Source organism: Triticum aestivum, chromosome 2A (assembly GCF_018294505.1).
Source record: "Triticum aestivum cultivar Chinese Spring chromosome 2A, IWGSC CS RefSeq v2.1, whole genome shotgun sequence".
NCBI lineage: Eukaryota > Viridiplantae > Streptophyta > Magnoliopsida > Poales > Poaceae > Triticum > Triticum aestivum.
The window spans coordinates 688,656,724-688,800,902 of NC_057797.1; the positions used below are offsets into that span (position 1 = coordinate 688,656,724).

Here is a 144,179-nt window from a genome sequence, read left to right on the forward strand (position 1 = left end):
AAATTTCATGCGCACCGATGTGTCTTGCTTGTTCATTTTTCTATCCCACACCGTTTATTGTTGCTCATAATAGCATTGTTTTTTTGTCTCATTACATTTGAATCAGGGTCCTATTGTTGGCGATGAGCCTTGTTTGCCTGTTGGTGATGTCACTTTGAATGTTAGCAGCAGCAAGTTCGATGATGTTGCTATGAATGCTTCCAAGGTTTATTTTTCTGTGCACCTATTGGTAGCTTATTTTTTATTGTTAGTTTTGTTCATATTATTTACTTTTTTCTGAATTTTTATTTTCATCAGATTACTATTGTTGAGCGTGAGGTTGTCCTTAGTGGTGGAGATGATGCTCATGATGTTCCATTGAGTAGTGGGTGCAATGTTGGTACCAAAGTTGCTGATGAGGATGCTGGTGCTGCCAGCATACTTGATGCCAAATTGCCTGGTGTTGGTATTGCTGGGAATGAAAATGTTTCTGGTTGTGAAGATTTGCCGCCAGAGAATTTCCCGCCTGGAGGTCTTGATTACGGTGATGCATTGCAATATGCTTCTAGCATGGAGGAGGTGCCATCCGAGGATGATGATTTACTTCTGTCAATTTCTTCTGACCCCTTGACGCAGGAGGCGCTCTTGTCGTCCCAGGATTTTCTTTCTACAGACCGTGAAAGCGCATCAATATTGGTGTCCTCTCAAGATGTCCCATTGTCAAACCCTGAAACTGGAGGCATAATGGTCTCATCACAGGAACTACCGTCGTCGTCAAACCCTGATAGTCCAGGTAAGGACTTGTAAATGGGGTGTACTTCTCAATTTTGGCATTTTGGACATGTTCTCTTGTAGTTGTTGAACTTATTATTTTTCATCATTTTCTACAAGCAGAAAGTGGTAATGTTGTTAAGGTTGATACGTTTTTCTTCGCTGTTACGAGGTTGCACACGAACCGTACAAACTGGTTAGTTTGGGATTTTGCTCGTACCATTTTTTGTCTCTTTTTCTTTCTCTAGTTTGATTATTGTTGTTGTTGCAGTAGTTTATTTCATGTAATCTTTTGTGTTTTTCTAGTCACAAGCCGATGTTTCAAAATAAAGAATATGATGCCAGTGTTGGTTCTATTGCTAAAGCGTTTGTCCCCACTGGCATGCTCAACTCAGACAGTGCTAATGTTGTTTTATATTCTCTACGTCAGAAGTACCGAGACACTGACAAGTTGATAGTTCCCAGATGGGTGACGGTCAGTATTTTGCTTTTTTTGTAAATAGGATGATAACTTGTTTTGCCAATTTTCTAACTATTGTTGTTCTTTTTGTACAACAGACCAAGATCCGTGATGGAAATATTGATTCCAATGTGCTAAATTGGTTCACAAGATCAGGTGCTGATGGTTTTGACCAAGTAGGTGAACTTGGACTTTTTGTACTCATTAACTAGAACTGTCATGTTTTCTGTGCAGTTTTGGGAGGTGTGGGGAATGAACTTGATCTGTGCTTCTTTTATTAAAGCTGTACTTATTGTTGCAAGGGAATTGAACTGATATGATTGTTCCTCAATTTTGGGCGGTGGATATAATTTCTTTGTGATTATTTGATTTTTTGTTTGTACTTATGAATTTCAATTTCCACCTTTTATTTTATTGTTTGGTAAATTCATTTTTCCTCTGTGATTTTTTCAGCTTCTTTTCCCTACATTTGATCCGCCGTCATTTGTGGCTACCATGAAGCCTAGTGAAGTATCTGGGCATTGGTGCTTGGTTGTTCTGAATTTGAAGTTCCGTCATTTCGAGTGTCTTGATTCACTCCGTGATGAAACCTGGGGTGATGCAGTTAGATTCTTAAGGAATATGACAGATAATATAAAGAAGCTTTGGAGGGAGTCCAGTGTAGACAGGGCCAAACCGTTCTCACCGGCGCATATTGATGGTTTCTCTTGCGAGTTTGTGCGGGTGCCTCAGCAGGAAAACACGTGATTATCCATTTTTAATGATTTTTGCTGGTTGTTTTTGTTGCTGGAGGATGTTGTTCCTGTATTTTTTGGATTTTGTGTTGTACCATTTTTTTGATTTTTCCTTTGTTTACAGTCATGATTGTGGATTCTTTATGCTACAAAACTGCAAGACCTATTATTGCCGGGAGGATGGTGTAATTGAAATGGCCGATTACAGCCATGCAGACATTTTGGACATTAGGAAGACTTTGTTGTATACCTGCGCAACTAGCGATGTGTTTGATGTTGACTTCCGGGGTTTGTTTGGCATCGAACCCTGTACGTATGCATGGACTTTTGTAATTTTTTTGCAGCTTGTACTTCTCTATTAGTACTTTCATGAAATATGTATTTGAACTTATGCTTTATGCGGTCTTCTTTTTTTTCAGGTGAGTGGCTGGATTGGTGAGCCTGACTACAGGTTCTTTGGTAGCCAGTTCTTGGAGCTCGAGCGCGTAGCTATTGATCTTAGCCAGGGGCGTTCTCCTGAGAAGACAAGATCTGGTGTTATGAAGGGGCGGTTGGGAGCTCTGAGAGGTTTTACGGCTGCATGTGCAGATAGCCCTACTACAGCCAAGAATCCCATTGTGGAATTGATAGACAGTGATGATGATGTGTTTGACAAGATTGCTGGCGTTGGAAGAGTCACGAGGAGCGCTGCTGCCAAAGGTTTATCTCCCCTTGCTGGAATAGTGGCTCGTAGAGCTGGTGGTGCTAGGAAAGATCCCGCTTTGGATTCTGGCAATGTTGTAAGCACGAAGCGTGCGCCCAGAGCTCCTATAAAGTTTTGCTCCCCTGTGCAGCAGCTTCACCCTTATAAATTCCCTCACCTAGACAAGGCTCGCAGGTTGTATAATCTGTTGCTTAGTAATGAATGGCGTGAGAAGTATGGCGAGTGAGTATCTCTCATTATTTTTTCCTCTTCCTTTTCTTCTGTTGTTTGTAACTGCTAGATAAATATGGCTTGAACTGTTCCTTTTTATACAACTCGAACTGCTATGAATGCCTTATCTTGCTTCTCCTTCTTTTTGTTCTTGTGTGTGCTGCAGGAATACATTCTCAATGATACCTCAGCCTGATGGAAACGTAACTAACTTCACTGGGAATCGCATCTGGGAAGTTTTTTCACCTGGGCAAATGATGGAGGGTGATGTAATTGACTTCCTCATTGATGATTGGAAGCAAGATCCCGATAGAAATGCTGATTTCGCATCTGGGAAAAGGATATTGCTGAGTCCATATTTCATCACGGTAATCAATCAGATCGATTTCTTTATGTTGAACAAGACTGTCTATTGTTTTTACGATTTTTAATAATACTTTGCTTGTTGATTCTTTTTCCGCTGTCTATTTTCTATTTTGGCTTTTTTACAGGTTGTGCTTGACTGTTCGTTTTACGAGGATGAAAATAAAGTGTTTAATGTGGAGAGTGCAGCGAGAGATTTCAAGAGCTATGTTAAAGCTAATGAAGACTTGCTCAGTGCCAACCTTGTGAGATCTACTAGCTGATTTTTGGTTTTTATTTGTTTGTTGTGATGCTGGTTTTACTTTGAATATTTAACATCTCTTTTTTGGTCATTTGTTTTTAGATCATGATGCCTCTATTCAAGCCTATGGTTTTATCAAAGGATAGGAAAGTGAGCCACTATTCCTTATATGTCATGAATCGGCACCGAAGTAGCGTTGACATCCTTGACTCTTTACCTTATCCGAAGAACCATCGTCCTTCGAAGAACACCTATCACAAAGACTGCGAGAAGATTGTGAGTGACATTTATTATCTGTACTGGATTAATATTTCTGCATCTTTGTTTCTGCTGTTTCTGAGACCTAAAACTGTGTGGGTTGTTTTGTTTTTTTACAGATTTCTAGATTGGTCAAAGTAATGAAGGCTGTGTATGGTGATGCTCAGTACAATGCGAGCAAGCAGCCCAATTGGGAGCTGTTTGGAAAGAAACCAACGTTTGTCAAGGTTCCACTTCAAGGGCCGAATGAATGTGGCCATTATACTCTGAAGTATGCGGGATGCTATGATGGTGAAAAGATCGTTGAGAACATTCGAGATAATGACGTGGGTTTCTTGTTGAGCTTTTCACTTTCTGTTTTTGGCTTATTATGCATCCTTTTTTTATGTGTCATGATTTTTGATAATTTGTTTTATTGTTTTGCAGCCACGCATTGTTGATTGGAACGCTGAGGATCTGTATAGAGTTGTGTTCAACCGTAATAACCATCTTATGGTGACGGAGCTTCCCAAGGAGGTTCAGGCTTTGGCTCCTGATGCATAGGATAAATGGTCATCATTTGCATAGTGAATTGGATAGTTGTGTGATATATCTCTTGAAAACACTGTAGGCTCTATTTTGTAGTGTTTGATGTCTTGTCGAGTACTATGTAATAACTAGTATATTTTGTGTTGTGTTTTAAGTGTGGCACAATGTTTCATCGGGAATTCGTTTTGGTTAAGTTTTTTTTGTACTGAAGACTTATATAGTAGTTGAACTGAAAACAATTTTTTTCCAAGTGTATTTTCGAGTTGTTGCTCAGAAAGTGATATTTATTTTATTTTTATGTGATTCCATCCTAACTTGGACCTTTATAGTTTCTGTACTCTCGTTTTCTTGTACTTATGATATAGTTCTGTTAGTACTGATTTGAAGTCTCATTCAGCGTAAGGCTTTCAAAATTTTAGTGCCAAATTTCTTTTTGAACTTCTTGAACTTTAGTAGTTGAACTTCATAGTAAGAGTTAAAGTACTGGTTTAAATTAGCTACGTTTAAGAGATATTCCTATTAAGTTCAAAACTATTTCTTTTTCAATGCATTAATTGGTATCATCATAGCACTTACCGAATAAACTTAGTTGTACTGAGATTCCAATTGTGCTAGTACTTTTGATTAATTATTTATTGTTTGTGTTGTTTGATGCTAGTATGTCTTCTGTTGTGTTTCTTGTGATTTTTCTCTTTTGTCAAACTTATATTTTTTTGATTTAGTTTTTGGCCTTCTTTTTTTCTAGGCTGTGGTTCTTCTCCAGGCAATGTTTGGTATAATCCTAGCACTTGCTGTATAGACTAAGTTGTACTGAGATTTCAGTTGTATTGCCACTGTTAATTCTTAGTATGTCACTGTTTTAAGGAATGCGAACTGAAGCTTCCCGTTCCTTTTTATATATTTGTACAATGAACGTACCGTGTGTTCAACTGTACCAGAACTTTTCAGTCCTAGGATGCTAGTGACGAGGAAATATGTACTGGTATTTCTTTGCTTTTCCTGATGCAGTACTTAGTGAATTTCTAACTACTTTTTACCACGATGCTTTTTAGTACTGAATGTTGTCCTCGGCTGAAACTTAGTCTTTTTAGTGTTCGTCTGAAACTAAAAACTGATTTTTTAGCGTGATAGTACTACCATTCATGTCTAAGCTGTACTGAGCGTCGAAGGCTACTATTTGCTTTTGTCCTTAGTTAGTCTGCCACTTTTTTTTTGTTTTTGCGAAAATATTCATGTGTTATTTTTTTTCTCCATGACTAGTGCTGCGTGGCAGCCATCAAGTTTCAACTTCAACCTACTTCAACTTCAAATGATGGATGAACAAAATAGGAAGCTAGCAAACTTGTTGGACGACATAAGCAAACGATGTACTTGATAGACATAGGCAAACTTGTTCAAACCCTGACACACATAGCATAAGGTAGCTGGTTCAACATAACAAAAGCAAACTACAAATCTGAAACAACAATACTAAGGACACACATAGCATAAGGTAGCTGGTTCAACATAACAAATGCAGACTTTCATGCATCTTCATCCGCGAAGTTGCAGTGGTAGTAGGGGTCAACCTCCTGCTCTTTTGAAATATCCCAACCTGTCACGATGTTGTCGATTGTCTTCCATGACTTGTATGTTGCGTACGCATCTATTCCTGCGTACGTGATGAGGTTGTCTGGCAGCGGGCTGTTCCCCCACAGTTTGTGGTCTGCCCTGTTCATCTTCTTCTTCATGCCTTCGTAGAATGGGTGGATGACGCCGCCTGCAACATCGGCCAAGGAGTCGTAGTATTTTCTGGTCTTTGGATCTTTCCACTTGCGCTGCATGTCGATGAAGTTGTTGGGGTTGATTTCCAAACCAGACTCCTGCAGCATCCGCTTGTCACCTCCAATGCTGAAACCAACAAATGTGTACAATTTCTCCTCCCGCAGGAAGTCTTTGAGGCGCTTGGGCCTGCAAGGGGGGAGACACACATTTATAGATTAGTCTTCTTTTTTGAGGATTTAATTCTTCTACTTTTTTTGTTTTACAAGTGATAATCCATGAGGTAGATGCTTATATATTATGAGTCATGCATGAATGTAGTTCAGAAACTAGTACACAAAGTCCTGAAATTAAATTCAGCTACACCATGTTATTTTTTCTTTTTTGCTATCTTCTTTGCTTTACCAAATGCTTCACCAAATTAGAGAATCATTTTACCAGAGTCAATGATAGATGCGCTGCTTGATTCAAGTTTAGTTTTCTTTTTTGTTGAATAAAAGACCTATACCAGTGCTTGATACATCTTTGTGCATTAATTCTATATCAAGTTCAAAAATTAGTTTGAGAAACATGTGCATCAAGATATGGACCTATACCACTTCACCAAAGATCTTTTAATACATCAATTCTATAAACTATACTAGTGCATCAAGATCAGAATCTATGCTAGTTCATCAAGTTCAGAAATTAATTTGGTACATAAAGTTCAGAATGCTATAAACTTTTTTTCAGATGCTAATCTTGTGAAACAATCCACTTCACAGTTTCAGAAATGCATTTAACTTGATAAACATGTAATCATGTATCCACTTCATAGACTATAGTAGTTCATCTAGTTGGGAAACAATTTTTAAGTAAGTTTTTAGTGACTAGTACTGGTACAACAGATGAATGAACAGTAGTATGGTTTACCATTTTGTGGCTGCTGCGATGTGGTACACCAAGCAGAGTTCCTCGACGCACAACTGCAGGACTGCCGCCATCTGTGGAGGTTTTTCCTTGTCGGTGTACTCCACATCAACTCCGATGAAGCTCGGATACAAGCCGCCGCCCTTCATCCTAAGCCTGCTCATCATCTCATCGACCTTGTCTGGTTCACTGGTGCAGACGATCTCCAGCGTCTCCTTGCCGTGGAGCTCAACCCCTTTGAGCGTTCTGGTGTACTCGCGCTTCTCGCCGGGGACGTTAATGTCGACGAGGTTGCTCCTCTTGTCCGACGTCTCGGCATGATGACGCTTGGCGGACGGTTCCTCCGCCATGGCCTTCCTCCTGTGACTGTGGGCTTTGGAGAGAGCCGCTGGAGGTTTGTGTGCAGTGGAAATGGAAGCGGCAATGGTGCTATGTGGGAACAAGGGAGAGATGGAAGACAATGGGGTTTTTTTGCAGTGTGCCGACGGTGGTGTGTGGGAGGCGGTTCGTCGGGGGCGTGTGTGTAGTGGTCGTGGGGGTCGCCGTTTGTAGTGCGTCGTGGCAACCGCCCAGTGGGTGGCGCGGGTGGTGGCCTGGAAGAACTAACCGTCCAAGACAAATGTTTTTTACTGGTGCACTGATTAGTCTTGTCAAGCTGTACTTACGATCTGCTAAATCCCACTTGCACGTCTCTGTGGTTGTGATGATGGCATTTTGCACTGTTTAGGTGACGTATGGATCTGTGATGTTTTTCCGTGTGGATGTTTAAGTATTGTTTTTCTATTGAAGCCTTTATACAATAGTGTATGTCAAAACATTTTTTCAGTGCCCTGGGAGTTGTTGCTCAAAACTTGTACTTATTTTATTTTCATTTGTACAAACCTAAGTTAGGCCTTTATAGTTTTTGTATTCTCATTTTTACTGCACTTATGTTTTAGTACTGTGTGAACTGAATTGTAATTTCAAACAGCGCATGGGTTTGAAATTTGATGTCACAGTGGTGCGAGTGGCCTGACTGATCCTGCTGTTTTAGTACTGATGTTGTATGTATGTTTGAACTGATTTTTTTATAACTTAGGTTGGGGGTGGGGGTTTGAGATTATTTTACGAGCAGATCGTTCGTTGTGGTGTGGACAGATTATATATAAATAATAAATTTAGCAGAATTGACAAATAAATTCTATTTGAACTTTTTGAATTTTAGTAGTTGAACTTGTCAGTTTTTATATAAATAAGAAATTTAGCATAATTGACAAACATTATATGTTTGAACTTTTAGATTTTTAGTAGTTGAACTTGTCAGTTTTTATATAAATAAGATTTTTAGCATAATTGACAAACATTATATGTTTTGAACTTTTTTAGTTTTAGTAGTTGAACTTGTCAGTTTTTATATAAATAAGAATTTTAGCATAATTGACAAACATTATATGTTTTGAACTTTTTTAGTTTTAGTAGTTGAACTTGAAAGTAATATTTAATTCTGTTTTTTAAATTATGTACATTTAACAGAAAGGCTATTAAGTTTTGTTCTTTTTAGAGGTTCATTGTTTTTGTATCATATTTTTTCCTTTTTTCTTGTAGAGGTTAATTGACAAATATTTTTCTTGTGGTTTATATTTCTTTGTCCCGCCCTCTGGTTTGTATAGCTGGGCTTATTTGGTGGGGTGTTTTGTTGACGATGTAGAGGCTATTGGGCCGTTTTCCGGCCCAGATAGCTCGTCTGCGCGCCTGTGCAGTGCGTCGTGCACATGCGCTCTGGGTTTAGTCCCACCTCGCTAGTCGAGGGGGCTCCGAACCTATTTATAAGCGCAGCCAACGCTCACCAGTCGAACTCCTCTGAACACTTACCTGAGTGCTTATACACGGCGCTCGCTCTCTCTCTTGACCTATGGGCCCTGGTCGACGGGTCCTGCGTTGTGCGGATTACTAGGGATTCACCCACGGGCTCGAGTTCAAGTATCTAGCATTGTCAGGGCCTGCTCCTGACCTTGGGCGGTCAAATTTTTTGTTTTATTTGAATCTAGTACTTGACTCCTCCAGTAACTTGGACTCATACTTTTTGTTCTAGTTCTTGTCAGTTTTGTGTGAGTGTAATCTTTTTCATTTGAGTTTTTTGCCTTCTTTTTTGTGTTTGTTTTTGTGATTATTCTCAAGTGTCTTCTGGTGTCATTTTCAGAACTATGGTACTTGCGTGTAGACTGAGTTGTACTAATAGTGCATTCATAGTAGCGCTTACGGACTGATGCTTCTTTGTACTTTTTATTGTAGTAAGTATGTAATGTTCGATCAAGTGTACTGAGTTGTACTGACATGGAACAACGTTGTGTGATTAGTTGCATCGTAACTAGTACTTTAGAGCAACGACAATGTTCCATTCAGAAGCTACTTTTTCAATTTTGAAATGATGGATTAACAACATACGAAGCTACCAAACCAAACTTATATAATGAGATAAGCAAAACATTGTACTTGATGACATAACTAAACTTGTTCAAACATGACAAGCACGACATAATCATACTGGTTCAACCCAACAAGAGCAAACCACTAATTTGAAACAACAAGATAAAAGGCAAGCACAAGCGGAAGTAAAACGAAGGCAGGCTCTGATGTATCTTCATCCCGTAAAGGGGCAATAGGGGTGGTCGTAGAAGTTGTTAGCCTCCCGCTCTTTCGCAAATTCCGAACCATCTGTGATGTAGTCGATCATGAACCATGACTTATACGCGGCGTACGCATCTACTCCTGCGTACTCGATGAGGTTGTCTGGCAGCTCGCTTGTCCCCCACAGTTTGTAGTCTTCCTGCGTGTTGATCTTGTTCTTCATGCCTTTGTAGAATGGGTGGATGACGCTGGCTGCAACATCAGTCAAGGAGTCGTACTCTTTTCCGGTGTATGGAACTCTCCACTTGCGCTGAATGTCGATGAACTTGTTGGGGTTGATCTCCATACGGGACAACTTCAGCTTCTCTTTGTCGCTTTCAATGTTGAAACCGGCAAATGTGAACAACTTGTCATGCTGCAGCATGTCGGTCAGGCGCTTGGGCCTGCAAGGGCAGAGATATTTTGAATATTAGCATTACTTTGATGTTTGAATTATCCATTTTTGTTTTGTTTTACAAGTGATGAATCCATGAAGTAGTTGTTTATGTAGGATAAACAATGGATGAATGTACTTCAAAAACTAGTAAAGAAAGTTCTGAAATTAAATTAGGTACATCATGTTATTCTTCTTCTTCTTGGATTATACATAGTTTCAGTCAATGTTGTATGTTCCGCATTGGTACTAGTTTAGTCTACTTTTGTTGAAATAGGATAACACAGAACCAGTGCTTCACCAAGTCCTTAGTTTATTTTCTTACAAAAATAACATTACATCAAATTCAGAAAATACTTCACTACATCAAGTTCAGAAATATCTTTTTTAATACATCGAGTACATAGACTACTCTATTGTATCAACTCCAGAAACTACACTAGTCGATCAACTTCAGAATTTAATCTTCCGCAAGATTTTCCAAATAGTAATCTAGTGTATCAGGTTCAAAAATACATTTATAGTATATCTACTTGAGAAAATGCAGTAGTGCATCCACTTTTCACAAACCACACTAGTACATCTAGTTAGGAAACAAGTGTGATTAAATTTTCAGGATACAGTACTAATAAAACAGATAAACCATATGCAGGGCAAATGAGTAGGATTGCTCATCATTTTGTGGCCGCTGCGATGTGGTACACCAAGCAGAGTTCGTCGACGCACAACTGCAGGACTGCCGCCATCTGGGGAGGTTCATCTTCATTGGTGTAGTGCACACCAACGCCGATGATCCTACGAATCCTGCCGCCAAGCTTCCTCTAGAGCCTGGATATCACCTCGTCGGCCTTGTCTGGTTCGCTGGTGCAGACGATCTGCAGCGTCTCCTTGCCGTGGAGCTTAACCCCTTTGAGCATTCTGGTGTAGTCGCGCTTCTCGCCGGGGACGTTAATGTCGACGAGGTTGCTCCTCTTGTCCGACGTCTCGGCATGATGACGCTTGGCGGATGGTTCCTCCGCCATGGCCTTCCTCCGGCGACTGTGGGCTTTGAAGAGAGAAGTTGGAGGTTTGTGTGCAGTGGAAATGGAAGCGGCAATGGTGGTTTGTGGGAACAAGGGAGAGATGGAAGACAATGGGGTATTTTTCAGTGCGCCGACGGTGGTGTGTGGGAGGCGGTTCGTCGGGGGCGTGTGTGTAGTGGTCGTGGGGGTCGCCGTTTGCACTTCATCATGGCAAGCGCCCAGTGGGTGGCGTGGGTGGTGGCGTGGAAGAACTAACCGTCCAAGTTAAATGGTTTTTACTGTTGAACTGACTAGTCTTGTCAAGCTGTACTTATGACCTGCAAAACCCCACTTGCACGTCTCTGCGGTGGTGATGATGGCATTTTACTGTGGCACCGATTCATATAGTCAAGCTGTACTTATCAGCTGCTTATCCCACTTGCACGTGTCAGCGTCGGTGTTCGTGGAGGTCTGAACTCCTCTACTGTCGTACTCGGACTGGTGATTGAAGTGTAATTGAACGTACCAAATACCAGCGATACTATGTGTGGTGCTAATGTTTTTTTAAAACAATTTTCGTATTTTTTAAAGGATTGTTTATACCAAGATAACCTGTGAGTAACTTTACAGATAAATTAGATTTTCACCAGTATAGGATGTATTATATTCGCATTTTGCTTGAGGCAATTATTTTTATATACTGATGGTCTTTCTAAATTGGGACTGGTAGGAGCAGGCATAGCTTTGTTTTTTCAAAATGTTTTTTTTCAGTCGTTCACTGGTGTGTTTGTTATTACTATGCCTTTTGTACTGCCGACTGAGAGTTATCAGTACTGATGTAATATAAGAGTTTAAATTTTTCCTTGACATTTTCTTTGCTGAGTTACTGGTTGACAGTAGCGTTTTGCGTCAGATATATCAAGATAAGTTTTTTCAATTTTATTTTTGACTGCATTCAAAAGGATTATCAATTGGTTTAAATAATAATGTCACTGCTTCAGCGGGCACAAATCAGAAATTATATCAGTACTGATGTGTACTCTGCCTTGTACTGACGACTGAGAGTTATCAGTACTGATATGCTACAAGAGTTTAAAATTTTCCTTGACATATTTTTTTCCTGAGTTACTGGTTCACAGTAGCCTTTTGCGTCGGATATATCCAGATAAGTTTTTTCAAACGTATTTTGTGACTGCATTCAAAATGATTATCAAATGGTTTACATAATAATGTCACTGCTCCAGCGGGCACAAATCAGAAACTAAAAAATAACTTTAGTTCTGATCGAGAAATTGACGATAAAGCTAAATAAGTTTTGGTAAACGACAATGTTTTGTGAAATGCTTCCTCATTGTGTGCTGATTCAACTGAGACCACAAGGTTATTTTTTAGTTGACGCAGCAGGATAAGCACTATGTATTGTTCAGTCTTGAGCTTCTCCTAACTGTCCCCATATGTTGTGCCTTGCCGACGCTCTTTCCAGGTTGAGCCTTGGCAGCTTCATCGTCAGTTTCAGTTTCCTCGCCCCCGACACTGTCATCTTCATTGTCTTCGTCTGATTGGCCGTCATTCTCATCAAACTCTTCTTCTTCATCGTCTTCATTTGATTGCTTTGAACTATGTACCTTGCCCTGTTTATGTTCAGCTCCACTGACCTCCTTGCCCACTTTGCACGTGCGGGCATTATGTCCGTCAGTTCCGCCACACTTGCGGCAAGTGTAGCTGTTACGTGTGTTGTCTCCATTGGTAGAAAGCTGGGTGGCTCCAATCTGCTTGTTCTTGTTGACAGTGGCATCTGTGCGGAGTGGGCATGTGTGGTAGTTATGGTTGCTCATGACGTTGCAGAATCCGCATGCCCTTACCCCGAGGGGTTTGCCGTCCAGGCCAAATTCCACGCGCTTGATGGGGTGTGGTGGCTTTTTGGCTACTGCTTGCGTCTTGCTCTTCCTCCCCTTTGTGTTTGAGAATATTGGGGGTTTAATCACCCTTTCCTGCTGCTGCTGGTAGGATGTGCTATTGTCATGTCGTTCGCCTACAGCACCATCAAGCTCATGATCTCGCATGTGAGTTTGTCGGTGCTCTTGAGTGTGCACACGGGCAAGCTCTGGTTGCTGCTGCTCCTCTTCCTTGTTCTCAAACGGGTCAATAGCTCCCATATGGTTCATCTCGGACAACATTGTAGCAATATCCTGCTCAATGGCTTCATTGTCCGCGACACCTCCATTTTCAGCAGAATGCATGGTGTCGAGTTCTTGTTCAAGTTTATCCATGACGACCCGTGTCCTTGCCATTTGCTCTTGGCTTCTCAAGCTTTTTCTGTGCACCCTCATGTTCAGCGTCAGCAGTGAGCTTTCAATGCAGTATTGGGATGCCTTGTTTGATGCTACTGTCCTCAAGTCATTTCTGTCAAATGTTGGCTGGATGTTCGGGCGTTTGGTGTATCTCCTGAGTATGTATTTCTCTAGAACGCTTTCAGCCTTAATTGTCTTCATCATGCACAGGACATGCACGCAGAAAAGACCTGTATTTGTTTTTGGAAGAGGTGCATGTTTTTTGTCATTTCATTCGAACAAAAACTTTGCAAAAAAAGTAGTACAGTATGTAACAACTTTTTTGTAGTCCTCACCTGTGTGGTCCCATAGCCTGCACTCGCACTCATATGTTTCTCCCACGGGGTCTGCAACCACCTGGAACGCGTGCTGAGCCCACATAGAAAGTTTTTGTGGGTGGTTGTAGCGCACTAGGTACTTTGTGGGCTCTTCCGTCTCTGTCGCTGTGAAGAGAGTGCTCAGTTTTAGCCTATCTCTGATCTCGCTGTACACAGCTCGCGTGTACAGCTTTGCCATCTGGGTGTCAAACCCATAGAAGGTCAGTGTGTTTTGTTCCTTCTACAGATGCAAGAATGATGACCAAATTGTTAGTTTTCTCGCAGGAAAAACTTCTAATAAAGTTTTTACTTTAGTAAGCATGTAATTTTTTGTCTTACGACAAGTGATAGAGCTATAACCGGTTACCCATTGTCTCCTGGTTCTCTGTCTGCCTCCTGGTTTTGACGCTGGAGTTTACCTGGCTGACAAACCGGTGTAGGTTATGTCTCTCATTTACGTAATTCTTCTTGAGCACATAGTTCATGCTCTCACTTCGCTGTGTGGATGTCATTTTGGCGCAGAAAATTTCTTTGAAGTAGGCTGATATCCATTTCTCACGCTCGTTCCACATGCCCACCATTGTGGCATCATCGTGGAGGTTGTACTTATCCATGAGTCTTTTCCAGGCATCCTCAAACTCAGTTGGCATGAGGGGCCAGTTGAGAATTGATGTGAATTCATCCTTAAGGTCCTCGTGCAGGAAATACAGGTACGCAAGGTGTTCCCTGTACTTCTTCATAATGTGCCAGCGGCATAGCTTATGTACTGTGTTCTTGAAAACATCTGCGATCGCCAAAGCCATTGCCTGGCACTGGTATGGTAATGAGAAAATAGACTCGGAGTGGTCAGCAGATGGTTGTGCATATATACCAATACAACTGACACAACATTTTTACTGTGTTATTTTCCTTTCCTTTTTTGGTAGGGGGGTGGTGGTTGGGGGTGGTTTTAGCGGGTGTACCTGTGAGAATGCATGTAGGAGCCTTCCTTCTCATGCACCTTAAAAATGTCCTGAACAACCACTTGAATGAATCTGCATCCTCATCTCTTATCAGGGCAAAACCAAAGAATGTAGTCTGTAAGTGGTTGTTAGTTCCGACAAACACCCCAAGTGGCATATGGTACTTGTTGGTCTTGTATGTTGTGTCAAACATTACGCAGTCCCCGAAGTCCTGATACGCTCCTCGGCAGCTTGCGTTCGCCCAGAATATGTTCTTAACTCTGTCGGACTCATCGAGTTGCATGTCACAGAAGAATTCCCTGTTTATAGCTTTCATCTCCCTAAAGAAGTTGACAGTCTTTAGGACATCATCCACATCATCAATCCTTCAATTCTTTGCTTTCCTGCATATAAAAAGTTCACTGAAAAATGCATGTTGAACTGGCATCAGGTCATGCGTTGCTTGATATGTTTGTACTGACAAAGGAAAAAAGACATAGGCGGTTTATGGGAGGAGAACAAGTTTGTACTTACAGGTTAATCAGGTCTTTGGCATTCATTTCGAGGAAGTAGCTACCAGGGTCATCACCGCCCAAAATGCTCATGATTTGCGCGTGTTCAATGCCTTTGAACTGCCGGTACTTGACGTACTCCAAGATTGTTTTGTTAAAGTTTTTGTGGGAGTGCAAGAAGACAAGCATTTCTGCGGTGAGCTGTAGCCTGTGGTTGTGTTCCCAGACTATCTCTTTTATGACAAATGTTCCATCCTTTTCCTTCTTCAGCCTCATTTTAGCCCCGCAGTTAGTTCTGGCTGTCGTCTTGTTACGCTGTCTATTTGCTTCAGACACCTTTGATTCATGAACTCCATGGCACGTGCAATAAAGGTAGGCTCTGGTCTTAAACTTGGGCCCTTCCCTGACAGCAAAACCAGCGTGCTTCGCATATACATTGTAGAAGTTCTTAGTTTCTTCGAAAGTTTTAAACCTCATCTCTAGCCTTGGCAGAACATAAGCTTCAATGTCAGGTGGCTGCACACAACAGTGACAAAACAAAAATGTTAGATGGGGTGGTCACAGCACCATGGTATGGACCGTGCTTGTATTTTTTTCTATATGGATACTTACATGTCTATAGCTCTGCGCTGCCTCTGGTGTTTGTTGTTCTCCCTGGTTTATGGGCGCCGGTGGTGTCACCCTTGGCACATGCAGCAATGCATCTCTTGGAGGGAGCAACGATGACGAAGATCTCCGTCTCTCGTTGTACGGACGTCTCTCCTCAGATTCATTGTGATGTTGCTCCTGTCTATATGGCTCAAATCTTGTACTTTTGAACCTGCTAGAGTGGCCAAAATTTCTGTCTTTTTGCCCTGGTCTTCTCGTCGCAACTACTTTTGTAGCACGGATGATTGATGTTGACGGAGCGACTAGTGGAAGCCTTCTTGTCCTTGGGTTTTTGCATGCGCTGGGGAAGGAAAACATTTGTTGTTGGTGATATTGTTGGCCTAGTTGCAACCCAGTAGCGGCAAAGCTTGCATTCCAAGACATTGTTGTTTGCTGTATAGAAGGACCTGTCCGTGCTTCTGATGATTGCGGTGTATCTTCAAATCTGCCTGTACTGTTGAAATATCCAGGCGGTATTTCTGGTGTTACCCAACCAGGTGGTGCTCCATATCTGTTTTGCTCATGAAATGCTTGCTGCGTGCGCCGCCTTGCATGCTTCTGCAAACAACATTCAAAAGTTTTTGGGATTAATCTGGTTTCGTTTTCAGTCGAACTGATGAACGTTCATGTTCAAACACAGATGTACTGATGTACTGTTTTTTTAGCACTGTTTTGTAAACTGGACATTGAACTCATGCATGACTTCTCCTTTGTTCTTCTGTAACTTATGCACCTACACTAGAAGTACTCCTAGTTTATGTATCATTGAACTTACTGTGTAACTGTGGCACTCTCTCGTCACTATCTACCCGGACTGACGCATATGTGCTATTTTTTTTAACTTGAACTGAAGATAGCATATTAGATGCACTGACAGTAACCTCGACATCCTAATCGTGCATCAGTGCATATACATTACAAGTACTGCTAGCTTATGTATCACTGAACTTATTGTGTAGCAATTTTATATATTTTTTGGTAACAATTTTGTTACTCGTTCGAACTGACGCAATTACATGACTTGTACTCTTAGGAATAACAACATACAACTCTCAGCGGTAGCTGAACCTTGTCACTATACCTGGACTGACGCATATGTGTTATTTTTTTAACTTGAACTGAAGATAGCATATTAGATGCACTGGCAGTAACCTCGACATCCTAATCGTGCATCAAGTGGCAGGGGTGTCAATGAACTGATGCTAGCATTTGCAATGTACCATCGGGTTCTTCTTCATAGCAGGACTGACGAACTGATGGAGTGACACAAACGTGGGGAGAAGACATTACCTCTAGTGTACTGTCTTCTTCTTCTACCTCTCGTGGGCGTCTTACTGGCATGTTCTTGCAAGGCGGCACCATTGACGCAGCACCTGCTTGTGGTGGACGTCTGGCGAAGAGGTTCGTAGAGGAAGCACCTTGCGGGGATAACTGCCCCGAAGAAGGAGACCCGGCGATGGAGGGAGGTAGGAGGCAGGGATGACGGCTCCGACGATGGATCTGGCGACGGAGGGAGGCAGGAGGCGGGGATGACGGCTCCGACGATGGATCCGGCGACGGAGGGAGGCAGGAGGCGGGGATCACGGCCCTGTCGATGGATCCTGCGGCGGAGCGAGATAGGAGGCGGGGATCACGACCCCGATGATGGATCTGGCGACAGAGGGAGGCAGGAGGCGGGGATGACGACCCCGACGATGGATCCCGTGATAGAAGGAGCGAGGAGGCGGTGGCGGATCCGTCGCCGGCCAATCACGGCGCCGCGGGCTCCCTCGCTCCGGCTGCCGCTGTCGCTCGCTCACCCGCGACGGCTGCCTCCGGCGGTAGGAAGTGAGTCGGATTGGGGCTGGGTCGGTCGTGGATGCGTCGCGCCTTATAGGGGGCGAGGGTAACAGAATAATATTCTGTTGCCGGTAACAGAATAGTCCAGCCCTATATATATATATCTGTGTGTGTGTTGCTGTTATAAGAATGATCATGATGCCCTCATGTCCGTATTCAATTTTATCGACACCTCTGTCTCTAAACATGTGGACATATTTTTCGTTATCGGCTTCCGCTTGAGGACAAGCGAGGTCTAAGCTTGGGGGGAGTTGATACGTACATTTTGCATCATGCTTTTATATCAATATTTATTGCATTATGGGCTGTTATTACACGTAATGTCACAATACTTATGCCTATTCTCTTATTTTACAAGGTTTACATGAAGAGGGAGAATGCCGGCAGTTGGAATTCTGGGCTAGAAAAGGAGCAAATATTAGAGACCTATTCTGCACAACTCCAAAAGTCCCGAAACTTCACGGGAGCACATTTTGGAATATATAAAAAATACTGGCGAAAGAATTAACCAGAGGGGGCCCACACCCTGGCCATGAGGGTGGGGGGCACCCTACCCCCTGGGCGCTCCGCTGTCTCATGGGCCCCCTGACAGGCCTCCGGTGCCCATCTTCTGCTATATGAAGTCTTTCGTCCGAGAAAAAAATCATAATTAAGCTTACGGGATGAAACTCCACCGCCACGAGGCGGAACCTTGGCGGAACCAATCTAGGGTTCCGGCGGAGCTGTTCTGCCGGGGAAACATCCCTCTGGGAGGGGGAAATCATCACCATCTTCATCACCATCGATCCTCTCACCGGGAGGGGGTCAATCTCCATCAACATCTTCACCAGCACCATCTCATCTCAAACCCTAGTTCATGTCTTGTATCCAATCTTTGTCTCAAAACCTCAGATTGGTACATGTGGGTTACTAGTAGTGTAGATTACTCCTTGTAGTTGATGCTAGTTGGTTTATTTGGTGGAAGATCATATGTTCAGATCATTTATGCATATTAATACCCCTTTGATTATGAACATGAATATGATTTGTGAGTATTTACGTTTGTTCCTGAGGACATGGGAGAAGTCTTTCTATAAGTAGTCATGTGAATTTGGTATTCGTTCGATATTTTGATGAGATGTATGTTGTCTCTCCTCTAGTGGTGTCATGTGAACGTCGACTACATGACACTTCACCATTGTTTGGGCCTATGGGAAGGCATTGGGAAGTAATAAATAGATGATGGGTTGCTAGAGTGACAGAAGCATAAACCCTAGTTTATGAGTTGCTTCGTAAGGGGCTGATTTGGATCCATATGTTTCATGCTATGGTTAGGTTTACCTTAAGACTTCTTTTGTAGTTGCGTATGCTTGCAAGAGGGGTTAATCATAAGTGGGATGCTTGTCCAAGGAAGGGCAGTACCCAAGCACCGGTCCACCCACATATCAAATTATCAAAGTACCGAACGCGAATCATATGAACGTGATGCAAACTAGCTTGGTGATAACTCCCATGTGTCCTCGGGAGCGCTTTCCTTTATATAAGAGTTTGTTTAGGCTTGTCCTTTGCTACAAAAAGGATTGGGCCATCTTGCTGCACCTTATTTACTTTTATTACTTGTTACCCGTTATAGATTACCTTATCACGAAACTACCTGTTACCGATAATTTCAGTGCTTGCAGAGAATACCTTATTGAAAACTGCTTATCATTTCCTTCTGCTCCTCATTGGGTTCGACAATCTTACTTATCGAAAGGACTACGAGAGATCTCCTATACTTGTGGGTCTTCATAGGTATCTCGGAGATTATCTGTTGGGTTGGCACGAATCGAGACTGGGATTTGTCACTCCTTATGACGAAGAGGTATCTCTGGGCCCACTCGGTAATGCATCATCATAACGAGATCAATGTGACTAAGGAGTTAGCCATGGGATCATTTGTTACGGAACGAGTAAAGAGACTTGTCGGTAACGAGATTGAACGAGGTATAGAGATACCGACGATCGAATCTCGGGCAAGTAACATGCCGATAGACAAAGGGAATTGTATACGGGATTGATTGAATCCTCGACATCATGGTTCATCCGATGAGATCATCGTGGAACATGTGGGAGCCAACATGGGTATCCAGATCCCGCTGTTGGTTATTGGCCGGAGAGATGTCTCGGTCATGTCTGCATGGTTCCCGAACCCGTAGGGTTTACACACTTAAGGTTCGGTGACACTAGAGTTGTTATGGGAAATAGTATGTGGTTACCGAAGGTTGTTTGGAGTCCCGGATGAGATCCCGAACGTCATGACAAGTTCCGGAATGGTCCGGAGGTGAAGATTTATATATGGGAAGTCCAATTTCAGTCGCCGGAATGGTATCGGGGGTTATCGATATTGTACCGGGACCACCAGAAGGTGTTCGGGGGTCCACCGGGTGGGGCCACCTGCCCCGGTGGGCTAAGTGGGCTGAACAAGGGAGGGAAGCAGCCCCTGGTGGGCTGGTGCACCCCCAAGGGGCCCTAGGCTCCTAGGGTTAAAACCCTTGAAGGAAATATGCCCTAAAGGCAATAATAAAGTTGTTATTTATATTTTCTTATATCATGATAAATTTTTATTATTTGTGCTAGAATTGTATTAACCGGGAAGTTAGTACATGTGTGAATACATAGACAAACAGAGTGTTACTAGTATGCCTCTACTTGACTAGCTCGTTGAATCAATGATGGTTATGTTTCCTGACCATAGACATGAGTTGTCATTTGATTAATGGGACCACATCATTAGATAATGGTGTGATTGACTTGACCCATCTGTTAGCTGAGCACAATGATCGTTTAGTTTGTTGCTATTGCTTTCTTCATAACTTATACATGTTCCTATGACTATGAGATCAAGCAACTCCTGAATACCGGAGGAACACTTAGTGTGCTATCAAACGTCACAACATAACTGGGTGACTATAAAGATGCTCTACAGGTATCTCCCATGGTGTTTGTTGAGTTGGCATAGATCGAGATTAGGATTTGTCACTCCGAGTATTAGAGAGGTCTCTCTGGGCCCTCTCGGTAATGCGCATCACTATAAGTCTTGCAAGCAATGTGATTAATGAGTTAGTTGCGGGATGATGCATTACGGAACAAGTAAAGAGACTTGCCGGTAACGAGATTGGACTAGTTATTGAGATACCGATGATCGAATCTCGGGCAAGTAACATACAGATGACAAAGGGAACAACGTATGTTGTTATGCGGTTTGACCGATAAAGATCTTCGTAGAATATGTGGGAGCTAATATGAACATCCAGGTTCCGCTATTGATTATTGACCGGAGACGTGTGTCAGTCATGTCTACATAGTTCTTGAACCCGTAGGGTCCGCACGCTTAACGTTTGGTGACGGTCGGTGTTATGAGTTTATGTGTTTTGATGTACCGAAGGTAGTTCAGAGTCCTGGATATGATCACGGATATGACAAGGAGTCTCGAAATTGTCGAGACATAAATATTGATATATTGGATGACTATGTTTGGACATTGGAAAGGTTTCGAGAGAGTTCGGGTATATACCGATGTATCGGGGGTTACCGGAACCCCCCGGTGAGTCAATGGGCCTTAATGGGCCATAGTGGAAAGGAGGAGGCGGCCAAGGTGGGGGCGGCCCCCCAAGCCCAATCCGAATTGGAGGGGGGGTTAGGCCCCCTTTCCTTCTCTCCTTCTCCCCTTCCTTCCCTCTCCTACTCAAACTAGGGAAGGTGGAATCCTACTCCCGCTGGGAGTAGGACTCCCCCCTTGGCCGCGCCTAGGAGGCCGGCCCTCTCCCCCTCCTCCACTCATTTATATATAGGGGGAGGGGGCACCCCAGAGACACACAAGTTGATCATTGATCCCTTAGACGTGTGCGGTGGCCCCTCCACCACAATCCACCTCGGTTATATCATAGCGGTGCTTAGGCAAAGCCCTGTTACGGAAGCATCATCATCACCATCATCACGCCCTCGTGCTAACGAAGCTCTTCCTCGACACTCAACTGGATCTAGAGTTCATGGGACGTCACCGAGCTGAACGTGTGCAGATCGCGGAGGTGTCGTACTTTCGGTAGTAGGATCGGTCGATTGTGAAGACATACGGCTGCATCAACCGCATTGTCGTAACGCTTCCGCTTATGGTCTACGAGGGTACGTAGACAACAATCTCCCCTCTCTCGTTGTTGTGCATCACCATGATCTTGCGTGTGTGTAGGAATTTTTTTGAAGTTACTGCGTTCCCCAACAGTGGCATCTGAGCCAAGTCTATGCGTAGATGTTATATGCACGAGTAGAACACAAAGGAGTTGTGGGCGTGGGTATATACATATTGCTTGCCGTCACTAGTTGTTTCTTGATTCGGCAGTATTGTTGGATGAAGCGGCCCAGATCGACATTACACGTACGCTTACGCGAGACTGGTTCTACCAACGTGCTTCGCACACAGGTGGTTGGTGGGTGTCAGTTTCTCCAACTTTAGTTGAATTGGATTCAATGAACAGGGTTCTTTCTGAAGATCAAAAAGCAATCACTATACCGTGTTGTGGTTTTTGATGCGTAGGTAAGAACGGTTCTTGGTCAGCCCATAGCAGCCACGTAAAACTTGCAACAACAAAGTAGAGGACGTCTAACTTGTTTTGGTAGGGCATGTTGTGATGTGATATGGTCAAGACATGATGCTAAATTTTATTGTATGAGATGATCATGTTTTGTAACATAGTTATCGGCAACTGGCAGGAGCCATATGGTTGTCGCTTTATTGTATGAAATGCAATCGCCATGTAATTGCTTTACTTTATCACTAAGCGGTAGCGATAGTCGTAGAAGCAATAGTTGGCGAGACGAAAATGATGCTTTGTAGATCAAGGTGTCAAGCCGGTGACGATGGTGATCATGACGGTGCTTTGGAGATGGAGATCAAAGGCACAAGATGACGATGGCCATATCATATCACTTATATTGATTGCATGTGATGTTTATCCTTTATGCATCTTATTTTGCTTAGTTCGGCGGTAGCATTATAAGACGATCTCTCACTAAATTTCAAGGTATAAGTGTTCTCCCTGAGTATGCACCGTTGCTACAGTTTGTCATGCCGAGACACCAGATGATGATCCGGTGTGATAAGCTCTACGTTCACATACGATGGGTGCAAGCCATTTTTGCACATGCAGAATACTCAGGTTAAACTTGACGAGCCTAGCATATGCAGATATGGCCTCAGAACAGTGAGACCGAAAGGTCGAGCGTGAATCATATAGTAGATATGATCAACATAGTGATGTTCACCATTGAAAACTACTCCATCTCACGTGATGATCGGACATGGTTTAGTTGATATGGATCATGTGATCACTTAGATGATTAGAGGGATGTCTATCTAAGTGGGAGTTCTTAAGTAATTTGATTAATTGAACTTTAATTTATCATGAACTTAGTACCTGATAGTATTTTGCATGTCTATGTTGTTGTAGATAGATGGCCCGTGCTGTTGTTCTGTTGAATTTTAACGTGTTCCAAGAGAAAGCTAAGTTGAAAGATGATGGTAGCAACTACACGGACTGGGTCCGTAACTTCAGGATTATCCTCATTGCTGCACACAAGAATTATGTCCTGGAAGCACCGCTAGGTGATAAACCCGCTGCAAGAGCAACGCCAGATGTTATGAACACCTAGCAGAGCAAAGCTGATGACTACTAGATAGTTCAGTGTGCCATGCTTTACGGCTTAGAACCGGGACTTCAACGATGTTTTTGAACGTCATGGAGCATATGAGATGTTCCAGGAGTTGAAGTTAATATTTCAAGCAAATGCCTGGATTGAGAGATATGAAGTGCCCAATAAGTTCTATAGCTGCAAGATGGAGGAGAATAGTTCTGTCAGTGAACATATACTCAGAATGTCTGGGTACCACAACCACTTGACTCAACTAGGAGTTAATCTTCCTGATGATAGTGTCATTGACAGAGTTCTTCAATCACTGCCACCAAGCTACAAGAGCTTCATGATGAACTATAATATGCAAGAGATGGATAAGATGATTCCTGAGCTCTTCGCAATGCTAAAAGTTGCAGAGGTAGAAATCAAGAAGGAGCATCATGTGTTGATGGTCAACAAGACCACTAGTTTTAAGAAAAAGGGTAAAGGGAAGAAGGGGAACTTCAACAAGAACAGCAAGACAATTGCTGCTCAAGTGAAGAAACCCAAGTCTAGACCTAAGCCTAAGACTGAGTGCTTCTACTGCAAAGGGACTGGTCACTGGAAGCGAAACTTCCCCAAGTATTTGGCAGAGAAGAAGGATGGCAAAGTGAAAGGTGTATTTGATATACATGTTATTGATGTGGACGTTACTAATGCTCGAAGTAGTGCCTGGGTATTTGATACTGGTTCAGTTGCTAACATTTGCAACTCGAAACAGGGGCTACAGATTAAGCGAATAGTGGCTAAGGACGAGGTGACGATGTGCGTGGGAAATGGTTCCAAAGTTGATGTGATCGCCATCGGCACGCTACCTCTACATCTACCTTCGGGATTAGTTCTAGACCTAAATAATTGTTATTTCGTGCCAGCGTTGAGCATGAACATTATATCTGGGTCTTGTTTGATGTGAGACGGTTATTCATTTAAATCAAGGAATAATGGTTGTTCTATTTATATGAGTAATATCTTTTGTGGTCATGCACCCTTGATGAGTGGTCTATTTTTACTAAATCTTGATAGTATTGATACACATGTTCATAGTATTGAAGCCAAAAGATGCAGAGTTGATAAAGATAGTGCAACTTATTTGTGGCACTGCCATTTGGGTCATATTGGTGTAAAGCGCATGAAGAAACTCCATTCTGGTGGACTTCTGGAATCACTTGATTATGAATAACTTGGTACTTGTGAACCATGCCCCATGGGCAAGATGACTAAACTCCGTTCTCTGGAACAATGGAGCGAGCAACAAAGTTATTGGAAATCATATATACTGATGTATGTGGTCCAATGAACATTGAGGCTCGCGGCGGATATCTTTATTTTCTCACCTTCACAGATGATTTCAAAAGATATGGGTATATCTACTTAATGAAACATAAGTCTAAACATTTGAAAAGTTCAAAGAATTTCAGAGTGAAGTGGAAAATCATTGTAACAAGAAAATAAAGTTTCTATGACCTGATCGTGGAGGAGAATATTTGAGTTACGAGTTTGGTCTTCATTTGAAACAATGCGGAATAGTTTCACAACTCACGCCACCCAGAACACCACAACGTAATGGTGTGTCCGAACGTCGTAATCGTACTTTACTAGATATGGTACGATCTATGATGTCCCTTACTGATTTACCGCTATCGTTTTGGGGTAATGCTTTAGAGACAAATGCATTCACGTTAAATAGGGCACCATCTAAATCCGTTGAGATGACACCTTATGAACTGTGGTTTGGCAAGAAACCCAGGTTGTCGTTTCTTAAAGTTTGGGGCTGCAATGCTTATGTGAAAAAGCTTCAACCTGATAAGCTCGAACACAAACCGGAGAAATGTGTCTTCATAGGATACCCAAAGGAGACCATTGGGAACACCTTCTATCATAGATTCGAAGGCAAGATATTCGTTGCTAAGAATGTATCCTTTCTAGAGAAGGAGTTTCTCTCAAAAGAAGTGAGTGGGAGGAAAGTAGAACTTGATGAGGTAATTGTACCTGCTCCCTTGTTGGAAAGTAGTTCATCACTGAAATCAGTTCCAGTGATTCCTACACCAGTAAGTGAGGAAGCTAATGATGATGATCATGAAACTTCAGATCAAGTTACTACCGAACCTCGTAGGTCAACCAGAATAAGATTCGCACCAGAGTGGTACGGTAATCCTGTTCTGAAGTTCATGTTACTTGACCATGACGAACCTACGAACTATGAGGAAGCGATGATGAGCCCAGATTCCGCAAAATGGCTTGAGGCCATGAAATCTGAGATGGGATCCATGTATGAGAACAAAGTGTGGACTTTGGTTGATTTGCCCGATGATCGGCAGGCCATAGAGAATAAATGGATCTTCAAGAAGAAGACTGATGTTGACGGTAATGTTACTGTCTAATAAGCTCGACTTGTTGCAAAAGGTTTTCGACAAGTTCAAGGAGTTGACTATGATGAGACCATCTCACTCGTAGCGATGCTTAAGTCCGTCTGAATCATGTTAGCAATTGCCGCATTTTATGATTATGAAATTTGGCAAATGGATGTCAAAACTGCATTCCTTAATGGATATCTTAAAGAATAGTTGTATATGATGCAACCAGAAGGTTTTCTCGATCCAAAAGGTGCTAACAAAGTGTGCAAGCTCCAGCGATCCATTTATGGACTGGTGCAAGCCTCTTGGAGTTGGAATATACTCTTTGATAGTGTGATCAAAGCATACGGTTTTATACAGACTTTTGGAGAAGCCTGTATTTACAAGAAAGTGAGTGGGAGCTCCGTAGCATTTCTGATATTATATGTAGATGACATAGTGTTGATCGGAAATTATACTGAATTTCTGAATAGCATAAAAGGATACTTGAATAAGAATTTTTCAATGAAAGGCCTCGGTGAAGCTGCTTATATATTGGGCATCAAGATCTATAGAGATAGATCAAGATGCCTAATTGGACTTTCCCAAAGCACATACCTTGATAAAGTTTTAAAGAAGTTCAAAATGGATCAGGCAAAGAAAGGGTTCTTGCCTGTGTTACAAGGTGTGAAATTGAGTCAGACTCAATGCCCGACCACTGCAGAAGATAGAGAAAAAATGAAAGTCATTCCCTATACTTCAGCTATAGGTTCTATCATGTATGCAATGCTGTGTACCAGACCTGATGTGTGCCTTGCTATTAGTTTAGCAGGAAGGTACCAAAGTAATCCAGGAGTGGATCACTGGACAGCGGTCAAGAACATCCTAAAATACTTGAAAAGGACTAAGGATATGTTTCTCGTTTATGGAGGTGACAAAGAGCTCGTCATAAACGGTTACGTCGATGCAAGCTTTGACACTAATCCGGATGACTCTAATTCACAAACCGGATACGCATTTTTATTAAATGGTGGAGCTGTCAGTTGGTGTAGTTCCAAACAAAGCGTCGTGGCGGGATCTACGTGTGAAGCGGAGTACATAGCTGCTTTGGAAGAAGCAAATGAAGGAGTCTGGATGAAGGAGTTCATATCTGATCTAGGTGTCATACCTAGTGCATCGGGTCCAATGAAAATCTTTTGTGACAATGCTGGTGCAATTGCCTTGGCAAAGGAATCCAGATTTCACATGAGAACCAAGCACATCAAGAGACGCTTCAAGTCCATCCACGATCAAGTCAGGGAGGGAGACATAGAGATTTTCAAGATACATATGGATCTGAATGTTGCAGACTTGTTGAGTAAGCCTCTCTCACGAGCAAAACATGATCAGCACCAAGACTCCATGGGTGTTAGAATCATTACATTGTATTCTAGATTATTGACTCTAGTGCAAGTGGGAGACTGAAGGAAATATGCCCTAGAGGCAATAATAAAGTTGTTATTTATATTTCCTTTTATCATGATAAATGTTTATTATTCATGCTAGAATTGTATTAACCGGAAACTTAGTACATGTGTGAATACATAGACAAACAGAGTGTCACTAGTATCCCTCTACTTGACTAGCTTGTTGAATCAATGATGGTTATGTTTCCTGACCATAGACATGAGTTGCCATTTGATTAACAGGATCACATCATTAGAGAATGATGTGATTGACTTGACCCATCCGTTAGCTTAGCACGATGATTGTTTAGTTTGTTGCTATTGCTTTCTTCATAACTTATACATGTTCCTATGACTATGAGATCATGCAACTCCCAAATACCGGAGGAACACTTAGTGTGCTATCAAACATCACAACGTAACCGGGTGACTATAAAGATGCTCTATAGGTGTCTCCAATGGTATTTGTTGAGTTGGCATAGATCGAGATTAGGATTTGTCAATCCGAGTATCGGAGAGGTATCTCCGGGCCCTCTCTGTAATGCACATCACTATAAGCCTTGCAAGCAATGTTACTAATGAGTTAGTTGCGGGACGATGCATTATGGAACGAGTAAAGAGACTTGCTGGTAATGAGATTGAACTAGGTATTGAGATACCGACGATCGAATCTCGGGCAAGTAACATACTGGTGACAAAGGGAACAACATATGTTGTGATGCGGTTTGACCGATAAAGATCTTCATAGAATATGTGGGAGCCAATATGAACATCCAGGTTCTGCTATTGGTTATTGATCGGAGACATGTCTCGGTCATGTCTACATAGTTCTCGAACCCGTAGGGTCCGCACGCTTAACGTTCGGTGACAATCAGTATTATGAGTTTATGTGTTTTTTATGTACCGAAGGTTGTCCGGAGTCCCGGATGTGATCACTGACATGACGAGGAGTCTTGGAACGGTCGATACATAAAAATCAATATATTGTATGACTATGTTTGTACATCGGAAATGTTTTGAGAGAGTTTGGGCATATACCGGAGTACCGGGGGGTTACCGAAACCCCCCGGGGAGTCAATGGGCCTTAATGGGACATAGTGGAAAGGAGGAGGAGGCGGCCAAGGTGGGGGCGCCCCGCAAGCCCAATCCGAATTGGAGGGGGCCGGCCCCCCTTTCCTTCTCTCCTTCTCCCCCTTGCTTCCCTCTCCTACTCCAACTAGGGAAGGGGGAATCCTACTCCTACCAGGAGTAGGACTCCCCCCTTGGTCACGCCTAGGAGGCCGGCCCTCTCCCCTTCCTCCACTCCTTTATATACAGGGGGAGGGGGCACTCCAAAGACACACAAGTTGATCATTGATCCCTTAGCCGTGTGCGGTGCCCCCCTCCACCATAATCCACCTCGGTTATATCGTAGCGGTGCTTAGGCAAAGCCCTGTTTCGGTAGCATCATCATCACCATCATCATGCCATTGTGCTGATGAAGCTCTCCCTCGACACTCAGCTGGATCTAGAGTTCGTGGGGCGTCACCAAGCTGAACGTGTGCAGATCGCAGAGGTGCCGTACTTTCGGTACTAGGATCGGTCGATTGTGAAGACGTACGACTGCATCAACCGCGTTGTCATAACGCTTCCGCTTACGTTCTACGAGGGTACGTAGACAACACTCTCCCCTCTCGCGTTGCTGTGCATCACCATGATCTTGCGTGTGCGTAGGATTTTTTTTGAAATTACTGCGTTCCCCAACAACCCTAGGGGTGGGGGCACCTCCCACCTGACTTGGGGGGCAAGTTTCCCCCTTGGCCGCCACCCCCTTCCCCTATAAATAGTGGGGGTGGGAGGGCTGCCACACCTTTCCCCTGGTGCAGCCCCTCCCCCTCTCCAACACCTCCTCCTCCGTAGTGCTTGGCGAAGCCCTGCTGGAGAACTGCAAGCTCCACCACCATGTCGTCTTGCTGCTGGAGCTCTCCCTTAACTTCTCCTCTCCCCTTTCTGGATCAAGATGGAGGTGACGTCCCCGGGTTGTACGTGTGTTGAACGCGGAGACGCTGTCCATTCGGCGCTGGATCGGATCTTCCGCGATTTGAATCACTGCGAGTACGACTCCATCATCCGCGTTCCTTGTAACGCTTACGCTTAGCGATCTTCAAGGGTATGAAGATGTACTCCCTCTCTCTCGTTGCTAGCATCTCCTAGATTGATCTTGGTGACACATAGGAAAATTTTGAATTATTACTACCTTCCCCAACACCAGAGGCAATGCATGGAGGCTGTGTTTGCATCACCTTGGAGCACCCACCGTTGGGTGCCCCGTTGGCACCAATATGCCTCCTCGTTCGTGTAGATGACCGATAGTTGGTCCTCGAGTTCATAGCGCAACATCCATTCATCGGAGGAGAGCCCAACAGTGTCCGCGTGGGCGTCGAGGATCTGAATGGAGGATAATAGAACGGATTTCCGTTCCCTAAGGTCACGACCGAGATTATCCCTCCACCCCTTCATAAACTGTCGGGCCAGTTTTGCACAAAACTGGCAGGTGTCAATCGCGGGAAGGTCCGGTGTGGGCTTCCCCGGGCCGCCACCCACCGCACGCCCACCGCCTCCACAAACCTCGGTTGGTTGAGCCAGAATAACTCAAATCAAAACTGGGGCGGGAGGGGTGGTCGCTCGTCAGCGGTGGAGAGCAACAAGGGGACGTGGTCAGAGCCTATGCGGGTAATCGCCCGCAGGGAGGCGAGGGGGCACCGGAGTTCCCAATCCGGAGAAACTAGGATGCGATCTAGAATGGATCGCGTCGAGTCGACCTGTCTATTAGTCCAGGTAAACCTGGCCCCAGTCCGGTCCAACTCATGGAGGCCCAGATCCGTGATGCAGTCATTGAACATCTGCATGCGGGGGAGGTTCACTAGGTCATTGTTTTTGTCCGCAGGGGATTGCAGTAGATTGAAATCCCTACGAACCACAACCGGCCCCAGTCCGGTCCAACTCACGGAGACCCAGATCCACAATGCAGTCATTGAACATCTGCATGCGGGGGAGGTTCACTAGGTCATTGCTTTTTGTCCACAGGGGATCGCAGGAGATTGAAATCCCTACCAACCACAACCGGCAGTTGAGCCGCCGTGACCTTCCTCCGAATCTTGGTGAGGAAGGTTTTCGAGCAGCGGTGATCGGCAGGGCCGTAGACAATCAAAATCTCCCACTTAAAGTTGAGCGTCCGCTCAAAGACCTCCATACCGACGAAGATCTCGCCCTATCCATGCCATCCACCTCAAAGGTGTCATCCTTTACGCCTAAAAGGATGCCTCCCGAATGGCTGGTGCTCCCACTAGAAGGGAGCCAATGCCATGCAAACATGTGGGGGCTCAAACATTCGAGCTCTTGGAGGGAGAACTCCGTTCGCATAGTTTCTTGGATGGCTACTATGTCGATGTGCTCGTCTCGCATGTACTCGACTAACTGGTGACACCGGCCGACTTGGCCGAAGCCGTGAATGTTCCAGAATAGGGTCTACATCAAGGCACCATTTGGGGGCTGCTTGACCCCAAGACGAGGGAGGCACTACAGGCCCGGAGGGCTGCAGTGCGGGAGCGGGTGCGACCACAAATCTCCTCTGCCGGCACCTCGTAGGGGGGAGCCTCCGTCGGCTGAGGCGCCGGCGAGCGGAGGAGACGTGCCCAGGTCTCGGCGAGTTTCCTGTTAAGGATCTCGCGGGCGCGGATCGCCTCAATCTACGCTAGGGGGCAATTCCCCCTGAAAACGATAGACGAGTCAGCGGCGACCTTAGCAAGGTGGCCGAGAGGGACCGCCTCAAGCACGGAAAACGAGCAACTAGAAGAACTGGAGGGGATGTTGGTCGCACCTGGCTCAAGGTTCCGGGCTGCCGCCCAGAGCTCAGCACGCTCGGGGATGGACGGAGCCGGGAAGCCGGACGGGCGGTCTGCGTCGAGACGGGCACTGTGGCGGGAGGCAGTCACCGGCGTCGAGGAGTCCCTGGCAAACTACATGTGGCATACATGTTGGCTAAGTTTGTTGTGGCATACATGGACACCAACCAAACACCCCAAGCTTGCGAGGGTTAAGTGAACTTTTTTTTGCTCATGAAATGCACGGGTCAATTTTTGATTGACAGTTGATCTATGTAGACACATTTTTTGTTTGACCTGCTCATAGTGCATACCTACTTGCAATGTTAATGCACTTCGATAATGTGTATTCCATGTCATGGGTGCACCTTTCTCTTGTAGTTATTCGATGAAGGGCAACTTGATATGGCCACACTGTGTTTCGAGAAGGCTGGTGATACATACAAAGAGAAGTGGGCAAGAGCTGCTGGACTTCTAGCAACAGCTGACCGTGTCATTTTCACAAATTTGGAGATGAGCCAGGCTGCATTGCAAAACGCCTAAGATATTTATGAGTCTATTGGCATGTATTATAAAGTTGCCACTTGCTATATCAAATTGGGTGACTACGAAGCAGCATGTATGTGGACTCTCCATTACTTTCAAGTTGTGTCAATATGAATGGGGTTTCATAGAAATAAAGACCTTCAAATTTCAAAATGTTTGTTCGGAAGAATATCACCCCTCACCTTGCACTACAAAAAAACACACTTCTGTGATGATACATGTTTGTCACAGTAGGTCGCGTTTTTTGTCATGCATGTACATCCATGATGATTTTATGATAGAATCAAGATTGTCATACCTGTGCTGTCGTAGAAGTGTTCCATAACATTACCAAAATTATCATCACGGAAGTGTCCACTTCCATGACGATAAATCATGCGTCACAGAAGTGTTTTCGTCAAGGGTGACTGACACGTGGCATCCACCGTAACGGAACGCTGTTAAGCTATTGGGTCAGGTTTTGGATCCGATAACCCGTTAACAGCCCCGACCAATGGGGATTTTCCACGTGTAAAATCATCATTGGCTGGAGGAAACACGTGTCGGCTCATCATTGGGACAGATGTCATCCACTCATTGGACGGAAGGCGCCTATGATACGTCGACACGTGGCACGGCCCAACAGAGGCCCATTCCTGTGAAAAGGCCGGCCCGTTTGACTTGGTTAAAAGGTGGCGGGCCGACCCATGGAAAGCATGTTAACGGCCTATTCGCATATAGCCCATTTACAGCCCGCTAACCCAAGGCCCATTACGCCCTATCCGAATTAGGCCTAGTAGCGTCATCTAGGCCATCCAATATGATTCTAGCCCGTTTTCACTTCTGGCGCATGTATGGACCATGACGTCTTTCGGCCCATATGAGGCCCTATGTAACTCTTGGCCTATTAACGGCCCGTGGTGAAACTGGCCCGTAATGAACAGTGTATCACTTTACACCCATTAACGGCCCATGATGAAACTGGCCCGTAATGAACAGTGTATCACTCTATACCCATTAACGGCCTGTTATTCCGTTGGGCCGTTTCCAGCCCATGTTATCTTTCGGCCTTCTCAGAGCCCATTTATTCTTGGGCTCATTTCCAGCATTCGTTTACTTACGGCCCGTTACTGTCATTTTCTGCTTGTGGGCCAAATTCAGCCCGTGGTTACAATCGTCCCATTTGTGGTCCGTTAATACGTTGGGTCATTTTCATAGCGTCATCAAATACGGCCTATTAACGATGGCCCGTTATGGTCGGCCCATGAACGGACGATTCCAACTCTAGCCCATTTACGGCCATAATGCGGTCTGTTTGGCCCATGTTTGGCCAATCGATCATACGGCCCGTATAAGGCCCATTGATGATACGGCCCGCAGAAGGCCCATTGTTTCTACGGCACGTAGAAGGCCCATTGTTTCTACGGCCCGTAGAAGGCCCACTATTTCTACGACCAGTAGGAGGCCCAGTGTCACTACAGTAAATATTAGCCCATGGTTATTGTGGCCTAGTTTTAAAAAATGGGTTATGGCAGCCACTAGCTAACCACAGAAAAAGAACTGCAATGACTACAAGCAAACAAATAAACAAGACAACAAGGAAATAAATAAGCAAGCAACTAACGCTAGGCTATCACGGCTGTCGGTGTCAAAACCGGCGGATCTCGGGTAGGGGGTCCCGAACTGTGCGTCTAGGCCGGATGGTAACAGGAGGCAAGAGACACGAAGTTTTACCCAGGTTCGGGCCCTCTAGATGGAGGTAAAACCCTACATCCTGCTTGATTAATATTGATGATACGGGTAGTACAAGAGTAGATCTACCACGAGATCGGAGAGGCTAAACCCTAGAAGCTAGCCTATGGTATGATTGTTGTTGTGTATGTTGTCCTACGGACTAAAACCCTCCGGTTTATATAGACATCGGAGAGGGTTAGGGTTACACAAAGTCGGTTACAATGGTAGGAGATCTACATATCCGTATCGCCAAGCTTGCCTTCCACGCCAAGGAAAGTCCCTTCCGGACACGGGACGGAATCTTCAATCTTGTATCTTCATAGTCCAGGAGTCCGGCTGAAGGTATAGTCCGGCTATCCGAACACCCCCTTATCCAGGACTCCCTCAGTAGCCCCCGAACCAGGCTTCAATGACGATGAGTCCGGCGCACAGATTGTCTTCGGCATTCCAAGGCGGGTTCTCCCCCAAATTCCGTGTACCTGTTGAATAAAGTCCGGTTTCTTGTAGATGTTGCGCTCCTTGGCTTCAACGCCCAATAATGGCCGCTTCCCAGGTGTCAAACGAATATGAAAAGTCTGAGTGTTTTTACATTCACACCCCTAGCCGCGTAAATGAGCTGCCCTATTTAAGGGGACGAGGATTTAGATCCAAACCACATCTTCCCCCCTTCGCGAGTGTTCATCAGAGCGCATCCGACAAAGGTCCATTCCACCATGGCCAGCTATTGCAACTCCTCCTTTCGCCCTTCCAGCCCTCAGCCTGGATATTGGGAGAGATGCTCGGTCCCGCATAGCGAGCTAGTGACGCTCCAGACCAAGGGATTTCTCCCCCCGGCCTATATGGTCCCGGTTCGAGCCGGCCTTGCCATCTATAATGGCGGAGAGCAAGCGAAGAGTGCCCCTAATCCCTCCAAAGGAGAGTGGGTGTGCCTCATCCCTTATTTAATAAGGGGGCTTGGATTTCCAATCCATCCATTTCTCAGGGGGCTCCTGGAGTTCTATGGCCTCCAGCTACACAATCTCACGCATGCCTCCGTATTGCATATCGTGGGCTTCGTAGCCCTCTGCGAGCTGTTTTTGGGTATCGAGGCTCATTTCGGGCTATGGAAAAGGTTATTCTGCCTTGTGCCCTGCTCTAAGGAGGGGTCAATCAAGTGGGCGCAGCCGAAGTGTGGCGCATCGCCGGGACCGGATATCTGTCCGGAACCCCAAAGAAGGCGTCCGAAGACTGGCCCTCGGAATGGTTTTATATAGAAGACGTCCCGCTGCCAGATCCTGTCCGGATCGGCCTCCCTGAATTCGACAGTGCTCCCTTAAAGAAGCGCCTAAGCTGGCGTCCATGGAGCCCTCAGAGGGAAAGTGACAGGGACATCATTTACCTAATGGGCTGAATAAGATTGTTAGCCCATTCAGGACTAACCATGATCGGGGTTATGGACGAATGCATCATGCGGGGGGTGCAGCCGCTTCAGTATAGAAGCCACCCCATGTGGGACTTCAACGGGGAGGACGACGCCACCCACTACGGCCGTAAGGGGCCGGATTCAGCTGCCGCTCTACTAAAGATCTTGTCCACTTTGTATAAGGGAGAAGAGGAGGAATTTCTCCGCGTCAACCCATAGGGTGGATTCTCTATGCACAATCCCCCAAGCTGGGTAAGCGGTCACATTTACTTTCCCATCCGTTTTGTATTCCCATTGTTAAATATTCAGTCTGACGACTTTGACGCAGGAACTGCGCCGGGCTGTTAAGGAAATAAGCAGCCCTCCTCCACAACCTGAGGACCCAGGACGGTCCCTCGACCCGGCCTCTCAAGAGGACCCGGACATATCTGTGGAGTTGATTGATGGAGTGTTCCATCAATTGAGCAAGGACAACGCCTTGGTGGCCATTACGGCCGATTACCCAGGGCTAATCCCGGCCTCGCAGGTAACTAAGATCGAAATCCCAGTACCCCGAATAGGTGTCCGCCCTCTCGTGTTTTCAGTTTCCTGATTACAACCGAACTTTGCAGGGGAGGTTTTTGATTACAATCGAACCTGCCGCGACAAGCCAACGAGGGGCCGTAGGGCCCCATGGGCAGAAAAGAAGTGCAGTCCGGACCGAGGCGTCAGCGCAAAGGTATGGCGCGCCCCCTTATCCCAGGTGTTATACCTTCGAGGCACACTGACACTCGTGCTCTCTTCAGGACAAAGAGACCTCGCCGGACTATATCCGGAGAGGCTGCCAATTGCGCCTCCACCAGCCAGGCTCCAAGGCCTAGTCCGGAGGCGGAGGCGAACGCAAGGCGCGCGCCAGACGCTCCTCCGACGGAGAATGTGGATGGGTTGTCTGCCACCAACTCTGAGGTGGAGAGTGCCATGAACCACAGGCGTCGCCGGACAATTCTTCGTGACGCTTGTTTCTCCCAAGGGGCGTTAGATGCCTTCAACTCGGGAGATGCGTACCTCCATGCCACTCAAAATGGTCTAGCCAGAGCCACAGAGCAATATGTAAAAGACATACGGGTAAGAAAATTTTGGTAATTATATATATATATACCAGTAGCCCCCGAGACTTGAAACAGTTAGAATAACTGATTTAAGGATCATTTGTTATGCAGGTTCTTACAGAAAAGAATTCCCTACTGTCCAAGGAGATGGAAGAGTACAAAGCCCAACTTGAGGCCGCACTAGCCACAGCAGGGGAGCCCAAGGAGGCCCCCTCTGGTAATATACACTTCGAAAGATAAGTATTTTGTGAAGCACGACATGGGTGCGAATCTGACAAATGAAATTGCAGATGGCGCCAGATTGAATCCGGAAAGGCAACACCTCCTATGCCAGCTAAAGGCTGGTGAGAAGGTGCTGACAAAGGTGAGGTGGGAGAAGAACGATCTCCAAGATGCCAACACCAAGCTGGGCGTCGGGCTGAAAGATGTTCGTGCCCAGCTGTCCGACTCCGTGAAGGAGAATCAACGGCTTCGGCGTGGCATATTTAGTAAGTGCTTGAACGAACCTTTGAAAGAAAGTTCGGCGGGGAAGTCGACTAACAGAGCAATGTCTGTAGGTGTGATAACATGTCATCCTGCAGAGGAGATGCCCGGTTCTACGGGTGACCTTCTTCCCGAGCTCTCGCAACTGCTCGATCGAGTTCGGCAGGCATTGCAAGGCGTCGCCCAGGCCCTGTGGCCATCCGTCTCCATGCCCGAAGGTCTTGGAGAGCTTGCGGAGAAGCTAAAGGGAGCACGGCGGCGCTTCCGATTGTGGAAGATAGCGGCCTGCCGTCAAGGCGCTAGGGAGGCCTGGGCCATGGTGAAGACGCGGTACATAAAGGCTGACCCCAACCACATGGCCGAGGTTGGTCCTGTAGGGCCCGATGGGAAGGAGATCCCTGTAAGCTTAGTATACGGCCAAGTAGAGTTGGCCGCAAAGTATTCCCAGCGAGACTGTAAATTAGACAGCCTGTTAGATGGTATTGAAGAGGAATACAATCAGTCAAAATGACTATGTGATTTAATTGACATTTATAATGCCTTCTAGCCAGATTGTAGATCATTTGTCATGGCCGACCTTTTCGCTTCAGCCTCGGGACCTGACGGTCCGGAGTGTGTCCGAATTCCCATGCGGTTATATAGGAACCGGGGAATGCATGGAGACCAGGCGTAGGGGTCATTAGTGCCTGAATAGACAAGTGCCCGACTAGTTATGTTATATTACATGGTTAGTAAGAAACATCTTCTAGGGAGAATAGTTCCGTTAGGGGTTCCTTTCCCTGGGAGGCATGCCCTAAGGTGCATGTCCATGCTGCGAAAAGAAACACAGAAAAAACATCTGGGGGCGTATAGATAAATAAAATAAAAAAGATCATCTTTAGTTCACTGACCGAATATTCCCTTAAGAACGCTAGCTTTCGGCTTCACCCAGTCTGAGGTACAGGTCCAGCTGACCCGGCAGTAACAATCGCAGAGGTGCTCCCTTTACCACCTAGCCGAACAATCGGGAACGTAGGGGTAAGCACAGGATCCAGGCAACCCAGCTTGGCCAAAACTTAAGTCATATCGATGCATATAATGGTGAATAAAAGATACATGCGGAAGTGTGACACATGTGTTGGGCATGAAGCCCGTATAAATAAGCTTCTGTTTAAAGAAGCCCCCAGGTTTAATGAGCGCGGATAGCGCGTCACTTTATGAGCCTTTAAAGGCTATAAGAGAGAGAGAGAGAGAGAGAGAGAGAGAGAGAGAGAGAGAGAGAGAGAGAGAGAGAGAGAGAGAGAGAGAGAGAGAGAGAGAAGAGGAATGTAAGATAGAAAATATATAAAAAATGGACAGAGGAAGGAGACGAACACAGAGTCCGGCGCTAGGCATAGAATCTTCGGAGACGGGCTGTGTTCCATGGGTTCGGCTCGACTCGGTTATCCGATGCATCCTGCAGGCGGTACGCTCCACCAGTCAGGACTTGGTCAATTATGAAGGGACCTTCCCACTTGGGCTTGAGTTTGTCCTTTTTCTTGTCCGGTAGTCGTAGAACTAATTCGCCAACGTTGTAATTTTTGGCCCGTACTTCTCTGCTCTGGTATCTTCGAGCCTGCTATTGATAGAATGCCGAACGGGCTTTTGCCACGTCGCGCTCCTCCTCCAATGCGTCCAAACTGTCCTGCCGATCGAGCTCGGCTTCTCTTTCTTCGTACATGCACACTCGAGGTGAGTCATGAATTATGTCGCAAGGCAAAACTGCCTTTGCGCCGTACACCATAAAGAATCGTGTGTATCCGGTGGTGCGATTCGGCATGGTCCGCAGCCCCCAGAGTACGGAGTCGAGCTCCTCTACCCAGTGCGTGTTAGATTCCTTGAGGGACCGCACTAATCTGGGTTTGATGCCGCTCATGATAAGACCATTTGCACGTTCGACCTGGCCGTTAGTTTGTGGGTGATAGACGGAGGCATAATCGAGCTTGATGCCCATGTTTTTGCACCAGAGTTTTACATCATCGGCCATGAAATTCGTGCCGTTATCAGTGATGATGCTGTGGGGGACGCCGTAACGGTGTACAACCCCAGATATAAAGTCTATCACTGGTCCGGATTCGGGCGTCTTAACAGGCTTGGCTTCTATCCATTTGGTGAACTTATCCACCATGACCAGTAAGTATTTTTGCTTGTGGGTTCCGCCTTTAAGGGGTCCAACCATGTCAAGCCCCCAGACCGCAAAGGGCCAAGTGACGGGGATAGTTTGGAGGGCGGTGGGTGGCATATGGCTTTGGTTTGCAAAGAGCTGGCAACCGGTGCATCGTTGGACTAAGTCCTGAGCGTCTGCCCGGGCCGTCGGCCAATAAAAGCCTGTACGGAAGGCCTTGCTTACAAGGGACCGAGCTGCAGCGTGATGATCGCCGAGTTCGGCATGAATTTCAGCCAGGAGGTTCCGCCCCTCCTCTTCGGAGATGCACCTTTGAAGGACTCCGATAGTGCTTTTCTTATAAAGCTCTCCCTCGTGGACTCTGTAGGCTTTGGATCGCCGCACTATGCAGTGTGCCTCATTTTGGTCCTCGGGGAGTTCATGCCTAGTAAGGTAGGCGAGAAATGGTTCTGTCCACGAGGCGATGATGGTCATTATTACGTGGGCTGAAGGTGTTATTTCATTGGCAGAGCCTCCGATTGTGTCAGAATATTCGGTGTCAGGCAGTGCGGTTGGGTCCGGGCTGTTATTGTTCGGCTCCCCTTCCCATACTACGGATGGCTTGAACAGCCTTTCCAAGAATATGTTGGGGGGGACTACATCGCGTTTTGCGCCGATGCGTGCCAGGACATCTGCCGCCTAATTATTTTCCCAGGCTATATGGTGAAATTCAAGCCCCTCGAACCGAGCTGACATTTTTAGGACGGCATTGCGGTAAGCTGCCATTTTTGGATCCTTGGCATCTAAGTCTCCATTTATTTGGGATATTGCGAGGTTCGAGTCCCCGCGCACCTCTAGGCATTGAATGCCCATGGATACTGCCATTCGGAGACCATGTAAAAGGGCCTCATATTCGGCTGCATTGTTGGAGTCCGTGTACATAATCTGGAGTACGTATTGAACTGTGTCTCCTGTGGGGGACGTCAAAACGGCGCCAGCCCCCAGTCCGGCCAACATCTTGGAGCCATCGAAATGCATGATCCAATTTGAATATGTGCTGTAGTCTTTAGGGAGTTAGGCCTCCGTCCATTCTGCGACGAAGTCGGCCAAGACTTGCGACTTGATGGCTCGCCATGGCTTATAAGTTATGTCGAACGGCAGGAGCTCAATGGCCCATTTTGCAATCCGGCCCGTTGCGTCACGGTTGTTTATAATATCGTTAAGTGGTACTTCCGAGGCTACTGTTATTGAACACTCTTGAAAGTAGTGTCGTAGCTTCCGGGATGCCTTGAATACCGCGTACGCGATCTTTTGATAATGCGGGTACCGTGATTTGCAGGGAGTGAGGACAGTGGACACATAATAGACCGGCTTTTGAAGGGGGGATTTGTGTCCGTCCGCTTCTCGTTCGATGACGAGCACTGCGCTTACAACCTGATGTGTTGCTGCAATGTATAATAGCATTGGTTCGCCAATGTTTGGTGCGGCCAGGACTGGGTTTGTTGCCAGTATGGCTTTTATTTCGTCGAGTCCGGCTGTGGCTGCATCCGTCCATTCAAAGTGTTCGATGCGCCGAAGGAGGCGGTAAAGGTGTAGGGCCTTTTCTCCCAAGCGGGAGATAAAGCGGCTTAGAGCCGCCACGCATCCGGTTAACTTTTGTATTTGTTTGAGGTCCTTTGGGATATCCAGTTGCGACAGAGCTCGGATCTTGGCTGGATTCGCTTCAATTCCTCTACCAGATACAATGAAGCCCAAGAGCTTTCCGGCTGGAATGCCGAAAACGCATTTTTCCGGGTTGAGCTTGATGTCGTTTGTTCGGAGGTTATCAAATGTGAGCCTCAAGTCGTCTACTAGAGATTCGACATGTCTTGTTTTGACGACCACATCATCTACATATGCCTCCACTGTTTTGCCAATCTGGCTTGCCAAACATGTCTGAATCATGCGCTGATATGTTGCGCAGGCGTTTTTGAGCCCGAAGGGCATCGTGTTGCAGCAGAATGGGCCGTATGGTGTGATAAATGCTGTTGTGGCTTGGTCTGGTTCTACCATCTTGATTTGATGGTAGCCGGAATATGCGTCGAGGAAACACAACGAATCATGTCCTGCGGTAGCGTCGATAATTTGATCGATGCGGGGGAGGGGGAAGGGATCCTTTGGGCAAGCCTTGTTAAGGTCTTTAAAATCAACACACAGGCGCCAGGATTTGTCCTTCTTTGGTACCATCACCAGGTTTGCTAGCCAGTCCGGATGTTTTATATCTCTGATGAATCCGGCCTCCAATAGCTTTGCTAGCTCCTCTCCTATGGCCTGTCTCTTAGGTTCAGAAAAACACCGAAGAGCCTGTTTGACAGGTTTGAATCCTATTTGGATATTTAAGCTGTGCTCGGCCAGCCTATGTGGGATTCCTGGCAAGTCTGAAGGGTGCTAGGCGAAAAAGTCCCGGTTCTCTCGTAGGAACTCTCGCAGTGCGGCATCTACATCAGGGTTTAACTGTGCCCCGATGGAAGCTGTTTTATTGGGGTCCGTTGGATGGACTTGGAATTTGACTATTTCGTCCGCCGGCTTAAAGGATTTGGACTTGGATCTTTTGTCGAGTACCACATCATCCCTATTCACCATAGAGCGCAGTGCAGTCAGTTCCTCAGCCGCTAGGGCTTCAGATAGTGCCTCGAGGGCCAGTGCGGCTGTCTTGTTTTCGGCACAGAGTGTTGTGTCTGGATGACTAGCGAGAGTGATGATCCCGTTAGGCCCGGGCATCTTGAACTTCATGTACCCATAATGGGGTATTGCTTGGAAGATTGTAAACGCTTCTCGCCCTAGCAGAGCGTGATAACCGCTGCTGAACGGAGCCACATGGAACGTGATCTCTTCGGACCTGTAATTATCCCGCGTGCCGAACACCACATCTAGTGTGATTTTTCCTGTACAGCGCGCTTCCCGACTGGGGATTATTCCTCTAAAGGTTGTGCTGCTTCGCTCAATGCGGTTCCAGTCTATTTCCATTTTTGAAGGGTTTCCTCATAAATGAGGTTCAATCCGCTGCCGCCGTCCATGAGTACCTTGGTCAGACGAAAGCCGTCCACTATTGGACTAAGGACCAATGCGGCTGGTGCTCGGGCTGTTCGGAATTTAGGTTCATCACTGGCGTTAAAGGTAATAGCCGTGTCACTCCATGGGTTTATTTTTGCTACTTGGTAGACTTCGGCAAGGCTGCGGAGTGTCCTTTTTCGCATATTATTTGATGCGAAAGTCTCTAAGACTGCTAATACCGTATTGGTGTCTCTGGGGTGGCTTTCTGTGGCCTCCGGAATTAGGAGATTTTTGCCAATTTTGGCCACCTGCCGGAGTATCCAGCATGCTCTAAGGCTGTGAGTTGGTGTGGCGTCCTCTGTACTGTGAATTTTACAGGGTCCATTAAGCCATCCTTCTAGTATGGTTCCATGCCCTGTAGAGGGTTTTTGCTTTTTAGTGCTTGACCCGGGTGTCTGGTGATGATGCACCCTTTTATTTCGGACTGGGTTTGTATTCAGGGCCAGATTGACCCAAAATTTTATTTCGGTTTTCCAGGCGCTTTCCATCGCACAGTACTTTCGTACAATGGACGCCAAGTCAGCGAAGCGTGTAATATCATGGCGACTTATGGCGTTGAGTATTCCCTTGGCCGTGCAATTATTGCAGAAGATTGAGATTGTGTCTTCCTCGCGACAGTCCCTTAGCCTGTTCTTAACCAGGAGGAATCTGGCCCAGTAATGATGTACTGTTTCATCAGGTTCTTGCCTGATTTTGGATAGATCGCTTATGTTGGGGTGGGTGGTGGAATTAAATTCGAAGCCTCACCCCATCTGTGGCTCAGAGGCCGAGGAATTTCCGAACTCGAAAATTTGGATTCCTGGATGTTGTCCAATGAATCCAGCCCGTCGCCTGACTCTAGGTTCAGGTCTTGAGTGATATCCTCCCCTCCGCGGGTATCCGGCTTGGAGGGATCAGGAATCCGGACATAGTGAGTCCTTAAGATAGATGAAGGGTCGCCGCGCTGTCCCTCTACCACGGCAATGTGATGGGTGACTTGGGGAGAGTTAATCTCTCTCAGATCAGGTTTAGGCCCAATCTGGTCGTAATCCGTAGCGACTCCCAGGCGGCGAAGCGATCCAAGAGCTCGTTTATGGAGGAGAGCTCCATTGGATCTAACTGCTCGGCGAGTTCCGAGCTGACATGAAGATTGTTTTCGATGGCTCGAGAGGTCATCATAGGCGCAGAAGCCGAACAGGCGATCATAAGAAAACCACCTAGCCGGAGGGTTTGGCCGACAGCCAAAGCTCCCTTAGCAACGGTGTCGTCTTTAAAGACGGGGCGAGGCATCCTTCCTGATGGCGACGACACAGAGGAACTCTCAATGAAAGCACCAATGTCGGTGTCAAAACCGGCAGATCTCGGGTAGGGGGTCCCGAACTGTGCGTCTAGGCCGGATGGTAATAGGAGGCAAGGGACACGAAGTTTTACCCAGGTTCGGGCCCTCTCGATGGAGGTAAAACCCTACGTCCTGCTTGATTAATATTTATGATATGGGTAGTACAAGAGTAGATCTACCACGAGATCGGAGAGGCTAAACCCTAGAAGCTAGCCTATGGTATGATTGTTGTTGTGTATGTTGTCCTACGGACTAAAACCCTCCGGTTTATATAGAAACCGGAGAGGGTTAGGGTTACAAAAAGTCGGTTACAATGGTAGGAGATCTACATATCCGTATCGCCAAGCTTGCCTTCCTGTAGCAACCAGACCTCAAACAGTCTGATCTCTGTGCTCCGGTGTCATCCCTGGATCACTAATGCTGACACCACACAGTACTCAGAGGATTTATAGCAGAGTAGCAATCACACACTTAATACATCGAGTGTCTCAAAAGAGAGCTTATTACAATAAATATGGCTTAAGGCCATCTAATAACGATAACAGCGGAAGGCTTGGAAGATAAGTGAGTCCATCAACTCCATCGGCATCACTGAGTATAGAACCACAACCTAAAACTCCTTAATCGTCGTCTGAAAAGTTTGCAACATTAACGTTGCAGCCCGAAAACGGGTCAGCACATGGAATATGCTAGCAAGGTAACACATAGAGAGTAATGGAATGCAACAGCTATACTATATGCATATTTGGCAGGTGGAAAGCTCTATGGTTACAATTTTTGCGTAAAGCCAATTTTTCCCTACTTCAAAGGAATAAATTTAATTACTATCATGGTGGTTGTTAAACATTGAGAATGGTTGACAGCATTCTCAATCCCAATTAAAGTAACATCATTAAACCCAACAAAATTAATTTTAGAGTAACATGTTGAGATTCACATGAAAATCCAGGTACTAGATACTCAAGATGTCCATAACTGGGGACACGGCAAATCATGATTAGTTTATTACACTCTGCAGAGGTTTGTGCACTTTTCCCCACAAGACTCGATCGCCTCCGTTTGGTTTCTCGCACTACAGGGTGTTTGAGAAACGGATGACCGAGACATAGTCTTTCAGAAGCACTAGCACCTTACGATCGGGTAGACCGTACCACCTACATCCCCTACATCTGCTAGTCTACCACTGTAAGAGTTCGCACAACTTAATCAACTATGCCAGAGCCCATAATGGCTTGTGGCTGCACACGGAAGTTTCTAGTATGAATAATCTCATGATCCCTTTGAGCCTGGGTGGCGGTCCAAAGAAAACAGGCAAGTCCTGGAAACCCCAGGTGCCTCAATCCACCCAGATGTGTGTTAGGTTGCCACCTTAGATAAACCCTTAATTATCAATCTCACATCTGTCATGGATATCACTCACCCAATCCACGTCTACTAGCATAGCATGGCATAAGCAAACGCAGAAGTAACTCCCAAAGGTTTGATAATAAACAGGTAATAGGTACTACCTCATCTACTTCCCATCCCACAATTTAATTAGATCCTAATCATGCAATGTGTGAGGATTGATCTAATGCAATAAAACTGGGTTGTAGAAAAAGGTATGATCAAAGTGTTACTTGCCTTGCTGATGATCCGCGAAACCTAGAGATTCAAAGTAACAAGCGGCGCACTCCGGGTATTCTATCGCAGACAATCAAACAAGCATACAATAAGTACTCATCTAATGCACAGGTAAAACTCAAATAGAAGATCTAACCAGAAAGTTCAACTTAAGAACCCTGGTTTGCAAAAGAATCAAATCGAACGAAGCAAAAGAAATCAAACGACGAAAGAAAACAACTTCGTTCTAGTAATCTGGATCTAGGGCAAATTTTACAGTAGCAAAAACTTGTTTAAGTTGATTATTCGGAAAGAGGGTTTCGAGACGAAACTCCAGGCGCTTGAATCACCTGATTCCGATAAACGAGCGAAAAGTTATACTAAAACGAAAATCGGATCAGAAATCGCGATCAGAAAATAACCACGGAAAAATCCGACGAAAAAGGAACAACGACGAACGAATTTTTTTTAATGGCACGGATTTCGAGGGCGGCGAACCTCGGCGACGCGCGGCTCCGGCGAGTCGGCGGCGGCGGCGATGGCGGCGGCGGCGGGGGGGCTGGGCGGCGGCTGAGCTAGGGTTAGGGTTTCGGGGCTGGGCGGCTGGGCTCTCTCGGGCCCCGGGGTGGCGCCTTATAAAGGCCTCGGCCAGCGGTGTCCTGGCCGAGTACGGCCCATAGTCGGTTCTGCGTTATTTTAAATAATTCCGCTCGGAAGAAAAATAAAAAGAAATACTAAACGGACTCCAAAAATCACGAAATAAATTTTTCCGGGTTTCTAAAATCAAGACCGATAAAGTGAACATTTATCTGGGCCCTAAATGCAATTTTGAAAACGCGCATTTTTCCTAAATTCAAATAAAAATACCGAAAAACTCCGAAATAAAACTTATTTGATTTTTTTATTAAATCCTCAATATTTCTATATTTTGGGAAAGTCATTTTATTCCCTCTCTCATATTTTTGTAATAGAAATAATTGATGATAAAATAAATAAAATCAAATGATCCTGTTTACAAAATTTGAGAAAACTCAAATATGTAAATAACGAAATCTCCAACTCTCTCCGTGGGTCCTAGAGTTGCTTAGGATTTTCTAGGATCAAAAGCAAAAGCAAAATAAAATATGATATGCATGATGACCTAATGTATAACATTCCAAATTGAAAATTTGGGATGTTACAAACCTACCCCCCTTAAGATGAATCTCGCCCTCGAGATTCGGATTGGCTAGAAAATAGGTGAGGGTGGTCCTTGAGCAAATCTTCCTCTCGCTCCCAGGTGGCTTCATCCTCCGTGTGGTGGCTCCACTGAACTTTGCAAAACTTGATAACCTTGCTGCGAGTGACTCGGCTGGCAAACTCGAGAATCTTGACTGGTTTCTCCTCATAGGTCAAATTGTTATCCAACTGAATTGCTTCTAATGGCACTGTGTCTCTCAAAGGTATGTCAGCCATCTCCGCGTGACACTTCTTCAACTGAGAAACGTGGAACACATCATGAACTCCTGTCAATCCTTCTGGCAATTCCAACTTGTAGGCCACTTCTCCCATACGCTCCAAAACTCGATATGGCCCTACAAATCGTGGCGCTAACTTCCCCTTAACTCCAAAGCGCTTAATCCCTCGAAGTGGGGATACTCGAAGATAAGCTCTGTCTCCGACTTCGTAAACTGTCTCCTTGCGTTTAGAATCTGCGTAGCTCTTCTGCCTGGACTGGGCTACCTTGAGCCTATCGCGAATCAACTTCACCTTCTGTTCAGACTCCTTAATCAAATCTGGTCCAAACAACTGGCGGTCTCCAACTTCGTCCCATGACAACGGTGTCCTGCACCTCCTTCCGTACAGAGCTTCGAAAGGGGCCATCTTCAAACTGGTCTGATAGCTATTATTGTAAGAGAACTCTGCATATGGCAAATTATCGTCCCAACTAGATCCATAATCTAGCGCACAAGCTCTCAGCATATCCTCCAAAATCTGATTGACTCTCTCGGTCTGTCCATCTGTCTGCGGATGAAAAGCTGTACTAAATTCTAGCCTAGTACCCAAAGTCTCATGCAACTGCTTCCAGAACTTTGAGGTAAACTGGGTTCCTCTATCTGATACGATGCTCCTCGGAACTCCATGCAAACATACGATCCTGGTCATGTATATCTTTGCCAACTTAGCACTGGTGTAAGTGGTCTTTACTGGGATGAAATGAGCTACCTTCGTCAATCGATCAACTACAACCCAAATCGAGTCATAGCCTGAACGAGTCCTTGGTAATCCCGTGATAAAATCCATGCCTAGCTTATCCCACTTCCATTCGGGTATCGGCAATGGTTGCAACAATCCTGCTGGCTTCTGATGCTCTGCCTTTACTCTCTGACATACGTCACAAACTGCTACATACTCCGCAATATCCTTCTTCATTCCGGTCCACCAGAAAATATCCTTCAAATCCAAATACATCTTGGTATTTCCTGGGTGAATCGAATACGGTGAATCATGTGCCTCTTGCAAAATCAACTTCCTGATCTCCGGGTTATTGGGCACATAAACACGGTCTTCAAACCATAGGGTGTCGTGCTCATCCTCACGAAATCCTTTAGCTTTTCCTTGCTCAGTTTCTCCTTTATAGCGGCAATCTCTTTGTCAGTTTTCTGAGCTTCTCTGATTCTATCCATCAAAGTTGACTGAATTTCCAACGCTGCTACATAGCCTCTCGGAACTATTTCCACACATAGTTCACGAAGATTTTCTGCTAACTCCTTGGGTATTTCTCCCGTCATTAACATATTGACATGGCTCTTGCGGCTTAATGCATCAGCTACTACATTAGCTTTTCCGGGATGATAATGCAATCTCATATCATAATCCTTGATGAGCTCCAACCATCTCCTTTGTCTGAGGTTCAACTCCTTCTGCGTGAAAATGTACTTCAAACTCTTGTGATCCGTGTACACCTCACAATGATTTCCAATGAGGAAATGTCTCCATGTCTTCAATGCATGCACTACGGCTGCTAACTCCAAATCATGCGTGGCATAATTCAACTCGTGAGGCTTCAGTTGTCGTGAAGCATACGAAACAACTCTTCCTTCCTGCATAAGCACTGCTCCAAGTCCTCGACGTGAAGCGTCGCAATACACCTCATAATCCTTGGTTTGATCTGGCAAAATCAACACTGGTGAGGTAACCAAACGTTTCTTCAATTCCTGGAAACTAGCCTCACACTCCTCAGTCCATTTGAACTTAGTATCCTTCTTCAGCAACTCCGTCATAGGCTTCGCAATCTTTGAGAAATTCTCAATAAATCTCCGGTAGTATCCTGCGAGTCCAAGAAAACTCCGGATCTCTCCAACTGTTGTTGGGGCTTCCCACTTGGTCACGGTTTCAACTTTAGCGGGATCTACTGCTATACCTTCTCCAGATATAACGTGTCCGAGGAATCCTACTTCCTTCAACCAAAACTCACATTTGCTGAACTTGGCATATAATTGATGTTCTCTGAGCTTTCCAAGTACCAAACGCAAATGCTCCTTATGCTCCTCTTCATTCTTCGAATATACCAGGATATCATCAATGAACACTACGACGAACTTATCCAAAAACTCCATAAACACTTTGTTCATCATGTTCATAAAATAGGCAGGCGTGTTAGTCAGACCAAATGACATAACGGTATACTCATACAACCCATATCTGGTGGTAAAAGCTGTCTTCGGGATATCCTGTTCTCGAATCTTCAACTGGTGGTATCCTAATCGCAAATCGATCTTGGAAAACACTTTAGCTCCTTGCAATCGATCAAAAAGATCATTGATCATTGGTAGTGGGTACTTGTTCTTGATCGTTACTTCGTTCAATCCTCGATAATCAACAACCATTCTTAACGATCCATCCTTCTTCTCCACTAGAAGTACTGGTGATCCCCAAGGCGAAGAACTTGGGCAAATATATCCCTTATCCAGTAACTTCTTAATCCGCTTCTTAATTTCCACCAAATCCTTTGCTGGCATCCTATATGGTCACTTTGATATTGGCCCAGTGCCTGGCAAAAGCTCAATCAAAAACTCAATGTCTCTATCCGGTGGCATGCCTGACAACTCTTAGGGAAATACATCAGGAAAATCCTTTACCACTGGTACTTCCTCCTGCACAACTCCTGATAAGGAATTTACTTGTGTCCTATTTGGCACATGCCGGGATACATACTTGATCCTTCTCCCTTCTAGTGTGGTAAGCAAAATTGACTTACTAGCACACTCAATATTCCCTTCATACTTTGATAACCAATCCATGCCTAATATCACATCCAATCCTTGAGATTCCAATACTATTAGGTCTGAGGGAAAAACATAGTTACCAATCCTTAATGGTAACCGATCACACCATAGACTAGCCACATACTCTGCTCCTGGCGAGGTTACTAACATGGGTGACCTAAGGGCTTGGGTTGGTAGGTTATACTTATCCACAAATCCCCTTGAGATGTATGAATGTGATGCACCAGTATCAAAAAGAACGAGTGCAGTAAATGACTTAACCAAAAACTTACCTATTACTGCATCGGGCTGAGCTTCAACCTCCTCCACATTAACGTGGTTCACCTGTCCCCTGTTGAAAGGGTTCGGCTTCTTCCCAGAACTTCCATTGCCATTTTGGCCTTCAGGACATTCATTTGCATAATGTCCTGGCTTCGAACACTTATAGCAAGTGACGTGGCTCAAGTCCTTCTTGGCTGGGGTTGATGGGGTGTTGCGGTTCTGTCCATTGCTTCCTCCATTCCCATTACCATTCTTGGTGCCATTGTGATTGTGCGAGCTACCTACTCCATGGGTATGCTGAAAATGTCCTCCCGGTCTAGGGGTAAAACGTGGCTTCTGCTGAGCTCCTGAATTATACTTTCCTTGTCCATACTTCCTCTTGCGGTTCTCAATTTGCTGCTGCTTCCCTTCAATCATAAGAGCACGATCTACCAACTCCTGGTAGTTGTTGAAGGTGGCTACCATCAACTGCATACTCAACTCATCATTCAGTCCTTCCAGGAATTTCTCCTGCTTAGCTGCATCCGTAGCAACGTCATCTGGGGCATAACGTGCTAGCTTACTAAACTCCTCCACATACTGGCCAACTGTCCGTCCTCCTTGGCGCAAGTTACGAAACTCACGCTTCTTCATGGCCATTGCTCCTGCTGAAACATGGGCAGTACGAAAAGCCTGCTGAAACTGGTCCCATGTGACAGTGTCGACTGGGAAGGTGGCTGTGAAATTCTCCCACCAGGATGCTGCGGGTCCTTCTAACTGATGTGCGGCAAACTTCACCTTCTCCGCATCTGTGCATCCTGCTGTGGTCAACTCCCTAGCTATCTTGCGGAGCCAATCATCTGCTACTATCGGCTCGGTGCTACTGGAAAACACCGGCGGATTCAGCCTAAGAAAACGGGCTAAGTGGTCAACAGGTGGTGGTGGTGGTGGGTTGTTGTTGTTGTTCCCCTGATTCTGATTCTGAACTAGCAACTGCATCAAGGTGTTCTGCTGCTGGATCAACTGGGTGAGCTCCGGCGGAAAGGCAAATCCGGGGTCACGTCTCGGAGGCATCTGAGGGTTTTAGAAAAGATGAGATATAAGAATAGAGGGGGTCTAAAGAGAAAACACTACCCATATGCACATGAGGCAAAAGCAAACAATTCACTTCAATCAATCAAACAAAGGCATACAATCGATCTAACTATCGCAAAGTGCTCGGACTACTATATTTACATGGTGGACTACTACTACTGATGAGGTGGTCTACTAGAAATATTCTACGGTTGTAGACTCCATGATATCTGCTCCTGCTTCATCAACATAGTCATCATTGCTACTATCTTGTTCCGAGTCGGTGCCGTCAATGATGATGTAGTCTTCCGGGCTAATCTCCTTGGGTTCTTCGTCTTCATCTACTGGTGTCGGGCCTCCCATAAATATTGCTATCTTCATAGTTAGGTCGGCATTCTTATCCACCAATACTTCAATTTCTTCTTCATAATCTTCACGTGTAGCCTTGGGTTCTTCCTCCAGTTCCTTGATTCTAGTCTTAGCCTTCTTCAGATCTATCATGTCGGCGCACATCTGATTCTCCTGTCGTCGAATGTGCTGATTTAACTCCTGGATAAAAGCTGCAATTGATCTATCTTTCCTGGTGCTGATCATCTCCCAGTGTTCATCTCGGCGCCCACAAATCTGGTAGATAGTATCCTTGAGATCCTTGCGGTAGACTTCTCCAATGCGTCCCATGGCGATGTGAGCTGCCATACTCTTTCCTAGACTCCAAGTTGGTGCATCAAAAGAAAACTCTATGGGCTCAGTGACTGGCATGAGCGTCCTTCCTGGAACTTGAACCTGAATCATCCAGCGCTCTTCTTCAGGTAAAGTGGCGTCGTAGGTTCACGTGAAGCTTGGTACTCCTATGTTCAGGTATCTAGTGACTTCCTTCAAGTGGCGTCCAAATGGTGTATCTTCATCTGGTTGGGTGAACTTGTTCCTTGCATCCGCCATCCTAAAGAGTAGAAAAGATGAGAGGTCAGAAGAGAAGAGAGTGAGTAGTGATCTAGGTCTTTAGCTTAGTGGTCGTGTCCTACAGTCAGCGTGTGCTCTGATACCATCTCTGTAGCGACCAGACCTCAAACAGTCTGATCTTTGTGCTCCGGTGTCATCCCTGGATCAGTAATGCTGACACCACACAGTACTCGGAGGATTTATAGCAGAGTAGCAATCACACACTTATTACATCGAGTGTCTCAAAAGAGAACTTATTACAATAAATATGGCTTAAGGCCATCTAATAACGATAACAGCGGAAGGCTTGGAAGATAAGTGAGTCCATCAACTCCAACGGCATCACTGAGTATAGAACCACGACCTAAAACTCCTTAATCGTCGTCTGAAAAGTCTGCAACATTAACGTTGCAGCCCGAAAACGGGTCAGCACATGGAATATGCTGGCAAGGTAACACATAGAGAGTAATGGAATGCAACAACTATACTATATGCATATTTGGCTGGTGGAAAGCTCTATGGTTACAGTTTTTGCGTAAAGCCAATTTTTCCCTACTTCAAAGGAATAAATTTAATTACTATCATGGTGGTTGTTAAACATTGAGAATGGTTGACAGCATTCTCAATCCCAATTAAGTAACATCATTAAACCCAACAAAATTAATTTAGAGTAACATGTTGAGATTCACATGAAAATCCAGGTACTAGATACTCAAGATGTCCATAACCGGGGACACGGCTAACCATGATTAGTTTATTACACTCTGCAGAGGTTTGCGCACTTTTCCCCACAAGACTCGATCGCCTCCGTTTGGTTTCTCGCACTACAGGGTGTTTGAGAAACGGATGACCGAGACATAGTCTTTCAGAAGCGCTAGCACCTTACGATCGGGTAGACCGTACCACCTACATCCCCTACATCTGCTAGTCTACCACTGTAAGAGTTCGCACAACTTAGTCAACTATGCCAGAGCCCATAATGGCTTGTGGCTGCACACGGAAGTTTCTAGTATGAATAATCTCATGATCCCTTTGAGCCTGGGTGGCGGTCCAAAAGAAAAACAGGCAAGTCCTGGAAACCCAGGTGCCTCAATCCACCCAGATGTGTGTTTAGGTTGCCACCTTAGATAAACCATTAATTAACAATCTCACATCTGTCATGGATATCACTCACCCAATCCACGTCTACTAGCATAGCATGGCATAATAAGCAAACGTAGAAGTAACTCCCAAAGGTTTGATAATAAACAGGTAATAGGTACTACCTCATCTACTTCCCATCCCACAATTTAATTAGATCCTAATCATGCAATGTGTGAGGATTGATCTAATGCAATAAAACTGGGTTGTAGAAAAAGGTATGATCAAAGTGTTACTTGCCTTGCTGATGATCCGCGAAACCTAGAGATTCAAAGTAACAGGCGGCGCACTCCGGGTATTCTATCGCAGACAAACAAACAAGCATACAATAAGTACTCATCTAATGCACAGGTAAAACTCAAATAGAAGATCTAACCAGAAAGTTCAACTTAAGAACCCTGGTTTGCAAAAAGAATCAAATCGAACGAAGCAAAAGAAATCAAACGGCGAAAGAAAACAACTTCGTTCTAGTAATCTGGATCTAAGGCAAATTTTACAGTAGCAAAAACTTGTTTAAGTTGATTATTCGGAAAGAGGGTTTCGAGACGAAACTCCAGGCGCTTGAATCGCCTGATTCCAATAAACGAGCGAAAAGTTATACTAAAACGAAAATCGGATCAGAAATCGCGATCAGAAAATAACCGCGGAAAAATCCGACAAAAAGGAACAACGACGAACGATTTTTTTTAACGGCACGGATATCGAGGGCGGCGAACCTCGGCAACGCGCGGCTCCGGCGAGTCGGCGGCGGCGGCGGCGGCGGGGCTGGGGCGGCGGCTGAGCTAGGGTTAGGGTTTCGGGGCTGGGCGGCTGGGCTCTCTCGTGCCCCAGGGTGGCGCCTTATAAAGGCCTCGGCCGGCGGTGTCCTGGCCGAGTACGGCCCATAGTTGGTTCCGCGTTTTTTTTAAATAATTCCGCTCGTAAGAAAAATAAAAAGAAGTACTAAACGGACTCCAAAAATCACGAAATAAATTTTGCCGGGTTTCTAAAATCAAGCCCGATAAAGTGAACATTTATCTGGGCCCTAATTGCAATTTTGAAAAACGCGCATTTTTCCTAAATTCAAATAAAAATACCGAAAAACTCCGAAATAAAACTTATTTGATTTTTTATTAAATACTCAATATTTCTATATTTTGGGAAAGTCATTTTATTCCCTCTCTCATCTTTTTGTAATAGGAATAATTGATGATAAAATAAATAAAATCAAATGATCCTGTTTACAAAATTTGAGAAAACTCAAATATGTAAATAGCGAAATCGCCAACTCTCTCCGTGGGTCCTTGAGTTGCTTAGGATTTTCTAGGATCAAAACCAAAAGCAAAATAAAATATGATATGCATGATGACCTAATGTATAACATTCCAAATTGAAAATTTGGGATGTTACACTTCCACACCAAGGAAAGTCCCTTCCGGACACGGGACGGAGTCTTCAATCTTGTATCTTCATAGTCCAGGAGTCCGGCTGAAGGTATAGTCCGGCTATCCGAACACCCCCTTATCCAGGTCTCCCTCAACAGCTATTACACATATTACATCCACTGGGCATCAAAGTTCGCCACCAGTGCAAATATAGGGAACAAAGCAGCATATCGTATACACTGGTTGTCAAAGTTGGCGACCAGCGCAAATAAACGCCGCAGCAAAACAAATCCAGAACTGAAACCACTTCAGAAGATCTCAAGAAACAATATCCTGGGTACCCATAATGCTGGCAAGATGCTTAGCAAGCTTATTAACTTTCTCTTGTTTGGCGCTTAAATCCTCCAGTGCTTGCTGTTGCACCAGAAAATATGCATCTGAATTCTGCAGGGACTTCCTCAGTCCTTCAGCTTCCTGACGTAGCACATCTGATCGATGTCTTTCAACTTGTAGTTGAGACTCAAGAAGACGAACTGATTCAGGTAGCGAGTTCGAAGAGCTTGTGCGAGCAGTAGTGGCCAGTAACTCGAACACTACATCAAGACAGGACTTTTGGGATCCCTCACTGTCGTCAAGATAGTTTTTATCAGCTTTCTTGGAGACCAACAGGGATGTCTCACTATCTTGAACCTTATCTGCATTACTTCCTTTACCATTGGATAACGCGGTACTGTTCTCCAATATTTTGTCCGCATTCTAAAAGAGAAACAAGCAGACACATCACTGTTTACCATGTTGTATATGAAACTCATTTTGGTAAATGCGTTCAGTAGTAAAGTGGATAGGATAACAGCATGAAACAAACATATATCTATGTACCATGGTCACTTTGTGGTCTATGATTCTAGGTTTTGTTGCCAAATCAAGATAGAGACACAGTTCAAATAATATTTGTTCAAGACAAAGCAGAATAGACAGAATATAAGTGTGGGTAACTATAGAGCAATAACAACACTTGTAATGTGCATGACATGAGAACATAACTGTTTATTCAATTGAAACTGAAATCAACGTAGAGCAGGTTACAACAGCAAACTAGTTAAAGAAACAGGTTTAAAACATACATGTTGCGCCATTGGAGTTTCAATTCCATCCTTCAAATTTGAAAATAGTTGGTATGAGTAAATACAGTAATGCAAGAGCAAAGGAGTATGAACCATAGCTACAGAACCTGACCTGAGAACAAATCTTCTTCTCCTTCAAGCGTTGAGTTGGGATTCGGAGTGGTGGTCCTCGTGCTTTGGGCACTGCAGTTCCCTTACTAACTACTCGTGTTTGGGTGCTCTGTGGTGGAGGCGGTGTTGTGTCAACTGGAACTGGGTTACTATCTGCCGGGGTTGGGGTTAGAACGGGTGTAGTTGGTTCTCTGTCCAACTAGGTAGGGGTACAATCTGCGAGAGTCTGGGTTATGTGTGGTGGATCTGGTCCTTGGGCAAGTACAACCGTGGTTCTATCTGCATCAATTGGTAGCACTATCTTTTCTGAAGACCGTGTTGTTACTCCCTTAGATACTGTCATCACGCTCTCCAATTCAAATGGCTGATAAAAAAGAAAAGTAATTGAAAGTATAGACATTGTATGATAGACAGGTGCAATGGATAGTGGGGAATAAAAGAGGGCATGAATAATTCATATTTATGTTGTCTAACCAAACAGGATAGCATGACACAATTTCACATATATGATGGCTAACTAAATAGGATAGCATGACACAATTTCACATTATGATGGCTAACTAAAAAGATGGAAAGACATAACTAGTCATCAGTCTTTGAATCCTCCTCTGAGGAGCTCTCTGTAACCAGCAAGATGTCTACTTCAGCAGGTAGCATTGTCTGCTCTGAATACCTTGTTTTCACTCCAGACACTTCCATCACCGCTTCAAATGGCTGATGCACAGGAAGAGTAGTTGAATATACAAACCTTGTCGACAAATGGAACACGTAATACAAAAAAATGATAGCATGATATAATTCACATACATGATGATTGGCTAAACAACATGGCATTGCATAATTCACATATATAATGCCTTTGCAACAAGATAACATTGTATAATTCACATATATAATGTCTTGCAACAAGATAGCAATGCATAATTCACATATATGGTAATTAGACACTGAACAGGTGGCATTCACACAAAGCATGTCTAAACTAATCAAATGACATAGCAATGCGAGACACCATACGCACGATATGAGCAACATAACCCTGCCAAGTTAGAGCATACACCTCGGGGGGAATAGGACTGGTCATCTGTCTCTGAATCCTCCTTTGAGGAGCTATCCGTAACCAACGAGATATGTGATTCGTCAGATAGCATAGTCTGCTCTGAAGACCTTGTTTTCACTCCAGAATTTGCCATCACCGTGTCAAATGGCTGATGCACATGAAGAGCAGTTGAATGTACTAACATTGTTGACAAATGTAATATGTGATAAAAAAAGGATGGCCTCATATAATTTACATATAAGATGACTGGCTAAGCAGGATGGCATTGCAAAATTCACATATATGATGCCTCGCTAAACAAGATAGCGTTGCATAATTCACATAAATGATGAATAAACTAAACATATGGCATTCGCACAAAGGATGTCTAAACTAAGCAGATGACATATTTGATGTATAAAGTAAGCAATGCAAGACACCATATGCATGATATAACCAACATCAGCATGCCAAGTTAGAGCGAAGACCTCAGGGGGTAAATATGAGTTCTCTTCTCCTTCTGAATCCCCCTCAGAACAAATATCTTCCTCTCGATTACAATCCGAAATGCGTGGAGGGGGGCTGCCTTTGCGCCTACCATGGAGCGACATTTGCATGAAATTTTATTGCCACGCAAGGCTCGTCTCTTTTGCTCTACATGTTCAGTTCCATTGTTTACAATAACTTTCATGCATAGGAATAAAACATAGTGAGATTATGTAAGGAGTGCATGCAGAAATCAGAGTGATGGTAGCAACCTGTGGATAGACCCAAAACCAATAATAGCAGGCAGATAATGGCTTCAGTTAAAAAATACAGTTAATGGCTTCTTTACTGTTTGTTTCCCACCCAACATGAAACTCATAGTAGACACCGAAGATTAACCAGATAGTAGATAGATACTATTGATAGCGGCCCCGATATGTACCCCACAACCATTTAAAAACTCAAGTTTGACCATTAGTTTGGAGCTGACTCAGAGTCTAATTGGTGAACGGGACGATAAAGTAGCATGTAATATTAAGCAATGCATAACGTAAGCATACACGAAAGAGTGCGACCTCTCTTGCAGACCCGTGTAGTCTTCAAGGTCATCTGCTCAGTTGATGATGGTAATGCAGTTTTCATGGCTGCCAGCGGCGGGGAAGAAGATCTGAGGCGGCGAAATACAGTCTGGAGGCCGGATCCCTGCTGTGCTGGACCCTTCTGTCATTGGAGTAGCTGAGCTGGGGTGGACGACGGCGTGGCAGGAGCGGGACAAACCACGCAAGGTTTTCTTTGACAACTATCTGTAAGAGAAGTAATTATGTAAGGGCTCATTTGAATTGGAGGATTCCAACAATGTAGGGATAGGAAATAGACAGGAATAGGATAGGAATGCACGTGAAAAACAGAGAATTTAAAAACACAGGATTTCTGCCAATCTGGGTGCTTGATTCACAACAATTGGAAGATCACAGGATGCAAAGAAGCATGGTGAGATTAAGTCAAACCACAAGAAAATGTACGGTTATAATGCTATTATGCTACTATCTCTTAGTCTTGTGCTTCATGAATAGGAATTTGAAAAGGAGGACAAGTGAAAATTAAAATTCCTACATTTTTTCTTTCAAGGAGACACTAAAGGAACAAATCCATGTGCTCAGTGGACAATATATATAACATGTAGAGTAAAAAAAGATGCAACAAGTGTACAACCTCTTTGGCGAAGCCATGTCGATCTCAGCGTGATTGGGTTGGCCGGTGAGGATGCTCTGGCTGACTTTGCTATCGGAGGAGGGGAAGAAGATCTTAGGCGTCTGGAGATGGAGCCCGAGGTACTGCTCCGCTGTGGTGGAGGGTTTCATCGTTGGAGCAGCTCCGGTGAGTTGTACGACGCTGAGGCTGAAGCAGGACAAGAGAGATAATGAACAACGTTAACCTGAGTGAAATTCTAATAGCATCTCCAATACATGACGTAAAATACATAACCACAAAGTGCTAGATGTAAAATACATCAGCCGCTCATCTCTGAACTTAACTGTCGAAACTGAACTTAACTGTGGAAACTGAACTTAACTGTCGAAACTTAATTTTGCTGTCAAAACTGAATGCACTAGCAAGGTGAGGCTACACGTCGGTCGACTGACTTTTTCATCTCTGGTCAGTCGATTTTGCAGCCGTTGGATACGAAATCCAGGGCCTGCGGTTCATCTTCAACCTCCACCCCCCTGAGCCGGCAGCCACCATCGGCCAAACAGCAGCCCCCCGCCGCCCACGGCCGGTGGTGCGCCGCCCTGCCCGTCCCGAAAACACTCCCAACCGCCAGTCTGCCGTCGCCCCGGCCATCCCACAAGCCCCCCCCCCCCCCCCGTGCCGAGCTTTTTCTCCGGCGATCCCCACGCCACCGCCCCGCCAACACCCCGCCACCGCCGGTGACCACTGCCCCATCCTGAACCCTAAGATAGATAGTGGGGTACCTCTCTGGTGAGCCCCCCTGTAACACCCTCGATGCGGCTATAGATCCCACGTATTGAGGCACGACTTAGAGACATAACCGCATTGAAAGCTAAGTCGCAAGTTAGGCAATCTTCACAACATCCCATGTAATATAGATAATAAAGGGGAGATACATAGTTGGCTTACACTCGCCACATCAATCAAAGTACATAAATAGCATTACATCAATCAAACACTCATGGCCCGACTACGGCGCCAAAATGAAAGATAAACCCAACATGCGACACGGTCCCGATCACCCCAACTGGGCGCCACTACTGATCATCAGGGAAAGACACGTAGTAACGGCGTGAGTCCTCGGCGAACTCCCACTTGAGCTCAAGCGCGTCATATGGAACGGAATCATCAGGCCCTGCATCTGGTTTGGAAGTAATCTATGAGCCACAGGGACTCAGCAATCTCGCACCCTCGTGATCAAGACTATTTAAGCTTATAGGTAAGGCAAGGTAAAATATGTGGAGCTGCAGCAAGCGACTAGCATATATGGTGGCTAACCTGTTCGCAAAAGAGAGCGAGGAGAGAAGGCAAAGCGTGAACGAGAAACTAGAGAACATCCTGCGCAAGCATTACTCCAACACCGTGTTCACTTCCCGGACTCCGCCGAGAAGAGACCATCACGGCAACTCACACAGTTGATTCATTTTAATTAAGTTAAGGTTCAAGTTATCTACAACCGGACATTAACAAATTCCCATCTGCCCATAACCGTGGGCACGGCTTTCGAAAGATCAAATCCCTGCAGGGGAGTCCCAACTTAGACCATGACAAGCTCTCATGGTCAACAAAGGAATAGACCTTCTCCCGAGACATTCCGATCAGACTCGGTATCCCGGTTCTACAAGACACTTCGACAAGTTAAAACAAATCTAGCAACACCGCCCGAATGTGCCGACAAATCCCGATAGGAGCTGCACATATCTCGTTCTCAGGGCACACTTAGATGAGACTAGCTACGAGTAAAACCAACCCTCAAGTTGCCCCGAGGTGGCCCCGCAGGCAGCTCAGTCGGACCAACACTCAGAGGAGCACTGGCCCGGGGGGGTTAAATAAGATGACCCTCGGGCTCCGGAAACCCAAGGGAAAAAGAGGCTAGGTGGAAAAAGGTAAAACCAAGGTTGGGCATTGCTGGAAAAGCTTTAATCAAGGCGAACTATCAAGGGGTTCCCATTATCACCCAACCGCATAAGGAACGCAAAATTCAGGAACATAACACCGATATGATGGAAACTAGGGCGGCAAGAGTGGAACAAAACACTAGGCGAGAGGCCGAGCCTTCCACCCTTTACCAAGTATATAGATGCATTAAGATAATAAGGCAATATAATGATATCCCAACAAGTAAATAATGTTTCAACAAGGAACGGTCTCCAATCTTCACCTGCAACTAGCAACGCTATAAGAGGGGCTGAGCAAAGCGGTAACATAGCCAATCAATGGTTTGCTAGGACATGGTGGGTTAGAGGTTTGACATGGCAATTTGGGAGGCATGATAAGCAAGTGGTAGGCATCGTAGCATAGGCATAGCAAAAGAGCGAGCATCTAGCAAAGCAAAGATAGCAGTGATTTCGAGGGTATGATCATCTTGCCTACAAAGTTGTCAAAGTTTACTGGATCCTCGAAAGCAAACTCAACGGGCTCCTTATTAGCAAACTCGTCTCCCGGCTCTAGCCAAACAAGACAAACAAGCAAACGGAACACAATCAACCATGTGCAAAGCTCAAACAATATGATGCAAAGATGGTATGCTATGCGGGATGCAATATGCGATGCATATGCAAGATTTGACAAGGAATGCATGAACCTGGCCTCAACTTGGAAATCCAAGTATGCTAGTGGAAAGGTGAGATGAAATCGCTTGAAAACGATATAAAGAACACCGGAATCGGGGTTACGGTTTGGAAATGGCAAGCAATTCAAATATGACCACGTTCTACGATTTACAGCAAGTAGTCATCTAAATGCAACAAGATGAACATGCTAGATCACCCAAACATGGCATCAAAATACATGGCAGGGATCCACTCATGATGCATAACAAAAGACTAGCACTGAGATATGGCCAATTCATCCATTAACAGGTTCAAACAAGCATGGCAAAAATGCATTTGGTAAACAGATTTCAGACTTAGTGAAATTAACACTTGTCTGGAATTTCATATCAGATAGCACACTTTGGAGCATGAAAAATATAAGCTACAGGACCTGAACATGGCAAGGTAAAGCATGGCATGGAGCTACTCAAAGAGATTAACAAAAGTCCCTTAGTGGCCTTGAGCCAAAAGGGATCAGAAAATACATTTGCAAGCATGTGAACATGACAAAAACATAATCAGTTCTCAGACTTAGTAAAAATTGGAGCATGCTGAAACAGATATCAAGTAGGCATGTTTACGAGCTCGATGCACTCACTACAGAGCAAGTCATGACAATCTAAGCATGCACCCATCAAGAATACACAAAATACAAGCTAGGCATGGCAAGAACAATAGCATAGCATGCACGGATCAACTACAATATCCTCGGCAAAATCGCTAACAATTAGACAATCTGCCCAGATTCACGAAATGACAAAAGTAGAGCTCGATTGACTCAAGCTAGGGTGCTCCATAATTGCAAACAAAGACATGGATGGATAGAGCACTACAAGATTAACAAAAAATCCTTACTGATCATCCTCAAAAGAGGCATGAATCACTAGGAATCAACATGAACATATGGCATAATGAGATAAACAGCTCAAGGACTTAGTGGAAATGCTAAGTCCCTGAAATCAGCATTAACGAATGCACCACTTTGCAAGCTTGTGATAGTCACCACACACATCACAAAAATACATGGATTGCACCTCTGGATAGATGGCAAAACATATAACAAAACTCATGTAGAGCTCAGGGGCATATCATGCACACAATAATCATGGCAAAAAAACAAATATCTAATTGGAGCAGCAGATCTGACAATTATCTCAAATAGCACTCTTCTAACAGCATTTCGGGCATCAAGATGAACTCAAATGAAAATTATGCAATGAGATGAAATGGTGTGCTCTCTGAGATGAACATTTTCATATGCTATATGCCCAAAACGGAGCTACGGATGCAAAGTTACGGCACAACGAACAAGGGCAAAATATTAGGGTTTCGGGAATAAAAGTCAACCGAGACGGGATCCGGATCCAGATCTGAACGCATGGGTTACAAGGTTTGCCGGAGAGGGACTTGAAGCTCACTGGAGATGGGGACTTCGCCGGATCCTGACCGGTGCTCCGGTCGCCGGAGTCGAAGAAGATGCGGGGAGGCGAGGCGGTGTCGGCCGGTGGGCAGCCCCGGCGAGGCGGCACGGCGTGCAGCGGCCTCGGGAGCTCGCCGGCGTCGTGGGGCGCAGCCGGTCAGTGGCCGTGGCCGGCGAAGGTGGCGGCGCGGCGGAGCAAGAAGCAGGCGGCGGTGGTGCGGAATCCGGGCGGCGCGCGGGGAGATGGGCCGGAAGGGCCCGATCCGGGCTCTCTGGGCCGCGGCGGCAGGGACGGCGCGGGGTGCCACATGGCGGCGCGAGAATGGCTAGCGGCGGCGTGTCCGGCGCCGGCGGACAATGTCCGGCGCGCGGAGGGTCAGATCTAGGGTTTCGGGTGGAATGACCCGGGATTTCGAATGGGGGAGGTATATATAGGCATAGAGGGAGCTAGGAGAGTCCAAATGAGGTGCGGTTTTTGGCCACGCGATCGTGATCGAATGCTCTAGATGATGGAGAAGGTTTTGGTGGGTTTTGGGCCAACTTGGAGGGGTGTTGGGATGCAACACACACGAGGCCTTCTCGGTCCCTCGGTTAACCGTTGGAGCATCAAACGAAGTCCAAATGGTATGAAACTTGACAGGCGGTCTACCGGTAGTAAACCAAGGCCGCTTGTCAAGTCTCGGTCCAATCCAGAAATGTTTAATCCCCACACACGAAAGAAAGGTAGAAATGACCCCCGGAGGAGAACGAAGCGCCGGAATGCAAAACGGACAACGGGGAAATGCTCGAATGCATGAGATGAACACGTATGCAAATGAAATGCACATGATGACATGATATGAGCTGCATGACAACGATAACAACACACGGAGACAAAAACCCGAACCTGAGAAAATAAAATAACTTAATGCCAGAAACGGCAAGAGTTAGAGTACATATTGGGAAAATCATATCCGGGGTGTTACAACACTCCACCACTATGAAAGGATCTCATCCCGAGATCTAGGACTGAAAGAACGCCAGGTATTCAGAACGGAGGTGATCCTCGCGTTCCCAGGTAGCTTCACGGTCGGAATGGTGTGACCACTTGACTTTGAGGAATTTGATTGACTTGTTGCGAGTCTTGCGTTCAGTCTCTTCAAGAATAGCAACGGGGTGCTCACGATAAGAGAGATCTTCTTGGAGCTCAATGTCCTCGATGTTGATGGTGCGGTCAGGAGTCTTGAAGCACTTTCGGAGCTGAGAGACATGGAACATGTTGGGGATATTACTACTGGGCGTAAACCGGCCTATCTGGGCCGGATTAACTTCATCAATAGTTAAGCATGTTAAAGCCCATGAAGATAGATGAGGGCTCAAGACCCATAATCGGTTGAGAGCCTGTAGCCGTAAACCGGCGTCAATATGTAACTTGTATTGTAAGTTAGGAATAAGTAGAGACCAAACCGGACACATCTATGAGCCGGTGTTGGGACTCTGTAAACCGACGGGCGTCACCCATGTATATAAGGGGACGACCCAGCGGCGGTTCAAGGACAACAGACGACAACTCGAGACATAGGCGAAGCTTATTTGCTCCCTAGTCATCGAAACACCCATCAATTCCATCACAACTAGACGTAGGCTTTTACCTTCATCGAAGGGGCCGAACTAGTATAAACTCTCTTGCGTCCTTGTGTCCACTTTAACCCCTTCAAGCTAACCCGTCGTGATGGCTCCACGACTAAGTCCTTTCTCTAGGACATCTGCCGTGACAAAACCACGACAGTTGGCACCCACCGTGGGAGGGGCCTTTCATGGTCAGCAAGAATCTGCACAACGGGTCGTACTATCTGATCGATATTCGAGAGCATAAGGACTCACGTACATCAGAGGAGGAGACTAACAGGCCGTGGAATATAGCTCATCTTCGGCCTTACTATACCTGAGCCATTGGCTATACTTATGTACATATTACGACAATGTATATATTATGATTAAATATAATAAACCGGAACCTCAACTAAAGCGGGGTATCTGTTCTTTTACATCATGTGAGGTTACACGGAGTTGCTCTAAAGCGGCCTCCGGTTTACCCCTTGAGTTCGCTTTGCTAAAAGCATCGTGTTATATCACTTGGAGGATTGGTCGTGTCCGAACCAATACCATGCCTCTTGATAGGCGAGAGCCACCAGATCACTTGGGGACTTGGTCATGTCTGAACCAGTCATGCCTCTTGATCGGCCTAAGGCCACAGAATCACTTGGGGGCTTGGTCGAACCCGAACCATGACCACGCCATTTGGTCGGCATAAATGCCACAAGAATCACTTGGGGACCTGGCTAACTAGAACCATAGTTACACCTAACGGGAGCTTGGTCGTGTTTGGCCATGGTAACACCATTTGATCAGCTTAAATGAATCTTTTTTGGCAAACGTTTTTGTTTTTGTTTTATACTTTTCTTTGAAGGGTTTTTTTGCTTTTCATTGTGTTTTTTAACCGACAAAGTTTTTTAACCAATCAATTGACGGAACACAGTTCACGTCAATCCGGAGACTATTTGTCCGGTTTGATCCTTGTTGTTAACATCCTCTTATGGAGTAACATGGTGTTTATTATAACCCGGCACGGTTTACATGATAAACAGCGTCATATATATATATACAGGAGTTGTTATTTCCTCCAATAGTGTGGGTTTGCAAAACTCCGTTTCAAGGTTGGCCAAGACGACTTCACACTCAACGATGGCAGGTATTATGTATCTCAAAAATTTGATCATATACTTAAAATTTTGTTTTGGATGTTTTGATTTTATATATACAGACATCATACTCCGCCTGACGGTACAACCGCGGTGGCACTTGACAAATTTCTTATTCCAGAAAGTGTTTTGGAAAGTTCATTACCACAGGAAGAACAAGTTATGCACGAAGGCATATCAACATCAAAGGTACAGCTAGCCTATTACAAAGCAACATGGTGCCCATAATAACATAATTGTTTTTCACAAAGGAGAGGAAGTTTTTAAACCGGCTTTCGGTTTAAGCTTGACCACCAGCCTGGCCTGATGGTTGTGGGTCATCTTGCGCCGCTTCAGCTTCCGTTTCTCTACCCAGTGGCTGGAAATCCACAGTTGTCCAGTCTATTCCCATTAATGCTTGAAAAACAGCCTCATCATGGATTAGCAATGACAGGTCAATATCGGGAGCGTAAGTATGCTTACGGATTGGAGGGATCAGATTTTCCGATTCATGGATTGGTGCAGCTATTCGCTTGTTCTGACTGTCATATTGGGCTTGATAATGAGACAAGTCTGCTTCCTCGGCCAGTTGACAAGCTAGCGGACGTACCTCCCGGTTTATTGCTCGCAAATCCGCTTCACCAAATTCTGACCCGTCTTCCTTCAAGCTGGGATAGCCCTGAGCCGCTTCAATAGGATCAAAATCCGGCACCCAGGCTTTTGCTCGGATTAAAGCATTGATTGCACCGGTTTGAGCAGCAGATTTCTTCAGCTCTTCAACCCGGGCAGGAAGCACTGACAGTTTCATCAGAGTATCTTGAATCAAAGTGGGCACCGGTTTGTTATGAGACGCGGTACAGATGATCCGCTGGGCACCAGTATACAATTGTTCAACCAAGTTATAGGCGTCTTTCAATTTCTTCCGCACATCTGACCCCAAGTGACCAATGCGTGTCCCTGAAATACCATAAAGGATTAATAAACCGGCGACTCTATAAGAAGGCAGAACCAATTCAGAAGGCAAGCTGACTTACCAAAGATAGCAGTGGTCATGGCATGAACGTGCCACTTTATGCTGGTCAGTTCATCCATCACTGGTTTTAGTGCGGCCTCGGCATCCTCTGCTCGTTTGATCAAAGCGGACTTTTCAGTGGCCCAATCCGCCCGTTTATTCTTGAAGTTCTCCTTAAGTTGCTCCATGGTGCTTAAGGCACTGGCCAATTCCTCTTTTGCTTTGGAGGTTTCAGCCTGTTGGGTTTTCAGGTTTTCTTGCAGATCGATGACTTGGTTTTCTTTTGCCTTCAGCTCCGCCTGCAGGCATACAGATATATGTTTCAACAAATCGGTAGAAGGATTCAAGTACCAACCACATAACAAGTTATGCGCTTAGCACTTGGGGGCTAATGCGTATTCGATCTTCATCTTTCAAATGTTTACAAAGTCCCAAGATCAATACAAGCATTCAACTTGGCACTTGGGGGCTAATGGCTATTTGATCATATATATTCTGATGCGGCAGTTTCAATTACTTAAAGTACCGGTTTAATTACACTAAGTTGAACCGGCCCTTGGGGGCTACATCAACAAATTTTCAAAGCATCAAGGTTTATATTATTAAGTCCTGGTTTGAAAGAATATTTCAAACCGGCCCTTAGGGGCTAGGAGAGTCAGCAAGAATGGAAGCATACAAGCAGGAAGGAGCATATGGAAGTTACCTCATATTTATCTTTCATCATGTTAACCAGACCGGCTTCATAGTCACGGCTGGTATACAGCCGGTTCAGATAGCCGGAATGGATATCTTGGGCGTTCAGAGCAGCGTAAGTCGTCAGATCGGCGTTCCACTTGCCTTTGCCAAAAGCAGCAAACTCTTCCTTGGCAGAATGTTTGGATAAAGCGACAGGGTTGCTTGGCTCAGTATGGCCAGTACCAGTAATGACAACCTCATCATCCTTGGTACCGCCGGTTTGCACTGGAGCTGTTGGCTTGTCAGCAGGGTTTGCTGGACCGGTGGAGCGTTCAATCCGGATGGAACCTGTGGGCTGATGGATAGGACCTGAGGTATCAGTAGGTATCTCTTCAGCAATAAGATCATCATCTGGCTGCGGTGGATCATTGGGAATATCCTCAGGAATAGCCGCTTCAAGATTGGATGTTTTGCCTGGTTCAAGAATGACATCTTCTTCGGCCGCTTTGTCCAGGCGGGCCTTCTTGCTTGGCCTAGGTTTGGCCCTGAGAAGAATAACAAAATTAAATACAGCATATGTTCTAAGGCAATATACTGCAAACATCACAATAAATATAGCTTACCCAAGCACCGTTTTGAGCGGTGGGAGCTGAGTAGCCGATGACTCGCCAGAAGATGAGTGGGAAATAACCTGGTAATCGGAGTCAGACGGATTAAGAGGTTGACGAAAGCAGCCCGCTTTAGGACAAGCACTGACAAGCGAATTAGAGACCTCGGAATGACGTTTCCGAACCGGACTGTTCGGTAAACCGGCGGAGGTAACTACCTGGCCGCTGTGCCGGGTGGTGCGGCGAGCTTCGTGTTGTTGAGTCTTCATAAGAAGTTTAGGATCCAAATAAGCAAGAGGATGAGAAAATTTAACTTTCCGGTTTGCCTGACGGATTTTTTGTGAAGGCAAAGTTTCTGAATCGGAAGAGAGAATAATTACCTCTGCAACATCCGCGTGGCTGGCTTCGGCATCATCCTGACAAATATCATCATCAATAAGACGCATGAAAAATAAACCAAGTGAGTCAAGCTCTACCTCAAAGTCCGGATTATCCACCTCGTCATCAGGGGCCGGATTAGAAGATGCAGTGGTTCTTTTCCGGTGGGCAGTCTTCTTCACAGCTTTAGTCTTTTGCCGGGTTGCTCTTTCCGGTTTATCTATTTTCTCTGGTTTCTCCTGCGGCAGCTTTTTGCTCCAAAACGGATCATCGCCCTGATTATGCAGACACTGATATTAAAAACAATGACCAGACATGTCAATAACAGATTCAGCAAAGAGAAAAATCAAAGTCTTACAGCTGGCGGTTTGTTGGTGGCACAGAAGGGAAGCAGGCCGGTTCTAGCGCAGACGTGCTCCGGTTCATTCAGTATCTTACGCACAGCCTCTGTGATTTCTTCACCGGAGAGCTGGAGTTTTGAATGTCGCAGTGGGTCATCAACATTATCAGTATACTCGCACATCAAACCGGAGCGCTGACTAAGGGGCAGTATGCTCCATGATATCCAACAGCGAGCGAGATCAACCCCTGTTAAACCGTTGGCCATAAAGGCTCTGAGCTTTGACAGCTGGGGAGCATATTTGCTTCTCTCCTGGGCAGTCAATCTTTGAGGAAAAGGGTGTGTATTGCTGAGCCGCTCCGGACGAAAGCCAGGCAAGGGATTCTCACCAGCAGGGGAGGTGTCTTTGCAGTAGAACCATGTCTGATTCCACTCCTTGGGGTGACTGTGCAGCTTAGCGTGAGGGTATGTGACCTCTTTCCTTTTTTGAATCGCCATGCCACCCAACTCCATATTGGAGCCATCAGTAAACTCAGTATGGCGGTTTAGATGGAAAAGATCTCTGAATAATTCCACTGTGGGCTCCTCTTGAAAGAACACCTCACAGAGCACTTGGAGGTGGCACATATTTGTAACAGAGTTGGGGCCAGTGTCTTGCGGATGGAGTTGGAAATCGGTTAAAACATCCCGGTAAAATTTAGAACCGGGCGGCTTAAAGCCCTGGGCTAAGTGATCTACGAAAACAACAACCTCTCCTTCTCGAGGTGTGGGGGGGCATTCTTTGCCAGGAGCCCTCCAATGGATGGTGTCTTTACTGCCCAAGGCACCAATCAGGACTAACTCGTCCAGTTAATCCTCTGTGATGCGAGAAGGGACCCAATTGCACTCATACACTTGCTTGGACATGATGGAATCTACAAGGTAGAAGATCCCGGTTCAAAAATGCATTTGATCAAGGTACGTTGGTATGGGCACTGTTAAACCGGAGACAGAACTATCTGAACCGGAGTTTCATGAAGCAACCAACATCTGGCGGTTCAACAAGGGGACTAATGGTATATACCGGTTTGTCAAATTTTTCTACAATGTTAAACCGCCTGATCTAAGCATTGAACAGTCAAGACTGCAGATGAGTAAGTACACAAAAACAGATTTCACAAGATTATACTACAGCTTTGGATTTGGAACATGTTTATAAAGGAGATAAATATTCAAGGCCCAAAAGGAGCAGTGCCGAATCAATAAGCAAAGGTATGGATAAGATCTATGGTCTTAATATGACGGACAATGAAGACGGAGGATAAAAACTACTGCTACACAGAGCGAAGATTCACAGACTCGTCTAAGGATCTACCATATGAACAAGAAGCAAGCGATGAACACTTGAGAACATGGAAACCCTAGAACAGATCTATGATGAAAAGGATAGAAGACTTACCGGAGCTGAGGAAGAAGCGGAAGGTCGCCGCGGTGCTCTGGTACGTTCAGGGTGATGCAGCGGCCAAGGTTGGTGCAGAGGTCGACGGCGGCGGCGGAGCTCCGAAGACTAGGCGACGCGAGGAAGATGAAGCAGAAGGGCACGAAGGGGAAAAGAAATGACCCTTCGGTCCTATTTATAAAGCAAGGGAGAAGGGTCAGGCACGAAAATCAAGGGGCCGCAAGTTTGGAAACAGAGCTGTCGCCTCGATTATTGCAGATCTATTAAACAGGAAGGTATCATGGATAATTTCTTTATGACAAATGACGTCACAGCAATCAGAGAAGATGACATCACGACGGTTCACCAAACTACAAGAAGATGTTGAAGATGAAGTTTTTGCTAAGGATTGACATGAACCTGTTCAAATCAATCTGGGGCCTAATGTTGGGGATATTACTACTGGGCGTAAACCGGCCTATCTGGGCCGGATTAACTTCATCAATAGTTAAGCATGTTAAAGCCCATGAAGATAGATGAGGGCTCAAGACCCATAATCGGTTGAGAGCCTGTAGCCGTAAACCGGCGTCAATATGTAACTTGTATTGTAAGTTAGGAATAAGTAGAGGCCAAACTGGACACATCTATGAGCCGGTGTTGGGACTCTGTAAACCAACGGGCGTCACCCATGTATATAAGGGGACGACCCGGCGGTGGTTCAAGGACAACAGACGACAACTCGAGACATAGGCAAAGCTTATTTGCTCCCTAGTCATCGAAACACCCATCAATTCCATCACAACTAGACATAGGCTTTTACCTTCATCGAAGGGGCCGAACTAGTATAAACTCTCTTGCGTCCTTGTGTCCGCTTTAACCCCTTCAAGCTAACCCGTCGCGATGGCTCCACGACTAAGTCCTTTCTCTAGGACATCTGCCGTGACAAAACCACGACAGAACATGTCATGAACATTTGCAAAGTTTGAAGGAAGCTCGAGTTGATAGGCAAGGTCGCCTCTCTTGCTGACGATCTTGAAAGGTCCCATGTATCTAGGGGTAAGCTTCCCTTTGATACCGAAGCGACGAGTACCTTTCATAGGAGAGACGCGGAGGTAAACATGATCTCCGATCTCGAAGGCCAAATCACGGTGCTTACTATCATAGTAGCTCTTCTAGCGGGATTGGGCTGCTTTGAGGTTATCTCGAATGACTTTGCACATTTCCTCTGCCTCTGTGATTAAGTCATTACCCAAAAGCTGACGTTCACCGGGTTCAGACCAGTTGAGAGGGGTACGGCACTTCCTGCCATACAGAATTTCAAATGGGGCCTTGCCCGAACTTGCTTGAAAACTGTTGTTGTAGGAGAATTCAGCATATGGAAGACAATCCTCCCACTTCATGCCGAAGGAGATCACACAAGCCCTGAGCATATCTTCAAGAATCTGGTTGACATGCTCGACTTGACCGCTAGTTTCAGGATGGAAAGTTGTATTGAAGCGGATGGTGGTGCCCATGGCCTTCTGGAAAGAATCCCAAAACTTGGAGGTAAAGATGCTGCCACAGTCTGAAGAGATCACTTGAGGAATACCATGCAGAGAGACAATTCGAGAGGTATAGAGTTCCGCCACTTGAGCTGCAGTGATTGACTCTTTGATAGGCAGAAAATGAGCCACTTTAGTGAGTTTGTCGATGACAACGAATATAGCATCATTGCCACGCTTGGACTTTGAAAACCCAGTCACGAAGTCCATCTCAATGTGGTCGAACTTCCATTCTGGAATGGCAAGAGGTTGGAGGAGACCAGCTGTCCTTTGGTGTTCTGCCTTCACTCTTCTGCAGACATCACACTCATTCATGAATTGAGCAATCTCACGCTTCATTCGAGTCCACCAATAAGCTTACTTGAGGTCCTAATACATCTTCGTGCTCCCAGGGTGGATGGAGAGGAGAGAATTGTGAGCCTCGTTCATGATCACTTTACGAAGGTCACCTTTGGGCACAACAATACGATCCTCGAAGAAGAGAGTATCCTTGTCATCAAGGCGGTAGCACTTGTACTTGGGTTGACTCTTGGCAATCCCAATCTTCACCTTTTTCACCATAGCATCAAGAAGTTGAGCTTGGCGAATCTGGTCTTCCAAGGTAGGAGAGACTTGAAGGTTGGCGAGGAAACCTTGAGGAACAACTTGCAGATTGAGTTTGCGGAAAGCTTCACAAAACTCGGGTTGATAAGGCTTCAGAATCAGACTGTTGCAATAAGCCTTCCTGCTCAATGCGTCAACAATCACATTGGCCTTGCCTGGAGTATACTCGATACTCGGATTATACTCTTGAATCATTTCGACCCATCGAGTTTGCCTGAGGTTGAGATTAGGCTGAGTGAAGATGTACTTGAGACTCTTGTGGTCAGTGAAGATGTCCACTTTTCTTCCCAATAAGAGATGTCTCCAAGTCAAAAGAGCATGCACAACTGCCGCCAACTCGAGGTCATGAGTGGGGTAGTTCTTCTCGTTGAGCTTCAACTGACGAGAGGTATAAGCCACAACTTTCTTCTCTTGCATCAACACTGCGCCAAGACCTTGGAGAGAGGCATCACAAAAGACCTCGTACGGTTTGGATTCATCAGGCGGAGTCAGAACTGGAGCAGTGACCAATTTCTCTTTCAAAGTGTTGAAAGCAATGTCACACTCCGGAGACCAAACATACTTGACGTGCTTCTGGAGAAGATTTGAGAGAGGCTTCGCGATCTTAGAAAAGTTTTCAACGAATCTTCGACAGTAGCTTGCGAGACCGAGGAAGCTACGAAGTTGCTTCATGTTCTGAGGTGGTTATCAATTCACAATTGCAGACACCTTCTCAGGATTCACCGCAATGCCCTTGGCGGAGATGATATGACCAAGATAAAGAACCTCATCAAGCCAAAATCCGCACTTGGAGAACTTGGCGTAGAACTTGTGTTCCCTCAGCTTATCGAGTACCAAACGCAAGTAATTGGCATGATCTTCCTTGTTCTTCAAAAAGACCAGAATGTCGTCGAGATAGACCAAAATGAAGTCATTGGTGTAGGCGTTGAAGATGAAGTTCATCATGCGAGAGAAAGTCGGAGGAGCGTTGACGAGGCCAAAAGACATGACAGTGTATTCATATGAACCATAGCTTGTCCTGAAAGCCGTCTTGGGAATATCTTGCTCACGGATTCGGATCTGATGATAACCCATATGGAGATCAAGCTTGGAGAATACTTGGGCACCTTTGAGTTGTTCGAACAGCTCATTGATGTTGGGAAGTGGGTATTTGTTCTTGATGGTCTTCTTGTTCAATGGACGGTAATCAACACAAAGTCGGTCCATTCCATCCTTCTTCTTCACAAAAAGAACACCACAACCCCACGGAGAAGAACTAGGCTGGATGAGACCCATTCTCTCTTGAATATCGAGTTGCTTCTTCAGCTCCTTCAACTCTTCAGGTCCGAGCTTGTAGGGACGCTTGCACACTGGTTCCGTGCCAGGCTCAAGATCGATGACGAATTCAACTGGCCGGTGCGGAGGCATTCCTGGAAGCTCTTCTGGAAAGACGTCTTGATATTCGCAAACAACTGGAATTTCCGAGATAGCATCCAGTTCACCGTTCTCATTCAGAGAAAATAGACGGATTGTATTATCCCGAGCGACAAAGACAATTGCATCCTCAGACGAATGAGTCAATTGAATCTGCCTGGCTGCATAATCAAGCTGAGCCTTGTGCTTAGAAAGCCAATCCATCCCGAGAATAAGATCAATATCCGAGTTACCAAGAACCATTGGAGAAGCCAGAAACTTGAAATCACCCATCATGATAGAAATATCCGGAACCATCATACTAGAACTCAGACGCTTAGCCGGAGAGACGACTTGCATAGCTCTAGGTAATGTCTTAGTACTAAATGTTGGGGAACGTTGCAGAAAACAAAAAATTTCCTACGGTTTCACCAAGATCCATCTATGAGTTCATCTAGCAACGAGTGATCGGATTGCATCTACATACCTTTGTAGATCACGCGCGGAAGCGTTCAAAGAACAGGGATGAGGAAGTCGTACTCGACGTGATCCAAATCACCGGAGATCCTAGCGCCGAACGGACGGCACCTCCGTGTTCAACACACGTACGGTCAGCGTGACGTCTCCTCCTTCTTGATCCAGCAAGGGGGAAGGAGAGGTTGATGAAGATCCATCAGCACGACGGTGTGGTGGTGGATGCAGGGCGTCACCGCAGCAGGGCTTCGCCGTATACTGCGAGAGGGAGAGGTGTAGCAGGGGAGAGGGAGGTGCCAAGACTCAAAAGTGTGGCTGCCCCCTCCCTCCCCTCCTTTATATAGGCCCCCTAGGGGGGTGCGCCGGCCCTAGGAGATGGGATCTCCTGGGGGGCGGCGGCCAAGGGGTGGAGTGCCCCCCAAGCCAGGTAGGGCGCCCCCCCACCCTAGGGTTCCCAACCCTAGGCGCATGGGGTGGGCCAAGGGGGGTGCACCAGCCCACTATGGGCTGGTTCCCCTCCCCACTTTGGCCCATGGGGCCCTCCGGGATGGGTGGCCCCACCCGGTGGACCCCCGGGACCCTTCTGGTGGTCTCGATACAATACCGGTGACCCCCGAAACTCTCCCGATGGCCGAAACTGCACTTCCTATATATAATTCTTCACCTCCGGACCATTCCGGAACTCCTCGTGACGTCCAGGATCTCATCCGGGACTCCGAACAACTTTCGGGTTACTGCATATTCATATCTCTACAACCCTAGCGTCCCCGAACCTTAAGTGTGTAGACCCTACGGGTTCGGGAGACATGTAGACATGACCGAGACGGCTCTCCGGTCAATAACCAATAGCGGGATCTGGATACCCATGTTGGCTCCCACATGCTCCTCGATGATCTCATCGGATGAACCACGATGTCAAGGATTCAAGCAACCCCGTATACAATTCCCTTTGTCAATCGGTACGTTACTTGCCCGAGATTCGATCGTCGGTATCCCAATACCTCGTTCAATCTCGTTACCGGCAAGTCACTTTACTCGTACCGTAATGCATGATCCCGTGACCAAACACTTAGTCACTTTGAGCTCATTATGATGATGAATTACCGAGTGGGCCCAGAGATACCTCTCCGTCATACGGAGTGACAAATCCCAGTCTTGATCCGTGTCAACCCAACAGACACTTTCAGAGATACCCGTAGTATACCTTTATAGTCACCCAGTTACGTTGTGATGTTTGGTATACCCAGAGCACTCCTACGGTATTCTGGGAGTACACGATCTTCTATGGTCTAAGGAAAAGATACTTGGACATTGGGGAAAAACTCTAGCAAACGAACTATACGATCTTGTGCTATGTTTAGGATTGGGTTTGTCCATCACACCATTCTCCTAATGATGTGATCCCGTTATCAATGGAATCCCCATGTCCATTAGCCAGGAAACGCATGGACTATCTGTGCATCAACGAGCTAGTCAACTAGAGGCTCACTAGGGACACGATTGTGGTCTATGTATGCACACATGTATTCGATTTCCGGATAATTACAATTAAACATGAAATAGACAATTATCATGAACAAGGAAATATGAATAATCATTTGTATTATTGGCCGCTAGGGGCAGATTTCCAACACTAAATTGTTCTCCGATGCAAGATGGAAATGACATGAAGGAATGGTGATGCACTAGAGTCAAAAGTACTTTTGCGGGGAACATCGTTAACAGGAAGGTTACCCATGATGACATCTGACGAGTCCTCTGCCTGAGCTGCGTTCATCAAGTTGACCTTGGCGTGCTTGGGGTTATGCTTGACCACAACTGTACTTGCCGATCTCACAGGAGGAGGAGGAGGAGGAAGACGCCTATGATTGAAGCATTTGTTGGCATAGTGACCCTTCTATTGGCACTTGTTGCACGTGACCTCTGAAAGCGGACGGTGATACGGAGCACTCGATCTTGGAGCTTGAGACGAAGTCTTGTTCTGAAAGCCAGGGTTGGGTGGGTGCGAAGATCCACTGCCACCTTTGCTCTTCTGATACGGCTGACGAAACGGAGGAGGAGGAAGCCAATACTTCTGCTGCTTGGCCACTTGAGTAGAGGAAGAAGGAGTAGTGTCTCTGACTCGTTTCTTGGAAGCATCACACCTCAGTTGAGCGACCTCTTGCTTCAATGCCATGTTGTAGAACTCGTCGTGTCTCAAGGGCTCAAAGAGAACAAGAGCTAGCTGAATTTCTTCTCTGAGACCACCCCTGAACTAGTATTTCATGCTCTTCTCATCAGGTACGTCCTTCTTAGCAAAGCGGGCGAGCTTCTGAAACAACTTGTTGTAGTCATCGACAGACAAAGAGCCTTGCTTCAGGTTGCGGAATTCCTCACGCTTGCTTTCAACCACGCTCTGGGGGATATGGTGAGCTCTGAAATCTTGACGGAATTCATCCCAGGTAATCGCACGGCCTCCTCTGGAATTCTTGTACTGCTGGAACCATTCTGCAGCTTGATCTTTGAGTTGGAAGGAAGCAAACTTGACAAAGTCCTCAGGCCTGACGTTACTGCACTCGAAATGCTTGCACAGATCCACAAGCCAATCGTCAGCATCAGTTGCCTCAACACAATTGCTGAAAGTCTTTGGCCCGTTAGCAAGGAACTGGTTGAGTGTAGCAAAGTGATTCTGATTGTTGCCTTGGTTGCCTTGGTTCGCTTGATTGCGCTCTTGAAGAATTTGCATGATCAACTGTGTGTTTGCATTGGTTGCAGCCATCACAGCTTGCCATGCCTCCGGAGGAGGAGGAGGTGGTGGCGGATCCTGATTCTGATTCTGATTGGTGCTCTTAGCGGGAGCCATCCTGAAGAGGGTGACAACCGTTAGCACATTGACAGATAAAATGAAGCTGAATCAAAGGGGTTGAAATTGCAACATATAGTCTTCACATCCGAACATAAGAACGAATGCATTCCACTTGAAATGGTCACATATCCATAAATTGAGAAGCCACTTAGAATTTAGGTAGAGAAATAAATCAACAAGGTACAGATCAAGAATGAATACTCGGTAAGAAATCCCAATCTCAAACCAAATATCCGTGGAAGAAGAACTAGAGCTACTTGAATTCCCACCTATGAAACTCCCGAACCTTTCCGGTTATGCAATCAGGTGTTGGGGATACAGGGGAAGCATAATATCTCACCCAAATCTAGCAAATCCTACATCTAGCTGTATCCATCCTTCAACACATAACCTAGAAAAACTTCGGAAACCATCTACCTCAATCTTCGAAAAGCATCCGTTATACAAGTTATGGCGATACTCCTGAACTCCCGCCCCAGTACTGGGTGGCGTCGAGGTTATCTCACCAATGAACTGCATAAAAGATATTTTCGATGTCGGTGTACTAAACTCAGGTATTCCAGAACTGCAACGATAAAATTGTGACGACAACACCTCGGAGCTCAACTCCCCGGGACACTGCCACAACCCCTAAAGACAGGAGGCACCAAGAACAATGTTCTCGTCACAAAACCATCGGAATGATTCCAAGATACCCGCGTGATCCTAAAAAATTTTTAATGAAATTTGAGAAGAGAAGAGTCAGAACTCTACGGCAGGATGCCTTACCAGAGCGATGAGGAGACTGGGGAGTAAAAAGAATTCCTAAACTCTCCGATATATAATTCCTAAATGACTCAAAACATTTTTCTAGACTCAACTCGGCCGCTAAAAACGATCAAGCAATGGGGGCTCCTAAGGTCCGGGAAGGCTCTGATTACCAACTTGTAATGCCCTCGATGCGGCTATAGCTCCCACGTGTCGAGGCATGACTTAGAGACATAACCGCATTGAAAGCTAAGTCGCAAGTTAGGCAATCTTCACAACATCCTATGTAAGATAGACAATAAAGGGGAGATACATAGTTGGCTTACACTCGCCACGTCAATCAAAGTACATAAATAGCATTACATCAATCAAACACTCATGGCCCGACTACGGCACCAAAATGAAAGATAAACCCAACATGCGACACGGTCCCGATCACCCCAACTGGGCGCCACTACTGATCATCAGGGAAAGACACGTAGTAACGGCGTGAGTCCTCGTCGAACTCCCACTTGAGCTCAAGCGCGTCATCTGGAACGGAATCATCAGGCCCTGCATCTGGTTTGGAAGTAATCTGTGAGCCACAGGGACTCAGCAATCTCGCACCCTCACGATCAAGACTATTTAAGCTTATAGGTAAGGCAAGGTAAAATATGTGGAGCTGCAGCAAGCGACTAGCATATATGGTGGCTAACCTGTTCGCAAAAGAGAGCGAGGAGAGAAGGCAAAGTACGAACGAGAAACTAAAGAACATCCTGCGCAAGCATTACTCCAACACCGTGTTCACTTCCCGAACTCCGCCGAGAAGAGGCCATCACGGCAACTCACACAGTTGATTCATTTTAATTAAGTTAAGGTTCAAGTTATCTACAACCAGACATTAACAAATTCCCATCTGCCCATAACCGCGGGCACGGCTTTCGAAAGATCAAATCCCTACAGGGGAGTCCCAACTTAGCCCATGACAAGCTCCCATGGTCACCAAAGGAATAGACCTTCTCCCGAGACATTCCGATCAGACTCGGTATCCCGGTTCTACAAGACACTTCGACAAGTTAAAACAAATCCAGCAACACCGCCCGAATGTGCCGACAAATCCCGATAGGAGCTGCACATATCTCGTTCTCAGGGCACACTCAAATGAGACTAGCTACGAGTAAAACCAACCCTCAAGTTGCCCCAAGGTGGCCCCGCAGGCAGCTCAGTCGGACCAACACTCAGAGGAGCACTGGCCCGGGGGGTTAAATAAGATGACCCTCAGGCTCCGGAAACCCAAGGGAAAAAGAGGCTAGGTGGCAAAAGGTAAAACCAAGGTTGGGCATTGCTAGAAAAGCTTTAATCAAGGCGAACTATCAAGGGGTTCCCATTATCACCCAACCGCGTAAGGAACGCAAAATCCGGGAACATAACACCGGTATACGGAAACTAGGGCGGCAAGAGTGGAACAAAACACTGGGCGAGAGGCCGAGCCTTCCACCCTTTACCAAGTATATAGATGCATTAAGATAACAAGGCAATATAATGATATCCCAACAAGTAAATAATGTTCCAACAAGGAACGGTCTCCAATCTTCACCTGCAACTAGCAACGCTGTAAGAGGGGCTGAGCAAAGCGGTAACATAGCCAATCAACAGTTTGCTAGGACATGGTGGGTTAGAGGTTTGACATGGCAATTTGGGAGGCATGATAAGCAAGTGGTAGGCATCGTAGCATAGGCATAGCAAAAGAGCGAGCATCTAGCAAAGCAAAGATAGTAGTGATTTCGAGGGTATGATCATCTTGCCTGCAAAGTTGTCAGAGTTGACTGGATCCTCGAAAGCAAACTCAACGGGCTCCGCGTTAGCGAACTCGTCTCCCGGCTCTACCCAAACAAGACAAACAAGCAAACGGAACGCAATCAACCACGTGCAAAGCTCAAACAATATGATGCAAAGATGGTATGCTATGCGGGATGCAATATGCGATGCATATGCAAGATTTGACAAGGAATGCATGAACCTGGCCTCAACTTGGAAATCCAAGTATGCCAGTGGAAAGGTGAGATGAGATCGCTTGAAAACGATATAAAGAACACCGGAATCGGAGTTATGGTTTGGAAATGGGAAGCAATTCAAATATGACCACGTTCTGCGATTTACAGCAAGTAGTCATCTAAATGCAACAAGATGAACATGCTAGATCACCCAAACATGGCATCAAAATACATGGCAGGGATCCACTCATGATGCATAAGAAAAGACTAGCACTGAGATATGGCCAATTCATCCATTAACAGGTTCAAACAAGCATGGCAAAAATGCATTTGGTAAACAGATTTCAGACTTAGTGAAATTAACACTTGTCTAGAATTTCATATCAGATAGCACACTTTGGAGCATGAAAACTATAAGCTACAGGACCTAAACATGGCAAGGTAAAGCATGGCATGGAGCTACTCAAAGAGATTAACAAAAGTCCCTTAGTGGCCTTGAGCCAAAAGGGATCAGAAAATACATTTTCAAGCATGTGAACATGGCAAAAACATAATCAGTTCTCAGACTTAGTGAAAACATGAGCATGCTGAAACAGATATCAAGTAGGCATGTCTACGAGCTCGATGCACTCACTACAGAGCAAGTCATGACAATCTAAGCATGCAACCATCAATAATACACAAAATACAAGCTAGACATGGCAAGAACAATAGCATATCATGCACGGATCAACTACAATATCCTCAGCAAAATCGCTAACAAGTAGACCATCTGCCCAGATTCACGAAATGACAAAAGTAGAGCTCGATTGACTCAAGCTAGGGTGATCCATAATTGCAAACAATGCCATGGATGGATATAGCTCTACAAGATTAACAAAACATCCTTACTGATCATCCTCAAAAGAGGCACGGATCACTAGGAATCAACATGAACATATGGCATAATGAGATAAACAGCTCAAGGACTTAGTGGAAATGCTAAGTCCCTGAAATCAGCATTAACGAATGCACCACTTTGCAAGCTTGTGCTAGTCACCACACACGGATTGCACCTCTGGATAGATGGCAAAACATATAACAAAACTCATGTAGAGCTCAGGGGCGTATCATGCACACAATAATCATGGCAAAAAAAAAACAAATATCTAATTGGAGCAGTAGATCTGACAATTATCTCAAATAGCACTCTTCTAACAGCATTTCGGGCATCAAGATGAACTCAAATGAAAATGATGCAATGAGATGAAATGATGTGCTCTCTGAGACGAACATTTTGATATGCTATATGCCCAAAAGGGAGCTACGGATGCAAAGTTACGGCACAACGAACAAGGGCAAAATATTAGGGTTTCGGGGATAAAAGTCAACCGAGACGGGATCCGTATCCAGATCTGGACGCATGGGTTACGAGGTTCACCGGAGAGGGACTTGAAGCTCGCCGGAGATGGGGACTTCGCCGGATCCGGCCGGTGCTCCGGTCGCCGGAATCGAAGAAGATGCGGGGAGGCGAGGCGGCGTCGGCCGGTGGCAGCCCCGGCGAGGCGGCATGGCGTGCGGCGGCCTCGGGAGCTCGCCGGCGTCGTGGGGCAAGAGCCGGCCGGTGGCCGTGGCCGTGAAGGTGGCGGCGCGGCAGAGCAAGAAGCAGGCGGCGGCGGCGCGGAATCCGGTCGGCGCGCGGGGAGATGGGCCGGGAGAGCCCAATCCGGGCTCTCTGGGCCGCGGCGACGGGGACGGCGCGGGGTGCCACGTGGCGGCACGGGAATGGCTGGCGGCGGCGTGTCCGGCGCCGGCGGACAATGTCCGGCGCGTGGAGGGTCAGATCTAGGGTTTCGGGTGGAATGACCGGGATTTCGAATGGGGGAGGTATATGTAGGCATAGAGGGAGCTAGGAGAGTCCAAATGAGGTGCGGTTTTCGGCCACACGATCGTGATCGAACGCTCTAGATGATGGAGAAGGTTTTGGTGGGTTTTGGGCCAACTTGGAGGGGTGTTGGGCTGCAACACACACGAGGCCTTCTTGGTCCCTCGGTTAACCATTGGAGCATCAAACGAAGTCCAAATGGTACGAAACTTGATAGGCGGTCTACCGGTAGTAAACCAAGGCCGCTTGGCAAGTCTCGGTCCAATCCGGAAATGTTTAATCCCCACACATGAAAGAAAGGTAGAAATGACCCCCGGAGGAGAACGAAGCGCCGGAATGCAAAACGGACAACGGGGAAAATGCTCGAATGCATGAGATGAACACGTATGCAAATGCAATGCACATGATGACATGATATGAGATGCATGACAACGATAACAACACACAGAGACAAAAACCCGAACCCGAGAAAATAAAATAACTTAACGCCGGAAACAGCAAGAGTTGGAGTACATACTGGGAAAATCATATCCGGGGTGTTACACCCCCTCCCCACTGTGGCTGGTTCTTCCTTCACCCCGGCGAGTCCCCCCCCCCACCCCCTAAAAATCGACTGACCCAAAAGTCGATTCAGTCGACTGAAGTGTAGCTAAATCGGAGCAGCATCGCAAGCAAGAGCAAGAGCGAGAGCAGCAGCGCGAGCAAGAGCAAGAGCAAGAGCAGACCAGGCAGGGGACCGAGAGCAAGAGCAGAGCAGCAGCGCGAGCGAGAGCTAAAGCAGCAGCAGCTCCTACTAATGTGGACGTCACTACCGAGGGAGCAATGCCATGGAGGAAGTGGCCGGCGACGCCGCCGTGGATGGAGTCGCGCCGTGTCGGCTCGGGAGCGAGCGCCGGCAGCACCGTGAGATCGAATCAAGAAGAAAATGCGGCGATTAGTGTACAACCTCTTTGGTGGCGCCGATTAGGCTGCAGCTTCATCTGAGGAAATGGTGATGATGATGCTCTTCCGGTGGTGCAGGTGGTGTGGGAATGGAGGTGGCGCGAAAGACGAGGGGAACGCCGGGGCAGCTCCTTGGAGGTGGAGGACGGGGTGGCTGAACCGGCGGGACGATGATATCGACGACGGATCCTCATCCGGTACGGTGGATGAGGGACGACGAGGTGTTGCTGTGGACGATGTCATCGGGGAAGAGGCTCCGGCTGGGTGGCGGACGGAGCAGGGTGTGGGGTTTCGTCGCGGGTTTTCGCGGCCTCGGTGTACGAATGGGTGGGCGGATGGGATGTCAGTGGGGAACCATGGCTTAGAGACGTGCTTGTCCGAAATGTGGGGTAAGTTACAAAAGTACCCCCACCAATTTGAGGCGGTTCTTTCGGTTCAGGGGTACCACGGGCACCGCGTGTCGGGATTTCACAGGAGGTGGGAGTTTTCACGCGCGTTGTAATTTCGGAATAGTAAGGCGCGGGTTGAGATGGAGGGAGTTGTCGGAGCACAACGAGACAAAGATATATCTTAAATATTTTACGCTAACAAGGCGCGGGTTGAAATTTCGGACAAGCCTAACGTGTACTGTACCAAATCAATGCGCACTACAAATGTCATTCAAAACTTTGAATTCATGTTATGTTCAATTCAAATATTTCCCTACGTGTATAATGCATGCAACCTACTACTCAAATGAACGTGTTAGTGCATTCCAAACATATATACTACCGCTTCAATATGAACTAAATTTGAATTCGTTTCTCTATTTGAATAATACTTACAGTAATGATTGTTGTGAAGTCAAAGCATTTGAATTCGTTTCTCTATTTTAATAAGATCTACAATCATCATTATTGTCAAGTTAAACCATCGTTTGTGTATTATCTTCACAGCACACCACATGATTAGTCTCGAGTTACATATGAACTATGTGTACTATATGAACTCGAGCTAGATTTTTTGAATCCACTTTATATTGATTTCAAATCACATTACATTTATAGCTCTAGCTAGATCTTCATAATCTAAACCATGTCTCATATGTATAATGTGTTTATCACATTATGTATGGTGCCCCGCCCCCTACGCCTACAAGTATTTAGATGTGAGTTGCAAACACCACACATTACCACAAATTCAAAAAAATGTGAGAATGTTCGATATATAGTATTGTTTAGATTGTTCAATATTTAGTTGTAAGCTGCAAACGCCACACATTATCACAAATTCAAATAAAATGTGAGATTGTTTGATGTATAGTATGGTTTAGATTGTTCGGCATTTAGCTGTGAGTTGCAAACGCCATGGATTATCACATTATGGTATAACATGTGCACAGCACATGTATCACCGCTATATTCATGCATGCAATGTTTAAAACACTATGATCTCCTATTAAAATATATGAATCCGCTTTCGTATCAAATTATGATCTTTGTTAGTCTCTTACACCCACACAATCCTCTAACCTTTGTAGCTACCACTAACTTTCTCTCGTGCATGCACACACCCTCCTCGCCCTCCCCCTCCCTCGGCATTCTATCCACCGGGCACATTCATTTTTTTCTTTAGGTCGTTCTCCCAGAGTCTCCACAACTCCTTTCCGACACACACCGATCGATAAACCTCTTCAGCGATGCCTGCCTACAACATACACACACACCTTCAATCTCCTCCTTTATGTGTCCTTGCCTCGTGTCTCTCATATAGTCAGACACACGTGTAAACTCTCGCCCCTCTTTTCATCAATCTCACAACCGCACACTCCTCCCCCTATCTAGCTAGTAGTTGGGCCTCTTGCACCACCTCCTAGCTTCATTCTCTCTGTCTATCCGTCTTGCTGGGCCTTATTTGCCTCTAACAAATGGACGTACGCTGAGCGATCTCTCGCTATACATATAGCAAGCTAGGTCCTTATAACTCGTTTTTACCCACACGTCAATCGATCTACCTCATTAGTTGTGTCTCTCCCTTCCTCCGACAAACAACAATTGATCTACCGATCTAATTAGGTTTGCTTACCAAACACATGGTTCCCCTTCATCATCCATGGATGCGTCTCGACAGATCTATCACACACAGGCACACACAGAAACACATCACCACTCTTATTGATAACATTGCAGTTCCACCCTCAGTTTGTCTAGTAGGCCTCTCCCACCATCTTCGAGAAGCAACTCCATCACCCATCCAACACTCTACCCCTCTCCCTCCCTCTCCCTTCCTCTCTCTCTCTCCTCTATCTCTCTCTCTGTCCCATCATATTTCTCGTCCTTCAGTTATGTATGGATGTCGACCGATCTCCCTCAAGACATAGATGGGTCTCTCCTTCTGAACACATATACGAGTCGTTCTACCTCTATAGTTAGGCCTCTGCCTACCCCCCCCCCCACCCCCTCCCCCACACACACCTATACATCGAGTGCTCTAGTCATGTATCCCTGCCACACACAAACTTGACATGTGCCCTCTAATGTTCCGGTAGGCCAGTCGCCCTATATCTTTGACTTGCACACACACACACACACACAATTTCGATGGCTCTCTTCATCGATCTCGCGCTCACCCACTTGATCCTCTCTTCGACTCTATTGATAGCTATGACCCCTCCCTCTCTTCTCGTGGATTGCCCGACCCTCTATGTATGATATGGATAGGCCTCCATTTCACACACATTGCATGCAAAATTTTGTTTGAGATGTCATCGACACATATTCCCACAAATAATTTACGAAATCAACCGCCACCCCACCCCCACCCCAAAACAAAAAACACTCACGAACGCGGTTTGTATCTCTCACACACACCCACGTAGGTGGGGGATGTGCACGAAGAGAAGAGGTGCATGCACGGCGCACGTACTCCCGTCTCTTTCCCAACCACACCCGCGCGGGTACACGGTGGAGCTCATTTCTGTATGAAAAAGGCAGCCCACGTGGTAATTTGGCACGTGTACTGGTTGTCCACTTGGTGGAGGGAGGATCGTCTACCACGGGTGAATAAACAAATTGCGACTTGACGTGTTATGTTAAAAACAAGAGGCAAACCATGTGGGGCCTACCTTAGAGGCAAGGCATTATACACTGGAGTACTTTTGATGTGTCCCATCAACTCGCAGAACAAGGAGAAGCTTGCTTAGTACGTCGTCTCCCCCGCCCACGGGCGCGGTGGCTCGCAGGATGAGGTGAAGCTTGCTCCGCCTTACGCCCGCTCCCTCGCCCATGCACGCGGTGGCTCGCAGGACGAGGAGAAAAATTTACTACTCCCTCTATTTACTCCTCGTCCCTACTACCTTGGTTATAGAGATTATATCATACTGTTTGGAATATATATGTCCTTTAGTAGATTTCAATATGAACTACTAGTACATACTCCAAACACTGATGTATATAGACGTATTTTAGAGTGTAGATCCACTCATTTTGCTCCGTATGTAGCACTCTCCCTCGCCCCTCGACCCTCACCCATGTGGTGGACGTGCATCAATTCATTCGGTCTCATATAGCCAGAACGATATATATTGCACTACCATTATTGCTCGACTTCCCGAAGAGGCGAAGAGCCAATCGCAAGGTTAATATTTTGGAGATGCCAAGTGCAAGGTTATAGGAGAACGAGTAGTAGGTGCCGCGTCATTTATAAATAAAGTTTTTTTCTTCAGTGGCACATACGCAATATGATAGGTTCATATGGAGAGAAAAGGAAACCGCTCCACTATATACATAGTCAGGACGGGCCAGCCTACACGGTTGCTTGCTGGGGTTGCTCTCTTCACACTCTCTCGCACAAAACGACTGTGGCCACATCTCTAACATCCCGGTGGATCACGTCCGCTTGGGGAAGGGGTGGATGCTTAGTGTAGATGCGGTGGCCGTCGCCGACGGCGAAAACCCATTGTCGGCATGTCCCAATTAGGGGTCCCGCCGTTCTCTCTCACAAAGCCGGTGAGGTTGCCTTCGTCCCTTGCTCACTGCTGCGACGTGGGCAGTTGCCACCTCCCACCGCCCTCCTCAAGGTTGAGCTACGTCCCTTAGGTACAACTCCCTTTACAGTTGGCTTGCACCACTGCTCCAGCTGCCCACATCACTCCCTGTGGATATTTCTCTACTTCTTTGCCCCGCACATACCTCTACTGGCTTCTACGTACTGTATTTGTGATGAGTTTATGTCTCATCAACTAGTCTTGGTAATCTTATTCTAATCACGCGTCTTCAATTTCTTTTGCCACGGGGATGCTCATCTCGATTTTGGTGAAACTGCACAAAATGATCCGATGGTCAAAAGGTTGCAAACTTCATTTATTAGGAAGCTCGAATGTTGCCAGCAAATTGAAGCCTGGTCAGGGTTCACGATTCAAGGGCCAGGGACTGCATGGATCATTTTTTCTTTAGCTGCCGCTGTTCCAAAATAAGTGTCAACTTTAGTAGTAGTACAACTTTGTACTAAAGTTTGCACAAAGTTGAGACACTTATTTTGGAACGGAGGGAGTACATATTTGCTATGATCTGTCAATCATTGAGATGCAATAGCATGCATGTTAGTCTCCTTTATATTTGATGAAATGTTGCAACGGGCAACCTTGGACGCAAGATACATGTAACAGAAGCTGGAAGCTTCATAGCATTGTACAAATTTATTCGTTGATAAATTACAGTACGTACTATACTAGTACTTCCTCCGTTCCTAAATATAAGTCTTTGTAGAGATTTCACCATGAACCACATGCGGATGTATATAGATGCATTTTAAGTGTAGATTCATTCATTTTGTTCCGTATGTAGTGGAATCTCTACAAACACTTATCTGCTAGTAATAGCTAGCCCCCACTACTAGGAATTCTCTATCCTCTCCTTGAGCCACATCATCAAAATTGATGTAGCCGTTAGATGAAGTAAATCAGTCCATAATAGCCGTCTGATCTAGACGTTGAGAGGCTCCGCACTAAGCCACATGCAAGCATGCAGAAATACCGTGGCACATGCATGTGAGTGGGTTTTAAATCACATCAACATGTCTGCATGCAAGCATGCACCGGTATCATGCATGTAAGTGAGCTTTTAAGTCCCATTAACATGTCAAAAAGAAAAATATAATCCCATTATGCAGTAGGAATTGGCTGATCTTTTTTCCTTACGTGGGATGATCTAAATGATGATGGGAGTTTATTTAGTTTGGCTACCACATTTGTCATGCGGTTATAGAGTTTTTTTAGTTCTATGAAATTGATAATTTTGCGCAGAGAGATATACCGATGTTCCGCGGCAACGCGCGGGGACTCATCTAGTAATATTTAGGAACGGAGGGAGTACTATGTAAAGAGTTAGGTGTCGCACGGTGATAGTGTGAAGTGGGCCATGTAATCATTGAGCATGTGTGTTTTCACTGCTCTTGCACGCCTCCGCTGTATGAATGGAGAAAATTGTAATCTAGTACTAGTACCTCCTTTAGATGAAAGAGTGGGACATCCAGCAGTCCTGCCACCTCAGTAATAAAGACCAATGAGCTGTCAAATCACATAGACCCAGCAGTAAGTTGGACGGACGAAGCAACCATCACTCTTGCGCCAGTGAGAGGTCGCGTCTGTTCTGCCCGGGCATGAATGCGGCACCGATTCTTTGGAGCGGCACTGACCATTTCGGGCGGGAAGCGCGCGCGGGCGATGGAGGGGCTTTGGGTGGGCCAGGCTGGTCAGGAGTGGGCGTGGCAGCTGTCCGCATGTCCCTACCAGACACGCCCGGAAACGAGAGGATGCACCAACTCTCGCGGCTAAAATCGTACGCTACACAACATCTCTCTGTAGGAGTAGGTCGATCTGTCGCTCTCTCTAACACACACATGTTGTTAAACACACACACACACATACGCACACGCACGCACCTTGGTCCCGTTACACCTTCTAACGTGACTTATTACACCTAGATGGAGGGAGTAGTAAGTATACGAGATACGGTGGCACACTGACTTAAGTCGAATACAAGTGCCCAAAATTTGTGTGCATGTTATAATAAGGATTCACTTAAAATAGTACGTGAGAGAACAGAGGGATCAATTGGACAGTGTTCCCGAGCAGTAGCGAGATGTGTGAGGTAAGATTCACCGCTGGCGCTTTTAATTTTTCTTATTAATTTGTTTGTTTCACCCTCTGACTGGTGGGACCCAACATACTACGTGGAGAGAGGTAAGGTGACTAAGGCTGCATTATTTCTGCACCACTGTGGATAGTCTTACCACCAAAGCCACATGACACGATTATGATTGAAATCCCAATGACTCCCACACACACAAAAAAAACACAGCATGCTTGTATAAAAGGTTATTTCCCTCTCGTTGAACATAACGGGAGGGTTGTGTAGCTGGTTAGCCTGTTCGCTCATCAAACTTGAGGTCTCGGGTTCGATAACTACACTTGAGCATAATTTGTGCCAGGAGGATTCTTTGACTGGTCAAAATGTTTTCTAGGGTTTGCATGCTTCACACTCTCTCTCCAGTATATATATTCACGCTGGAGCCTCAGCGCTTGTAGTTGCTCTCTTCACACTCTCTCGCCCTCTCCCGCTGGAGCCTCAGCGCTTGTAGTTGCTCTCTTCATACTCTCTCGCCCTCTCCAGATCTAAACAAGACTTCGTTGGCCTCTCTCTCCCCTCACTGCTGCTCAAAGAGCCGGCAGGATCCGTCCGCCGGGAAGGGAAGGAGGCTTAACGCTGTCGCCATCGGCGAGGGACTATCGGTGCAGCTATTCACTTTCCACCCAGTGGCGGTGCGGGAGGGCCTCCGACCCCTTCTTCTTCGTCGTCGTCCCGTCGCCAACCGAACCATGCCCCAAGAACCTTAAGGTATAATTTACTTACTCCACAAGCATTGCTCTAGCTGCATGTACACCATGAATCTAGGACGTGGTTCAAACAGGAAAGGAGTGAGGGAAAGTAGTGGGAAAAGTTGTATATAGCATGAATCTAGGACGCGGTTCAAAGAGGAAATGAAGGGAGAAATTTGTATAACATGAATCTAGGACGTGGTTCAAAGAGGAAAGGAATGGGGGAAAGTAGTGGGGAAAGTTGTATCGCATAAATCTAGGACGTGGTTCAAAGAGGAAAGGAAGGGGCAAAAGTACTAGTTCAAAAAGGAAAGAAAGGGACAAGGCTGTAGAGTTTGAGGAGGACTAGATTTGTGCGCTCACATAGGGAAAGATGTGTAAAGATAACCAAACTGGGACCAACACAAATATGCTCCTTGGTTGTTTGTTCTTTATTGCAATAGACTGTGCATGACCACAGTACATCGGTAGATGCACATGGTGCTGGTGCGTCCACTGTCCCGTGCAACTCATTAGCTGTTGTTAATCTAAGGCCCTGTTTGGTTAAAAACTCCCTAGTCCCTACCTGCTTGGTTCCAGGGACTAAACATGGACTAGAGGTTATTAAATGACATGTAAAAAGACCATGTTACCCCTAGTAATGAACTAATAGAGACAAGGTGCGATGCGTGGTAGGGGCAAGTGTTGGAAAAATTCCCAAAAAGACTCCCTCGGGGTCTTCTTTCTTTAGTCCCAAATGCCCACTTTTAGTCCCTAAAAGTCCCTCATGTTTGGTTTAGATGGGACTGACACAGAGTTTTTTTAGTCCCTACACCAAAATGTCCCTGTAAACAAACACCCTCTAATAATGCCGCTGGAAAATTGATGCAATCCCACAGTTAAAAGCAAATTACATGTTTAACGAATTTTATTGTTAATATAATCTCTATGTTAATATTAATCAATGCCACCGTTTGAGAAATGCTACTATCTTACTTTCTTTCCCATTTAGATAAGGTAGATGCTTCTTTTTGTTGGCTTCTGTGTCATCCACCGTTATTGACCACTAATTGTTTCCTTTGCACCTCTGTGTAAACAGGGTTATCTACTTCACCTCGTTGCCATTGTGACCTTTTGTTGCACTGCACAAAACACTTTTGTTTTAAGAGTGTTTTGTGCAGTTCAACCAAAATGTCACACCGATAACGTTGCTTGATCTTAGTGGAACTGCAGAAGAGGAGATCTTACTTCCTATCCGTTAAGGAGAATTTGGTTCAGATCTTCTTCTTGTGAGTTGTTTGAATTCCGCATCATGAGAGGTCAGTACTAGCCTTCTTTCACATGATTCTGTAGTGTGCTTTCATATGTTGTGCTACTTGTACGATAATGTTGCTTGATTTTAGTGAACTGCACAAATGGAGACAAGACTTCCAATCTGTATGTGCACCGTAATATCCCATTGAGGTAAGATAAGGATATTTCACAACTGCTGGCCTGTATGTTGCCACTTCCATCAAAAAATTAAGTTTAGTACTATACTTGTGCTCCCTAATTGACATGCCAAATCTTACATTGAAGGCGAAGCTTGTCTGTTATTGAACCAAGTGATGAAGGGGAAGAACAAGCGGAAGAAAAACAAAAATCAACTCCTGGTGCTGTAATGAAGCACTGGAACTGTGATGACACAAGTAATGATATAGTTTTGCATCTTAATTTATTGCTATGGCTGGAGCGAGCAATTGTTTTGCCACTGATTTGATGCAACTCTTAATGTAATATGTAATTATCTCTATGGGTGTTGTGCTACTGTTTAGATACTGTCATGAAAAAGTGGTATTGTCCTTGAGAAGTGCTTCATCTATGTTGTTTTAAATATTTCCTTTTCTTTTTTTCGAGCAAACAGGGATGCTAGCATTTAGTAGTCCTCTTGTCTTTGCACAACAGGATCATCTTCCTCTGAAGAAGAATATGGAGTACGTGAAGTGACTAGTTCCGATTATGCCAGGATGAAGAAGCCATGTCTATCTTCTCATCAGAAGGAGCAGTAGAAGGATGGTTACATTACTCCCCACAAGACCAAACTAACTTCAGCTCAGAAGGACTGACAAATCTCCATTTTTTTGCTGTGATGCGTGAGTACAATGTTGTTCTAGGATTCTTTCTAGTGAGTTCCATTTTTCTAAAAGTGTGCTATACATGGACCATGTATGTGCCTGTTGAAACTGTCAATTCATAGTACAGTTTGCTTTATACTAATCACTTTTTTGTATTTGTGCAAACAGGGGTGCTCAACTTGATTTCAATGGGAACTGCACAAAATGTTCATGAATACATCGAATCATTCATTTCCACCACAAGAAAGGAGGTGTCGATAAGTTCAAGGCGTTGCAACATATAAGGGCGAAATCATACAAGCTACGCGTGAATTTGGTTGATTTTGGTGGAACTGCACAAAAAGAACAGCTAGTTTATTTAGCACGAGGTGCCATGTCAATGTCCGAACTGATGGCAAACCCTGCCCATTCCACAATCGTAGGCATTTGATATTTTGGAATGGGACAACCTTGTCAAATTTTGCTCATTGATTTTAGCAAGACATGCGTTTGATATTTTCGAATGGGACGCCCTTTCCTATCAATAGCGTCGATCAATTTTTTCTTTATTCTTTAGTTGTGAAGTAAATATTGCCTCTGACATGTGAGCCGCTGAGATGCATAATCATCGATTGTTTTGAATGTTCTCTATGAATTGCCAAGCCTGTGTGTTTGATTGCAATGTACAAAAACGCTAAAAAGCTGCTCAAACTCTTTGTACTCCTTCTGTTCCTTTTTACTTCGCACATTGTGAAAGTGCATACTTTTTTGTATAAGATTGGTCAAAGTAGAGATACTTTGACTGCAGACAAAACTTGTATGCATACTAGAAAGGACCGGAGGGAGTACATGTGAAACTGCTGCAAATGAGGTGATCACCCTGGGAATAATGCTAGTACGTATTGTTTTGCATGTTCATCCAATGCCACTGATACAAGAATTCGAACTAATCGAAATAAATTCATTCATACATGGTCGGATTTCATATAAACATGCCAGATTTCATTACATTTCATACATTCTTCAACTAAAAAGGGGTGCGCTAGAGGTATAATTAATTAACCGAAGCTACCCAACTGTGTCCCGCTGAGCCGAACAGAAGCTTCAGTGACTTAACTGCAGGTGCAGTTGCGTAACTGACATGTGGCCTATTGGGCCCATGAGTCAGTCAGCCAACTGCACCAGCAGTTAAGTAGAAGCAGCGTTCTTCTCCAGCGCAGCTCTCCGACTCCACGTCGCCGCCAAGAAGCTAACCGGCCATCAATGGTCAACCCGCCTAGCTTGGCTTCAACCGGAGGGTAGCAGCGGTGGCCTTACTTGGACCCGAGTGGCGGCGACCTACCATGTTCTACTCTTCCTCGTTTTTTGTGTGGCTCGGCCTCATTGGTAGCGGGGCGGGGCCTCGGCGGAGCCGGCGATGTCCTCTGTCTCGTTGCCGGTGGGCGGCGCCTCAGCGAAGCGGTGGAAATCCTCCCCCATGTTGCCGGTAGGGTGGGGCCTCGGCTGAGCCGGTGATGTCCTCTGCCTCGTTGTTTGTGGGGTGGGGCCTCGGCGGAGCCGGCGGTGTCCTCTGCCTCGTTGTTGGCGTCGCGGGGCCTCGGCGGAGCAGGGCCTCGTCGACGCCAGCGGAGCGGGGACTCGTCGGAGCCGGCATTGTCCTCTGCCTCGTCCTCGGTCTTGCCAAACAGCGCCTCACCCGCTTCATAGCCCTCTTTGCTAGCCTCTTTGTAGGCGGTGATGACCCACTAGTATAGGGGATCTATCATAGTCCTTTCGATAAGTAAGAGTGTCAAACCCAACGAGGAGCAGAAGGAAATGATAAGCGGTTTCCAGCAAGGTATTCTCTCCAAGTACTGAAATAAGTGGTAACAAATAGTTTTGTGATAAGATAAGTTGTAACGAGCAACAAGTAACAAAAGTAAATAAAGTGCAGCAAGGTGGCCCAATCCTTTTTGTAGCAAAGGACAAGCCTAGACAAACTCTTATATAAGGAAAAGTGCTCCCGAGGACACATGGGAATATCTTCAAGCTAGTTTTCATCACGTTCATATGATTCGCATTCGGTACTTTGATAATTTGATATGTGCGTGGACCGGTGCTTGGGTGTTGTTCTTACTTGAACAAGCATCCCACTTATGATTAACCTCTATTGCAAGCATCCGCAACTACAACAAAAGTATTAAGGTAAACCTAACCATAGCATGAAACATATGGATCCAAATTAGCCCCTTACAAAGCAACGCATAAACTAGGGTTTAAGCTTCTGTCACTCTAGCAACCCATCATCTACTTATTACTTCCCAATGCCTTCCTCTAGGCCCAAATAATGGTGAAGTGTTATGTAGTCGACGTTCACATAACACCACTAGAGGCTAGACAACATACATCTAATCAAAATATCGAACGAATACCAAATTCACATGACTACTAATAGCAAGACTTCTCCCTTGTCCTCAGGAACAAACGTAACTACTCACAAAGCATAAACATGTTCATAATCAGAGGGGTATTAATATGCATATAGGATCTGAATATATGATCTTCCACCAATTAAACCAACTAGCATCAACCACAAGGAGTAATTAACACTACTAGCAACCTACTAGCACCAATCCCGGACTTGGAGACAAGAATTGGATACAAGAGATGAACTAGGGTTTTGATATGAGATAGTGCTGATGAAGATGTTGATGGAGATTGCCCTCTCCCAATGAGAGGAGCGTTGGTGATGACGATGGCTATGATTTCCCCCTCCGGGAGGGAAGTTTCCCTAGCAGAACAGCTCTGCCGGAGCTCTAGATTGGATCCACCAAGGTTTCGCCTCGTGGCGGCGGAGTTTCCTCCCCAAAGGTTGCTTCTTCTTTTTTTTCTCAATGAAAGACTTCATATATCAGAAGATGGTCATCGGAGAGCCACCAGGGGGCCCACAGGTAGGGGGCGCGCCCTAGGGGGGCGCCCCCACCCTCTTGAGCAGGGTGTGGGCCCCGTGGTCTTCATCTTTGGTGAGGATTTTTCATTATTTATTATAAGGTGTTCCGTGGAGTTTCAGGAGTTGTGGAGTTGTGCAGAATAGGTCTCTAATATTTGCTCCTTTTCCATCCCAGAATTCCAGCTGCCGGCATTCTCCCTCCTTATGTAAACCTTGTAAAATAAGAGAGAATAGCCATAAGTATTGTGACATAATGTGAAATAACAGCCCATGATGCAATAAATATTGATATAAAAGCATGATGCAAAATGGACGTATCAACTCCCCCAAGCTTAGACCTCGCTTATCCTCAAGCGAAAGCCGATAACAATAAATATGTCCCCATGTTTAGAGGTAGAGGCATCGATAAAAATAAAATACGGACATGAAGGCATCATGATTATTCTCGTAACAGCAACATATATAGATATTGTCATATGATTACTTATGTTCAAGTGATGATCTATTCACAATGCAAAAGTATGAATCAGAAACCTTATTGAGAACCAACAACTATAACCTCAGTCATTGAAGCAATTGCAATTTATCATAACATCAGAAAGAGTCTATGTCAGAGCTAAAAAGCAAGTCCACATACTCAACTATCATCTAGTCCTTCATAATTGCTAACACTCACGCAATACTTGTGGTTACGGAGTTTTAATCGGACACAGAGAAAGATAGGGGCTTATAGTTTCGCCCCACAACCTTTTACCTCGAGGGTAATGTCAACAGTAATAACTCATGCCCCACTACATCCAATTAGATATATCTATCAGGATCTACCAACACACTGTGCTTGCCAAAGGATAAAATGTAAAAAGGAAAGGTGAAGATCACCATGACTCTTGCATAAGGTAGAAGATAATAATAAAAGATAGGCCCTTCGCAGAGGGAAGCAGAGGTTGCCATGCGCTTTTATGGTTGGATGCACGAAATCTTAATGCGAAAGAACGTCACTTTATATTGCCCCTTGTGATCTGAACCTTTATTATGCAGTTTGTCGCTTTTATTACTTCCACATCACAAGATCGTATAAAGCTTATTTTTCCCACACTAATCATACATATTTAGAGCAATTTTTATTGCTTTGCACCGATGATAACTTACTTGAAGGATCTTATTCAATCCATAGGTAGATATGGTGGACTCTCATGGCAAAACTGGTTTAAGGGTATTTGGAAGCACAAGTAGTATTTCTACTTGGTGCTGAGAATTTGGCTAGCAAGAGGGGGAAAGGCAAGCTCAACATGTTGGAGGATCCATGACAACATACTTTATCTCGGATATAAGAAAACATAACTCATCATGTTGTCTTCCTTGTCCAATATCAACTCTTTAGCATGTCATATTTTAATGAGTGCTCACAATTATAAAAGATGTCAATGATAATATATTTATATGTGAAGACCTATCTTTCTTTATTACTTCCTATTAATTGCAACGATGACCAAAACTATGTTTGTCAACTCCCAACAACTTTTAAATCATCATACTCTTCCTATGTGAAGTCATTACTCTCAATAAGATCAATATGAACTTTTGTTTCTTTTTATTTTTTTTCTCTTTTCTTTTCTTTTATTTGGGATCATGGCAAAAATAAGCAATCCCTTGACACAACACTAATCTTTATTATATAGCTCACGGACTCGATTACATAGAGAAATCATAGGGCAAAACTCAAAACTAGATCATGCCATAAACTTTATTCTACTAGGTCGAAATACTACTAATAGGATCGAACTAAGGAAAACGGTAAAGATAGGAGTTGTGATTGTGATACGATACCGGGGCACCTCCCCCAAGCTTGGCAGTTGCCAAGGGGAGTGCCCATACGCATGTGATTATATCTCCTTGGTTGGTGAAGAAGGTGGAGGTGATGGATAGTCGCACATCGAGCGTAAGAGGTCCTCTAGCTTGCGAATAATGCCCTTGAGTGAAAAGATATGCTCCTTCAACAAAATATTTTCACTTGTGAGATACTTGTTTTGAATACGAGTTAACTCAATCATCTGGAAATCCTCGATCTCAGTTGGGGTAAGAAGATTGTGATCAAGTTGAAGGATGTCTTCTGTTGCCGGAGCTTGGTTCTCCGTGGCCTTCTTGATCCCTTCATCCTTGTTGATCTCCATGGGCTCTTCCCTCTTCAGCTCTATCTTCATTAGCCAAGCATCTTTGTCACCGTTGTTGGAGGAGGGGGACGACATGATGCCTGGCCTTGACAACCCTGACAGAGAACAGCCCAAAACAAGAACAGAGGATATTTGCGTGATACGGGAGTCAAAACCTTCAGTAGAATATATAGTGAATTTTTACCGACCAAAATACGTATCATGCAAGAAAACAGAGTCCGGAAGGCACACGGGGTGATCACGAGGTAGGGGCACCCAGGGGGGTAGGGCGCGCCCTCCACTCTCGTGGGGCCCTCATGTCCTTCCCGGACTGCTACTTATTTTTCTATTTTTCTAAATATTCCAAAACGGAGAAATATTGCCTTAAAAACTGTTTTGGAATCGGTTTACTTACCGTACCACATACCTATTCCTTTTCGGAGTCTGAAACGTTCTGGAAAGTGTCCCTTATGTATTCCTCCGGGGTTACGGTTTCAATAATATTGGTTTCAACATTTATTGGATTACCTGAGATATAATGTTTGATTCTTTGACCGTTTACCACCTTCGGATTTGTGCCTTCGAAGTTGTTGATTTTTATGGCACCGGAACGATAGACCTCCTCGATAACATAGGGGCCTTCCCATTTAGAGAGAAGTTTTCCTGCAAAAATTCTTAAACGAGAGTTGTATAGCAATACATAATCACCTACATTAAACTCACGCTTTTGTATCCTTTTGTCATGCCATCTTTTAACCTTTTCTTTAAACAACTTGGCATTTTCATAAGCTTGGGTTCTCCATTCATCAAGTGAGCTAATATCAAATAACCTCTTTTCACCGGCAAGTTTGAAATCATAATTGAGCTCTTTAATAGCCCAATATGCCTTATGTTCTAGTTCGAGAGGTAAGTGACATGCTTTTCCATATACCATTTTATACGGAGACATATCCATAGGATTTTTATATGCAGTTCTATAGGCCCATAATGCATCATCAAGTTTCTTGGACCAATTCTTTCTAGACCTATTAACAGTCTTTTTGCAAAATTAATTTGAGTTCTCTATTACTCAATTCTACTTGACCACTAGACTGAGGATGATAATGAGATGCAATTCTATGATTGACGTCATATTTAGCAAGCATTTTACGGAAAGAACCATGAATAAAATGTGAACCACCATCAGTCATTAAATATCTAGGGACTCCAAACCTCGGAAAAATAACTTCTTTAAGCATTTTAATAGAAGTGTTACGATCAGCACTACTAGTTGGAATAGCTTCTACCCACTTAGTAACGTGATCAACATCAACTAAAATATGTGTATATCCATTAGAGGCAGGAAAGGGTCCCATATAATCAAAGCCCCAAACATAAAATGGTTCAATAACAAGTGAATAATTCATAGGCATTTCTTGACGTCTACTAATATTACCAATTCTTTGACATTCATCACCAGATAGGACAAACTTACAGGCATCCTTGAAGAGAGTAGGCCAATAAAAACTGGATTGCATTACCTTATGTGCAGTTCTATCTCCCGCGTGGTGTCCTCCATAAGTTTCGGAGTGGCACTTGCGTAGGATCTGTTCATGTTCATGCTCAGGTACACAGCGTCTAATGACACCATCTACTCCTTCTTTATAAAGATGTGGGTCATCCCAAAAGTAATGTCTCAAATCATAGATGAACTTTTTCTTTTGTTGGTATGTGAAGCTAGGTGGTATGAATTTAGCAACAATATAATTAGCATAATTAGCATACCAAGGAGTACTACGAGAAGTACTTATGACATTTAATTGTTCATCACGAAAGCTATCATCAATAGGTAGTGGGTCATCAAGAACATTCTCTAACCTAGATAAGTTGTCTGCAATGGGGTTCTCAGCTCCTTTTCTATCAACAATATGCAAATCAAATTCTTGTAGCAAGAGAACCCATCTAATAAGTCTAGGTTTAGCATCTTTCTTCTCCATAAGATATTTAATAGCAGCATGATCAGTGTGGATAGTTACTTTAGAATCAACAATATAAGATCTGAACTTATCACAAGCAAATACAACTGCTAAAAGTTCTTTTTCAGTAGTTGCATAATTTCTTTGAGCATTGTCTAGAGTCTTACTAGCATAATGGATAACATTTATTCTTATCAACTCTTTGCCCTAGAACAGCACCTACAACATAATCGCTAGCATCACACATAATTTCAAAGGGTAAATTCCAATCAGGTGGCTGAACAACAAGTGCAGAGACTAATGCTTTCTTAAGTATTTCAAATGCTTCTACACAATCATCATCAAAAACAAATGGTATATCTTTTTGTAATAAATTAGTCAGAGGCAGAGAAATTTTTGAGAAGTCCTTAATGAACCTCCTATAAAATTTGGCGTGACCAAGGAATCTTCTTATACCTTTGATGTCCTTGGGACATGGCATCTTTTCAATAGCATCAACCTTGGCTTTATCAACTTCAATACCTCTTTCAGAAACTTTATGCCCCAAGACAATCCCTTCATTTACCATAAAGTGGCACTTTTCCCAATTCAAGACAAGATTAGTTTCTTCACATCTCTGTAAAACTCGATCAAGATTGCTCAAGCAATCATCAAAAGAAGATCCATAGACGGAAAAGTCATCCATGAAAACCTCACAAATCTTTTCACAGAAGTCGGAGAATATAGCCATTATGCATCTTTGAAAGGTAGCAGGTGCATTACATAAACCAAAAGACATACGTCTATAAGCAAAAGTACCAAAAGGGCAAGCAAAAGTAGTCTTTGATTGATCTTTAGCCGACACAGGTATTTAAGAGAAACCAGAATAACCATCTAGAAAGCAGTAATGTGTATGTTTGCATAATCTTTCTAGCATTTGATCGATAAAAGGTAAGGGTTAATGATCTTTCTTAGTAGCCTTATTTAATTTGCGGAAATCAATTACCATCCTATAACCTGTAATAATTCTTTGTGGAATCAATTCATCTTTATCATTAGGAACAATAGTAATACCTCCCTTCTTAGGGACACAATGAACATGACTTACCCACTGACTATCAGCAATGGGATAAATTATACCTGCCTCCAGAAGCTTTAGTATTTCTTTTCTTACCACTTCTTTCATTTTAGGATTCAGACGTCATTGAGGATCACGAACTGGTTTGTCATCTGCTTCCAAATTTATTTTATGTTGACATAGAGTGAGACTAATGCCCCTAAGATCATCAAGAGTATATCCAATAGCAGCACGGTGCTTCTTCAGAGTTTTCAATAATCTTTCTTCTTCATGCTCTGAAAGGTTAGCACTAATAATAACAGGATATATCTTCTTTTCATCAAGATAAGCATATTTAAGATTATCAAGCAACGGTTTAAGCTCAAACATAGGATTACCCTTAGGTGGAGGGGGATCCCCTAGGATTTCAACATGCAAATTGTGTTTCAAAATGGGTTCCTATTTAAAGAATACTTCATCTATTTACCTTCTTTCATTCATAAACATATCATTCTCATGGTCTAGCAAATATTGTTCTAAAGGATCACTAGGAGGTACGACAGAGAAGCAAGACCAATAATTTCATCCTTACTTGGCAATTCTTCTTCATGGTGTTGTTTACTAAATTTAGAGAAATTAAACTCATGAGTCATATCATCTAAGCCGACGGTAACAACATCCCTTGTGCAATCTATGGTAGCATTAACAGTATTCAAGAAGGGTGTACCAAATATAATGGGACAAAACCTATCTTGTGGGGAACCAAGAACAAGAAAATCAGCAGGATATTTAGTTTTCCCACACAAGACTTCAATATCTCTAACAATTCTCATTGGTGATATAGTATCTCTATTAGCAAGTTTAATAGTGACATCAATTTCTTCTAACTCAACAGGTGCAATGTCATGCATAATTTCTTTGTATAAGTCAATAGGTATTGCACTAGCACTAGCACCCATATCACATAAGCCATGATAATAATGATCTCCTATTTTGACAGAAATAACATGCATGCCTACCACAGGTCTAGGTTTATCTGTATCACGGGGTTTAGCAATTCTAGCAGTTTCATTATAGAAGTAAATAACATGCCCATCTATATTATTAGGTTCAACTTTAACTTGCTCAGGAGGTGTATATGTTTTAATATTTCTTTGACGAACCACAGTTGAAGCTTTAGCATGATCCTTTATTCTAACAGGGAAAGGTGGTTTCTCAACATAAGAAGTAGGAACAATAGGATCATTATAAGTGATAGTATTTTCTTCAACTTTAATAGGTGCAGCTACTTTTACTTCTATGGGAGGATGATATTTAAACCACTTCTCCTTGGGGAGATCAACATAAGTAGCAAAAGATTCACAGAAAGAGGCTACTATCTCAGAATCAAGTCCATATTTAGTGCTAAACTTACAGAAAATATCGGTATCCATAAAAGATTTAACACAATCAAACTTAAGTGTCATACCTGACTCCTTACCATTGTCGAGGTCCCAATCTTCAGAGTTGTGTTTGATTCTTTCCAATAAACCCCATTTGAATTCAATAGTCTTCATCATAAAAGAGCCAGCACAAGAAGTATCAAGCATGGTGCGATTGTTACCAGAAAGCTGAGCATAAAAATTTTGAATAATCATTTCTCTTGAGAGCTCATGGTTGGGGCATGAATATAACATTGATTTAAGCCTCCCCCAAGCTTGAGCGATGCTTTCTCCTTCGCGAGGCCAAAAATTATATATATAATTGCGATCACGATGAACAAGATGCATAGGATAAAACTTCTGATGAAATTCCAATTTCAATCGTTTGTAATTCCAAGACCTCATATCATCACATAGCCTATACCATGTCGATGCATCTCCCCTCAAAGATAAGGGGAAGACCTTCTTCTTAACAACATCTCCAGGTACACCTTCAAGCTTAAATAATCCACAAACTTCATCCACATATATTAGATGTTCATCAGGATGTTTTGTTCCATCTCCTAAAAAAGGATTAGCTAGCAGTTTTTCCATTATACCCGAAGGAACTTCAAAGCAAGTATTTTCATTTTCATTTTCATTTTCAGTAGGTTCAGTAGGTTGAGGAGCAACTCTTTGCTCTACTGGTCGGGGTGAAGATACCCCGAATAAGCCCCTCAGAGGATTACTTTCCATAGTAACAAGTGACAGTAAATTTCAGCACACTATATAAATTTTTCCTTACCAAATTCCACCTACCAAAGGCGCTTCACTCCACGGCAACGGCGCCAGAAAAGAGTCTTGATGACCCACTAGTATAGGGGATCTATTGTAGTCCTTTCGATAAGTAAGAGTGTCGAAACCAACGAGGAGCAGAAGGAAATGATAAGCGGTTTCCAGCAAGGTATTCTCTGCAAGTACTGAAATAAGTGGTAACAAATAGTTTTGTGATAAGATAAGTTGTAACGAGCAACAAGTAACAAAAGTAAATAAAGTGCAGCAAGGTGGCCCAATCCTTTTTGTAGCAAAGGACAAGCCTGGACAAACTCTTATATAAGAAAAAGCGCTCCCGAGGACACATGGGAATATCGTCAAGATAGTTTTCATCACGTTCATATGATTCGCGTTCGGTACTTTGATAATTTGATATGTGGGTGGACCGGTGCTTGGGTGCTGTTCTTACTTGAACAAGCATCCCACTTATGATTAACCTCTATTGCAAGCATCCGCAACTACAACAAAAGTATTACGATAAACCTAACCATAGCATGAAACATATGGATCCAAATCAGGCCCTTACGAAGCAACGCATAAACTAGGGTTTAAGCTTCTGTCACTCTAGGAACCCATCATCTACTTATTACTTCACAATGCCTTCCTCTAGGCCCAAATAATGGTGAAGTGTTATGTAGTCGACGTTCACATAACACCACTAGAGGCTAGACAACATACATCTAATCAAAATATCGAACGAATACCAAATTCACATGACTACTAATAGCAAGACTTCTCCCTTGTCCTCAGGAACAAACGTAACTACTCACAAAGCATAAACATGTTCATAATCAGAGGGGTATTAATATGCATATAGGATCTGAACATATGATCTTCCACCAATTAAACCAACTAGCATCAACCACAAGGAGTAATTAACACTACTAGCAACCTACTAGCACCAATCCCGGACTTGGAGACAAGAATTGGATACAAGAGATGAACTAGGGTTTTGAGATGAGATGGTGTTGATGAAGATGTTGATGGAGATTGCCCTCTCCCGATGAGAGGAGCGTTGGTGATGACGATGGCGATGATTTCCCCCTCCGGGAGGGAAGTTTCCCCGGCAGAATAGCTCTGCCGGAGCTCTAGATTGGATCTGCCAAGGTTTCGCCTCGTGGCGGCTGAGTTTCATCTCGAAAGGTTGCTTCTTCTTTTTTTGCTCGACGAAAGACTTCATATATCAGAAGATGGTCATCGGAGAGCCACCAGGGGGGCCATGAGGTAGGGGGCACGCCCTAGGGGGGGCGCGCCCCCCACCCTCGTGAGCAGGGTGTGGGCCCCCTGGTCTTCATCTTTGGCGAGGTTTTTTCATTATTTATTATAAGGTGTTCCATGGAGTTTCAGGACTTTTGTAGTTGTGCAGAATAGGTTTCTAATATTTGCTCCTTTTCCAGCCCAGAATTCCAGCTGCCGGCATTCTCCCTCTTTATGTAAACCTTGTAAAATAAGAGAGAATATACATAAGTATTGTGACATAATGTGAAATAACAGCCCATAATGCAATAAATATTGATATAAAAGCATGATGCAAAATGGACGTATCAGGCGGCCGCAGCCTCTGCCACCCGCATGCGGTACCGCCAGGGCTCGAGGCGGCCCTTGCGGGCGGAGCGGTACGAGTCGAGCAGCGCCTCCTGCTCCGCCCGCTCCACGGCGATCTTCTCCTCCGCCTGCAGGTGCTCCTGGAGGAGATGGTGGTTGTAGGCAGTGTCGGCCTGCGCCTCCCGGAACTGCTCCTCACGCATCTGCCTCACCCTGTCCATATATTAGGCACGGGCCTCGCCGATGGTCATGGTGCAATGCACCGGCGAGGATGGCGCGGAGGAGGGGGTTGGCGCCGGATCATCGACTACCATGTTCTCCATTGGGACGTCGTCGTCCTCCGGCTGCCTGCCGGCCAGCCGGTCGGCAGGAATGGCTGCCATCTCCTTGTGGTCTGTCGTCCGCCCGTCCCGAAGAGCGCTGGAGTGCGAGGAAGCCATGATGGGCAGTAGTGGTGTGGACAGGAGAAAGGGAACGAATGCGGATGACTACGGCTATGGCCGGCGCAACAGTTTATATAGCAATGGTGGGCGGGCGGAGGGACGGACGTGTGGCGCCGGAGTAGCCGCCTCGGCAACCGCGTATCATTAATGTAGGCGACAGATGGACGGACGGACGACACTTGTGTCGTTTGAAGGCGGAGCAATCGCCTGCACCGGAAAGCGGGGCGGGCGGCGCTGACTGTTTCGGGCAGAAAGCGCGCGCGGGCGAGGAGATGACTTTACTTGGAGAGGATCACAATGGGGACCCACTAGGTCCATAGCCTCACGTACGCAAGTGCCTCCTTATTATATATATATATATATAATTTATTTTGCTTCCTTCTGCTTTCCTGATATCATGGTCCCACACCATTGCCAACATATGTAGTAGTCAATAAATGAGAGAATTGCACAAGAAGCGGCCGACAGCTGGGACCAAGCAGCTCGAGCAGTATTTGTGTTTTTGAGATGTGAGCACTTTAGAGTTTTTCGATGTTTAGCCCAGATATTAATTTTTCTCCTCTGAACAACAATGAAAACATCGCTGCAGGTATTAACTGGGTGGGTTGTGGCCCGTCTAGCCCAGGCCAGATATCCAGCCCAAATATTAATTTTTTCAAGCTGAAAATGGCTAGCCTAGCTATACTTTTTTTAGGAATACGCAGACAAGGTCAAGCTGTTATTCTCCGCCCTGCTGGGCTGCAAATCTTTCCTAGGAGGGATGCATTAGGCTTAACAAGAAAGTGGGCTTTAAGAAATAATAAATGGGATGTAATTATAAAAACTGGGCAGTAACTATAAAAAAATGCACCAAACACGTGATTACTTTATAAAATATTATTTTTGGATATTGAAAATTTTAATTTCATTAATTGTTGCGAGCACAATGTTTCGTTGGATTTTTACGTAATATAAATTTATATTGAAATTGTATTTAATCTGACTAGAAATTTCGGGATAAAAATATTTCGGATCCCATCAAAATGTGGGAAATTTTATTGAATTCTGTTTTGAACGGTTGGTTGAAATGGGCTGTACTTTTAACAAATTGTAAATGGGTTGTAGTAAATTCCATTAGAATTCAAAAATGGGCTACACATTCTTACAAATCTCAAATGGGCTATAAGTTCTCTGCCACACACTTCTGGCCTTACTAAGTTGATGCGTCCCCTAAAAAAACAGAGTTGACGCGTATGCAAGGCTTTGTCAACTTATAGTCAACACATGGTTCTAGCAGAAGTGGCCGTTGGATGTCCATCTAACGGATGCCGTGCTTCTTCTTCAATCTCAGATATTCTAGCTTCACCCGCCCAAAAAATGATTCCTCCCCCTAACATCTGGGGGCCGCCATTTCGGAAGCTGACCTGTGGGCCTACTAAGTTGACATACCAAGGACTTTGTCAACTTAGTCAATATAAATGATTCTAGCTGCAGTGACCGTACGATGTCCATCCAACGGCCGTCGTGCTTCTTCAACCTCTGGTCTTCTTGTTCCAGCCGCCCAAAGCAGCGTCGGTCGTGCCGCCTGCTCCTGCCTCCCGTGGTCGGCTGTGCTGCCCCGGAGGCCTCACCGCCCCCTACTACTCCCACCGCTGGCCAGACCATCCCTCCACTCACCCACACCCCCTGTTATTCAGCGGCGACGGCAGCGCAGCCGAACCAGTGAACCCTCGTACTCCTCTCCGCGTGTGCATCCACTGTCGCGTCTTCCCCGGCTCCGCGTCGTCCCCTTCCTAGGCCTCACCGTCGTCCACCGCCCTGGTGCTCTCGACGCGGTGTGGTCAACGTGGTCAAGGAACGACTTCCATCGGACGTGGACTGTACGTGGAGAGGCTGACAGCTGGGTCCACGGCAGCCGCAAGGAAGTGCCTCCTTATTACGCGCAAAATAATTATTCCTCCACCTGATAGCGGGGACCCACCAGACAGGCCACCGTATTTCGTGAAAAAATGATTCGCCCCCTGACTGCTAGGACCCACGAGCTACATCTTTGCACGCAAGGAAGTGCGTCCGAAAAAAAATGATTCGCCCCCTGACTGCTGGGACCCACCAGCTACATCTTCGCACGCAAGGAAGTGCATCCGGAAAAAAAAACAATTCACCCCCCGACTGCTGGGACCCACCAGCTACACCTTCGCACGCAAGGAAGTGCGTCCGGGCAAAAAAACGATTCGCCCCCCTGACTGCTGTGACCCAGCAGCTACACCTTCGCACGCAAGGAAGTGCATCCGGGCAAAAAAAACGATTCGCCCCCCTGACTGCTGGGACCCACCAGCTACATCTTCGCAGGCAAGGAAGTGCCTGACAGCCGGGACCCACCTGGTCGAAGCATACGTAGCATTGTCATTCTAGTCGCGAACGTGTACGTACATACTGGTCGATGTAGAGGCGCGCACGTAGCATGTACACATACATACAGCGGCCAGGGTGCAAGAAAGAAATACGGCCACGTATGTGTACATACGGGCAGGGTCTCGAACGCCTACTCGCGCATACGTACGGCCAGGGCTCGTGTACATGGCTGGGTCGGAACAGAGAAACAGCGTCGTCGTCGTGTTCATGGGGAGGCAACGGAATGCGTCGTGTTCATGGGGAGGCAACGGAATGCGTCGTGTTCATCAGGAGACAACGGAATGCCTCGTGTTCATCGGGAGGCAACGGAACGCGTGGGAGCCAACCGGCTGGGTCGGAACGGAATGCGTGGTCGTGTTTATCGGGAGGGCTTGGACGGAACAGGCGATGAAAACGAGGCCTGGCGTACCGCAGAATGGAGGAAACGGACCTCCTACGGTCGAAACGGAGGTCCTGTTGATCGGGAGGGTGTGGCATATCGCAAAACGAAGGAAACGGACCTCCTACGGTCGAAACGGGGGTCCTGTTGATCGGGAGGAGTGTGGCGTACTGCAAAACGGACGAAACGGACCTCCTACGGTCGAAACGGGGGGTCCTGTTCATCGGGAGGGGTGTGGCGTACCGCAAAACGGGACTCCACGGGATACTGTTCATCTCCACCGTTGACCTGCTCCAACCTCCACGGGCTACCGTAGACCTCCTCCAACCTCCACGGGCTCATGTTCATCCAGCCTTCACTGCGCGCTACTCCACCGGCTACTGTTCAACCACCCCTCCACCGTCTACTGTTCATCCAGCCCTCCACACCACGGGGTCCTGTTCAACCACCCCTCCATGGGCACCCCTCCATCGTCTACTGTTCATCCAGCCCTCCACACCACGGGGTCCTGTTCATCCAGAGGCAACGCCACCGCTCACTGTTCATCCAACCCCCCCTGCAACACTCACTGTTCATCCAATCGATCGGCTTCAGTTAGCAGCAGTAGCGAAGGAATCATTCGACCGGGTTCAGTTAACAGCCATCGATCGATCGCTCGGGTTCAGTAACGCGTAGCCTGCAGTGCAATCGCTCGGGTTCAGTTAGAGCCCAACGCCTCGCTCGGGTTCAGTTAGAGCCAACGCCTCGCACACACACGCGTACGTGTACGAGAGAAATGCGCATCTCTCCGCCCCGACCTCCCACCGTAATCGGGAACTCCCTGAAATTTTCCTCGCCCTGGCTTCTACCATGATTTTTTCCGTCATGGACGGCCCAAAGAATGTCATGCAGCTGCGTCTCCGGCCTGCCCAGGACGAAAAGCCCATTTTCTGTCATGATTTTTTGTCATAGAAGTAGGATCCCACCACATCTATGATGATACTGGATTTTGTCACAATTATCGTCATAGAAGTGTCATATGTATGACAGAAAAATTTCGTTCGGCCCAAAATGTCACGGATGTGTTTTTTTTTGTAGTGTTGTTGCATACATGTTATTTTCCAGCCTTCACACGGAACACAGATAGTCATTACTTCACAGTCTATCAAACTCTTGTCTAACTAAACATTGTTTACCTTGCAATAGGAATGGTCTATATGCAGAAATGTGGTACTTCCAAGCTTGAGGATGCTGGTGACTGTTATGCCATGACTGAATGCTGGTTACAGGCAGCTGAAGCTTACTTGAAAGCTAAATGCTATACCAAGTGTTTCTCCATGTGCTTGAAAGGAAAATTATTCATTCCGGGGTTGCAATTCCTACAACAGTTGAAGGAGGAATGTTTGGTCGAGAATTCAGAGTCTGTCGAGCTTTCTGCAGTTAGAAAGATGTATCTAGAAAATTGTGCCCAACATTATTTTGATACAAAGTTTCTTTGTAGCTCAGGCTACATGGAACCTCTTATCCTCAACCCTCCAGCCTTGCTTTGAGATCCGTACTCTCCAACTAACTAACAACAACAAGATTTCTCTTTTTTGTTTCTCAAAAATGAAACAACATATGAACTTCAAACTTTGCAGACCAAACAAACATTAGAACATCAATGTGTGAAAAAACTTTCAGATTTTTTGGTCTGATATAAATATACAAAATGAGATTTTCTTTGAATAAAAATATTATTTCAAGTATTTAAAATGCATGAAAAAATCTGAAAGTTTTTTCCTATATTGTAGTTAGAATGTATTGTTGTTCTGCAAAATTTGAAGTCCATATGTTGTGTCGTTTGAGAAAAACAAAAAAGATAAATGTGTTTGCATGGATCTTGATGCATAAATGGATGGCAAAGATAAGGGGTACCGTGTAGCCTGAGCTACAGAAAACCACACTCTTATTTTGAGCGTGGAGACATCAAGAACATTCTGCCATTTATTAAGGCTTTTGGTTCTATGGATCATGCTCGGGCATTTTTAAACTCTAGGAATCTTGTTGATGAACTGCTCAAGTTAAATATGGAAGTGGGTTGTTTTTTTGAAGCTGCAGGAATAGAAAAGGATGGTACATATGTCTTGCAAGGAGCAGACATGCTTAAGTTCACGGGGCAATTTACGGATGCTACAGATTTTGTTGTCTGCGGTGTTGTTACCAAGTCTCTGCGGTCTTCAAATAGGAGTATGAGTTGGTCTAACACAATTGCAGTGAAGACCATTGATATGGCAAATGAAGTCCACGCTTGCTGCTTCTGCTATGATAAGTATGGAGCATGTGCACTGAAATGTGAGCCTAAATCCCTTGCCATTTTAAGTTGTGCCTTCCTTATGGGCCGAGAATCTGGAAACTTGTTAGTAGAACTTGTTGGTGCTTGTTTTCTTCTTGGTGTTCATCTCCAGTCTGAAGCTTCTGGATACAATTTGGGGTTAGCGGAAGGATCACAAAATGAAAGGTGTCGTAATGATATGCTGGCCTGTAACCAGATATCACCTGAAACTCTATTATATGTATGGAACTATTGGATGTCAATCGTAGTTAAAGTACTGTCTCATCTTCGTCACTCTGATGGTCAAGAATCAAATGATTGTGCAATTACGTATGATGATCTTTGTGCTAGATACTTTGGGTTGATAAAAGATGGTGCGAGTGACCGATATCTGGTTCCTAGTAACATGAACTCAAGTTATCTTTCTGACCTAGCAGGCATAGGGGCTGTTTGGATTGCAGCCCTCAGATGCCGATCCAAAATTTTGGTCGTTGACTAGGCTTGGCATTCTATTTGGATGGGCATCAATTTTTTGGTGCGCCCAGCCCACCTCAACTCCTTCAGTTCAGTTTCACGCCAAATCATTGGCAAGTCTGGGGTGGCCAATTCATAGGCTTTTTGCACCACGATGGCAACATAGGTTGGATGGATTCTATCCAGTTTCATTCATATGTTCAGACTTTCTGGATGCATGAGCTACATTCAATTAGTTTGACTGTGCTCGATTAGTTATCTTGCATTCAATTTTCTCCGAAGCAAGCATCTTCATATGCCCTGGGGAGAACTATCCTTATCATGTATGAAGTTGCAATGTTTCTGAAGGGGCTAGAGTTTGGTCTGTCAGAAAGTGACAAACCAAGTACCATAAAGTTAAGAAGCTTCTATGTTCAGTGCGAAAGGTGCTTCTTTGAGTTCCTTTCTCATGTTTGGAGGGATGGGACAGTGAAGCCCCTCTTGTCTATGCTTGACTTACCAACTGCATATGCTCTGATTACTGATTCCCTTGGCGCATATCTCAGGCCAACAAATAAGAAACTGACTCATGGGCATCTTGGAAGAGTTGCCATGTTTCTGCTACATGTAGGACCATGCAGATCACGTCAGTCGGATGATCTGTTGTTTTCAAGACTTCTGCAATACATGGACAAAGAATCTGAGTGGGCAAAAAAATTTCAGCCTTTGAAGATGTTTACATTTGCTGGTGGGTTTATGGGCAGACCCCCCTTGATCTTGAACTTTAAGCTTGCCCTTGAATTTACGATGAATGCAAACTGGACAGCTGAACCGGACTACATATCCCCAGTATGCTATGTGGATCTCATAGAGTTCCTTGGTTTCTTAGCTTCATCGTATTCTTTACCGACTGGTTGTGTATTTTGCGCAAAATCTATTCTAGTCAAGGTGCTAAAGTGTTGTACCAGCGCAACATACCTCTTTACGTTCCCTAGGCCAGGTTTGATTCTAGAAGAAATGCCATTATCAGAAATACCATTATCAGTAGGACATTTCATATTCCAGTCAGTCAGGAATCTCTTGTCAAACAGGTGTATGATAAAAGAGTGGTTTCAGAAGACTTCTACCCCGACTAGTTCATACGCCCGAGTCCTTCAGAGATTAGTCCTCATATTTATGTTGTTACACCAAATCTTAAGGTGGGGGATTGCTATGAGGTCACACATTTCCTTCGGATGTACCATGTTTTTGAGGATTTACCTTTGGGGTTCTCTCAGAAGATTCTTCATTCTTTGCAAATGAGTTCTCAAACACTTAGCAACTTCAGAATGGTATTTGTTGATGCACTCGCAGCAATTGAAAATCACATGGTAGTTATGACTTCAAGCAAAGTCCGGCCAATCTTTCGGGACTTAAATGCTGACATAATTAGCAGAGCAGATTGGAAAGATATTGAGAAGATAGTTGACCGTTTTTGTCCAGAAGACTCAAATACCATAAGTAATGAGAATATTCCCTTCTGGGAGAAATTGGAGGCATTTCGAGTCAGCAAGCATTTCCAGGTGAGTTTCGTATGTTTCAATGTTTGTTTTGTTACCTTCCAGTTTGTTCCAATGCTCCACAAATGCCAAGTTTTTTTAGTATATTCTAAAAGTCAAGCTCTGCAGAAAGATGCATGGATTATTATCAAATTCCTCAGAAGTGCCCTTTCCTGGGTGGAGCAAAGAGGCCCTCCAAAAAAGATGGATGAACAATTGTTGGAAGAGGTTAGACACATCTGCAATGAATTTGAAGAGCGTTCTGCTAGGTAAGCAAATGTTTAAGATGATAATGTAGTATTTCAGTTGAGAGGACAAATGTGAATGTAATGTTGTAATAATGCCCCTCCTTTTTTGCATGATATATACTACCTTTTTGTGAAAGGTAAATGACTGTGTTACATATCTCGTAAAAGATTCAAATTTGAGCATGCACATTGTTTGTTTTTTTAGAACGAAGGCTCAAGCAGAGCCCGGCTTTGAATTAACAAAGCCATCAACCGGCCAGGAAAAACAATTGCCCTTACAATGAGAAAGAAAAACAAAGAAACTGAAAACGGCAGATACAAGGTGCTACAAAAGCAGCCTACAAGCACCTCAACAGAAAGCACAAGAAGAAACTACAGAAAAACTAGCTTAATGCCGAGGGAGCCCTTCAACGCGAATGACACACCGAAGCAAGACAGCGAGAGAACTTCAAGAGGAGAACCCGCCTAGTGGAGATGAACACGCCCTCATCCACTCCGAAAAGGAGACCACCGTCATTGAACCTTCCCTCTCCAATTCTGAAGGGGACCCCTGCCCCTCACCCTGGATCGAAGGGCGCCGGACTGTCGGAAATCGAAGCAACTCACCCTAGAGCAAGGAACGGTATATATTCTGGAGCACCTTGGGAGATTCTCAGCATGACCAGCCCACTGAGCAAAAATCGCCAGGAGAAGAGCCCAACTGCAGATCACTGGGTCACACACGAAGAAACGAAGCTGCTGAAGGACGAGGACGCCGATGGAACAAATGGAAGAGATGATAAGCGACTGTAGCTGAGATAAGATCAATGCTCAATGAATTAATGTCCAGACCGCCAACACCGTGTTGCTGCTCACTGGGAGAGGAACCCTATCCCCTCCCCAACCATGGCAATGGCGCCGACACACCGGCAAGCAAACACACACACACACGGCCGGTCTACAAGACAAATACAAGGAGCTAATCTTGTGAAAATTGGCATCCCGGCGCTACCTTCAACTGTCGAGTCGCTGCTCGCCGGAAAACCGCATCGAAACGCCAGTGCACACCCCCAACTCACCCAAGACGGCACCTTCAGCAAGGTGACGGCGCGGAAGCCGCGCCGCTGCCGCCAAGCCCAGAACTGGCTAAGGTTTTCACCCGGGGATGAGAAGGGAGGGGGCGGGGATCGAACCTCGATGGCACCTCCGAGAAGGGGAACGGCGCCAGCAGGCGTCGCCGCCATCGTGACCGGAAAGCCGGCCAAAGATTTCTCTCGGACCGATCTCGCACCTCCGGCGTCCCCACCTTCCATGGATCCGGTGACCATCTATCACCACAGACCACATCAAGTGGGGAAAAGGCGAAGGATGGGGGAGGAAGGACCTCCAGATCTGACTCGCAGCCAGGGGCACCAGGCCACCCGCCGCGACCTGCGCCCGACGCCTCCACCGCTCGCTGCCCGCACAGCCAAGGGGGAGGAGGAGCACCAGCGAGCGCCGCTCGCCGCAGAGCGGCGTCGCCGCACCGCCCGAGGCCGCCGCCTCGGCTTCCGAAGCCCTCCACGAGAAGACGAAGCAGCAAGGCCTCGCCGCCGCCTTCCTTGGCAGTCGCGCAGCCTTTGCCGGCAACCCCTCTGGCGGCGGTGACGAGTGGGAGGGAGGCGGAGGGGGTTCAGTGGCTAGGGTTGGGTCGCCGCCCGCGTCGCCCCGAGCGGAGCGAAGCGAGGTTTGGTCAAAAGTCACAGTCCCTACACATTGTTTGTTAACGCAGGCTGGGGAAGAGTGCTTGTGTGACTGCCAAGGACCTCTATTCATCTATGTGGGTAAGATGGTGAGAACAAACTACGGAAGATTGTCCGCTGTTCCCAATCTGAAATGGCATCCGTAAAAAAAGATTGCATGGGGAGGGCAGCTGCAGCTGTTGCCCCACAGCACGTTGGCAAAGGTGATGGGTTGAATGAATGTTCATACAAAAAAGCCGAAACTGGAGGGAATAACGTGATGGTGGAATCGGCATTGGCCAAAGAAGAAGCGGCGGTGGCCCAAGCTTCAAAAATGACTGCGCAGAAGCAGAAAGACAAGAAAGAAACCCAAAAAATCTAGGCGCCATGGCAAGAAGTGAACCGGTGTTGTAGTAGTTTTTACTTTGCATATTTGATTGTTGAACCATCAGAAATGGCTAGCTTTTGGGTGTGTGTTTTTTTGAAAAGGGGAACACCCCGGCCTCTGCATCAGAACGATGCATACCACCACCTTTATAGATAAATAAAGAGGTTCAACAAGGTCTTACAGTCTGAAATCAAAATAACTGCAAGCTCACGGAGAGCCACAACGCCAAACACAAATGCCAATACGCCACAACCGGCTAGCATAACAAAGATAGGTAAACTAATCGCCTATCCTATTACATGACTGCTAGCCAAACCGATTGAAGATATCCTGAGTTACCATCTCTCAGCAGATAGATCCAGTAACCAAACACTCCCTGGCCTCCGTCGGAGTGAGTAACGGCCACGTACGGATCAGCGCAGTGGCCCGGAAAATAACCTGCAAAAAATGAATTTTTGTTGTTCTGTTAAAAGCCAAATCATTTCCGCAATTCCAAATTGCCCATAACAAAGCACATACTCCTACGTGAATGTGTCTAGCTGTTTCCGACTCTATCCCAACAAGCCACGTTCCAAATAACGTACTAACAGAATTCGAAGGAGAAATGTTAAAGGCAATGTGCACCGTGTGCCACAACACTTTGGCCAATGGGCAATCAAAGAATAAGTGCTTGATAGTTTCATCCCGATCACAGAAACTACACCTAATAGATCTTGTCCAGTTGCGCTTTACCAAGTTATCCTATGTTAGAATGACTTGTTTATGTACAAACCACATAAACACTTTAATTTTCAAAGGAACTTTGACTTTTCAAACATATTTGAAACTAGGAATCACACTAGAGTTAATGACATCGATATACATCGATTTAACTGTGAACTCTCCAGACCTAGTAAGTTTTCAGCACAACTGATCGGACTGATGAGATAGCTGAACCTTCATCAGTCTACTCACCAAATGGAGCCACGCTTCCCACCGGTTGCCAACAAGCGTCCTCCTAAACTAAATATTAAGGGGAATGGACTGCAAAATCGTTGCAACAAAAGCATCACGTTGTTGAACAATACTATACATGGACGGATACTGAAGCGCCAGCGGCGTTTCACCAAGCCAAGTATCCTCCCAGAAACGAGTGGTGGTGCCATTACCGACTATAAATTTTGTCCTATTAAAGAAGGCCGCTTTGACTCTCATAAGTCCCTTCCAAAAAGGCGAGTCAGTCGGTCTCACTGTCACCTAGGACAAAGTCTTGGACTGCAGATACTTACTATGTAGAATCTGCGCCCACGTGGCCTTAGTCTCAACTGATAATTTATACAGCCACTTACTGAGAAGACATCTATTTTTGACTTCAAGATTCTCAATACCAAGGCCCCCCTGATCCTTTGGTCGACAGATGATATTCCATTTGGCAACTCTGTATTTTCTTTAGTTCATCACTTTAGCTTTTGGGTGTGTACCCGAAGGATTTGTTGTTGCCTTCCCTAATGTTACTCGCAGATCAGCACATCCTGTAACTGACTCTCCTTCTCATTTCAACGACATCTAAGCTAGAAGTAAAGACATGTTAATTTAGTCAGGCCTTTTTGCTTGCTTCCTCTCCTCTACAATGCCTTCACCTTATCTGGACATCTTGATGTGTATTCATCTTTAACCTACGAGCAGGAGGGCGAGTCTAGCGCCGCCGCCAGCTCTCCCCTACCTCCTTCTTATCGCCACCGGGCAAAGCCCGGCCGGCGTAGGCGGCGGCAGGGCCACTTGCTCCCTTTCTTGTGGAGCTGCGCCACGCGGGGCGACAACTGCACCCGGAGGCGCGGCGCGGCTCCGGCTAGAACTCCAACGACGGTAGTGGCTAGTGCGGACGGCTGCGGACAGACCTTTGGAGGTGTGTGATCGGCCCGGTGCAGACGACGGCCTGTGCGGCGGCGCCCATCTGGCGACGTCGCAAAAGGCCGGTCTGGCTCGTCGGGCGACACAGGCTGGTGGCTGCCACCTCGCCCTCAAGCGGTCCCTTGGTTCCTCGGTGTTCAGGCAGATGGACCGTGTCTTCGCCCACGCCAGTGATGTGGTGCCAACACGGCGACCGCGGAGCAGCACGACCTCCCTCATTGCCAGATATGGAGGGTTGAGCTTGAGCCCATGACACTCTCTTCTCTGTAGGTTCCGGTTGACTTTGTGGATCCTGAGCAGACCGAGGTTGGTGGTGTAGGATTGAGACCAAAGGAAACTTTGGTCGACTGGTTCAGCCCGGCAGCGGCGACATCTTTCAACGTCCTTATTCTCTTTGGAGGCGAAGCCAAGGTCTCTCCTATCTACCCTCAACCCCCTCCCAGACGAAAGTCTTAAATCCGCCTTGGATGGGACGGCAGTGGCACTATGCACATCGTTTCCTTCATGGAGGTGTCGTCTTGGGAGGCTTGTCCCTCAACCCATTTGTCTCCAAAACCACTAAGGGGTTACTTGATGCACTTACATTGGTGAATGATGATGATGATGATAGTGGGGATGATGTTGGAGCCTTCTTGGTGAAGATGGTGGAGGCGACGGCCTCCCTCTTATCGGTTCCTCTCTTCGGATTACTCCGGTGGCTAGGGTTCCTACTTCTAGATGAGTTTCTGGTGTCTCCCGACATCTGATCCACGATCTGTCTTCATGGGCTGAATATAGTTGACCAGGCGGCGGCGATGGCACTCCATACGACTGCTCATACGGGCGGGCGCAGTCATATGGAACACCGTCTTTTGTCCTGAAGATCTTGCGACAATTGCTTCTTCGCCCAATTTGCTTCCTTCTTATATGGTAGGTGATTATCACTTTAATTATGTGATTTCACTACCATCTTCTGAGATTTCTTCCATATAATAATATATAGTTCAGAGAAGCGTTATATGAGGAAAACGGCAAAAAGTGCGCGAACGTGGTAAAATCCCACAAAGCCTACTGAGTAGGCACAAGAATACTTATAAAATAATCACATAATTGGGACTCATCAGCGGTAGGAGTTCTTCATAGAGGAACCGTTCATTGATTACCCTCAGAAAGTTTGTGAAGGCTTGGAGACCGCCTCAAGGTCATCCACATGTATTTGTCCTCAACATCTCTAGTCGTTTTGGACCTAAGAACTCGAGTTACTTCAATGGTAGGCATTAATTCAGTGCGCTACAAATAACAAAACAAGATGGTGTATGAAGTGTCTCAAAACTGAAGTAGTAGATGCAGTTTTATAATTGATGCAGTAACCAAACAGAAGCATGTTATATCACCTTCCTCCTATTAGTTTGTCATTGACTGGCTCAGCCTCCAGAATCTTCATTTATATTTGAATTTTTTAGGACCCAAAACGTTCAAAGTCCGCACCATTCCTTGCTTTAAGTTTTACTAGCCTCTCTCGCACTCATGCTTCAGCATCATCTTCATCTCTTCCCTTTTTCCATTATTTTTCCTTAAAAGAAAATTTATGGCACATTATAATTGAAAGATTAGATTTCAAGTAGATAAGCAAGTAACTGTGGAAGGAAAAGGAACACACTTTGGTTGCTGAATTGTAGGAACGAGTGTTCCATCTATATATGTCCTACTACGAGGTATATTTCTAACACCAACAGAACTACATTAGAATCTCAGTGGGGTGGTAAAAATTGAACTTTGGCTTTGAGAAACCTAATGCCATAGTTATCACGATTCAACATGTGTAGTCCTACAATCAAGCACTCTACAATATAGGAAAGTAAAACTTAAACAAGATAGCACTTGTTTGCCCCTGATGCAATAGAAGGCTAAATACAAAAGTTATAGATGTTATGTTACTTAGAGCAAACATTTATTTAGGCTATCAGCCTCACTTGGGTTCAAAGGGATTAAATCAGAACCGTCACCTTTAGAGAATACAAATATTACATCAATGCAATCAACAGAACCACCACTGATTTGACTTCCCTGGAGAAAAAAATGTCCACACACTCCAACACTATTGCACTCACCAATCCCATCTGAAGAACTCCTGGCTCCATCGACTGCACGAGGATCATTAAGAAAAGTAGTAGCATCAACAACATCATCTAGGACAAAAGCAGAATATGAAGGCAACAAGGTATTCGTCGCACGCGCCATGTCGGTAACAATCTTTGCGCCCTCAATTCTGCTCCGTGGCCACGCACCTAGGGAGGAGGCCTGCTCGGGGGGGGGGGGGGGGGGCTCGCAAAGTAGGGTCGTCATGAGGGAACGCGTTCGGCGGAGGAGGGTCGTCGCCGGTGGAGTGGCTCAGCGGCAGTGCCGTGTCAGTTGGGTGCTCGGCGGCGCTGCTGTGGGGTGCTTGGGGGCGACAACGGCAGTGGTCAGGGTGGAGGGCGGTCAGTGGCGGTGGGTTGGTAGGGGCCGACGGCGGGGCTGCGGTGGTGGGGGGTGCCTCTGGCTGGGTGGAGGACGACCGGCGGCAGTGGGGTGGTTGGGGGCGGCGGTGCTTGCCAGCGCTGTTGTGGGGTGGTTGGGGGCGACAGCGGCGGTGGTCGGGGTGGGGGGCGACGGTAGAGCTGTGGTGGTGGGGGCCGACGGCGGCTGTGGTTGGGTGGGGAGGCGGCTGGCGGCAGATGCGATCTGGTCGAGGGTAGGAGTGGGACGTCGATTTGGGGGCGGCTGCGGCCTCTGTGGAGGGCCGGCGCGTCTAATAATTCATTTGGGCCAGAAAATTTCATTTCTCGCGTGCTTTCCCTCGCCAGCGCACGCTCAGGCCCGTTATATTTTCGGTCTCGCGCCCAAGAGCGTCCCCGGCAGTAAATGGGCCAGGTTTGAGTTGTCCCGGCAGATAGTGTGCCTTAAAATGTACCGGCAGGGTTTGTGCCCGCGTTGCTCAGGTTCTAACGGCAGTTTCTGTGCCTCAAGGTACTTCTGCTGGCAGTAACAAACGCCCCGGTAGTTCATTTGCCCTTGTTCAGCTACTTTTCCCGGCAATTAACTGCCCCCAATTAAGTGTTGTGGTGTAGTGCACTAGTGGTTGAGAGTTGCCTTCATGGTGTTATATCAAGAGGAAAATAGGGATGAGTCTTCGTGGTGTTGGTGTGCCTCCATGGTAACATTTGCCCCTCCAACGGTGACTACCTTTCCTCCAAGGAAGTGAACATCATGATACATCTGTGTCTCAGGAGTTTCAACTATCCCTAATACCAACTCTTTACTTCTGGTTATTTGTCTCCTTGTCTTTACTTATATCATATTGTGCTTGCTTGCATCTCTCGAGTTGTTGTTGAATATATTGCTACCGCTAGAATCACCTTGGCAATTGGTAGGTTCACTTTTATATTCCACATAATTGCCTACAATTGATAGGTAGTAATTAAAATTTGTAATTGTACCTATTTAGCCCCCTCTAGGTCCATCTCAATCCTTTCAAACACACACGACGTTACAGCGACGGAATCCATGCCGATGACGAGGTCCGCAATGGTGGCGCTCGGTGTTCGCGCAACAGTGTGCAAGAGCTCGTAGTTAACCGATCTAAGGTGTGTTAAGGCATCTACAAGACCTTCTGAGCAAACCCATGAGCTTAGACGACTCAGAGAAAGTATTGATGTGCGGCGATCGGCTTGCCGACACGACTACCTATAACCCTCATGGCGCATGCCACTATGGTAGGAGAAAAGAATGAGAAGGGAGGAATTTTGGCCGGAGTTATACCACAAACACGATGGTGCACTGAGTTTGATCAAAGGTGGTCGAGGTCATTGGAAATCGGAGGAGAGATGCTGACAACCAAAAGAAGACATCGAGGAGTAATATAGCACATGCAAGGGGCTTGTAGCGATTCCGCGTGTGTAGACATCATATACGATTCCGCGTTTCTTCTACACAACTTCGTCAGAGTCGAGGAGGACATTGGCTACTTATTGGTGCATGCCATGGCGAGGGTGGTGGTTAGGTTCACTCGCGGGTTATAGTTATGGTGGTGCCGTCGCTTACCTAGCGGCAACAGATGGATGAAGAGGTTAGGGCTAGGGATTTGGGCAAGGTGGGTACGCCTCTCTCTTTTTCTGTGGAGAAGATGACAAGGGAGATGACAAAAGGAGGATGAACAGTCAGGTAAGCCGACCCAAGTACACCTCCTCTCGTTTTTTCTCTTTTTACAGAATGTAGAATTATGGTTGCTTACAACTATTTGGAGGTTTAAATGAACTCCCAAAGATTTGATTTTTTTAATGTGGCATCTCTCTAGAATATTTTGAAGCTCCAAAAAAATAATTAGGGTTTATGGACAAGGTTTGATGTTTGTTTTGAAAATAAATTGTAGAAATGGCATAATGGTGGTTTGAATTATGTCTAGTTGATATGCTTGCTCAAAATTTGTGAAATGATTTTGGGGCTCACAGATATTGTGGAAAGACCATGTTCAAAGTTTGGGGTTCTATCTCATCCTAAAACCTAATAAAATAAAATGGTGTAGATCATAGCCTAATAAAATAAAATGGTAAAATAATTAGGTTTTGTGTGTTTGACATTTTTGTGATGCAATTGAGAATAATGCACAATTGAATTATGGCATGATGATGCAAAATAAAAATAACAGTTATTATTTAGGTAGAATTACTCTAATATGTTACACCCATTGACAACTGGAAAAAGATGTTAGCTCTGCAGCAAGATTGGTGGTCCATGGGGAGCGATCCCGGCGTTCTTCTCGTCTCTAACAGGGGAAGCGGCGAAGCTAGATATGGCTTAGCATGAGGACAATCATCAACCGACATGCCACATCGACATGTGCCTTGTTGTAAGGAGCGAGCATGTTCATCAACTCTCAAAGCCATAAAAAGCTGATGGTGATGGCTTGGATCTAGGGCTGTTGGAGGCTTGCCTCCTCCTTCGGTGTGTGTCATGACAACGCTGGGAGTTGGCGGCGGCCATAGGATCGGTAGTTTCCAGGGACCCCGAATGACCATTTTGTTTTAACCATTTTATGGAGGTCATTTTTGTAAAGTTTTCATGGCTATGGTTTTCTTTCAGTCTATTGATAGATTTTGTATATGTATATATTTATATTTATACTCTGTCTGTTGTTACATTATAGTATGCAGTTTCTCTAAGGAAAAGATCGTTTGACGGTCACATTCCCGTGACCATAACATATTCATCCACTCCAGTGACTTGCAAAGAACCACGGATTTCACTGTGAATTTTGTCCCCAAGTAGAAGGGTATTTTCCTGTCTCTGTTGTAGGCTTTCCGACGATGTTCGTTAAGTGGGAGGTGATGTTTCCGTCGACTACGAAGCGTCTGTGGTGACTTTTTCAATCTCAAGATATTGCTCTGAATGAGTATCTCAAAGTGTTCATAGGGATAGGGTGTATACATGCGTTTATAGGATTGAGTATATGTGCATGTATATGACCATCTGCGATTGTACTGTTTAAAAATAATAATAGAAGGGCATTAAGATTTTTCATTCTTTTGCATGGTATTAAGATTAACATAAAGAAGAGACGAAGGCATGGTATTGGACTATTGGCTACTCTTCTTCAATACTAGATCGGAAGCGCGCCTAAAACTTCAATATAACAAAGCGTTTAGAACAGCCAAAGGAAATTAGAATAACCACTCGGAATAAATATGTTCGGTATATCTATACCAATATAAAAAGACCTAAAGGGGCAGATCCAATTAATCTTGGCCATCAAATCATGTCAATCCAATGACCTAGACTGCTTCAATGTCGAGCGCTCAAAACGTTTAGCATGCAATTAATTTCATGCCAAATTTAGTGCTAATCACATAATAACACGTAAATAATATTATACTTAATATCCGCATGTACTTAATACACTTGCAAATTAATGTGCATTGCACGTACCCATTGACTAGTATCACAAACACTACAAAGATATATATTAAGAGCTTAAAGAAAATATTCTCTGTTACCAAAGGGAATTAAATCAAGAGCTTAAAGAAAATATTCTCTTACCAAAGGGAATTAAATCAAGAGCTTAAAGAAAATATTCTCTATTACCAAAGGGAATCAAAGTGATTACTCGGAATGGATTAGACCAGTATAATAAATACACCAAAAACATAGCATTACCAAAGGGCAAGGTAGCATATATATACCAAAAGTATGGCAAACATGACATATTTAGTCATTACCACAAAATGGCACAAAGGGCATGTCTAAAGTATAGTGATTTAATAATCGAGCGCCTGGTATTCATCACTGAAGGATGTAATTGTAATCCAATACAAATCATCAAAGTACAGTACAATGTAGGATATGATTCAATAAAAACCATCAATATTTAATATAAAGCAGAATATCTAGTAGTGTCTAGGAGTGGTCCAGTAGATTTAGTATAAGGCATCAAGATTTACAATAAAACACAAGCCAGACAAATAACTGGTTTGCACAAAATTCAGTACAAAGCGTCAAGATTCATGACATAGGAAGGGCAACTTGCCACGCATGACCTGTCCTAAGTCATGTTCCAGCTAGGACAGTGCATGTAATGGCTAAGTGTGTCTTGGAATTAGCAATTTCAAAGGACAGTACAACACACTCAACGCAAACCAACCATCCAAAAGGTAGGCAAGAGTCAAGTAGTCACCCATATCCATAATTCTCTGAGGTCCATACAACACATGAATCAGTTTCTCCACCCAATCAATTAGGACTATCGATTATGGAAGCACACAAGTCGAGTTTGTAAAATGCCGAATTCACCTGCTGACAGGGGGCAAGCCCGCATAGACCATTCAAGACAGGAGCAAGGTAGTCCATAAATATCAAAAGTACTACCCTATGTACGCAGAGTGTACGAATCCATCCTAAGAATTTTCTTCTCAACACCTCTTGATCTTGATAAGAAGACCATGATCTGGAACGTAAATAAAAGAACATTACCGGTAAGAAATAACCATCACGGACAAATCTTAAGATCCTCATAAAGCATCATTGAAATTATAACATGGAGTTAACTAAAGTTATGGCATCGCTGAAAGTATATATGTACCCAAAATGCAATTATCCATGTGAAATCATAGAGAATTAACGCTCGATCCTAAAACAATTGTTTTGTTCATTTTTAATTCCAATATGACAAAATCTACACGAAATGACCATATTCATGGAGTAAAGCTATTATGTAGCTATCTTATACACAGAATGACCGGAAGATGTTCAATGGATCATGCATTCCTCCACCTCCCAGCTTCTCAGGATCATTCATAACCTCATAAGCCTGAGCTAACTTCTTGAACTGACACATGACATACTGTTAGTTAGCCAACTCAACCAGAAAACAATGTTTTAAGCAAACATGGTAACCGCCTAAAGCATCAGTAATCACTACCCAACAAGCTTGACCGACCCAAGCATCAATAGTCATCTTTAGATCAGCTAGGTTGATATACGGCAATGGGAATCAAATAAGTTGTGTCTAGTATGCATCACAATTCAGTAGTCAACTTTTTCTGCAACACTAAATAAACTGGACTTGTAGTAAAATTTTCTTACCACCGAGGATCAATGCACTTATTTTGAAATATCAATTTAGAAAACAAATGCATCACCAGCAAGATATAAACATATATATGGTTGAATATAAATATATAATAGAGCAACAAAGAAATTTGCTGCTGGGATTGAGTCAACCTAATGTTGGTTGTTGCTACACCCTGCTGCCATTCATACAACTTCTTTGCAAGTAGCAAGCAGCCAAACATACGCGTAACACTTTAGCAGAGCAAGCACAAAGGTCAAGAAAAAATAACGGAGAGGCTACCTGCATATTGCGGCAACTAGAGCATGGAGGCAGCTGTTGGCATGCATGAGTTTTCACAACATCAGAGCAGGGCCGAGAAGATCCTGGTTGAGGCGGAACAAACCCGGCGACGGACGCCAAAGTCTACAAAACCATTGGCCATACAAAGGTTGCCACATTTCAAGTTCGCCTCGACCTGAACATCAGAAATCACAAAAATCAGATAAACAATGTGGAAAGGCGCTTTGATCCCAAATAGCTAATCTTAGGAACATAAGGATATCCAAAATTTAATAGCATTTCTTGTATGTGAATATTTTCCATAAAAGAAATTATGTATATGTAATGTTCAAAATTAGTCTTCAGAAGATATTATAGTCCGTCTGATAATTCATCGGGAGGAAATGTATTTTTTACTTGCAAACATCTAGACGAGGAATTCTTACCTTTGATACAATATAGTCATGACCAATGATCTACTGCAAATAAAAAAAACCTAGAGCAAGCATGAGAATATCTTGTGAAATATTGAAGGCTATGTAACCTTGTTGATGCTTATAGGTTAAAGAGGGCCGAATTCCAAGTGGCATATCATTGAACATTTCGATGAGCATTGAACATTTCAATGAGCATGTGGAAGGAAAACATAAACCTGCATACTACCTCCGTCCGGCTTTAGAAGTCCGGTCAGCCATCTTGCCCCGTCCGCATTTGCTAAGCCTGTGCCTTAAAGCTGCTGTGTTTTTCTCGTAATATGTGGCGTCTCCGGTGAGCTGATTGGGCATGCATATGCATGCATGCAAGAGAGAGAAACAGGTTGGTGCATGCACAATATTCATTAGATGCATGCGGGCAAGGCAGAGAAGGGTTGCATGCTTTGGGGGAGAAAAAGAGGGCACCTTGGTCCTAGAGAATCGGTCGGCGGGCCTTAAAAACCCGGAGGAAGGTAATACTACAGTAGGATAACCGACTTGTCTATAGTACATATGCATAGCAAGTGTAGTCACACACGCCTGTCAGCAAATTCAGAAAGGAGGAGTTGAGCAATATGCAATAAAATTATATACGGCGATGCCTAGATTCTATCTTTGCTTTGGAGCTGGTGGTGAAATAAGTTGGGTTTTCAGGGAGCATGGATAGTAGGAAGTAGGAACACCTGAGAGGGTTCCATGATCAAGGCTAGGTCGAGCCATGCTTATGCGACACCACCGTTCTTCTTTTTGTGCAAGACCATCATCATATTTTAGTGTGGTTGGATCCATGTGATGGTGCCACAATAGAAGTTTATCTAGAAGTAATGCACATAGATCAAAATTAAGAATGCCATATAATAGGTTAGCCATATACAGTTTGCTATGAGCCATTCAAAATCTAGGTGTGGTGCTGCTAAATCTCGCATCGTGCATAACAAAACACAATTTTGAGGGTGCACTATTTGGTTGGAACTTGTACATCATGCAAGAATTCGTAATCTGAACCTAAAAAACAAATAGAAAAGCAAAAATAGACATTATCGCAAGAATTCAAAAGTGGTTGCGGGTGAGTTTGCGATTCAGCACTTTTAGTCTTACTACGGACAAGTTTCCTCAGTAATCTGCGTTTATTTCTTTGGAACTATGTGCCCCTAGAAGCAGTTGTTAAGTAATATGATGCATGCTAACACTATATATTCAGTTCTTGCTGCCCACTACTGAATTAGCACGACTCCGCCATGCATTAGCACGACTCCACCATGCACCAGCATGTTCAGTTCTTGCTGCCCACTACTTCTGATGACTAAATCAGGACAATGCCCAAACAAAATATCACATTTTTTCATGTAAATATATAGATGTATGCTGACTTCCAACAAAGTTCAGAGCCTTCTACTCATCATCACTTGCAGACAAACTATAATGAATACAAAGGAACAATTTACCAAATGACTTACTGAGACAACTAAATAGACTCGGGAATATGTGCCCAGGTATTTAGTCCAAACGTGATTTTGTTTCTAAAACCTCCTTTAAGCACCGTCACTCAAAGATCCTAGTAAACATATAGAATCCATGGAAAACGTCACCTTAATCGACTGCATGAGTATGGCCTCGTCCTCGAATCTGAGCTCTGCATCAAAGCCATCAAAGAAACCAATGAGACAAAAAACCACAGCAAGGGAAGGGAGAGGCGTTGGGAGTGGGAGTAGCGAATGAGCATTTGGGACAACAAAGCCGAGGGCGAAGTGATCCACTCCTCCCAGTGCACCGATGCCCTCATCGACGAGACAAAGGGGGTAATAAGAGAGGGGACAGAGGGAGAGGGGGAGAAGATAGAGGCAAACCTGAACCACCTCAACCTCGTTGCTCCTGGTGCTCCGGTCGGCGAGCCTCCCTCCATGGCCGACCTCGCCCCCATTCGCCGCAGCACGACCTCCTTACTCCTACTTCTCAGGACAACGAGCCTTCCTCCATGGAGACCCCACTGCTTTTGCCCGCAGGTGCTGACCTTCTGCACAACCCAAGCCCGACCCGGGTGCCGCCATAAGCGACAGGGCGACGACGTCCTTCCCTGCCTCGTACTGGATCCGCGACAGCCGGTGAAGGCGCCGGGGCAATGGTGGGGAAGCAGGAGCAAAGGGGACGAGCACGCACACGCAAGGAGAAGACGCGCCGACGCAAGGGCGAGCGGAGGCGGCGAGACAAGGGCGTGAGGGCAAGCGGAGGCGGCGGCGCGACAGGAAGAGTGCGAGCGCGAGTGCGGGAGTGCTAGGTCACACCCATGTCGTTATTGGATATTTTTCCAACCATGTGAAATGACGGAAATACCTTTGGCGGGGCACTGAATTTACAGGCAGTGGCACGAACGAGAGGAACTATTCATTGCTAAAGCATCCAGTTTTGATCCGGCGGTCCAGATTGTCTGGAGGTTAGATCGAACGGTCCAAAACGCATCAAAAATCGAGATGAACGGCCGGATGTGCGAAATCGCTGTGAGCGCTCGGGGGCTTTGTCTTTTTTGTTTCTCGATTTTTCTCGATTGAAGTGGTTATTTACCGGAAGTAGAGTAGGGCCCACATTGAGCGATGACCGCCGAGACCCTCAAACTGTCAAACACTGACGGACAGAGTAAACACTGAAACACACACATCCACGCGGGGACAGCACGACCGACCCGCACGCACACGCGCGCGGCCCCGGCGACGTCACCGGAGGGAGACGGCGACGAGCTTCGGTCCCCACGACCTCCTCGCCGGAGCGCCCTAGGCGGCCTCCGCCATGGCTCGCCGGTCGTCGTCCTCCTCCTCGTCCGGGGCGTGGCGGTACCTCAACCCCGCCTACTACCTCAAGCGGCCCAAGCGCCTCGCGCTCCTCTTCTTCGTCTTCGTCGCCGCCACCTTCGCCTTCTGGGACCGCCAATCGCTCGTCAGCGAGTACGAGGTGCGCTCCCCCCGTCTCGCCCCTGGAGAATTCTCCCCTGATCCGGGTCGGAACCGCGGGGATCTGATTGAATTTGGTTCTTGCGGCCAAGTAGCTTCGAATTCGTCGCGGCGCTGGTTGGGCGCTGGATCTGGGTTTAGCGATGACTTGTGGTTTGAGCCGTCGGGATAAATGGGTTTAGGCTTGTCTGCCTATCTGGGGTTCATTTGGGAGAGATTGTGCCGAGGATCTGGCAGTCCGGTTGAATCTTGACGCTTTTGTCTGAGATTTGATCTTTTGAGCGAGTGGATCTTATGAGGGGCCACTAGGCTATAGCTCAACTATACGTGTGTAACGATTATTGGTATTAGTTTAGATTTCTTTCCAGCTTTGACTGTAAATTTGGCGAAGAATTGTATGTCTTTACAATCCTAGAATTAGTGGGATGAATATGGGTACAGTGAGGTACTTTAGCAGCTTAGAATTTTCTCAGGCGGGGAGACCTTAACTGTTTTAGTTAATCCGGGGAAATAATCCAGACCTTGCCATGTTTCTCAATTACTACATGGTGTAGATTTGGAGAACATAATACTAGTTGGAACATTATTATACATGGCACATGCAACTTTATGATTGTGGTTTGTAGTGAAACTGTTCATTGAATAGCTGTTGTATTCTGAGGAGTGACTGTAACTCTGATTGCCCTATTATGTTAGTATAGTCATATAGAGACTCATATTGGTTTAAGCTTGGCAAGATACAAATGTTCATTGGGACTTGTTATGAGTAATTAAATAATTTGGTGGATGCGAGTATGCGACACGTGAGCTGTACTATTTATACTACCGTTTGTTAGATATGCTAGTTAAGTTGATCCAGTTCTCAGTAATCGGATGAGTGAAATCTGAATTGGATGTAAGGTTGATATCCCATCTGCTAGTTAGAAATGCTATTTATTTGGTCTTTTCTCTATTGTAGTGCCCTTCTTGTGTGAGAGTGAATGAAGGTATAGTATTCAGTCAAGAAATTTTCGTAACGGCTCATGTATTTGACGTCATCACGGATGGCAAGGTATAGTGTGGCATTAGATTATTGTAGTTCATTGCCACTGTTACTGTGATCAGTAGGTATAGTTGGGCGTTGCGTGTGTATGGCTGTTGTGACATATTATTTGATTTAATTCGACTAATATAAATCTTTCTTAAATATGCATATACCTCTTACATTCCTATATCACTTGAGTTCCTTGTCAAATGTAAAGCTTAAGAACCTGAGCATCACTATAATTAGCGCTATCCAAAAGCAGCATGTGGCCAAGTTGAATTGTGCTTGTTGGCATGATAACTATGGCTGCTAAATGTGAATGAATAAGGATGAGGTTTTGGGATGCACTTGATAAATGTGTTCTTGCCGCTTCATTTAATTGGTACCATCTGTACTCCGTAGACATGCAGTTCAGCTTCTTTTTTTTTTTTTTGAAGAAAGGCATCGACTGTCATTTTATATTTCATTATTCATTGCTTGTTTTTCAACCTTATTTACTGTATTAATCTAATTTCTGTTTTCCTGTGTTGCAGTCTGAGATTTCCCAATTACAAAATGAAATAAATCAGTTGCATGGTCAGGTATGTACTATTGCAATATTTGTAACTTCCATGCTGGTTTACTTTCTTTCTTCCTTTTAATCAACATTATTCTTTTTCCTTTGAAAATTTAGCGCATTTTCTGTCTATGTAGTTAAGGAAGGCTGGTGTTCAACTGGAGGAAAATCCAGCAACTGAAATTCCCAGAAAAGATCTTGTAGAGATTGATCCTATTAATAATGAAAGGAGGGAAAAGGTTAAGGATGCTATGCTCCATGCCTGGAATTCCTATGTAAAGTATGCATGGGGAATGGATGAGCTTCAGGTATTTTAGTAATTCTGCTCTATAATTTGTTTTCATTTTCAATTTGTCTTGAAAAACTCCACAATGTTTTCGTTCTTCACCTTTTCAGCCGCAATCAAAGAATGGTGTTAATAGCTTTGGTGGTCTCGGGGCAACTCTTGTGGACTCGCTAGATACACTGTATATAATGGGCCTAAGAGATGAGTTTCAGAAGGCCAGAGAGTGAGTTCCACTTGTATTGAACCATGCAGAGATTTCAAAATGCTGCAGCTGGTTCTTTCGTTTCATCTATTACCAAAATTAGCATTTGATTTTAGTTTGCTTTTATGAAAGTTCAGTTCTGTACACGAAGCTGTGCCGTCATCTCCTTTTATTATTACATGATGTATAGATATGAATTCCCTAATTTGAAAATGAAGCTCATTATATACTCGAATTGGATGACCTTGGTATCGAGTGGCTTGTCGGCCTGTTGATGGAAGGCACACCATAAGGAGGTGCCAAGAGATAACAACACTGCTTGTATAGCTGGCCACCCAACAAGGATATCTAAAGCTACCAATCTTTTAAGACAGTTTCTATCTGGTCCACTGGAGATAAAGATATGCATTTAACTAATTAGGCTATGTTACCTTGAACTTCCTAATGTAAAAACATGCATTGGACTAATCCAATTAATAGGATATGATTCTAGCAATTCCATAGTTCTCATGGCCCTCAGGGGTGGTCAAGGGGGCTTGTCTAGGTGCATGGCTATTACAAGGCTTATTGGGCATTTATGTATTTTGTCCATATATTCCCTCTATGTTACAGGATAATCCGAAGGGTCTTCTTGACTATCTTTTTGTTGGGCAGTCTATTGGTTTCATGGCTTTCATCTGTTCTATCCATGCAATAAAAGACTAATATTTTATTAATGTATTAGATCTTTAGTGTCTCCGTTTCTTTTGTATCATCTCACATCATACTATTCCTTGCAGCCATTTGAATACTTTGTTGTGATTTATGTCATACTCCTGATCTGACTTGTGTCCATTTCATGATAATAGCTGGGTGGCAGAGTCATTAAGCTTTGACAAGGATTATGACGCAAGCGTTTTTGAAACGACCATAAGGTTGCATTACAAGGTTTATCTTTGTTACAGTATTCTTGCAGATATTTGGCTGCATAGGTCTATGCCATGTAGCCATATCACATTATGATTTACTAGCTTAACTGTCTAAGCTTCTGTTATATATTCGTATTTAGGGTTGTTGGAGGTCTCCTCAGTGCATATGATATGTCGGGTGACAAAGTATTTCTAGAAAAGGCGAAGGATATCGCTGATCGATTGTTACCTGCCTGGGATACAACATCTGGTATCCCTTATAATTCAATCAACTTAGCTCATGGCCGAGCTCATAATTTTGGATGGACCAACGTGAGTAACTGATGCTCTATTTTCCATTAAGTACCTACTGCCGCTGCAAGTTCCTTCCAAACACACGAATATTACAATCATGTTTATTTACCAGCAAACCAGTAAGCTTCAATTTTATACCCAGGCTTAGAAATCCATCTCAAGCCTCAATGCTCAAATACACAAGTCATTAACAGGCTACTGAGCGTTGATCTCTGCGGCACAACTTGCCATTGAGAATTACTATCAAATATTGTCTTTTTTTATGACACATTTCACCTGAACCTATTTTGCTTTCTGTAATGGACAATGAATCATATGCTTTATTATTTCTGCAGGGTGATAGTATCCTTGCGGATTCTGGAACGGAGCAGCTTGAATTTATAGCTTTGTCCCAGAGAACCGGAGATCCTAAATATCAGCTGAAGGTTAGTATTTCACTCATCGTACCAATTTTATGTAATTTGCTGGGACAATTCTTTGTTACTAAGTGTTGTAGCTAGTTTTGTGCAAAACATAGCTACCAGCCACAATCAAGAGTGGGAAGTTCTCTTCTTGGATTCGTAGTGCCAATCTACTGCTATTTTTTGCTAGTAAAATTCCCACGTATGTCTGGCATGTTTATACATTCAAATGCATCCTATATGTCTTCTTTTTTGGCCTCTTTTTTTCAGTATTGATCTCTCATGTTTGTTGCCAAAATATGATTCTAGGCAGAAAATGTCATCCGTCAGCTTCAGAAGATATATCCAAGTGACGGCTTACTTCCTATCTACATAAATCCTCAATCAGGACAAGCATCATACTCAACAATAACATTCGGTGCTATGGGAGATAGGTAATGCTATTTGTCCTACTATTTGAACCAAATTGTATTCTTCCTCAAATAGTGGTGCCCTATTTTTGCCATTCAACCATGTAATATTTTGTGCAAATTGTTAAGCAAGTTTGATCTATCTTATTGGACCATGGATAATTTTTTTTATCACATGTTCGGTTGATATTGACTCCAAAAGATAAAAATAACTCATATTTGCATGCACGTTTCAGCTTCTACGAGTACTTGCTCAAGGTCTGGATTCAGGGGAATAAAACCGAGAGCGTAAAACATTACAGGTGCGGGCTTGACTTCACAATTCATCATAATCCTTTTCATCATTTTTTAGTGAAAAGTCTATTTATTCTGCTTTGTAACGTGATTAATATTTCCATTTGCGGTGCTTAACTCAGACAAATGTGGGAGACATCAATGGAAGGTTTAATAAGCTTGACCAGGCAAACTACACCCTCTAATTACACATATATCTGCGAGAAAAGTGGTGGCTCGTTATCTCACAAGGTAAAGAATCTCCATTCTGTTGATTTTCAGCAGGATGCTTTCTAAAGCTTATCTGGCATTGTCTCTCTAAAGTTCTGACTGGTTCAGCTTGTGACCGACACAGATGGATGAACTTGCATGCTTCGCCCCTGGTATGCTGGCACTTGGAGCCTCTGGTTATGGGCCTGAAAAAGCTAAACAAATTATGAATCTGGCAGAAGAGGTAAATCCTCTTAAGGAATCTCATTTCCGTATCCAATATTTCTAACTATTGCATATGGTTTTGTTCTGTTTGTCCATCTGATTTCCTTTTCCTATTCTCTTTATAGCTTGCTCGGACCTGTTATAACTTCTACCAAACAACTCCCACAAAGTTGGCTGGAGAGAATTATTATTTCCACGCTGGACAGGTAGTGTGTGGGCCCTTATCTTCTTTCTAGCAATCCAGTACCATGGCATCAACTCTTTTGTTAAAAACAATGTCATCAACTAGTGGTACTTTCCAACTTCATAGGATATGAACGTGGGCACGTCATGGAATATCCTGAGACCCGAGACTGTGGAATCACTCATGTACCTGTGGCGCCTTACGGGGAACAAAACATACCAAGATTGGGGATGGGACATATTCCAGGCATTTGAGAAGAACTCCCGCATAGCATCTGGATATGTGGGACTAAGAGATGTAAGTTCTTAGTGGCACCTTCCATCCTTGAATTTCCCCACTGGAAACACCTGCCTTACACTAACAAAACTTACTGCAATGTTTCGATCTCAGGTGAATAGTGGTGAAAAGGACGACAAGATGCAGACCTTCTTCCTAGCAGAGACGCTCAAGTACCTCTATCTGCTGTTCTCCCCTCCGTCAGTCGTATCTTTCGACGAGTGGGTCTTCAACACTGAAGCTCACCCTTTGAGAATCGTTCCAACACATGGTAGCAACGGCCAGTCAATTGAAACTGCAACACCAGTGGTCCGACCGTTCGGTAGGAAGCAAGGGAAACAGGGGTAGGCCTGAACAACAGAGCAGAGAATTTTTGCATCCGCCGTGTGATTGTGACCTGCCTTGTTGAGAACGTTACGTTACGATGGGAATTTCTTCCTGCAGCGGCAAGGGTTGCAAATCATGGCACTAGGCTATTTAGGCAACACAAATTGTAGGTAGAGCATCATGGATAATTTGGGGCATGCTGAACCTTCAGAGTATAACCGAAGATCAGAAGCCCCATGAAAGTTTTCATCTTCGAACTTGCCTATGCTCCGTGCGTTGTTGATTTGCAACACATATGTAACTTAGTGTCCATAGGTTGTTCCTTTCATGGGGCTCTCCTGGAGTTGTATCCTTATTGTTTTGATTATATGATATATAAAAGGGGTTGTGTTTCCTTTCAGTATCTACATTTTGTTAGGACTTTTGGAAACAGTGGCCGCATTTAAGAGAAAAAAAGTATGTGGGCCTGTATTTGCAGACCGTTTTCTGTGCTACCTGGTGAGAATATATTCGTGGAATGTAGTAACGATGTGGAATTAAAATGAATAAGTGATCGTCCATAAAAAAGCCGAAGGAATTATTGTGCTTATTTAGGAGGGTCAGTGTCAAAAATAAATTGACAATTCTACTATCCCTGTGTTTCAATATTTTGTTGATTTATACACATGTTTGGTGGCGCGTCTATTTTTCTGCTTGGGCATCCCAAGATGGAAATTAATCTCGATTTGCAAAGGCTATCTGTGTATTGTATTTCATTTTTAACGCCATTTGGCCCAGGGCTGTTAACATGTAAATTTGTAAGGGCGTCCATAACCATAAACCATAGTGCATTGGAATATTTTGAAAGGAAAAACGTGGCCATATTTTCATACCATGGTCAAGGTGGTGACCAGGTTTGGGATGGTTTGATGCTGCATACATTGGAGATGCCCTAATGCACCTTATAGATGTTAATTCCTCGGCAATAACTACACCTTCTCTGCAAACAAACAAAAACAATAGCCACACTGGTAATAAGGAAAATAAGAGGCAGCAGCTGGCATGTGGAGTTTGATGAAGCAATGAAGTCTGCACTCACACCCAATCTATAAATAACTACCTTCCTCCTATAGTAGAAGCAATGCTTGAAACTATGGTAGAGGCACTTCTCTTTTTACAGGCGTGTGGCAGTGTGAGGCAATCACACATAATGTCAATATGAGGAAGTCTAATAGGAGAGCAAAAATGTCCAGCACAATGAGTGCAACACCGATACTTGGTGCGGACAATTTTTTTTAGAAATGGGATGTATTGGAAATTTCAGTGAGAGTTAGAGGCCATTGACACGTCCAGTATCATAAGGAATTGGAAGCACATACATTCTCCCATCCATCAACTTTATACTGCGATGAGTGGGTCTTCGACACTGAAGTTCACCCATTAGGAATCTTGTGATACATGATATCGAACCAACCAACTGGCTCTCCAATGTCAGTTGTCCAATTCTTTTGGAGGAAGCAAGGAAAACATGGGTCGGACTCGGAGGGTTATTTTCATGTGTCGTGCTATTGTGTCCTGCCTGGTTAAGAACTTCACGTTACAGGGCAGAATTTCTTACTGGAGTATCAAGGGTTGCATATCATGGTATTAGGCTATTTAAGCAACACAGTTATACGATACTCCGTGTATCTCTACTCCAAAAGAGGGAGTTGGTAATCACGCTTCACTACCACCAACACTATATTACACCCGCGAGCGTCTTACAGCCGACTTATTTGAAGCGTGAATTAACTCAATTAAATCAGCATTTCCTCAAAACAACATCATGCACTAATTCATTCAAATCAAATCTTTTAAAAAGAAATCTCAACTGAATCCAAACTTTCATTTCCTTCCACTACTCATACCCAAACCAAATCAAATCTTACCAGAACATCAACTAATCAAAGTTGACTGGCCCATTTGACGTGTGCACACGTTTTTTTTCTTCTATGTTTCGTTTTTGGTTTCCTTTTTTCTGTTTTATTTTTTATATGGCCAACCTAATATTTTGTGCTCGGCATTATCAGAATTGGCACAGACATGTATGTCATGCTTAGTTGGTAGCATCGCTTTCATTCTGGATATACCTTCCCCATCGATTTTTTTTTCTATCGCACCAATTTATTTTAACCGATTTCTAGCCCACTGACCTCTTTAATCCGGCTTTTCTGCCAATCTAATAATGTCGTCATATCTACTCCTAAAGGGGTAGTTGGTAGTCCCGCCTCACTACCACCAACAGTATATTACGCCGCGAGCGGCCCATTTGGCGTGTGCATTAACTCAACTAAATCAATATTTTTTCAAAACAACGTCATGCATTAATTCATTCAAATAAAATCTCAACTAAATCTAAATCTAAAATTTCCTTTCCTTCCACTACAAATACCCAAATCAAATCAAATCTTACCAAAACATCAACTATAATCAAAATTGCCTGACCCATTTGACATGTGCATGTGTTTTTCTTTTTCATTTTTTATATGTTTCATTTTTTTGGTTTATTCTTTTCTGTTTTATTTTTCTATGACCAGACTAATAATTTGTGCTCGGCACTATCGGAATCGACCTGTACGTCATGGCTAGTTGGTAGCGTTGCCTTCATTTCTGTTAAATCTCCCCCATCGAACTTTTTCTATCCCACCAATTTATTTTAACTGACTTTTAACCCACCGATCTATTTAATCCGGGTTTTTTCTGCCAAATTAGTAATGTCGTTATGGAAAGTAATCAATCACGATGATCTCTAACAAACCTTTAAACACCAAATCTATGGAAAGGAATCAATATTGGATAACACAGGGCAATATTTATGGAAATGAATCAACGTTTGATTACACAACCCAACCCGTTTTCAGTATTGGTTTGAATCCCTGCACTCCGGTTAATTACCCACAACAAAGTGGCCAACCAGCTGGTTAAATTTTGCCTCATCCGTTTAATTCACATCACCCTTTCACACTAGTTTTTTCTCCCTCACACGTAATTCCCCTTCCTCTGTCGACCCAACTCATCTCTTTCTCTCTCAAAAAAAATCATCACTCTATCGGTCTCTCAAATTCTCCCGTTGCTCGACTATCTTTTTTCTAGGGTTCCTCAACACCGTCACCCCTTTGCCACACCTGCTACCGCCAGCTGGTGGCCGAGATCAAGCTCATCGAGTGTGGCCTAGTCGAGGCCCCGACTCGCGGGACGACGAAGCTAGCGCCATCACCTCACCCCGGTGTAGGGTGTGTCTGTGACCGCGGTGTGGGCAGCGAGGAGCTCTGCGAGGGCTCTCCGTCCGCCCACCCATTACTCGGTAATGGCCACGCACATTGTAGATGTGGTGCTGCTCCACCCCTCCATGGTAGTCGCCACGTCCTCCTCCACCTCCTCGGTGCCCTGAACCCCCCACCCTCCGGAGACGCGGGCCAGCTAGGGCGATCCTTCTGTCCACCCCTCCTCGGCCATGGCCATGCCGCACTACCTCTGTCAGAAACACCCCTTCCGTTCACCTTTGTAGTTAACTTTCTTATAGATGAAGTCAATCCTCGAATATCTGTTTATTGGAACCATTAGATTTATTAGTAGTTTTAGTCATGACATTTCAAGAGAGCCTGACATGAAGGAAAGAAACCCCTATCCCTTTTAAATCATGTAACGGTAAGGGGGTGACACTCTTGGACGGTGAGAAATTATTGACGTTTGGTAATGAAAATAGTATTATATGAAGAATATTATAGAAATATAATTGCATGAAAATAAAGTTCAACTATTGCTGTCATATTTTTTGGCCATACCTATATATTTACAACCCTCTTATTTCTATTATTACACTGTTCTTCGCTATACATGACAGTTCAACTATGAAATTGATTACAACTTACATGCATACTGAGCAAACTTTCCTAACAGAACCACTTCAGACTCAAATGGAGAATCTGCAGTTGTGTCGGACACACCACTGCAAACCCTATTGTGTATGTCACAATTCCCAGCAACAACCGTTATGATGGTACAATGCCACGATCACTAGGGACATGGATTCGAGGAGGACAAGATGGTAGCTATCGACAAGGATTCAAGAAGGACCAGACACCACAGTAGTGGTTGTAATATTAGCCGAGATGAATTTGAAAAAAATAGAGTCGATATGTGGAGGTAAATATACGATAGATTTTTGCTGGAGAGAACAGATCGATGTGTATGCACTAATAGCATTTGCTTCATGAAGCATGCTATTAAATTTGTATTACTTTTTTATTCTTTGTTTTGTGTTATAAAACGTATTAAAAAAAGTATAGACCAGCCATCACCTCATGGTGTATAAGAATTTGTAGTAATATAATATGTTTCATGTGAGAAGATTGGTGAAAGTGCATGTTGATGGAATTTGAGTATTGAGGGATAAATTAGTATTACTATGTAACTACCCTTGCATCACTTAGTGAAATATGGGAGGACACACATCTTTCACATGCACGAGAGTGGATTAATAAAATTAGTGTGAATAAGTTGAAGAACTATCATACCATGGCAATGGCATACATATTTGATGATATTTGTTGTAAATAGAGGGGGTCCACAACACTCAGATGGGAAGGCGGTTGCCACCCTTGTCCCTTGCCGCTGGCCTGCCACGATGGCGTCGATCACTGGCTCACTTAGAACACGAGTTAGTGAATTTTATGATAAGAGTGAGGGTTGAGAGTGAGCGGGATGAGTGTTGGGGTTGGTTTGTTCAGTTACGACTATCTGAGCAAGATAATTTCCCTACTTAGAAAATGTGGCAAATTGCATTCCTTAGTGGTGGTTTTGCAGCAAATTGCATGAGCGAGTCGTTCATATTTTTTCATCAAGTCGCTTAATTTTTTGGTTGGGATAGAAGGGTAAATGCATTGGTTGGTTTCTTCAAAAGTTAATAACAAATGTTTTTTTGGTTAGGATAGAATGGTAAATGCATTGGTTGGCTACTTCAAGAGTTAATATAACAGACACGGTGTCGTATCAGTTCCATGCCCAACAATGGACATCATATTTTTGTTTCGTGGTAATGCACGACATTCAAATGTATGTTACAACGTGGCAATGGCTTAGGAGACATCAGATCTGGCTTCTGGGCTGGGGGACGCACATGCCTCCTCCCCCTTAATGGTGGTGGCAGATCATTACAAACATTGAGGGAGGGATCAAGGCGGAGAGCGGGGCGGTTGGTAGGGGACTCCTCCTTGGTGGTCTGGGGGGAAGTACGCTGTGAAGGAGAGAGGGTGTCATGGCAAATGTGAGGTGGGCATGATCCGATTTTAAAGTAGAGGACTCCAGAGAGAAATGTCTTGCTACGGTAGGAAACCGAGAAGAAAGTGGAGGGTCGGACAGAAAAATGGAAGGGTGCATCATAGGGGTGGGTTTTTTGTGTGTTGGGGCGTGTGTTGGGATAACAAGGCGGATAGTCTAAGCAACCACATTTTTGTAGGGAAACGTAGCATGTAATTTCAAAAAAAATCCTACGCTCATGCAAGATCTACCTAGGAGATGCATAGCAACGAGAGGGAGGAGTGTGTCCACGTACCCTCGTAGGCCGAAAGCGGAAGCGTTTGACAACGTGGTCGATGTAGTCAAACTTCTTCTAGCTCCGACCGATCAAGCACCGAATGTACGGCACCTCCGAGTTCTGCACATGTTCAACTTGATGGCGTCCCTCGCCTTCTTGATCCAACAAGGTGTCGAGGAAGTAGATGAGTTCCGTCAGCACGACGACATGGTGACGGTAATGGTGAAGTGATTCTCGCTGGGCATCACCTAAGCACCGCAAAACTATGACCGGGGGTGTAAACCGTGGAGGGGGGCGCCGCACACGGCTAACGATTGTTGTTGTGTGTTCTAGGCGCCCCCTCCCCGCATATATATAGGTGGGAGGGGAGGGGAGCAGCAAGGGTAAGCCCCAAGTAGGAGGAATCCTACTTGTTGGGGTCCTCCCTAATTCGGCCTCCCCCTTTCCATATTTCTGGAGGGGGAAAAGGGAAGAGGAAGGAGAGAAGGAAAGGGGGGGGGACCGAACCCTCTCTTTCCCTTCTCCCACTCAGTCGCCTTCCTTGGGGGTGGGGGGAGGTGCCACCCCTTGTGGGCTAGTGTGCTCCCCTCCTATGGCACATATGGCCCATATCTTTCCCCCGGGGGTTCCGGTAACCCCCGGTACTCCGATAAATACTCGATACTATCCGAAACACTTCCAGTGTCCGAATACTATCACCCTATATATCAATATTTCCCTCTCGACCATTTCGAGGCTCCTCCTCATGTCCGTGATCTCATCCGGGACTCCGAAAAATTTGGTCACCAAATCACATAACTCATATAATACTAAATCATCATTGAACGTTAAGCGTGCGGACCCTGGACGCTATTGGTTCCTTCGCTAAGGCAATTGCTCCTGTATTATCACAAAAGATTTTCATTGGACCCGATGAACTAGGTATTACACCTAGATCGGATATGAACTCCTTCATCCAGACTCCTTCATTTGCTGCTTCTGAAGCAGCTATGTGCTAAGCATGCGTTGGTTTTTCCTTAAAGAGGAAAGGGTGATGCAGCAAAGTAGCGTAAGTATTTCCCTCAGTTTTGAGAACCAATGTATCAATCCAGTAGGAGACTACACGCAAGTCCCTCGTACCTGCACAAACAAACAAGAACCTCACAACCAACACGATAAAGGGGTTGTCAATCCCTTCATGGTCACTTACGAAAGTGAGATCTGATAAAAATAATAAGATAAATATTTTTGGTATTTTTGTTGTATAGATTGGAAAATAAAGATTGCAAAATAGAAATAGAAAGTTGATAGGAAAATAATATGACGGAAGATAGACCCGGGGGCCATAGGTTTCACTAGTGGCTTCTCTCAAGATAGCAAATTCTACGGTGGGTGAACAAATTACTGTCGAGCAATTGATAGAAAAGTGCATAGTTATGAGAATATCTAGGCATGATCATGTATATAGGCATCACGTCCACGACAAGTATACCAAAACGATTCTGCATCTACTACTATTACTCCACACAATGACCGCTATCCAGCATGCATCTAGAGTATTAAGTTCATAAGAACAGAGTAACGCATTAAGCAAGATGACATGATGTAGAGGGATAAACTCAAGAAATATGATATAAACCCCATATTTTTATCCTCGATGGCAACCATACAATACGTGCCTTTCTGCCCCTGCTCTCACTTGAAAAGGACACCGCAAGATTGAACCCAAAGCTAAGAACTTCTCCCATTGCAAGAAAGATCAATCTAGTAGGCCAAACCAAACTGATAATTCGAAGAGACTTGCAAAGATATTTAAATCATGCATAAAAGATTTCAGAGAAGAATCAAATATTGTTCATAGATAATCTTGATCATAAACCCACAATTCATCGGATCTCGACAAACACACAGCAAAAAGAATTACATCGAATAGATCTCCAAGAGAATCGAGGAGAACTTTGTATTGAGATCCAAAGAGAGAGAAGAAGCCATCTAGCTAATAACTATGGACCCGAAGGTCTGTGGTAAACTAATCACACATCATCGGAGAGGCTATGGTGTTCATGTAGAAGCCCTCCGTGATCAATTCCCCCTCCGACAGAGCGCCGGAAAAGGCCCTAAGATGGGATCTCACGGGTACAGAAGGTTGCGGCGGTGGAAATAGGGTTTCGTGGTGCTCCTGGATGTTTTCGGGGTATATGGGTATATATAGGAGGAAGAAGTACGTCGGTGGAGCTGTGAGGGGCCCACAAGGGTGGGGGCGCGCCCTCCTACCTCGTGGCCTCCTCGCTTCTTTCTTGACGTCCACTCCAACTCTCCTGGATCACGTTTGTTCCAAAAATAACTCTCCCGAAGGTTTCATTCCGTTTGGATTCCGTTTGATATTCCTTTTCCGCGAAACACTAAAATAGGCAAAAAACTGCAATTTGCACTGGGCCTTTGTTAGTAGGTTAGTCCCAAAAATAATATAAAAATGTATATTAAAGCCCATTAAACATCCAAAATAGATAATATAATAGCATGGAACAATGAAAAATTATAGATACGTTGGAGAAGTATCAAGCATCCCCAATCTTAATTCCTGCTCGTCCTCGAGTAGGTAAATGATAAAAATAGAATTTTTGATGTGGAATGCTACCTAGCATAATTCTTAATGTAATTTCCTTTACTGTGGCATGAATGTTCAGATCCTAAAGATTCAAGACAAAAGTTTAATATTGACATGAAAATAATAATACTTCAAGCCTACTAGCAAAGCAATCATGTCTTCTCAAAATAACATGGCCAAAGAGAGTTATCCCTTCAAAATCATATAGTCTTGCTATGCTCCATCTTCACCACACAAAATATTTAAATCATACACAACCCCGATGACAAGCCAAGCAATTGTTTCATACTTTTGATGTTCTCAAACTTTTTCAATCTTCACGCAATACATGAGTGTGAGCCATGGACATAGCACTATAGGTGCAATAGAATGGTGGTTGTGGAGAAGACAAAAAGGAGAAGATAGTCTCACATCAACTAGGCGTATCAACGGGCTATGGAGATGCCCATCAATATATATCAATGTGAGTGAGTAGGGATTGCCATGCAACGTATGCACTAGAGCTATAAGTGTATGAAATCTCAACAAAAGAACTAAGTGGGTGTGCATCCAACTCGCTTGCTCACGAAGACCTCGGGCATTTTGAGGAAGCCCATCATTGGAATATACAAGCCAAGTTCTATAATGTAAAATTCCCACTAGTATATGAAAGTGACAACATAGGAGACTCTCTATCATGAAGATCATGGTGCTACTTTGAAGCACACGTGTGGTAAAAGGATAGTAGCATTGTGCCTTCTCTCATTTTCTCTCATTTTCTCTCATTTTTTCTTTTTCTCTCTTTTTTCATCCGGAATCTCATCCCGACTTGTGGGGGAATCATGGTCTCCATCATCCTTTCCTCACTTGGGACAATGCTCTAATAATGATGATCATCACACTTTTATTTACTTACAACTCGATACTTAGAACAAAATATGACTCTATGTGAATGCCTCCGGCAGTGTACTGGGATGTGCAATGACTCATGAGTGACATGTATGAAAGAATTATAAAGGTGGCTCTGCCACAAATGCGATGTCAACTACATGATCATGCAAAGCAATGTGACAATGATGAAGCGTGTCATAACAAATGGAATGGTGGTAAGTTGCATGGAAATATATCTCGGAATGGCTATGGAAATGCCATAATAGGTAGGTATGGTGGCTGTTTTGAGGAAGGTATATGGTGGGTTTATGGTACCGGCGAAAGTTGCGCGGTACTAGAGAGGCTAGCAATGGTGAAAGGGTGAGAGTGCGTATAATCCATGGACTCAACATTAGTCATAAATAACTCATATACTTATTGCAAAAATCTATTAGTTATTGAAACAAAGTACTATGCGCATGCTCCTAGGGGTATAGATTGGTAGGAAAAGACCATCGCTCGTCCCTGTCCGCCACTCATAAGGAAGACAATCAATAAATAAATCATGCTCCGACTTCTTCACATAACGGTTCACCATACGTGCATGCTTGGGAATCACAAACTTTAGAACAAGTATTTCTCAAATTCACAACTACTCAACTAGCATGACTCTAATATCACCATATTCATATCTCAAAACAATCATCAAGTATCAAACTTCTCATAGTATTCAATGCACTTTTTATGATAGTTTTTATTATACCCATCTTGGATGCCTATCGTATTAGGACTAATTTTATAGCCAAAGCAAATTACCATGTTGTTCTAAAGGACTCTCAAAATGATAGAAGTTAATCATGAGAGATCAATATTTTTTATAAATTAAAACCACCAACGTGCTCTTAAAGATATAAGTGAAGCACTAGAGCAAAATTTTCCAGCTCAAAAGATATAAGTGAAGCACATAGAGTATTCTAATAAATTTCGGTTCATGTGTGTCTCTCCAAAAGGTGTGTACAGCAAGGATGATTGTGGTAAACTAAAAATCAAAGACTCAAATCATACAAGACGCTCCAAGAAAAACACATATCATGTGGTGAATAAAAATATAGCCTCAAGTAAAGTTACCGATAGGCGAAGACGAAAGAGGGGATGCCTTCCGAGGCATCCCCAAGCTTAGGCTTTTGTTTGTCCTTTAATTTTACCTTGGGGTGCCTTGGGCATCCCCAATCTTTGGCTCTTGCCACTCTTTATTCCAAAATTCATCAAATCTTTACCCAAAACTTGAAAACTTCACAACACAAAACTCAACAGAAAATCTCATGAGCTCCGTTAGTATAAGAAAACAAACCACCACTTCAAGGTACTGTAATGAACTAATTATTTATTTATATTAGTGTTAAACCTACTGTATTCCAACTTCTCTATGGTTCATACCCCCCGATACTAGCCATAGATTCATCAAAATAAGCAAACAACACACGAAAAACAGAATCTGTAAAAAACAGAACAGTCTGTAGTAATATATAGGTTTCGAATACTTCTGTAACCCCAAAAATTCTGAAAAAAATTGGTGGACTTGAGGGATTTGTCTATTAATCATCTGCAAAAATAATCAACCTAATCTCACTCTCCAGTAAAAAATGGCAGCAAATCTCGTGAGCGCTAAAGTTTCTATTTTTTACAGCAAGATCGCAAAAACTTCCCCCAAGTCTTCCCAAAGGTTCTACTTGGCACAAACACTAATTAAAAGCATGAAACCACATCTAAACAGAAGCTAGATGAATTATTTATTACTAAAAAGAACCGAAAATGCAAGAAACAAAAATAAAATTGGGTTGCTTCCCAACAAGCGCTATCGTTTAACGCCCCTAGCTAGGCACAAAAACAAGAATAGATCTAGGTATTATCATCTTTGGTATGCAATCCATAAGTGGATCTCATAATAGATTCATAAGGTAATTTAATTTTCTTTCTAGGAAAGTGCTCTATGCCTTTCCTTAATGGAAATTGGAATCTAATGATTTCTTCTTTCATATCAATAATTGCACCAATCGTTCTAAGGAAAGATCTACCAAAAATAATAGGACATGAAGGATTGCAATCTATATGAAGAATAGTGAAATCTACGGGCACATAATTCCTATTTTAAACAATAAGAACATAATTAATCCTTCCCATAGGTTTCTTAATAGTGGAATCCGCAAGGTGCAAATTTAAAGAACAATCATCAAATTCACGGAAACCTAACACATCACACAAAGTTTTTGGAATCATGGAAACACTAGCACCCAAATCACATAAAGGAAAGCATTCATGATCTTTAATTTTAATTTTAATAGTAGGTTCCCACTCATCATAAAGTTTCCTAGGGATAGAAACTTCTAATTCAAGCTTTTCTTCATAAGATATCATTAAATCATCAACGATATGTTTGGTAAAATCTTTATTTTGATCATAAGCATGAGGAGAATTTAGCACGGATTGCAACAAGGAAATACAATATATCAAAGAGCAATTATCATAATTAAATTCCTTGAAATCCAAAATAGTGGGTTTATTGATATGTAAAGTTTTGACCTCTTCAATCCCACTTTTACCAATTTTTGCATCAAGATCTAAAAACTCCAAATCATCGGGACGCCTTTTGGCTAAAGTTGACTCATCTCCAGTCCCATCATTATCAAGATTCATATTGCAAAACAAATATTTAATAGGAGACACATCAATCACTTTTAAATCTTCATCCTTATTATCGTGAAAACTAGAAGAACACGCTTTTATAAAGCAATCCTTTTTAGAACGCATCCTAGCGGTTCTTTCTTTGCACTCATCAATGGAAATTCTCATGGCTTTGAGAGACTCATTGATATCATGCTTAGGTGGAATAGATCTAAGTTTCAAAGAATCAACATCAAGAGAAATTCTATCCACGTTCCTAGCCAACTCATCAATCTTAGGCAATTTTTCTTCAAGCAAAGTATTGAAATTCTTTTGCGAAATCATAAATTCTTTAACACTAGTCTCAAAATCAGAGGTCATATTATTAAAATTTCCATAAGAGTTGTTTTAGGAATTACCATAATTATTAGAGGAATTACTAGGAAACGGCCTAGGATTAAAGTTTCCTCTATAAGCGTTGTTACCAAAATTGTTCCTACCAACAAAATTCACGTCCATAGATTCATTATTATTCTCAATCAAAGTAGGCAAAGGCATATCATTAAGATCAGAAGAAACACTCTTATTAGCAAACAATTTCATAAGTTCATCCATCTTTCCTCTCAAAACATTAATTTCTTCTATAGCATGAACCTTTTTACTAGTAGATCTTTCGGTGTGCCATTGAGAATAATTAACCATAATATTATCTAGGAGTTTAGTAGCTTCTACTAAAGTTATTTCCATAAAAGTGCCTCTCGCGGATGAATTTAAAAGATTTCTAGAAGCAAAATTCAATCCGGCATAAATTTTTTGTATGATCATCCATAAATTTAATCCATGAGTAGGGCAATTACGTATCATTAATTTCATCCTCTCCCAAGCTTGTGCAACATCCTCATGATCAAGTTGCTTAAAATTCATGATATCGTTTCTAAGAGAGATGATCTTAGCGGGAGGAAAATACTTAGAGATAAAAACATCTTTGCACTTATTCCATGAATCAATACTATTTTTAGGCAAAGAGGAAAACCAAGTTTTAACACGATCTCTAAGTGAAAACAGAATAGTTTCAATTTAACAATATCATTATCCACATCTTTATTCTTTTGAATATCACATAAATCAACAAAGCTGTTTAGATGGGTAGCGGCATCTTCACTAGGAAGGCTAGAAAATGGATCTTTCATGACAAGATTCAGCAAAGCAGTATTAATTTCACAAGATTGAGCATCGGTAAGAGGAGCAATCAAAGTGCTAATAAAATCATTATTGTTGGTATTGGAGAAGTCACACAATTTAGTATTATCTTGAGCCATCATGACAATCAATCAATCCAACACACAAGCAAAACAAGAGGCAAGTGAAAAGAAGGCGAACATAAATAAGGTGAACGGAAAAGAGGGCGAATAAAACGGCAAGGGTGAAGTGGGGGAGAGGAAAACGAGAGGCAAGTGGCAAATAATGTAATGCGAGGGATAAGAGTTTATGATGGGTACTTGGTGTGTCTTGACTTGTGCGTAGATCTCCCCGACAATGGCGACAGGAATCCTTCTTGCTACCTCTTGAGCATGCATTGGTTTCCCTTGAATAGGAAAGGGTGATGCAGCAAAGTAGCGTAAGTATTTCTCTCAGTTTTGAGAACTAAGGTATCAATCCAGTAGGAGACTACACACAAGTCCCTCGTACCTGCACAAACAAACAAGAACCTCACAACCAACGCGATAAAGGGGTTGTCAATCCCTTCACGGTCACTTACGAAAGTGAGATCTGATAAAAATAATAAGATAAATATTTTTTGTTATTTTTGTTGTATAGATTGGAAAATAAAGATTGAAAAATAGAAATAGCAAGTTGATACGAAAATAATATGATGGAAGATAGACCCAAGGGCCATAGGTTTCACTAGTGGCTTCTCTCAAGATAGCAAATTCTACGGTGGGTGAACAAATTACTGTCGATCAATTGATAGAAAAGCACATAGTTATGAGAATATCTAGGCATGATCATGTATATAGGCATCACGTCCACGACAAGTAGACCGAAACGATTCTACATCTACTACTACTAGCTGAGTACCCGTGCGTTGCCACGGAAGAACGAACATAGACATATAGGGACATTGATATCGAATATTATTGAAATTTACAATGGGTATGTATGTCATATGCGGCTTATGACTGTTGAGATAGATATCGTTTTGGAGCATGTCTTCACTGCTAAAGATGGTCTTGTCTCAATGCTCTCATGTCGTTGCTGACCTTGTGCACATGGTGAGCTCCCATTTATTTCCCCTCTTTAGCCCTCTCTCTTGTGCCCTCCTGCCCGGTCTTGTCTAGCAGTGTCCACCGCGGAGCTATATTTCTAGATGCCCCGGAACCCTCGGCCCACCG

General features: G+C 44.6%; 1 protein-coding gene and 1 pseudogene across 1 annotated transcript; both read left to right on the forward strand.

Annotated features, from left to right (window-relative positions):
- The first annotated feature begins 30,917 nt into the window (after positions 1 to 30,917).
- On the forward strand, positions 30,918 to 110,115 carry LOC123191856 (uncharacterized; annotated as a pseudogene).
- Positions 110,116 to 124,234: 14,119 nt separating this feature from the next.
- Positions 124,235 to 130,535, forward strand: LOC123190260 (mannosyl-oligosaccharide 1,2-alpha-mannosidase MNS1). The gene is made up of 14 exons (XM_044602871.1): positions 124,235 to 124,560; positions 126,117 to 126,164; positions 126,277 to 126,447; positions 126,536 to 126,648; positions 127,476 to 127,541; positions 127,676 to 127,847; positions 128,165 to 128,254; positions 128,540 to 128,664; positions 128,877 to 128,942; positions 129,057 to 129,165; positions 129,269 to 129,367; positions 129,474 to 129,554; positions 129,659 to 129,829; positions 129,923 to 130,535. Exons 1-14 carry the CDS (start codon positions 124,399 to 124,401, stop codon positions 130,154 to 130,156), a joined length of 1,707 nt encoding a protein of 568 aa, XP_044458806.1. The 5' UTR covers positions 124,235 to 124,398; the 3' UTR covers positions 130,157 to 130,535.
- Positions 130,536 to 144,179: the final 13,644 nt, after the last annotated feature.

What these genes read in the sequence shown, in the direction of transcription:
- LOC123190260 (XM_044602871.1), top strand. Translation starts at nt 124,399, where the DNA reads ATGGCTCGCCGGTCGTCGTCCTCCTCCTCGTCCGGGGCGTGGCGGTAC. An exon ending in CGCTCGTCAGCGAGTACGAG is followed by an intron (nt 124,561 to 126,116) that starts GTGCGCTCCCCC and finishes CCTGTGTTGCAG; the next exon opens with TCTGAGATTTCCCAATTACA. An exon ending in ATAATTTTGGATGGACCAAC is followed by an intron (nt 127,848 to 128,164) that starts GTGAGTAACTGA and finishes TTATTTCTGCAG; the next exon opens with GGTGATAGTATCCTTGCGGA.